Raw genomic sequence first — 144,179 nt, forward strand, 5'->3', positions numbered from 1 at the left:
TGGTTTCCCCCACTTTCTTCAATTTAAGTCTGAATTCGGCAATAAGGAGTTCATGATCTGAGCCACAGTCAGCTCCTGGTCTTGTTTTTGCTGACTGTATAGAGCTTCTCAATCTTTGGCTGCAAAGAAAACTAGCCAATCTAATCACATGGACCACAGCCTTGTCTAACTCAATGAGTAAAATTTAGTTCAGTTCAGTTCAGTCCCTCAGTCATGTCCAACTCTTTGCGACCCCATGAATTGCAGCACACCAGGCCTCTCTGTCCATCACCAACTCCCGGAGTTCACCCAAACTCATGTCCATAGAGTCCACGATGCCATCCAACCATCCCATCCTCTGTTGTTCCCTTCTTCTCCTCCCCCAATCCCTCCCACCATCAGTCTTTTCCAATGAGTCAACTCTTTGCATCAGATGGCCAAAGTATTGGAGTTTCAGTTTTAGCATCAGTCCTTCCAAAGAACACCCAGGACTGATTTCCTTTGGAATGGACTGGTTGGATTTCCTTGCAGTCCAAGGACTCTCAAGAGTCTTCTCCAACACCACAGGTCAAAAGCATCAATTCTTCAGCACTCAGCTTTCTTCACAGTCCAACTCTCAATGGACCTTTGTTGGCAAAGTAATGTCTCTGCTTTTCAATATGCTATCTAGGTTGGTCATAACTTTCCTTCCAAGGAGTAAGCGTCTTTTAATTTCATGGCTGCAATCACCATCTACAGTGATTTTGGAGCCCAGAAAAATAAAGTCTGACACTGTTTCCACATGTATTTCCCATGGAGTGATGGGACCAGATGCCATGATCTTAATTTTCTGAATACTGAGCTTTAAGCCAACTTTTTTTCACTCTCCTCTTTCACTTTCATCAAGAGGCTTTTTAGTTCCTCTTCACTTTCTGCCATAAGGGTGCTGTCATCTGCCTATCTGAGGTTGTTGATATTTCTTCTGGCAATCTTGATTCCAGCTTGTGCTTCTTCCAGCCCAGTGTTTCTCATGATGTACTCTGCATAGAAGATAAATAAGCAGGGTGACAATATACAGCCTTGAGTACTCCTTTTCCTATTTGGAAACAGTCTGTTGTTCAATGTCCAGTTCTAATTGTTGCTTCCTGACCTGCAGATAGGTTTCTCAAGAGGCAGGTCAGGTAGTCTGGTATTCCCATCTCTTTCAGAATTTTCCAGTTTATTGTGATCCACACAGTCAAAGGCTTTGGTATAGTCAGTAAAGCAGAAATATATGTTTTTCTGGAATATCTTTGCTTTTTCCATGATCCAGCAGATGTTGGCAATTTGATCTCTGGTTCCTCTGCCTTTTCTAAAACCAGCTTGAACATCTGGAAGTTTACATTTCACATATTGCTGAAGCCTGGCTTGGAGAACTTTGAGCATTATTTTACTAGCATGTGAGATGAGTGCAATTGTGTGGTAGTTTGAGCATTCTTTGGCATTGCCTTTCTATGACTAAAATTAAGACAGCTTAAACCTCATCAACAGTAATGCGCTCTTCTAGAAGCCAGAATTAATGGTCATGGGGAGTGAATGATATCTGTAATAATCATTTGGACAGGCGGTTGGAAAATAAGTATTGGTCATGTGTCTCCAAGATGGTATTGATCAGACAACATGCAGTCCACTTGGAAATGTTTACTGCATGGGATGCACATGTATCAGGTAAATAGCCACTAAGCTTAGTCAACCAGATCTTCACAAGCTTCCTGTGCCACGTTCCCAGGTTTGTTTGACTTCTCATACAAGTTTACCTGTAATCAGCCTTCAGTCTCATCAGATTCTTGGCAGCTTTAGGAGTCATTTAGTTTAACCTCTTCTCAAAGAGGAATGTTCCCAGAGTTCTCATCATTTCTTATCCAGACCCACCATCAGTGATTTTTTTTAAAAATAAACTTGTTTTATCAGTCCATGAGCAAACCTTCCTGCCTACAGCTTCAGTCCCAAGATTAAGATAAACTTTTCAGGCCTCTTTTAAGCCTCTTGAAACTCAAATTCACTTTTATAAGGTAAATGGTTAATGTTCTTATAACTTTCTCTCTCTTGCTCCATGCTCAGTCACATCTGACTCTTTGTGATGCTTTGGACTACAGCCCGCCAGACTCCTCTGTCCATGGAATTTCTCAGGCAAGAAAACTGGAGTGGGTTACCATTTCCTACATCAGGGGATCTTCCCGACCCAAGGGTTGAACTTCCATCTCCTGCACTGCAGACGATTCTTTACAATTGAGCCATTGGGAAGCCCTCTCACAACTTTATTTGGCCTTAATTGAGGGGAAGGAAAATGACACAGTTATTGTTTTAATTTCTTTATTTATCAATAGTATCCAAAAAAAGAATCAAGAGTTACAAAAACAAGTTAAATGCAATATGGAAGCCTACTAAATACAAATACATTTCACAAACACACAGGCAAAAGAAACCTGTCCAAATTTGCTTCTTGAAATTTGACTATTTAAAAACATAAATGTAAAGGAAAGACATTCAGACAGGTCCAAATGGTCTTATTAGCAGGTGGAGGAGCCCTGCTTTCCAAAAACAGTGATGGAGTCCAGAGCCATGGCATGTGAGAAGGTTTCCATGGACACTGAATCTTAACAGATGCTATAATGTCTTTATAAAAACCATAGACACACAGAGAAACCCCAAGGAAGCTTGCAGTCTAAGCCCTGTGCTTTTAGAGAGCTGGAGGAACTGAACCTGATTTAATTCTGTTTATTTGCTCCATGCAAAGCTCTATGCAAGACTCCCCAAACTAGGCTATTTAGCAGCTTTCTGTGAATGATCATCATCACGTGACTCTATGGTGCCGACAGCAGCTTCCCTATTTACAGGAGGAATGCAGGTTAGGGTCAACATCGCAGGGTAGGGTCATCTTGGATGGCAGCCACTGACCTAAAGGTAACAGGTGAGGAGACATTCTGCCTTCTTGCTTTAAACAGACTGGTACTCCCGCCCTCTCTTCTGGTGTTCAAGGGCTGGCAAAACTTGGTCAAGATGTGCTGTTGGGAGCTCTCCAAGGCACTTTGACATGGAGGTGCATTTCAAACTGTATAAGTTGGGTTGGAAGAGAGCTTTTAAGTGGGATGATTTAACAAAAACTCAGAATTCTAAACAAAGTGGAATGTTCTTCTTTCAAAGGAGAAAAAGGAAACCTGGTTAGAAGGAATTACATTTTCAGCACAACTTTCTCAGAGTTGCCTGTGCAATACGGCCCCCATGATTTCCCTCTGGTGGTCTGTAATCTGCTTTCTGAAAATGAGATCTTATGTCAAGTTTTTAATTTTGTTATTCTAAATGCATCTTAAACATGGTATTGCGCGGGGTTAATTATCACAAGGGTCAAAAGACACAGAAATGACTGACTTCTCCCCAGTCACACTTTTAGGATTTGATTCCACTTTTTTCCCTGTCTTAAAATGTAAACCTTCTTTTCCCCTCATCTCTAAAGGGAGAGTCCTTTTTCTTCCCAAGAAGGTTAAAGATGAACTGCAAAAGCAAAGACAAAGAAGTGGTTCTCTTTCTCACTCTCTTCCTGGGTAGGCTTTACTTGAGGGCTCTACATCATAGCACAACCCGTGGGGCCATTCAGACCGAGGTCAAATTTGGTCATCTGATTCTTACATAAAAACAAGGTTTCATTTATCCTAAGGAGGAGAAAAATCATCTTCTCCTTCTGGACCTATTACCAGAATCACAGAATTTACAGTTCCTCAAATCAAGTTTAATGCATTCCTACCTGTTCACTGAGGAAACTAAGGCCCAGAAACAGGAAGAGATGGGCCAGAGTCACTCTCCTACTTAGTGCAGGATCAACGAGCATATTGATAGGCTGGGAACTAAGTCTTGCTTAGCTGCGCTTGTTTCCATCCTTTGGAATACTGATTTGTATGGCTCTATCAGAATAAATGAAAACAAGTTAGCGTTGTGGATCTTAAAGGCTTTGTGTGGGGATACTTCTCATGGCTTCTGTCTGAGGCACCCCCTGCTCCTCTGGCAGACTACAGACCCACTGGAAACCATAGGAGAATTCCAGGCTGCATGTGGCAGGGTGGGGAGATGTCTGGGTGATAGCATCTCTGCACAAGGAAGAATCCCAAACTCTCCCATCTCTGAAATGCAGGACTAATGAAAAATAATTACAAAAGCTTAATTTCTAGTTAAGAAAATAAAATATTAAACAACAACAATAATATAATGATAATAATTGAAGAATGAAATCAACTTGCCAAAAAAAGTTTACAGAAAAATAGCACCTTTGGTAAAAAGTATTTTAAAAATTTGGTTAGATCTCTAAGGGGCTCAAAGTCTACAAGTATCTGCATCATTTGGGGGCACCCTCTCTGAGACACTGGGGAACTAGCAGGATGGCCGTGTGTCTAGAGCCAGCGGCTGGGGCCTTGAGGAGAAGCACAGATGCTAGAGGTCTGTTACGCTGATGGTGGCAGGAAGGGCTGGAAGCAGAATGCCGTCTTCTTCTCTGAGTTTCCCAATTCCCTCCTCTGGGGACAGCCTGCTCAGCTCTCTCTCACTGCCTGCACTCCCTGCAGCATGTTCACAGCTGTGCTATACTCAGAAGGGTTCCAGATCTGGGTCCACTCTCCCAATCCTGATGCAGTTTCCTTACTTGCCTCCAGCCCCTGAGCACACTGACAGCTTCTCCCAAAACACTCCTAGAAATGAAGGCTCTGGCCTTTCCCCTCCTAGCCAGCCACCCCCATTTCCTTTATTGCAAAACAAATAGACAAAATAAAACTCATTGCTATATAAGCAAATACAGGTGATTTGGCGGTTGTAGCAGACACTTGCATATACTGGACTCAGCGCTGAAACTGAAGAGAAGGTGCCAGGCTCCGGACACCATTCCCAGATGCCTCCTCATTAGATCTCTTTGGTGCTCACTCTCTTGGACTTTTCAGCTGTTTCCTTTGAGAGGCAAGAGAAATAAACATAATGAAATATTTTTAAAAATTATTGGCATTTATCTAGTCTTCAAGGCCAGCATTCACAGAAACATGCTCATGCTGAATTTTGGTTCTGTTTACTTGTCTATCTCCTCCACAGATGATGAACAACTTGAGGGCAAGGATCATGTCTTACCATGACACAGCTGCATAGGGCTGTGGCTAAATTAAGAGCTGACTCTAAACTCCTATGAAACAATAAGGTCAGACATTATTATATTCATTTAAAAAATGAAGAAAGGATGCTACATGGAAGTGCTACAAAATGTTTTGAATCCAAGTTTAGAGAAGCATTGAGAGGGACAGGCTCTGGAAGCAGACTGCCTGAGCTTGAATCATAGCTGTGCAACTTTCTGGGGGACTCGGGCATTATTATGAATAATAATATTATTATTATTTTTATAACAGTGGCAAATGTCTCCAAAGAAGACATTCTTACAGCCAAGAAGCACATAAGAAGACGCTTGACATCATTAAGCATTAGGGAAATGAAAATCAAAATACAATGAGATGTCATTTCACACCCACTAGGATGTCTAATAAAAAATAACCACAATGAAAAATGATGGTGAGTTTGTGAGAAATTGGAATATGACTGGTTAGGATATAAAATAGTATAGTCACTTTGGAAAACAATCTGGCAGTTTATTAAAAGATTAAACACAAAGTTACCCTGTGATCCAGCAATCCCACTCCTTAGGTACATACCCAAGAGAAGTGAAAACATATGTCCACAGAGAAACTTGCAGAAGAATGTTTACAGCAGTATCATTCATCATAGTCAGAAAGTAGAAGCAAACTAAATATATACCAACTGATGAATGGATATACAAAATGTGGTATATCTATCCATGAAATGTTCTTTATTCATAAAAAGGAATGAAGTCTTGATTCACGCTACAATAAGGATAAACCTTGAAAACAGTACACTAAATGAAAAAAGTCAGACAGAAAAAGCCATATATTGTATGATTCCAATTATTTGTGTCCATAATAGGCAAATCTATAGAAACAGAAAATATAATAGTGGTTGCCAGGGGCTGAGAGAGGAGAGAATATAAGTGACTTCTAATGGGTTTGGTGTTTCTTTTGGGGATGATGAAAATGATCTGGAAATAGACAATGGTTGGCTGACAATCTTGTGAATATATTAAAAACCATCTGATTGTATACTTTTAAAAGGGTGAGTTTTATGGTATGTGAATTACATCTCAATAAAAAATTAAATAGGGAATAAAAAACAGTGTTTGGCATCTAGTAGGCACTGTCAGCGGAAAAGGCGATGGCACCTGACTCCAGCACTCTTGCCTGGAAAATCCCATGGACGGAGGAGCCTGGTGGGCTGCAGTCCATGGGGTCTCGAAGAGTCAGACATGACTGAGCGACTTCACTTTCACGCATTGGAGAAGGAAATGGCAACCCTGGCAACCCACTCCAGTGTTCTTGCCTGGAGAATCCCAGGGATGGGGGAGCCTGTTCGGCTGCCGTCTATGGGGTCGCACAGGGTCAGACACAACTGAAGCGACTTAGCAGCAGCAGCAGCAGCAGGCACTGTCAGTGCCCCATCCATAGCCCTTGTCTTCAACATTTCAGTACACTGGCCTGGCTTCTTACTGCCAGCACCTGCATCTTTTTGCCTGAGGCTTTCTCTGGCTGCTGAAGCCTGCTCTGCCCACACACGCTGACAGGCCAGAAATGCCAGGGAATTCATGTTTGCTGGTGGCGGCTCTCAGCCAGTGGCTGCTGGGAGCTCATGCAGGCACAGCCCGGCTCCCTGCCCCCTTTGCACTAACTGTTCCCAGAGTTCTGTAACAGGACTAAGCTCCACTTGCCCCCAGTGGTAATGTGCCAGAATACACACTCATTATTTCTTCCCTCCTTGGGCTCACTTCCCAACTCCCCTTCTGGTGTTTCCTGGGGACTTCCTCCCAAATAAACTGTTTGTACTTGAGTTCTTACCTTAGCGTCTGCTTCTGAGGCAACTGACATAAAACGGACAAACTACATAATGTTAGCTATTATAACTCACTCCCCACTGTCTACTCTGATCATTTTTCCACCCTAGACGAAAGGAATTCCTATTAAGTGTTTTTTGCTTTTGTGGGTTTATACTAATCTGGAAGAAGCTCAAGGCTGCTGAAATATGAAAAAGCCAAGGACTAGGAGCTTCTGCATCTGTTTAAAAAACTGACATGAGGTTTCTACACTATCAGTGACAAAATGCACATGAAAAACCATCAATAAATATGAGCAATTACTATTAATACAAATAATTTTTGATTCTCAAGTCACATATTTCATCTCAATAGTTCCTGTGAGCATTACATTGCTTAAAAACTTATATGTCAGAGAGAAGGCTTGTATTACCAGACCCAGTTTACAGACAGATGACTCAAGGAACAATATCCTTTGTTAGGACTACAGGTAAACCAGTGGAAAGACAGTCCTAGGAGTCTAGCTCATCTAGATTTTCTCTCTAGGCCCTCAATAACATATTTCTCGCCAAGAAAGCCTTCAACTTAATGACATAGAACCTGAACAGAATTCTTATTATCCTTTCAAGTCTCTAGGAAACAGAATCTCTAAGTTCTCAGGCTGTGTTCTAGCCAGCTTGGCATTTAACAAATCCTTTCTGCTACAGTCTAAATTCACTAATTTCATGCTCCCTGAGAGCCAATTATATACAGCAGTGTTCATAAGTTCATAAGTGAAAGTTGCTCAGTCAGACTCTTTGTGACCCCATGGACTATACAGTCCATGGAATTCTCCAGGCCAGAATACTGGAGTGGGTAGCCTCTCCCTTCTCCAGGGGATCTTCCCAACCCAGGGATCAAACCCAGATCTCCCGCATTGCAGGCGGATTCTTTACCAGCTGAGTCACCAGGGAAGCCCAAGAATACTGGAGTGGGTAGCCTCTCCCTTCTCCAGGGGATCTTCCCAACCCAGGGATCAAACCCAGGTCTCCTGCATTGCAAGCGAATTCTTTACCAACTGAGCTATCAGGGAAGCCCATTATACAGCAGACCCTGTGCTAAATGCAGGGCTACACTGGTGAGCAGGTCACAGAGCCTGCTCTCAAGGAGCTCACAGCCTTTGGGTCTGGGCACTGGTCATGACAAGAAATAGGAATGCTTCTTTAGACCATGCTTATTTGCAAACCACCACCCACCTGATTCTAACTTATAGAGCAATTTACCAAGTTGTAATCTACATCTGCTGGGGCATATTGGCTCTACAAGGACTCTGGCAGGGAACTATCTGTATCATGATCTGCATGGCACAGGTATATAGGTGTGTCGTTCGGGACCTACTGTAAGGAACAGAGCACATGTCCTTGGTCACCTGGGGCATTAGGCAGTGTCTGCGTGGAGGACGGGCCTGGTGGTGACAGGGCTACCTAAACCAGCAACTTACCTGGTGCTTTTGAAGCTCCTGGACATATCTAGTCATTTCCTCCTCTGCCTGGGTCTGGGCCCCCTTCTGATTCTTTCCTATAAGAAGAATCAAGGCTCAGAGCAGTGGTAGCTGTTAGAGATCCCTCCAATACCTACCTTTTAGGCTTTCAAATTCATCTCCCATTTAACTTATGGAAGGAGAAATGAAATACCCACATTTCTCTGAATATAAAGTGTCCCAGGGAAATGGACACCTCCAAAGTAACATGCTTGGGTAGTAAGTGACTGGGCCAGGGCTCAAATCTAGGCTAAGTGGGGAGGGTGTGGAGCTAGAGTTCTAGAAACCTTTTCTGAAAGATCTCTTGGTAGAACTGTGCTAGTGGTGATGCTGGCTTGGGCACTGCTCCCCCTTCCCCAGATGTCTGATGTCTCCCAACCTGCCCTGCCCATGTCTCAACTATTTCAACTTTCTCTTTTTTTAGGCTTACCCAATCCTGCTAATTCAAACATGCTTATGAACATGTCTCCTTTTCCTGCCGGGCATAGATGGCAAGAAGTCATTTTGCCTTCCAATCACCTTAGTCTTTGACATAGAGGATTTCCTAAGCTGTCATAAGGATTAAGTGGGTTAAAATGTAAAGTGCTTAGAAGAAATGCATGCATGCGTGTGTGTGTGTGTGCTCAGTTGTGTCCCACTCTTTGTGACCGCAAGGGCTGTAGCCTACGAGGCTCCTCTGTCCATGGAATTTCCCATGCAAGAAAACTGGAGTGGGTTGCCATTTCCTACTCCAAGAAATGCACGTAATTCTCACTAATAAGTGTTTGCTTTCCTTTCTACTTTTACCACTCTAATCTCTTACCAACACTTGATCTTGCCCTGGGTCTTGAATCTTTCTTATTCCCAACCTCTGGAGTGACTTTCTAACATAGCACATCTAGCATAAGTGCTGTGCCCTCAAGGCTGCTCTCTGGGAGCCCTGACGGTCCAAATGTGAGTGGGTCTCTTGCCCTCCAGTTTCTTTTCTCCCAGCCACTGCACTCTTCCCCAACATCCCCACCCTGACTTCTCTCATGGCGATTCATGAAGACAGCACTCTCCCTACCGTCCCTTCTTTCTCACCGTCACAGGTCATGGCTGTGCAGACCCAGTTTCCACAGGCACACACACAGCGGTTACAGTCCACCTCGGTCTCAGCTCCATCGGCATACGTTTCATCCTCCAGGGCACACTCTGTGTGACCAGAAATGAGGGGCAAAGGTTTAGGGTGAGGGTGGAACAGGACATCCTGGCTACCGTCTGTGCACCTTACCACCTTCCAGATAAGACCTGCTTGTCCCTCAGAGGCACGATAACTGAACAAATGCCTCTATCAACCCAAAGATTTTCGGACCTGAACCTCAGCATGGAGATGATGGGCTGGGGCCCAGTCTAGAATCACGGAAGGGAATTTTCTTGGTAAGCTCTGGAGAGTTCCATAGTCTCCTCTATCTTGGCCCCCTCCAAATAACCCCAACTCCCTACAAGCCGCTATTTCTTAGATTAGGCATACTCTTCTCTGGAGGGTTGAAGGATGGGTTGAGGCACTTGAGGAACTCTTGAAAGCTGAGTTTCCAGTCAGCATTTTCATCAGACAGTTCAATGAGAGCATCAACACAGAGTCCTCTGAAAAGAAAACACAGGAAAAACGTGTTGGCAAGACCTCAGCTTCCCTCCTGAAGGAATCAAGCATCAGGATTACATACACCTGGGCCTCTGAAGGTGGCCCAAGAAACTATTTAAAGAGAAAGTTTCTACACTGACCTTCTACAACCATCATGTATCCTGACTCCAGTAAGCTTCCAACCTTTAGTTTATTATATGGGATATCAGATCATTCAAGTTTTTCAAATGATACTCCCAAGATGACTGAAGCTTCCTGGATGGTTTTGTCCACTTGGATTGACAAATGTTTCACCATCTGCACATACCTTCCACTATCAATTGCCTCCCCTGCTCCAGGTATAATGTATCAAGTCAACCGAACTAGAAAGATCAAATAAAAGTGGTAGGAACAGATGACATGAAAAGAATGTGTGATTTGAAAGAATATGAGTTTGAAACCAGCAGCACCACTATCATCCTTTTATTATACAAAGAGATCTTTCAGAAAAGTTTTCTAGAACTCCAGCTCCCTCCCTCTCCCCTTGGCCTGGGTTTGAGCCCTGGCTCAATCACTTACAACCCAAATGGCCTTGAGCTACTTATTCAACCTTCCTGCACCTGTTTGCTTATCTGTGAAATGGGGACAAGCGGCCTTCCGTCACTGCAGTGTTGTAAGGATCAAACGTTGAATTTGTAAAACATTATCTTATTGCAGGTCATCAAAATAAGAAGGATTTACAGGTATTATACTTCAAGGCAATAAGTAAAAGTTCAAAGCTCAGTCATGTCCAACTCTTTGTGACCCCATGGACTGTAGCCCGCCAGGCTCCTCTGTCCATGGGATTTTCCAGGCAAGAATACTGGAACGGGTTGCCATTTCCTTCTCCAGGGGATCTTCCTGACCCAGGGATCAAACCCAGGTCTCCTGCACTGCAGGAAGACTCCTTACCATCTGAGCCACCAGGGAAGCCTTAAGGCCATGGGTTATCATTAAAAAGGAACCCTAGAATCTGGGTTTCATTCTTTGCATTCTTTTGAACAAATAGGTGTTCTCCTGTTTTCCCTCAGTTGTGTCCGACTCTTTGTGACCCCATGGACTATACAAACCATGGAATTCTCCAGGCCAGAATACTGGAGTGGATAGTCATTCCCTTCTCCAGGGGAATCTTCCCAACCCAGGGATTGAACCCTGGTCTCCCAGATAGCAGGCGGATTCTTTACCAGCTGAGCCACCAGGGAAGCCCTTCCTATTTTTAATTCTTACCAATATACTGGAACCACAGTTAATTTAGGGATTAATTTTTATTAATTCTTAGGGGTTAACTTTATTAATATTTACTTAGGGGTTAATTTTTATTAATTCTTAGGGGGTAATTTTTAATAATGTTTACTCTGGAATAATACCAGAAAAGGAGAGGAACGTGCTCCCATTTGTAACAATTAGGGTTCTCTACATGAAATAGCACTTATTATCTTAAAATCAAATCTAAAGCTATTTTAGACTTATCATTAAATAGAACATTGAAGTAATTCCTTAAGAAAATGAACCATTAAAACATCACCCACAACACTAAGAAACAACTTTGCTCTGACGTGATCATTAATTTTAAAACTACTTTCTTCTATTCCTTGCGAGTTCTGGCCAAAAACACTAACTACTTGATCAGATATCAGTGGTGCTCAATGTATTAGTTCATAATGTTCACGGAAGAGATCAGGACAAAACCCTATTTCGCTTTTTACTTCACATTGACTTTGACACTGGAGGCTCCTTGGCAGGTAGGAAGGGGTTCAAATCCCTTCTTATACAGCCTCCCCTTGTGGGCCTCTCCCTGACCCCTTTATTCCACTCACCTGAGAAGCTTGTTGTTCTCCTGGTCTGCATAGGTGGTGATGTTGATGGCGGTTTCATTTTGCTCCACAAATTTCAGAAATTCGCTGGAGTCCAAGCGAGAGTCACCATTATCAAAGTTCTAGAAAGGAGATGAAGAGATCTTTCTGGAACGTTTTGTAAAACCTCAATTCTATCATCCTTCCACTCAGTTTGGCCCGTCTCTGGTTCATCTTGTTTTTAACACAGTCCAAACCTGCTCTGCCCTTCGAGGAACAAAGCCTCGAAGCCCTGGGGCACCCAGAAGGCACCTGTGCCCCAAGATGAGAGACTGAAAGTGTCTGGGCAAAGGCTACTGAGGGCCTTTCAATCCCAGACCCTGATAAGGAAGGCAGCCTGAACCCAGGCCTTTGCTGTCAAGGAGCCTGGGGGTGCTTTGGAGGTCTCTGTAGCCCCATCCCTGGCACTATCCTCCAGACATTCTTGAATTCACTCCATCATCCCATGTTCTCAAACCCTAATGATCATGGAACAACAGACTTGTGAATCAGAATCAGTGTTGGAGCCCAGGATGCATATTTCTAACAAGTTGCTTGTGAACAGTGATGTAGGCGACCCTCAGAGCTCACTCTGGGAACCACAGGATCATTTCTTGCTGCTTGATTTCCAGCCTTCCTGGCTAGCTCTCAGTGCTTACCTCTCCCATTGGTACCCTTAGCCGACCTCATTAAAGACAAAGGCCCCTGTACGTTATCCACATCAAAAACCTGCCTTGTGGAAGTGGTGCAAAGCCCCCCACCCTGCCGCCGTGTGCTGTGGGCCCCACTGTAGACAGTGCAGCCTGTCCTTGTGATCCAGCTCTCGTTCCATGAGCACAAGGCAAGGCAGAGTGAGCTCAACATTATGCTCCCTTTGGCAAGATGGTCGACTGAGACCTTAGCCACCTGGGACCATTCGGGATGCCCAGGCCCTTGCTGCAGGTGGAGGGCAGCAACTTCAAGGCTCTGATCAAATTCTAATTTAGATACTGCTGCTCTCTAAAGTATTTTTAGTGGAAAAAAAATATTTTTTTCAAAATTCCTTCCCTAGGCTGCCTCATTCTGCTACCCTGGGAAATAATCAGCACCCCATGTTACTTTCAACGTGGCTCTCCAGATGGTGGAAGAGTTTCTGGAAGAAAAGGCTGCACAGGTTTCCAGGTAGAAGAGAAAGATACAGCTACTGACTCTGATGCAGGACTATCACATATCATGTATATTCTACTCTAAGGCTGTCAATCTTCTAGTGGCATGTATGACAGTTATGTATAAAACAACTCTGGGGGCCCTTGCTTAATACCTATTTATTATTCTTGTCCTAATTCCTAGGAAAAGATCTCAGATGCTCTCTCATCACTATACTTTTACCCTGGCTCCAGTTTCAGCCCTGGTCACCAGGAATTCAGGGTTTGTGTATGTGTGTGTGAGAGAGAGAGAGAGACAAGGTCATAAAAGGCTCTGTGGCTCTGTGTGTGTGTGTGACATGGTCATAAAAGGCTCTTTCTACCCGGGGCCTTCCCCTCTTTACTCTGTTGGGCTTTTGTCTAAAAAATAATTACTGAATCACCAGTTGAGATGAGAGTCTGATTTTGGTCTCATTCAAATTCCGATTAGATTTCTTTTGCAACTAATTTGATGTAAGGAATGTCAGCTGGGCTGGAGGGGAATTCACTGGCTCAGAAACAGTCTCTGTGAGATACAGATCGCTTAGCAACAGGCAGCTGTTTGCCTAGTGGGGAGAGGACTCCCTTTGAAGATTGTACCATATGGTTCTTTGATGATCATCAAGTAGATTGTGAAAACCCTATTTTCTCGGAGGACACTTGGAAGAGCGAGCATTGTGTTTGTCACTTATGAGCAAGCTTTCTTGGTTAGGATGAGAATGCTCTAGAGAAAAGGTACTTTCTCCAGGGGCCTTGCAGTTTTTAGACAGGCACCTATGAGAGAAAGTTATTGCCAGAGGGGGTGGAGATGTGTGGGGCCCTGGTCCTTGCTGCTGCTACTGCTGCTGCTGCTGCTAAGTCGCTTCAGTCGTGTCTGACTCTGTGCAACCCCATGGACTGCAGCCTACAAGGCTTCTCCATCCATGGGATTCTTCAGGCAAGAACACTGGAGCCCTTTCCTTCTCCAATGCATGAAAGTGGAAAGTGAAAGTGAAGTCACTCAGTCGTGTCTGACTCTTAGCGACCCCATGGACTGCAGCCTACCAGGCTCCTCCATCCATGGGATTTTCCGGGCATCAGTACTGGAGTGGGGAGCCATTGCCTTCTCCCCCCTGGTCCTTAGGAATCAAATTAATAGCACCTTCCAGTGATGCCCAAGGCATGTTCCATCAAGGTGCCACTAAGAACAGCTAAAAGGTCCCAAGAAGTCTCCTGGAAAGTGTCCTGGGCCCCATGGCTCCTGAGCTGTAATGACCAAGCCGAAGTCACTGCTCACGACAGACCCAGCAGGTGCTGTTCACTAGGCTTTCAAAAAATCATTTTCTTTAGTTTCTCCTCCTGTCCAAATCTCCTGGCTCAGCAATGCGTGTTTTTCTGTAGATAAGGAACTACCCCTGCTCCCAGAGCTCCCTGATATGGGAGTGGCTGAGACAGAAGACAGAGAGGGCTGTGCTTTCTCTTCTCAAGCCCCTGGAATCCAGAGAGACCGACTTTCTGCCACAGTGAGAAACTTCTACTTAAATGAAGTCCTAGATGAGCAATATCCTATTTCAGTCCAACACCGTATTTCTCCATCTCTGGGCAGGGGGTCCATGATGTCAGTTAACAAGAGGAATCCACAGACGAGGCTGGTGTTGACCACACTTAGTGGCCACAGAGTTGCCTAGAAGTCCCTCATGTGTGTGGGTTGCTTCTGAGTCTGAGCTGGTCAAGCCTAGGACACACCATGGAGGTATGTGAGGGCATCTGAGGATGAGCCTTGGAGGGCCTCTATCCAGAGATGTGACTGTCTGTAAGTGATGGGGGCTTTCGTGGCTATGCGGGAACGCGGGCGCCTGAACATGTGTCTGTGTGTACGACAGTCTCCATGTGGCATGCACACCTCTGCATGTGATGGTGTGTTTCTGTATGTGGTGTTTATCTGAGTGTGATGTACATACGTGTGTATGTTCTTATCAATCAGCTGGAAGAGCGCCCTTAACTTCTTTTAACAACTGTCTCAAGCTCTCTGAAAGATCTCTATGGCATGGCCGCCCTATTCATTGATAAATACTGTTTCCTCCCTCATTTTCCTTTTGGAAAGCAGCATCTCTCCTCCCCACAAGTGGAACAATCTGTTGCTTCAACCAAACACGATGGGAACATCAGTTTCTAGGTTCATGAAGAATCCTGGACCCATGAAATACGAGTCCATTGATTCTCCTCAGGTGAAGAGAAACTCTGTAAGCCATGGAGGGTCAAGTTAAAGACTTAGAGAAAAGCCAAACTGGGTGGGAAACAGGCTGAAGTGGCCTGGGTCTGAGAATAGGCAGCCAGCTCTGTGTGCTGGGTTACCTTAAAGTACTTGTCTAGGATTTCACTGTAGTTGCTGCCTTTGGAGAACCAGCCGTCTGGAATGATCTCCGCTTCCAGCCACTGGATGATGCGACGCCGGAGTTCATCGCGGTTGGACTGATAGCAAACGACTGCAGGAAAAGGGGTCGGCTGAGCAGTGAGGACTCCAATGTCACCCAGCACCCCTTAGCTGGTGGGCTCAGTGCCTGGGGATCTGGTATGTGTCATCTCACTGAATTTTCACAGCAACCCAGGGAAACAGGACTATTACACACATTTACAAAGGAGTCAATCCAGGATACTGGATTGTATCTACCCAGGATTCAAGCCCATGTCTAAAAAATTTATACAGTTTGAGATAGTTGAAACAGAGATTATGCTTAGTTGAGAAAAAAGTAAAAAGAAAAATAAAAGATATTTTCACTAACTTTAGAAGGCCGAGAGGGAAAAAAAAATCAATCAATCAATCAATAGAACAGCTCTTTTGGTTCATAGATGAGCTGAATTAATAATGAATAAGAGAGAACATTATAATTCTTTACGCCACTGGATTTTTGATTCTTTCTATATAGCTTTTCCCTCTTTCCCACTTAAAAACTTCTACCATTTAAAATTTTATCCTATATTATAAACAACAGAAAATGAGGTTGGGGAAGGGCATGTTGAAGCCCTGCTCTGGACAGCTGTTTGTTGTAAGCCACATGGCAACAACAGGTGAGGCTGAAAGTCTAGTGGACTGGGAGGCAGAGAAGGGAAAGCTTTGGCAAAAGGGAATTCCCAACATATGTTGGGATGTAAAAAGGGCACTGAGCCAGGGAAATAAAACTGTGGGCACTTTTCCCCACTCTGGCACTTTCTGGCTGTGTGACTCAGGGAAATTCACTTAACCTCTCTGAGTCTCAATTTCCTCATCTATAAGGTAATTATAGTAACTACTTCACAAGGTTACATGAGGATCTAAGGAAAAGTATATGCTAAAGGAGTCTGTAGCTATAAATCGATGAAATCTTAAATTTGTATTCATTGAAAACCATGGAAGAAGATCTGCCATTTCCAATTATCCCCTTTCCAAACCAGCTGTGCCTCCTGATTCTGCTTGTCCCGTGACACCCACAGGTCTCACAGGGCACTGAAGGAGGGACTCAGTGGCTTTTCCATCCTTGCAGTTCAATCATTACTCAGCAAAAATGAAAAACACAGCCAACACTCTGATCCAATCAGCTGCTTTCCATGGCAAGTACCAAAAAATGCAGTACTGCAGCTTTTCTGAACTATGTTGAGGAGCAACCAGTTCTGGGTCACAAGCTCTGACACATTAAAGATCTTGTGAGCTTTGCAGGTAGGGATTGTGGAACATGGAATTTCCATCATGAAAAGACTTTCCTCCCTAAATGCACACTGTAGAAAAAAAGAGGTACTCACCTGGGCTGGCAGAAGGACTTACAGATTTCTTCTCTGTAAGACAAAAGGAGAAAATGCATAACATAAAGTGAAGAAAAAAGAAAATTCTATGTATTGCTAGGGTGAAAACTGCCCATATTAAGGGGCCACTTATATCTTTTCATCATTTTGTCTTGAATCCTTGTCTCCTCTCCTTCCAAGTCCCAAGTATGGGGATCATTTCTTTCCTGCTTTGTTTGAATTTTGAGGCCACTGAGCTGCCCTCCTGATATCACACCTCCTTTTGTTAGATTGAGGGGTGGGGGGCTGCTGGGACTTTGAGAATTCATACAGAATCATTACGGACAAAGAAATGCAGTGGAGACCAACATGTGGGAAACAGCTTCTTCTTTCTCCAGAGAAGTTCAAGGCTAGGCAGGAGGCTGGTGTCTAATTAGCAACAAGCTTAGAATCCCTTCCCTCTTACTCTGATAGCAGTGGTTTGAGTGTAAATTAGAGGAACTATATCATCAGGGCTGAAAGGTACCCAAATTTAAAAAGCACAAGATATGTGAAATTACCTGCTTTCTAAAGAGGTACAGAATTCAGCTAAATACTACCACACTATTGATTGTTGATGTGGTCCATATCCACTATCCTTCTCCAGACAGTGTGGGAAGCCACCTGGGGGGTCTGAGGCAGGAAGGGCAGGGTAGAAGCAGGGCCACCCAGGGCAAACCCAGCAGGCTCATGAGCACCAAGGGGATGCCTCTCTAAGCAACTGGGTGGTCCCCACAGCTTTGGGCACTATGTTCGGGGTGGAAAGAACTCCAGGAAGCCAAGCCACACTGCTCCTTCTCTGGCTCCCTGGCTGGAGCTGCAACATGGGATGAGAGCACCATTTACCTTTGCAGTGTCCATCATAATCGACCTGGATTTTGGATCCAGTGAGGCAGGCATCTCTATGCAGCTCACAGTGGTTGAGGTAGGTCTTGCCATTGCTGCCACACACAGGCCTCTTGTGAGGTTTGCATTGCTGAAACAGATAGTGGAGGATGCTGGTACAGTCAAGGCTGAGTCTGTGTGTGCGCCACACACACACACACACACACACACACACACACACACAGCCATCTTGTGAGGCGTCCTCCCCAGCAGAGATGACTTCTACCCTGCCAGGGCACAGGGAGCCTCAGCTCTGGCATCAGTGACCCTACCCTACTCAGTGTTGGAGGGATTACATCACCTTGCAGTCCCTCATGGTGCTCTGTGCCGATCCTGGCCCTGGGTCATCTCTTCTATTCAGTGAAAAGAAATACCCACTCCTTGACCCCAATCCTATCAAATTAGCAGGAAGGGCATTTTGTCAGAAGTCAGGAATCTGGATTATCTGTCACTTTATCACTTTGTAGAAAGTCATTCAATGTCTGGATATTGAAAAACCCCTTAAAATTCCAAAATTTTATGACACAAAACAGCCAGAGCTGGAAATATGGAAACATTGAAAGGAATGTTTCCACAGCCCCCAACCCCCATTACCCCAATTCTTCAATTATTTCAGGGTCTAGCTATAAGAATCTTTGCTCTGTTGCTTTATTTAGTATTTTGTTTTTCTCCTAATCTCACAACGGTTGTTTTCAGGCAGGGGGAGGGGGTGCCAGGTCTTTGTGAAGTGGGACAGAGGATCCTTCTGGACCAGGAAATGGACTAAAGTTCACTTGGCAGCTTGATTCTACTTTGGCTATTAAAGTGCCACAGTGACAGGCAAGCTTAGTTTCTTTACACTTCTGTGGTTTTTGAAAGGGGGAAGGGGTAAGCAAGTTCTGCTTAGACCTAATAAAGACATTAAAACAAAACAGAGTAGATATGGTGAAAGAACATAGGACCCTGGAACTGAAGGCAGGTCAACCTCTCCAATTTATAGACTGGAAAACCAAAGCCCAGAGAGACAAACTTCACTTAACCAATATTTATCACTGGGTTATTAAGATCACCCACTGGGCAAAGCAACTTGGGCCCTGAGCAAAGCCAAACATGGTCGGTCTTCAGGGCATCCAGCGGCAATTAATTTGCTTAAAATCACACAATGGTATGTGGCCAAGTTGAGGTTAAGTTTCTGGACCCTAAATGGCCACAGAGTGGCCAGGTACACCACTAGTGAGGACCTTCCAGAATCCTTAACAGATCTGGTTTGCAAGTTTTTGAGTTGAGACTTCCTTTCTGGGACAATGGGTCGGGATCCTTCAACTGGTTACTAAAGTGGGTGAATTAACTTGCAGCAATATGGATGAATCCAGTCTTGGGTTCTTCTGACAGAAAGAGGGGAAAAAGGCACACATCCAAGCTGTTTATGTTCTCCAAGAGAGAGAATTCTGCCTACAAAAGAAGTATTTCTCAAAAGCTCACTTTGTTTTTTAAATTTCATTAAAAACAAAACCAAACCTGAAAAATCTGCATTCCAGCTAGTATTTTAAAATGTGCATATCCTTGACCTAGCAAGCCTAGGACTCAACCTAACAAGTGGGACTCAATCCTATAGAAATAAAGGCAACAGCATGTAAGAATATTTGGCCAAAGACATTACTGTTTATAATGGTAAACAACCGGAATGTCCATCTGTGGGAAAATGACTACATAAATCTGGTTCTTTTATATCACTAAATATAACTGAGCTATTACAAAATGAGAACTATATGTGCTGACCCATAGAGGGTTGTGTTACATATTAAAGAGTACAAGACGCAAGTTGCATATATCTAGATCTGTCTACATTATGATCTCATTTTTGCATAAAATAGGGGGAAACTCTATATATTTATAGTGCAGAGAAGCAAAAAAAACTATGTGGAACAAATATACACAAACTATTAACACTGATTACCTCAGACTAAGGGGATTTGAAGGTTATGGGGGGAGATTATTAACTTTATCTTTGCATAAATGTCTTCTGTATCACTTATAAAAAGCAATTGTTAATTTTGTAATTTGAAAATCTTATAAAGCTAAATAATTTTTAAAAGGAAAAAAATCCCTACATTCACATCTGATTTTTAACCTCTGAGATAAAAAGTTCACGTCTTTCAGAGAGTCAAGGTGTGCTTTTATAAAGATGACAAAATCTTTGGCTCTGCTCTGTAGACGGGTAGCTCCAGTGAGGTAACCACATGGCCTTGGCCACCATCCTCTGGCTCTCGCCCGCAGTTCTTACCTCGATGCAGAGGCAGGTAGGCTCTCCTTTCTCTGTGACTGCACATTCCCGGCCAGCTCCACAAAACACATTGGCACAGATCTTGGATTTGCTCCTTACTTGCTCCTGAAACACAAAGCCATCAGGGAAACACGGTCCATGGGAGGAGCCCGTCTCTGGATGAGTCAATGGTGGTGATTATCTCTCAGGCTTGGGTGTGGTCCAGTCGAGGCTCCTGGTGCTGAAGGTTCCTGTACAGCCAGAAGTTCTCCCTGACAGCCGGCATCAGTCTTGCTAGCACTGCTCCTGCCCAGGCCCAGCTGCCTATGAACCCCTTAGACTGTTTCTCAAAGAGCAAGTGCATCTTTCTAGCAAGCTTCCTTTCTTCTGAAAATGTTTACTGAACACCCATTAAATGCTAGTACTAGGCTAAGGACTGGAGATATAAAGGCACAGTCCTTGTCCTCAAGAAGTTCCAGGGCTATCCAAGGAGACACAATAAAGAGACATCTAGAAAGCAGTGGGGAAGTGTAACAGGACGGCAAGACTCAAACAAGGCTTTCTGAAGACAGGTTGCCTTCACTGACTCCTAAAGGATGACAAGAATAAGCCAGGCACAAATGGAAATGCTTGAGAGAAAATATAGGTATCTGAAGGACCAAAAATCTCACTGAGTGGTGTTCAAGGCACTGCCATCTCAAAAGGCAAAAGAAGGATGACTAAGCCATAGGAAACATGCATATGCTGTTATTCACATGGTCTCATGCAGCCCCTGTCCAAGTCTGCCTCCAACTTTAAGATCAAGAGGGCTGAAGAATCACCTGACAGAGAGAATTGTTCTCAAACCACTTGTGGTCAGACACTCATGTTCAGACACATGCAGCAGAACTGACAAGGCAGGGAATGGTCCCAGTCTATGCCACTGAGAATGTGGATGTCCATAGGCACTAACCTGTCAGTGACACAGTCCTTCCCTCATATTAATTGGTGGCAGAAAGCCAGCCCCACCTCATCTGCCGCTCAGGCCAGTGGTAGTGGAGGCTGAACAAAGAAGTATGTGATTTCTCTAGCCCTTTTCCTGACTGGCTGGGCAGGCAGTCACTAGGGCCTCCAGGCTCCTGTCCACTGGGGTAGCACTGGCTGTGGAAGAACCAACAAAGATGGCAGAGGTTGGGATGGGGTTGTGGGACTGGCTATAGTAAAGGTGGGGGGTGGAAGCTAAGATTCCATCCTTCGGGAATCCGTCTGCCACGTCACGCAGAGAACTCACAACCACAAAGCTTATAACTGTAAAATTCTTAGTTGGTAAATGTTCTATATCCAAAGCAATAAACAAAAGTGGATGATGACAGCGGAGAGGCTATGTCTAATACAGCTGGTCTGCTGCCACCTGGAGGCTGCTTTGCAAATTCCAGGCTATTTTCTCTCAGCCAGCTTGCCCATGATGCAGGGCTCCCATTGGTCTAGAAGCTCTTGCTATGCTCTCATTTCATTGGTTCACAGGTTGTTGCTAAACCCATTCTTTTTTGTATGTTGCTAAGGAGAATTCAATAAAGCTGGCAGGGAGAAAAGAAGTAATTCCCAGAAGGCTGGGAGTACTGGAGAATTGTTATTTCCTAAATCAGGAGTGGAATATAAAATTGAGTCTATTTGAGTATATTCCGGCTAAGGCCCTCTTGGAAACTGTGCCTGGGAATGGCAAGCAGGTAGAAAAATGAAGAGGAAAAAGGCTGTCACTGACCAGTGTGAAAAAAAAAAAAAAACACAACTCCCCCTCTTCATGAAACAATATGCTAATTGAGGAATACAGACAAATATATACCCACAGCGAGTATGTCACATGAATAAAAGACACACTAATGCATAAAAAAGCATGCTCAGACACATGCCTACACTCAAAGGCACACCAGCAGATAGCCCCACAGGGAAACACCCACAAGACTTTACCACTTACAGGGTTCTTGCCTGGAGAATCCCAGGGACGGGAGCCTGGTGGGCTGCCGTCTACGGGGTCGCACAGAGTCGGACATGACTGAAGTGACTTAGCAGCAGCAGCAGCAGCAGCAGCTGTATGTCTGTAATTAGTCACTTTAATTCTTTAAGCCTTGGTTTCCTCATCTGTAAAATAGGGGTAAATACTAGCCCTGCCTTGTGAAAATGAAGAGAGAGAATGTATTTGGAATTGCGTCATAAGCTGTAAAGCAAATCTGCCTGTTAAGTATTATTCATGTTAATGTTTATAGAGCTTCCTGCAGAATAATCTGTGGCATTTACAGAGCCTCTTTTTATCTTATGTTTGCTTTTAGTGAGTATAAAAACTAAAAGCTTTTACTGATAGGTCAAATTCAACCCAAGTCATTTTTCAGAAATAATTATCAAAAATCCATTTGAAGAAACAGATACTGTTTACTTAAAATATAATGACTAACATTTGAATGTTGTTGTTTAGTTGCTAAGACCCCATGGACTCTAGCCCACCAGGCTCCTCTGTCAATGGGATTTCCCAGGCAAGAATACTGGAGTGGGTTGCCATTTCCTTCTCCAAGGGATCGTCCCAATCCAGGTATCAAACATGCATCTCCTGCTTTGGCAGGCGGATTCTTTACCAATGAGCCACCAGAGAAGCCCAATGTCTGAATAGTACTATTTACATTTACAGTGTTTTCATGCCTAAAATTTCATCTTACTGTGGACAACCCTACAAAAACATGCATATTATTAACCACATTTTATAGAAGAGGAAACTGAAGATGGGAAGGTCGAGTAACTTGCCAAAGGTCCCACAGCTAAAAATGAGGAGCTAGGATTCCAACCCAGATCTTCAGACAATAGATGTCTAGGCTCTCATTTATAAATGCCTGACACCCTGCTAAGTGATTTTCATTATACATGATACATTACGACAACATCATAGACATCATAACCATCGCCATTTTACAGATGAGGGAACTGTGCCTTAAGATGTTAAATAAATAGAAAGTGACACAGCTAGGATTCTAGACAACCAAAGAGAAAACTGTTCTTTAATATTTATTTTCATACCTAGAAGATTGGAGGTTAAGGAAATTATGATGGGGAATTGATTTGCATAATTAGCAAATGTCAGGAGAAAGTGCTTAAGAGTATGACAGAGAGTTAGATTTGACTTCCACCTCGATCCTCTGCTCCTTACTTGCCAAGGTTGTAGGCAAGGTACTCTCTGTAAACCTCAGTTTCTGGTATGTAAAACGGGAGCACTGATCTCTGTGAGGACTGGGAGGGTTATACAAGACGTGCTGCATACAGCAGAGTGCCTGCCACACATCAGAAAGCATCCATAATTACAGTGGGCAACTGATGTTCAAACAGTTTTCCCACTGAGATGCCATCATCACTGTGGGCTGTCAAGTCTCCACCCATCCTTCCTTACAATGAATGATAATACTGAGAACTGCACTGACTGGATGGAAAAATCCAAGGACCTAACAACCCCATTATCCTGTTTGAAGACCACAGAGAAATGCTAGCTACACAAGCCTTTCTCTTTGCAGGTGGCACATCTGTCAATAGGTGGCAATCTCTCTCTTTGTCTTGTGGAGCCTGGCACCACTTGGAGCCGCAATGCAGAAGTGCAGCTTTGGCTTTAGCAGCTCCTCGCAGCTCTGTCCTCTCATGGAGATGTGGGGAAGGGGGCTGGGAGAATGGGCAGGTCCCCCTTGGGCATCAGGACACTACGAACCAGGAATTTGCTGACTTGGGGAAAAATGTCTAACCTGAAGCCCTCATAGCACCCCTGCCCCCTAATTCTGTCCATTCACAGGCATGCTGTAATGCAAGAATCAGCAAGGAAGAAAAACTTTCTTTAGAGAAGGGGTCTCTCTGTGTTATTAAAAGCCTTTCTCCAAGCCCTATCATCTCTGGGAGTAGGGGTGTCAGGACCACCCTCAAGGCTTCTAGAAAGTTCCTGAGACGGTAGATAGTCTTGCCCATCTGCTGATTCTGAGTGGCGGGGTGGGGGACACCTTGAGAGGGGATAAACATGGCACGAACATGCTCATAGTACAGGACAATGGCTGCCTTGTGTGTGAGTGGAGGAGGGCATGGTGAGCAAGAGATGAGTTGGGGTGTCAGGTGGCAAGAGGTGGGTCTTGCCAAGTAGTCTAGGGGGCTCTCTGCTGAATCTGATGCACAAAGGGGACCTTGGGAGGCTTGGGACAGGTGTCATGATGAAGGTGGTACTTTCAGATATTATTTCTGGTCCCTTCCAGCTGGGAAATACAGACTCAAAGTGCAGGGCAGCCTGGAGAGAAGCTGCAGGCAGAGAAACCTGCCAGGTATAAGGCAGTAAATCTTTTGGGAGTGACCAGGGCCTAGGGCTAGTATTAATCAGAGCCCTTGCAACTGAGTGAGGCTCTTCACAGATCGCTCTGTCCTCACAACATCTTGTAGATTTCCATATTTTTAGTCCCATATAACAGAGAGGGGGGCTTCTCTTGTGGCTCAAATGGTAAAGAATCTGCCTGCAATTTGGGAGACCCAGGTTTGATCCCTGAGTCGGGAAGATCCAGAAGGGAATTTCAGATTCAGAAAAGCTCTGTGATGTGCAGAGACCACATTAACTAGCGAGAGCTAAGTCAGGATTGGAACACAAGTCAGCCTGACCCCAGAGCCTCGACAGTCCCTTATTGGGAATAGTTGAGGACATGAGCTGCAGGGAGAGCGTACAGCTACAGGAGCTGGCACAGGGAGAGGTCACAGGTGCCGTGCAGCTCTCACAACTGAAATAGATTTGTCTGCTCTACCACCAGAGCAATTTTAGGAATTGGGTTCCAGGGCCATATGAGAAATTCATCTATGCAGAGGCAACCACATTGGCATAGGAATATTCTCTGGGAGTGTGAGCTCTCAGGTACATGAACCCATAAGTCTGAATATACACCTGTGAGAGTGTGACTGAGTAGGGAGATGGAGTATGTTCTGGAAGGGTGGACACCATGATATATTGAGAAAAATCAACAAAATATCTGCTCCCTATGGAGAGATATATCAAGTTCTAGCTTTATCCTTCTATATCATTTCCCTCACTTGCTTTTATGTTGTTTTCATTATGTGTTGTATGCCAGGCTCTGGGGGTTTGATCTCATTAATTTGCACAATGCAAATTCTCCTTGGAAAAAATTGACCAGAACACATTGCTGACTTTTACCAGGGAAAAACTTCTCTGAACCTCTGCATGGTGATAATGACACTTTTTAAAAAAAATTTTTTTATTGGAGGATAATTGCTTTACAATATTGTGTTGGTTTCTACCATACATCAACATGAAACAGCCAAAGGTATACATATGCCCCCTCCCTCCTGAACCCCACTCCCATCTCCCTCCCCATTCCACCCTTCTAAGTTGTCACAGAGCACTGGGTTGAGCTTCCTTCGTCACACAGCAAATTCCTACTTGCCATCATTTTACATATGGTAATGTATATGTTTCTATGCTATTCTCTCAATTTGTCCCGACCTCTCCTTCCCCCACTGTGTTCATAAGTCTGCATATCCACTGCTGCTGCTGCTGCTGCTAAGTCGCTTCAGTCGTGTCCGACTCTGTGCGACCCCGTGGACTGCAGCCTACCAGGCTTCTCCGTCCATGGGATTCTCCAGGCAAGAACACTGGAGTGGGTTGCCATTTCCTTCTCCATATATCCATATCCACTGCTGCCCTGCAAATAGGTTCATCAGTACCATCTTTCTAGATTCCATATGTAAGTGTTAACATACAACATTTGTCTTTCTCTTTCTGACTTACTTTACTATGTATTATAGCCTTTAGGTTCATCCACCTCATTAGGACTGACTCAAATGGGTTATTTTTTTAAAGCTGAGTAATATTCTATTATATATATGTAGCCCAATTTCTGTATCCATTCATCTGTTGATGGACATCCAGGTTGCTTCCATGTCCTAACTATTCTAAAAAAAAAAAAAAACTCTCCAGAAAGTAGGCATAACCCAGGTGGTGCTAATGGTAAAGAACCCACCTGCCAATGCAGGAGACTTAAGAGATGCAGGTTCGATCTCTGGGTTAGGAAGATCCCCTGAAGAAGGAAATGGCAACGCACTTGAGTATTCTTGCCTGGAGAATCCCATGGACAGAGGAGTCTGGTGGGCTACAGTCCATGGGTCGCACAGCTGGACATGACTGAAGCGACTTAACACGGCATGGCACCTCACCATAATAAAGGCCACACACAACAAACCCACGGCAAACATTATTCTCAATGGTAAAAAACTGAAATCATTTCCATTAAGATCAGGAAAAAGACAAGGGTGCCCACTCTCACAACTACTGTCAACATACTTTTCGAGGTCCTAGCCACAGCAATCAGAGAAGAGAAAGAAATAAAAGGAATCCAGATCAGAAAAGAAGAAGTAAAATTCTCACTATTTGTAGATGACATGGTACTATACACAGAAAACTTTAAAGATTCTACCAGAATATTACTAGAGCTAATCAGTGAATGTAGTAAAGTTACAGGATATGAAATTAACACACAGAAACCCCTTGCATTCCTGTACACTAACAATGAAAAATCAGAAAGAGAAGTTAAGGAAACAATCCCATTTACCATTGCAACAAAAATAAAATACCTAGGGATAAACCAACCTAAACAGACAAAAGAGCTGTATGCAGAAAACTATGAGTCACTGATGAAAGAAATCAAAGATGACACAAACAGAGATATACCAAGTTCTGGGACTGGAAGAATCAATATAGTGAAAATGACTATACAACCCCAAGTAATCTACAGATTTGATGCTATTTGTACAGCAATTTTAACTAGTTTGTAATTTTTACTATTGCCTTTATTCTCAAAACCTCTTAGGATAGGAAGGAAGGGGTTACCTCTAAGGTCGCTCCAGATGTAACATCCTGTGATAAAGAAGAAATGGAGGCTCACAGCTGTATTGACAGTTCCAAGACCTCATGGATACAGAACTGTGTCCTGAACCAAGGTCTCCAGACTTTAATTCCAGCCCTCTTTCCAGTAAACCACTATGACTCTTTATAAATCAGAGTTAGAAAAGACAAGGATCCAAGGTCTAAAAAAAAAAATCAGCAATTATTTTTGCAATTGAAAAAGATTCTTTGCAAGCAAAGGGAAAACCAAGTAGAGGTTTGCAAAACCACCAGTAGAGGTGATAGTGTGTCTGAGTCTCTGGGTCGAACAGCATTAAGTCTGAACATAAAATATGCTTTGAATGTTTAAAAAAGTCTTCTGAAGTAAAACAATTTCTGGAAGAACAGTGTGCTTTGGCAGGGGTTGGAAGCTTATAAGCAAAGCCATAAAACTGTCAGCTTAATATACCATCATTTCACTAATGTGAACTGGGTAGGCTCTGTCCCTCCATCCCTTTCCTTCTTCCCAACTTTCTTGTTGAAAAAAGAAAAAAAAGCAGCCCTACGTATGCCAAGGTGGAATTTTGGCTCCCCTTGCCACTATTCTGTGACAGAGCGGCTTTGTTGACATGAGAAAGACTCTCCCTGCATTGCCAGAATTAGTCATGGAAACTTCACAGGAACACGAGGGCCCCTCAGATACGCAGAGCACCACAGAGTTGGGGACAAAGGAATTCACAGAACTGGGGGGTGGCGGCGAGCAGGAGGAGACCTGGGTTGGGCACAGGGTGGAGGGCTGTTCTGGAATGGAGCCCAGTAGCACAGGCCGGAGAAAGCCAGGGGAAAATCCAAGCCACTTCAGGACCTTGAAACCTGGCTGGGGCATCATGTGACTTTGCTCAATTCTCTGCGATTCTTCTCTGAAAAGTTGTGTTGCTGCATGCTACATATTCTAGGGAAGAGGAGGAAGGAGTGATTTCTTGCAGTTGCTCTGACATGCTTGGCAGGAGGCACTTGGTTTGCAGGGACTGTGCCCCCCTTTGTGTGTGCTCACGACCAATCCCTTATCTCCAGGTTTAGGCACCAGAGCCAGACCTTGGTTTTGCAGGGCCTGCAGCTTAAACAATTTGATGGGCCCTCCTTATGAAAAAGAATACATACGTAAAACTGCAAAATTGGGCACAGGGCTTTGGAAGGGGCCTTACAAGAAAAAGGACTGAAACTGAAGCTTAATTAGCTTCTCAGTTGATCTGACTCGCTATATACCCTGTATTTTCTTCATAAACATGGAGGCTTTGAGGCCTTCAATCTATTAGTCAGAGCTCTATTTAATATTTTATGCACATATAGCTTATCTCAAGTAGACTAAACGCCTGCACACTGTGGCTTCCCACAGGCTCACCACATTGTCTTGCCAGAGAAAATTCTCAATAAATATATATATCTATTTTTTTACATTAAATGTCATTTGGGGTTTTTCAGGTTGATGTCAGTGTCAGTGGCTGGTGACAATGCACTCTGATGTTTAGGGGAAAGCGTGGCTGAGCTTTATGATATCAAAATAAGGGCTGCGCCAACCCCAAGAGGATTAGCCTTAAGATTAAAAAAAAAAACAAAAAACTCTATTATGGATCTGTCACTCAAGAATGACCTAATTTTTCATTATATTCATTTTGTTTTTTTAAAAAAAGTATTTATTTATGGCTGTGCTGGGTCCTTCTTGCTGAGTGCAGGTTATCTCGAGCTGCAGCGAGCAGGGGCTAGTCTTCGTTGTGGTGTGCAAGCCTCTCCTTGTGGTTGCTTCTCTTACTGCGGAGCATGGGCTCAGTAGTTATGGCTTAGTTGCTCCACAGTATGTGGGATCTTCCCGGATCAGGGATAGAACCCATATCCTCTGCATTGGCAGGAGGATTCTTAACCACTGGTTACATTCAGCTTCTATCATAGCTTATGGGATAGCACATTTTCTACTCACGATATGATAATATATTATGTGCCCGGAAATGACTACTTTCAAATTTCAAATGGGACAAGGCTGTTTACCTTAATCACTGTCTTTATTATTTTACAGATTCTGTCACATTCTCTGAGCGCTGGCCCTGTCAGACAAGGATCTACACTGCCACCTTCATATGGAAGCCCTCCCACTTTCCCAGCTGCTCAGCACCATCTCTGGAATTGCCTCTCGCTTCATACATTTTTCTTGACGTGGCCCAGATACAGCATGGCCGACTGGATGTCTGGTTTCTATGTAAGTTCAGTTTTCGGTCTCCAGTCAGAGCACAAGTACACAGCAGCACTGAGTAAGCACTTAAAGAGTTAAAAATATGCCAGGCCCTTCCACGTGAACTGAAAACAACCTCACAAGGATCTACGAGGTTGGAGGATTCATCCCTGTTGGCAGTGAAGAGACTGAATCTGAGTTGTGACTGAGGTAAGAGTCAGCCCAGGAGGCGCTTCTGCTCTCATGCCTTCAGGCCATGGTCCACCACAACGAGCTGCAGTCTTTCTGGGAGTGCCACGCTGTCTCCCCGACTCAGCACATCCAGTGACTCCACTCTGACGCACAGGGGCTACTAACAGTCTTTTGGACTGTGTGGGAGAGGGCGAGGGTGGGATGATTTTGGAGAATGGCATTAAAACATGTATTTCATATATGAACTGAATCACCAGTCCAAGTTCGATGCATGATACAGGATGCTCGGGGCTGGTGCACTGGGATGACCCAGAGGGATGGTACGGGAAGGGAGATGGGAGGGGGGTTCAGGATGGGGAACATGGGTACACCCATGGTGGATTCATGCTGATGTATGGCAAAACCAATACAATATTGTAAAGTAATTAGCCTCCAATTAAAATAAATACATTTATATTTTAAAAAATAAATTAAAAAAAAAGAAAGAGAATTCCAGAAAAAAAAAAAAAGAGTCCTCAGAGTGACCCCTGGGGATTCCCAAGATCACGTGTCAGTCTTACTAAAGAGTGCTTTTTGTACATTCCCTAGTTTCACCATTCCATCCTTCAGTTTCTTCAGAATGCTGAATGGAAACTTTTAAGCCAGACCACTCTCCACCCTGAATTATTAGTCTGTTGAACATGATATTCCTTTTCTGTTTCCCAACCGTCTGCCTGAGACTTTTCCACTTTAAAGGACAAAGCAGAGGGTATGGATAACCTCCTAGTCTTCTTCAGTGAAGATCAAGGCAAGGAGTTTAAACCCATCAGAAAGCATATCTGACAATGCCTATAACAACAAACAAAAAGGAGAGCGACCTGTGACCGGCACGGCACAAGTCGTATGGCATATACTCTAAAAGCATATAGGATGTGGCCTTCGCCTTCATAGGAGTGTCTAACCTAGCCCAGGAGATGAAATTATCACAGACACTAATGCAGTCCTGAAGTAAATGGGGCTGACTTTGGGAGATGGGTATTATGAATGAGACGGATGGGGAGGGAGGAGGGTGGAGGGTTCAGGATGGGGAACACATGTATACCTGTGGCGGATTCATTTTGATATTTGGCAAAACTAATACAATTTTGTAAAGTTTAAAAATAAAATAAAATTAAAAAAAAAAATGAATGGGACGGGACTTGAGCCAAGCCCTGAAGAATAGTGGGATCTAGACAGAAAAAGTTGTTGAGCAGGAAGGTTTTAAGAACAGTTGGGTGGTGGTATATGGGAAGAACTAGGTAAAGAGGAGGGGCTTCCCTGGTGGCTCAGACGGTGAAGCGTGGGGTGATGAGTCTCACTGAAGTGGTGACACAGATTTAGAGAAAGAAAGGAAGCCAAGAGAAATTTCTAAGGAATAAGGAGATCTGGCAGCACACTGGACAGAGGAGAGCAAGGAGAAAATCCAGGGAGCTGCCAATATCTTCGGCTTTGAGGGCCTGGAAGGCTGCTGGTGGAGATGGAGCCCTGGGAAGGGGCTGAATGGAAGAGGGACAAGCGATGACGAGTCAGTTATGGACATGAGTCTAAAAGGACAGTAAGATAACCCACTGACAGCTGAAAATAAAGAGCTGGAGGTACACAGCTGGACATCATATGTGTAGACGATGAGAACAAATGAGCTCAGGAGGAAAGGGTGGGAATGGAGGGCTGAGGGCGACTGAGAGAAAGGGACAAAATGAACACCTAGAGGAGCAGGGAGGAAGGCCCATGGGGGCCTTGTGCAAATCAGAAATGGTGTCTTCTCCTTTGAGCAGATGCAATACCGGACCAGGTTACCAGGCTTGGCAAGGAGATGGCAGGTTGGAATTTAGCCCCCCAACTGTATGAGGACTCTGAAGGCAGACCAGCCAAGCAAGCAAAGTAGACACATTCAGAAAACTGGGAGCTAAACCACGAAGTCTAGAGAGCTCCAAGAAATGGATGATGAATGGCACTGCATGAGAAATGCTTTAGCAAACACTGCGAAGAAGTAGCCAAAAAAAAAAAAAAAACGTTTAAACTTCTGCTAAAACCTGAATCGGTAACTCAGGGGGCAGACCAAGCAGAAGCAGTGAGGTCTTATGTAAAGAGAACTGGTGTAAGAGCCTGGAGACAGGCCCTGGACATGTCTCTGCCTCTAACATACTGTGTGATTAGGGCAATGTGCTTGACCTCTGTGGGCCTCAAATTCCCTGTCTATAAAATCAAGTCTTGTTGATGATACCACAGCCCCTTAAATTGTTAGAAATCTCTTAACTAGTAAGCACAAGAACTTAACATTTCAGATATTCCTGAATATCAAACTTCAATCTCCCAAGGAAACTAACCTAAGTGTCCAAACTAAAGATATTGGTTATGTATAGACTCTCGTGAGGGTTTCAGGGTTTTTGCTGGGCTTTGGTGGGGGAATTAACGTTAGCTTTCATAGTCAAAGGATTTTCATAAGCAATGCTTTTGCATTCCCTCCTGGATCATGGCAGAGGAAATCAGGGGAGCAGTAATGGGACCCCAATTGAGGGGCCTGGTTTCACTCTTAGTTAACTGGTTGGAACCCTCTACTCCCCTAGAATGCCATTAATAATGTTTTTATTCTATTTGTGTTTGCCTTGCAAGAGAAAAAGGGAAGAAAAGAAGGGAGAGAATGGCTAAAGGAAATTCACATGAGATTCACAATTCTTCATTCCTGCCAAGAACCTGTCACTGAAATATGTCTGGGACTGCCAGGACTCACATTTACTCAGCATTCATGCTCTAATTATTTCCACATGTAGTTCAAGGAAAATGGTTGATTAAAAGTAAAAAAAAAAAAAAAAACCCACACACCTAAATCCCAACTCCCTCAACTAAAGAAGGGAGATAGCTCTAGGGCAGCTCAGGGAGAGTTCCGAGAGCCAGTTTTAGAAGTGTCCCCTGCAGTGCAGGCCACATCTGGACTAACATCCCCACACATTCCGGGCACTTCATCCCAAGCAAGCCAGCCGTCCACCTCCCCAGGCTTCCCAAGCCCCGAACCACATAGAATTCACATTCTTTGGACTTCTGAGTGGAATATAGGATTTATTCCTCTGCTCTGGTGGAAGGCAGAAGAGATACAGATACAGACTGAGAGCTCTAGCTCTTTTGACTGGGGCTCTTCTGAATTTAGGTAGCTCATGATTTCAGGAGGGCTTCCCTTGTAGCTGTCAGGAAAGAATCTGCTTGCAACGCAGGAGACCTGGGTTCAATCCCTGGGACGGGAAGATCCCCTGGAGAAGGAAACAGCAACCCACTCCAGTATTCTTGCCTGGAGAATCCCATGGACAGAGGAGCCTGGAAGGCTATAGTCCATGGGGTCACAAGAGTTGGACACAAGTTAGCGACTAAAACACCACCTTCTGGGCTCCAAAATCACTACAGATGGTGACTGTAGCCATGAAATTAAAAGACACTTACTCCTTGGAAGGAAAGTTATGACCAACCTAGATAGCATATTCAAAAGCAGAGACATTTCTTTGCCAACAAAGGTTCGTCTAGTCAAGGCTATGGTTTTTCCTGTGGTCGTGTATGGATGTGAGAGTTGGACTGTGAAGAAGGCTGAGCGCCGAAGAATTGATGCTTTTGACCTGTGCTGTTGGAGAAGACTCTTGAGAGTCCCTTGGACTGCAAGGAGATCCAACCAGTCCATTCTGAAGGAGATCAGCCCTGGGATTTCTTTGGAAGGAATGATGCTAAAGCTGAACCTCCAGTACTTTGGCCACCTCATGTGAAGAGTTGACTCATTGGAAAAGTATCTGATGCTGGGAGGGATTGGGGGCAAGAGGAGAAGGGGACGACAGAGGATGAGATGGCTGGATGGCATCACCGACTCGATGGACGTGAGTGTGAGTGAACTCCGGGAGTTGGTGATGGACAGGGAGGCCTGGCGTGCTGCGATTCATGGGGTCGCAAAGAGTCGGACATGACTGAGTGACTGATCTGATCTGATCTGATATCAGAACACTCCTAAGGAAGGAATCCACTGTGGCAGAGAACTTGGTCACCTTCCCTGAACTGTGTCCCCTTTCCAGCATCCCAAATTGCACATGCCTCCCCCTAAAACTGAAAGGTAAGCCACTGTTTTCCAAGGTGGTTCACACGACTTGGCACCAGTGCCAACACTGTCATCTACTTGACCACATTTAACCAGATCTCTGGCACGTGGCTCAGTTTTCTTCCTCTCTCCTGGGTGACTTCCTTGTTTACTTGGCCTGCTCACCTCCAGGAATCCTCATTTCTACAGGCACTTCAGGAGGTGTCTGTGAGTAGAGCAGGTGGCCACAGTAGACTAAAATTAAGGGGATGGGGCTTCTGAGGTTCTACATTTTGAAATAAGAACTCATTACTCTTTTAAAATGTCAACACATAAGGCATTGTTAGCTGCTTCTTTAACCTTCAGATAGGTAGAGAATGTCCCACAAGACCAGCCAAAAAATAATGTTACCATCTGGGAAATCTGATTTATCATCTGAATTACCCCAATTCTTCTGTTCTTCAAGGCTTAGTTCAAGTTATTATACACCACTCCATCTTCAGTGACTTTTTCCTTTTTGTTGGTTATGAATTCCTTCTTCCTTCTCTGAATGTTCATTCCTGTCTTTATGAACTCCTTCTGATCACTTTTTAAAAATTGATTGTGCAGATTTTGCCTTCCTATCTGAACTAAAAGTTCTGAAAGGACAAGGATTATGCTTAAAGTTCTGTCAGGTCCTGGCATCCTGTGACACTCAATCAACCTTTGTTGAAAGTAGGAAAGGGGAACTGAATCCCACCTCCCTAAGGACTTGGAACAGGGGCAGACAGACAGCTCCTATGCCAGTTCCTCTCCTAGCACTGCCCACTTCCAGGGCCAGTCTTTTTGGGGAATAGCCTCAAGACCCCACTGTTTTCTCTACCAGGCCATAAACAGCTTGGAATTTCACTAACCAGAGATTGTCTTAGACCCACAGAAAGACACTGGGGTGTGTGTGTGTTGACGAAGTGGACAGGAGAACACTACAGGACTGAAATGGCTTTCAGTCACGCCCTTTGTTCACAGTTAATGTACAACCTAGCTGACATGCTGGGGGAATGAGAATTTTGGTGGAGGGAAGCGGTGTGGAAGATGAGGTAATGTGAGAATGTGAGATCCCTCAGAGGAAGGCAAAATTCGGTGAGACTTCAGAGTATAGGGTACATGCCACCCAAGAATAGCCCCACAAGGTGGCAAAAATGGAGAAGATGAAGAGAAGCACATGAGAGGAGGCCAAGAGAAATTGTGAAAATGGGCTTATTATCAAGGCAGCTGTTTTGTGTTCCCTCTTCTCAGGACCCTCACCCCAACACTGCTCTATGAGGTAGAAGGAAGGCAAGATGGTCAGTCTCTCCCTAGATGAGAAAGAGATGCTTCTTGCCTTATTCTACCCCTCCTCCAGCCCCAGAATGTCTCTAGCCACTCCCCTCTGGCTCATCCACTAGGCTGACCCAGCAGTGGGTTGGAAGATACTGAAATGTGAGTTGCCAGAGAAGGGCAAAGGCTTAGCTATGCCCAAGTGATTTATTTCCCCTGGGGCTTGGGGACCTTAAAAGGAACTGTGATGTCCAACTAAATCCTGAGACAATCTGACTGAATGGAGGGGGAAATAAGGTGGGGGGAAAGCAAAGAATTCAGGGCTGACTGGAACAACATAGAACAGAGAGACCCGGAGACTCAGCATAGCAGAGCAGCGTGAGTCTCCTCTTTATAAAGACATAGACAAAGCCCTGGGAATCTTTTGGGGCAGTGCAGCTGAAAAGTACTTGTCAAGTTTCCAGATACTGGCAATTATTCTCCAGTCTAAGGAATGAAGAAGGGGTTAAAACCCAGCAAGAAACTCTGGGTTAAATGAAGTCTCCATATGTGTGGCTCAGTATGGTTCCAGGAGAAACAGACAGATGTAATTAGAAGTTCTTAGACATTGTGTTGCCATGGCAACTGCCAGCCCCTGGAGTGGAGGGAGTAGGGGGAAAACCTGGAGTCCGAGGAATACAGTCTTCCAAGGAAATGCCCGAGGTGGGTGGCAATCACCCTCAGGCTCTACAAGCAGGGTCTGTTTCTCTATCCTACCCACTCTCAGACCCTTGAGGACCCTTCCCAGCCAGTTTCTCCTCATCCTCACTTCCCACTACCCAGATACATACTCAGAGCAATTCCAAATGCCAGTGAAGGGCTCCATTCAGATGGCACCCAGAGAAAGTCAATTCTTGGAGGAAAGTTTGTGCAGGTGATAATGTCCTCTGGGCAGTCTCTGGCCCTAGGAGCTTTCTGAATCTGAGTCTGAGGATCAGTGAAGGAAGCTGCAGGCTTAATTTATATATCACTAAGGAGCCCAGTTCCTCTGTGAGGGGGATGCTGGATAAGTGCTGAGGGCAAGTAGGGGCGTGTGAGCTTGAGCAGGGAAGGGGTACACTTGTTCATAATAGGACAACAGTGTATGTTATCAGTCAAACTGGGACATATCTGAGAGTAGAAACGGAACTTTCAAACAGATATACTTGTGACACATGGTCACTTTAATCAATAGGCTGCCTAAGTGGAAAATGTTTCTTTCCATTTTATGATGTGGGAATTCTTACCTGGTGTCTATGAGACCCTAGAAATCCACCTATAGATTTGGGGACTCAATTTTCCTTGGGTATAATCTAGGAAAGATGAAAAACCCAAAAATGTACTGCTTTAGAGATGAACCGCCTCTTGCAGCTTTAATCTCCCTTGATTCAACTGTGACATAAAGCTATTCAAGGGGGTCTGCTGCTGCAAAGCTGGGGAACCCAGGCAGATGAGACCACTTTTACTTCAGAATCCTTGTCATTACAAATCCTTCTAACTACTTCTCTAAAGAGACAGCCATTTAATACATCATTGCCAAAAGGAGAGGGTTCTCAATGAATATATGGCAATAATGTGGTCAATGGAGGGGGATCATTCCACAGCAGTGAGACCTAATAAATCTCCCCTGAAGAGAGGTTTCCAGAGGTGCTTTCTTACACATTCCTTATCAACCGAACCAAAATACAGTGGCTCAGGGACCCTGTGGTCACAAAACCCAGGGAAAGGTCAGACTCTCCCAGGGAACCAGAAGAAATGACTGTATTTTAGGTGCAATATAGCCAGCCTAGAAATTATGAGCATGTGGTTCAGCCACAACCTCAGTCACAAAATTGTAGGATGTTTAAAGGGTAAGGCCCACCCAGGGTGCATCCCCTGGTATTTTCTCAGGGACGCTGGGAATCACAGCCATCTAGTCAGAGTTCCTGGCAGTTACTTAGCAACCATGGCTGGTGGTTAGCCCTCTTCTTTCAACTCTGCTGCAGGGTTGGGAGCCACTGGGGCTAATGAGTTTTATTTACCTGGACCTATATCCAGACAGATACTGGAAAATGGGGCACAAATCTCTGAGTTTAATGTGGAGCTTCCCCAAATAATTTGGGTGCCAATTTACAATCTTTAACTATCAATTAACACTGTTGCTCTCTGCTGGGCAGGAGTGTCAGGAAGTTCCAGCACCTACTGCACGTCTCCTGGGTTTTAACAGTCCAGTTTAGAGGAATGTTAATCTCTCTGGAACAAATTAAGAATTACATAAAATCAATCCTTTTGAAAAAAAGCTACATTCCAAACACAATTTAATCTGCATTTCCTTATCATTGTCCAAAGTGGAATTGGACAAAAACCTATTTTGGAGAAAGTCAGCAAAATATAGGACAATCAAGCAACAAAATACCAAACATTATGCTAGATGCTGGGGACTAAAGGAACAATAAAGCATAGTCCATGTTCCTCAGCTGCTGACAGTTTGGATGAGGAGATGGGGTATAAATATGTAAGGGTTTTAAATAACAGAAAAATATAAGCTAACAAGAGCAACCTCAAGACACTGTGAGGCTAAATGCAAGATCTGGTGAAGTGACAATTGTCTAGAGCAGTGCTGTCCAATAGACATCAGTCTCACAAATGAGTTAAAATTTTCTAATAGCCATATTTTAAAAGTAAAAAAAAATAGATAAATTTATTTTAAGAATTTATTTAAACCAATATAGCCAAAAGATGACCATTTCAGCACATAATCAATATTACTGAGACAGTTTACACACTTTTTTCATACTAAGTCTTTGCAGTCCAGCATATATTTTATATCCACAGCACATCTTAACAGGACTGGCCCCATTTCAAGTGCTCAAGGGGCACTTGTGGCTCGTGGCTTTTTCTACTGAACAGCACAGCTCAGAACAGTAAGTTCCAAGTTCTGATACATTACTGAGAGCTAAATCAGGGAGGAGAGTTTAGATAGAAAAATTAAGCCTTTAACTGGGAATGTTTTAGAACATAACTGAAATCGACAGATGTTATCTGATAACAGGGAAGGCAGCACGCTGGCTGCCTCTGGGACTAGGAAACTGAAATACCTAGTCCTGTGAAGATGAACAGGCATCATGGGCACTTCGGCCTAATTCTGACTCAGCTTTCAGAGCCTGTGGGCAAGTCACTTCACCCGTCTGGTCTCCTCTATAAGATAAAATGCTTGCTATCTTCTATTTTAGGACTTTGTATGGCTTATTTCATGAAAAAAATAAGGGGCTAATTAAATTACATATTTTGAGCCTTCTCTTAACTACTTAAAGATACTTTTTTGTTTTGGCATAGAAGTACACGGGCAACTTTCACAATGACGTAGATATTTCTCAAAACTCTTTTTTCATTTTTTTCTGCTTAACTGATAGACTTACTCTGTTGCTGTCAGCTTTCAATAATCTCTCTCTCTTTCTCTCTCACATACACACACACACTTTTAGTGCCTTGAGATTAAAGTCAATGAATACATGTACATTCTATTCCTCTTGAGACTTTCCTGCCTTGCATTCTTTCCTTGGAACAGTTGGAAGGTCACAGCTCAGGGGGAAGGAACTGTAAAGCCTACTTCTGCCGGTCAGGTCTTAGCTGACAGCAGACCCACCAATGAGAATCTGCCGGGTATCCGGCTCCACTGTAGTGAAACACCCTATTTTTGCAGATTAAAATCCTATGAGACCTTTAAGCTATACCAGCAATGCACAAAGACCTCCTTTTCTGTTCATTTTGTTTCCCCCAAGGACCGTATTAGAAACTCTACCCCAAAACCCACTAGTTTAGTAGCTACACACAGATTATCATTTGCAGTAAAAACATTCCCAAGTATTATGTGGGAGTATACTTCTTAAAATTCTGTTCTCCTTCATTTTTAACTGACTAACCACTAGAGACTCTTGAGAGTCCCTTGGACTGCAAGGAGATCCAACCAGTCCATCCTAAAGGAGATCAGTCCTGGGTGTTCTTTGGAAGGACTGATGTTGAAGCTGAAACGCCAATACTTTAGCCACCTGATGCAAAGAGCTGACTCATATGAAAAGACCCTGATGCTGGGAAAGATTGAGGGCAGGAGGAGAAGGGGACGACAGAGGATGAGATGGTTGGATGGCATCACTGACTCAATGGACATGAGTTTGGGCGGGTTCCGGGAGTTGGTGTTGGACAGGGAGGCCTGGAGTGCTGCTGTTCATGAGGTCACAAAGAGTCTGACATGACTGAGCGACTGAACTGAACTGAACCACTAGACAAATGCCACACGTAAAACTGGCTCTGTTGAAAAGCAGAGCAAGATGCTGTGGAAGTCAAGAACTTGGTTTGTGGGTCATCTGGAGAGCCTAAAGAGAGTAAGACTGCAGAAAAGCGGAGGTGGTCTGTTCCCTGGGACTCCACTCACTACTGATGACTGTGCCTCTGCTGGAGCTGTCCCAAGGACATGAGACTTCCCTGAGATTTAATGTGTAGGTCCAGAAATATTGTTTTACCCACACTGGGGACATCATAGGTGCCATTCAAAGGAAACAGAAGAAAGAACAAAAGCTTTAGGATCCCAGAAAGCAAAGGTCTCAGCAAATGGTGAGGTCAGAAGACAGACTGACCAGAGGCTTTGGGGCAAAGTATCACCAATAACAGAAATATAATGCTTTATTTTACATTCCTTTGGGACATTTGCTTACTCTAGGAATGATGCTCAGTTAAATCAGAATTGCTGATCATGGAGAAAAAGAATAAAAATATTTACTATTCAGCTAGTGTCTGTGTAAATTCCAACTTTTCCTGGAGCTGAGAGAATCAGGTTTCAGACTAAGTAAGCCCAGCATTACTACCAATTCCAAAGTTAAGCAAAGTATCGATGGCACATGCTATCAACCACCTTCCCAGGTGCACAATATTCTTGCAGAATCTGGCACAGAGATGACTGAGGTAGGCAGGATACTATGCATCTTCTTATATTGCAGATGACATATTTTGGTGCACTGAGCAATGCATTTAGCCAGTGGATTAATCCCACAAATTACTTACTGAGCACCTACGATATATGCTAAGCTCAGTTCTAAGGGCCTGGGATTCACTGGTGAAGGAAAAAGAGAAGGGCTCTGTCCTGAAGAGTACATATTCTAGAGGGAGGACAGTGAATAAACACAAATAACAAGATCATTTTGGATTGTGATGAATGTGTACAAGAATATAGAGCATGTCTCACAGAGCAATCTGGAGAGAGGGCACCATTTAGATCTAGTGCTTAGGAACCATTCTCTTGAGCTGAGATCTGAAGGATGAATGGAGCAGTTCAGACAGAGCGAAGAAAAGTGTGAAGGTTCTGAAGCAGGTGGAACTGGTCATGTTCCTGGAACAAGAGAAAGCCCAGTGTGGCTGTGACACAGGGCCCAACAGGGAGAGCAGTGAGAGGTGAGCTGGGAAAAGCAAATGAGGGCTGGAGCATGTAGGGCCCTGGAGTTGCTGGCAAGAAGTTGACATTTTATTCTTAATGAGACGAAGGCTACTAGAGGGTTTTACATAAAAGAGTGCCGTGAGTCTATGTGCTTTATGAAGATGACTCAGGTTGCTGTGCAGAGAAGCGGATGGAGAAAGCCTAGAGGGCAAAAAGAGCAGCTAGGATATTATTGCAATTGTCCAAGTACAAAATAATGGTAGCATGGACTAAGGTGGTAGTGATGGAGACAGAACAGTCAATGGAGAGGTAATAGATTCTGACAAAAGAGCTGAGAAAATCTGCTGATGGACTGACTGGGTATGGATGGGGAAAGTGAAAAATAGAAAAGAAGACACCTGGATACTTCAAGCTGATAAAAAAAAAAAAAAAAACCCAGCCAGTTCTAGGTAGGTATACATATGGCCATGCCAATGGTCCAGTCTAGAGTCAGGCTCAGAAGAATCTGTTGGACTGACCCTAGGATCCAGATGAGCCCCATGCCCTCTTAATAAAACTGAATTAGTTTAGGAAGTGAGTTCAGCAAGCTCACTGAGAGCCAGGGGTCAGATGTAAACAGACTCTGCTTATGGAAATCTGGAATTGACCCATGTTTCCAAACTGTTCCACTAGTCTTTAAATATTTACGGTATTTTTTGAAATGGCTTTATGTGGTGAAATGTCTGGAAAACATTGCTTACTTTTGTTTTAGAGAGGAAAATAAATAATACATATGAACATTATAAGGCTCTGAAGTCTTGCAACAAAAAACCCTTTTATCTGGGCACATAATATTAACATCAATCAGTATTCAGTTTGAGAAACATGGGTTTAGGCTCTGTATGTCTCTCCCTGTAGTTCTACTCTCCCCTGGAATTCAAGCAACAGAAAGAAGAATCATATCAGATGAGATCAGTCGCTCAGTCGTGTCCGACTCTTTGCAACCCCATGAATCACAGCACGCCAGGCCTCCCTGTCCCTCACCAACTCCTGGAGTTCACTGAGGCTCACGTCCATCGAGTCAGTGATGCCATCCAGCCATCTCATCCTCTGTCGACCCTTCTCCTCCTGCCCCCAATCCCTCCCAGCATCAGAGTCTTTTCCAATGAGTCAAATCTTTGCATGAGGTGGCCAGAGTACCAGAGTTTCAGCTTCAGCATCATTCCTTCCAAAGAAATTCCAGGGCTGATCTCCTTCAGAATAGACTGGTTGGATCTCCTTGCAACTGGTTGGATCTCAAGAGTCTTCTCCAACACCACAGTTCAAAAGCATCAATTCTTTGGCGCTCAGCCTTCTTCACAGTCCAACTCTCACATCCATACATGACCACAGGAAAAACCATAGCCTTGACTAGACGAACCTTTGTTGGCAAAGTAATGTCTCTGCTTTCAAATATGCTATCTAGGTTGGTCATAACTTTCCTTCCAAGGAGTAAGCGTCTTTTAATTTCATGGCTGCAGTCACCATCGGCAGTGATTTTGGAGCCCAAAAAATAAAGTCTGACACTGTTTCCATTGTTTCCCCATCTATTTCCCATGAAGTGATGGGACCGGATGCCATGATCTTTGTTTTCTGAATGTCGAGCTTTAAGCCAACTTTTTCACTCTCCACTTTCACTTTCATCAAGAGGCTTTTTAGTTCCTCTTCACTTTCTGCCATAAGGGTGGTGTCATCTACATATCTGAGGTTATTGATATTTCTCCCGGTAATCTTGATTCCAGCTTGTGCTTCTTCTAGCCCAGCGTTTCTCATGATGTACTCTGCATAGAAGTTAAATAAACAGGGTAACAATATACAGCCTTGACGTACTCTTCTTCCTATTTGGAACCAGTCTGTGGTTCCATGTCCAGTTCTCACAGTTGCTTCCTGACCTGCATACGGGTTTCTCAAGAGGTAGGTCAGGTGGTCTGGTATTCCCATCTCTTTCAGAATTTTCCACAGTTTATTGTGATCCACACAGTCAAAGGCTTTGGCGTAGTCAATAAAGCAGAAATAGATGTTTTTCTGGAACTCTCTTGCTTTTTCCATGATCCAGCGGATGTTGGCAATTTGATCTCTGCAGCTACTATTTATTGAGCACTTACCTTTTGTAAGGTACTTTATATCATTATCTCCCTTGCTATACACACTATATACAGGTGCTGTTTAAATTTACAGCTTGTGTGTTATCCTTTGCTGTTGTGATGAGACCATACATCCATCTAGCAAAAACAGTCACCTTTCTTTTCGGGTCATATGTATCAACAGTGCTCACTCACAGTATTTCCTCACAAAGCATTCACGATAAAGACCAGATATTCTTCTTTTTATCACCTCTTCTTCATTTACTTACCCAACTAAGCTAACAGTAAGAGATTCCCACCCCCACCACTGCCTTTCTCCTCTTCCTGTAGTCTTCCCCATCACTATTTTCCTTCTTCCTATTTACTCCACCCATTTCTAAACAAGAAACTGTTTTAGGACAGTTCTCATGCTTTTGATCTTCCCTGGTGGCTCAGAGGGTAAAGGGTCTGCCTACAATGTGGGAGATCTGGGTTCAATCCCTGGGTTGGGAGGATCTCCTGGAGAAGGAAATGGCAACCCACTCCAGTATTCTTGCCTGGAAAATCCCATGGATGGAGGAACCTGGTTAGGCTACAGTCCATGGGGTCACAAAGAGTCAGACACGACTGAGCGACTTCACTCACTCATGCTTTCAACACCCTTGGCTTTAGAATCCTTTGTCTCTCCCTCAAAGAGAATGCCATGGCTTTCCAAATATGGCTGTTGTCACATCTAAATCCACAGACTGGTAATCTAGAGCCCATAATAGTCCTCAGCTGCCTGGGAACAGGCCCCACTCCCCCCCACACACACTTGTGTGTGTGCACTCATTTCACCAAACTTGACAGAGAGAAGACTTTCCCAGATTTAAACAAGAAATCATTGGGGAATGAGAAGGTCTTTGCATTCTAGGCCACTGTAACATGAGTAATTATGGTCACTACATGACAATGCCATTTACACTGGGCAAAATAGTGATAACACTACCCAGAAACATAAGCCAATCACCAGCTGAAATATAGCCCCTGGGGAGGAACCCAACCTGCTCTCTAATCCACACAGCAATTCAATGAAGCAACTTAAGCAGGAAATGAAGAGCCTGCTGTTTAATCAAATGTGTAAAAGGAATTTAGAGGGAAAATGCAATTATCTAAGCTATCAAATGACCAAACAGTGGAGTTAATAAACCTCAAGCATTAGTTTTTCTTACAGGATTTCATATCACCTTCATGGTTTCTTTATTATTATGTAAAAAAAAAAAAGAGAGAGAGAGAGAGAGAGAATGCCTAGATAGGGTATATAACAAAAAAAAATAGTTTATTATCATCCAGGTTGTATTTAACACGTTTTTTCATCGAAGACAAAAAAACCACAGACTTTTCCAATTGTATTTCTCAGAGAGAAAACTGTTAACTTTGAAACTATTGTTTAAACAATATGGTCCACAAATAGCTGAGCAAGTTTTATTAAAAAATAAGTCTGCAGTGAGTACTGAATTTATTATACTCGACATTTAGCAAAGACTTGAATGTCTGGCCTCTGCTCAAAACACTTCCCAATCCCATTCTCCCTTCTAGACATCCCCCAGGAAAGGAAATTGAGAAACCCCAAACGAACTCACACCTGAAGTGGATATCCTTGTGCTGGGGTTTTTTTCTTTGATCATTAGCCAGCCCTTGGTGCATGCAGAAAATTACTCTTTTGTTGAACATGATACAGACACCAATTAATGCAAAAAGTGAAAGGTTTCACCCTTAAAATAAATAGCTAAACCATGAAGTCTGCTTCTTGGCATGTGGCTGCTGGCAAGGCCAAGGCCACACAGGCTAAGAAAGGAAAGAAAACAGAAAATGCCAAGGACAGAAGAGGGGTAGGGAGAACAAAGCACAAATGAACAGATTTCCTCAAAGATTCTTAGGACTCCGAGGAGAAGCCAAGTGAATTTCCTGCTTCTGATGTAGACCTCTGTCTGCTCCAATTAATTGTAGCATTGCAATTATAGCACATGGTAAAGACCCAAGGATGGGAATGCCCTTGGGAGAGTGAAGGTGAACGTTCTGAGCACTTGTGAATCCTGCCTCCATTTCCAAGCAGGTTTTGTGAGCTGGGCCGGGTCACCCAGAAGCCACACCTGGGTCCTCCTGACAGGGACCCTGACAATGAAGGGGACTCTGGTTATGTCTGAGTCTCAGCTCAGTGAGGGCATCTGGAATCCTGCTTCAAAAGTTTTAGCTGCTCTAATAGAAATTCCACACTGGTGTGTCAATTTTTCACTAACATCTACATGAGCCAGGTATGCTGGTGAGTCACCAGGAATTTTAAGTTCTCCATCATTTTATTTTTCTCTGTTGCAAATGTTATGCTATAAACTTGGGTCCTTGTCCATAACTGAAAATATTCCTAGTTAGTATAACCCTGAGGGGAACTAGTAGGACATGCTAGCCATAGGATTTGAGAAGAAAAACATTCTTCTTATTCCTGGAATGAGGTAGGGAATGAATGAATGAATGACATATATTAAGTTAATGTTCATTAACAAGCAAACTTCACAACCACAAGTACTGATCTATATCCCTAGATTCAGATGGAAATCAGGACAGTGTAACAGAAGTTAAATACCAAACTAGAACAAACATAGCAATCGAATTAAGGGAAATTTAGTAACATATATCCTTCATTAGTTTCCACAGGAATTTGTTTTTGTGAGGGGAGTGTATTTGAACTGTAAGTAGATGGTCACATTCTCCAAGTAGTGAAACTTAAGTCAATTAAGCAGTAAAATTTATGTGCGTGTCTGTGTATATAGTCTACCCTGGAGCACAGCCAATTTCAATTCAATTCTGACACTACAAGTGGCCTTATTAGGAAAGCCACAGACAACACTGGGCTGGTCCCCCCTTCAGAACCAAAAGTCAGCACAATTTAGCATACTGAGATTGTGTAGTGGGATTCAGGAACTAGAGGGCAGTTAAGGCACCAGGCATTAAGCAGGACTGAAACATCTGCATTGGCCTCTGCTTCCTTACTGGGTTCACCTTCTCAGGTCACTCGATTTAACCACCGAGGTCAAGGCCAAAGGAGCAGTGCCCTCAGCTGTAACAAGAGCCCTGAACTGATCTAGAGAGAAGGCATGGGGACCCAGGCAGGAACTTCATCAGTTCCTGTTGAGGAAACCCAGGATCTGGTCATGGGCCAGGCAACATGGTGAGAAAGCAAGATGAATTCCAGAAAACAAAATAGTGTCCGTGCAACACTTTCAGACAATGATTTTTGTAAGCCATGAACATTTACGAAGGTCAGAAGGAAGTTTTGTTTTTGTTTTTTTGGTAAGTTCAGCAAAAGCTCAAGTGGCACATTTTGGAATTTCGAGGTCTTTCATTAAAAAAAAAAAGATTCCTTGCTCAACCCCAAGAGGACCCATCATCCTTCATTTCTTGCCCAGTGTTGTAGAATAGCTACTTTCTAAAGTGGAATAATCAAGTGATTCCTTTCTGTAGAATAAACAGCAGTTGGAATTTCTGGGCATGAAGACTGTTTGGGTGCCACAGGATGTACTGGTTATATTTCAGTCAATGCACACAGGAGGAAGCAAGGGACACAACATGACTTCTGCTTTTACTTGTTCTCTGCTCCCATTCCCCGGCCAGCTTCTCTTTCAAACTCCTCCTCTTTGGGCCATGAGTTAAGAGCTAATCAAATATCCTAACTCCATTAAGTAAATACCGTGACAATCCAACCTAAAACGTCTGCCTTCTTTTATATGGATAGGATTTCAGAGCTGAGTTTGAGAGCTCACCTGCTCTAACCCCCATATTTTATAAATGAGGGGCCCAGTGACTCGCCCAAGTTCACTCCACCAAGGACAGCATAAGGCTCATTACCGGGGTGCCACTGTCAGTCCTGGGTTCGCTCCAGCCCATCTCTGGCCAGTAAATGGAGGCTTACTGGAAGCTGGCTCACATCAGGGATCACTGCAAACCCAGCCACAGCTGCAGCCAGCGCTGCTGATATTTTTTCATCTCTGAACCCCTCAAGACCGCTGAATCCTCATGGTCTCACAAACTCATTCACCTGCTGCTTATATATGCGGCCAGTACCCTGAGACAGTTTAAGGCTAACTAAGAAAATGGGGTGAGGGTGGGGATGAGTGAACAGAGGCAACTGAAGTCAGAGCTGCAGAACTGTGCAGATTGTGCTGCAGAGGCTCACTGCCAAGCAGACACTGTCTAGACTTTAACTGGCCTCTCCAGGGTCGGGGGTGGGGCGGGGAGGACGGGGAGCAAGGCCGGAAAGCCTGCTTGCTTTTTGTTCAGCTAATGCAAACACATGACACAACCTCTGACGGTTCCGGGCTGGGAGTTCACTCTGTCTAAGGCATTTCTTCCTCGGAGCTGGAATTCAGCTGTGGGCTGAGGGAAGTTGTGCTAATCCAGCAATCAGGGGGAAGCTAGGAATGCTTTTCTCAATTCCTGGGGAATCACAGTTCCCCAACTGGATTGAGTTGGACAAGAGCCAAAAGCAGCACATTTTTGGTTGCAACAGCAAAAGAGACACTGATGTACAGAACAGTCTTATGGACTCTGTGGGAGAGGGAGAGGGTGGGAAGATTTGGGAGAATGACATTGAAACATGTAAAATATCATGTAAGAAACAAGTTGCCAGTCCAGGTTCGATGCACGATACTGGATGCTTGGGGCTAGTGCACTGGGACGACCCAGAGGGATGGTATGGGGAGGGAGGAGGGAGGAGGGTTCAGGATGGGGAACACATGTATACCTGTGGCGGATTCATTTTGATATTTGGCAAAACTAATACAATTATGTAAAGTTTAAAAATAAAATAAAATAAAATTAAAAAAAAAGAAAACAAAAAGCAAAAGAAAAAAAAAACAACAGATTTAAAAAAAATTTCCATTTGTATCATCTTAGGTTATCCATAAGGAAAACCCACAAAAACAAAGAACTGGCTTTTGATGGAGGCCAGTTATGAAAACTTTCTAAGACCCTAAAATGATATTGATTTACAAAATGTATGGAGGAGAAATGGCCACCACAGTCCAATAAGCATCACACATCTGAGAGAAAATGGTGGGTTTGGGTAGCTCTGCACATCAGTTAGAAAAACGGTGACCCTCTGGGAGGTCAGAAAAGCCCCAAGACAGGGCATAGAGACTTGTAAGCAGAGCACAGGGTGGGGTCAGCCCAATTTGCCCCCTTGCCCAGCCACTGTTATGCAGTCGACAGTGTGGACAATCATACCCAGACACTTCACTGGAGATTTACAGCTCTCTTGCCAATTGGTCTTATTCAATGTGGAATAGTTCTGAATACATCTGAAGGACAAGGACACTGCTATAAAGCATCTCCTGAGTCACTGACCATTATGCAGCAAGCGCTCTGATGGGACATCTACACTTCACTGTGGTTCAAAGAAGCACCTGGACGTGAACCAAGTCGAGGCCATGTCTATGCTGACGTGGCTAGAATGACCATGACCAGGCCTGAAACATTGATCCAGGCACTTGTAGCTGACAGAGTGTGAAATGGTAAATGACAGAGCTTGGGCAGCTGTTTTTGAGTTCAAGTTACCTAGAGAAAAGGTCTTTGCTTTGTTTTCAAAGTCACTTTCATAAATAAAACTAAGACGACCTTAAGCACACTTGAACACAGAGTATTTGCATTGAGAATTGAAGTCCTGGATTTGTATCCTGGCTTTACTATTTATTTACTAGGTGGCTGATTTGGAGTAACTAACTGAATCCTCTGAGCTATGGTTTCTTCTCTGATAAATGAAGATTATAGTAACAGCATCATCATGTTGTGAGCATTAAATAAGGCTCTTTGTGTCTCCCTGCTGTTGTCTGGCTAACAGCACTCATATTTGGGGCTCAGCTTGGGGACAAACCCTCTCTGAGGCCTTCCTGCAACCCCCAGTGATGGGTTAGGTTGTCAGCCCTGTCCTAGCACTTACCACAGTGTGTCACCCTGTCAGCCTCCCCTACTAGCCTGCAAGCTCCTTGGAGACAGGTCTGTGTCTTAGTCACCAGCACTAACTCAAGAGTGTCATAGAGAACAGGCTTGTGATACTTTCTACTTGCCTTCCTTGAGTTTACTCGGAGAAATGTTACTTTGTCCCAGATGGATGAAGCAAAATAATGCATCAAGATTGTGTGCGGTTTTCTTTCTGTATGAGATGTGAGCCTGGTGCTCTGTGCATGTTTTGGCAGCTCCTAAGGCAGCCCAAACACTCCACGATGACCTCTCTGTTATGGTGGATGAAGGAGATGAGAAAGAAGAGGAAAGACAAGAAAGGAGGGGAAAAGATGAAGTGAGCAACACAGGGAGCAATAAAGAGACAGGCTCCGGGGCCTGGGAACCGGCAACCACGTGAAGCTGCAGTCAGGGCTGGCTGCCAGACACAGCAGTGCCCAGCAGAGGATTCAAGTTTGTGTGCAAAACACTGCAGCGCTGCCTTGGTTCCCAAACAGACAAATCAGCCTGCTCCAGCAACACTGCCTACCCTGTCTTTGAGAGAAGGTATTTATTTTTCAAACAGTGAAGGCAAAGGGTTCTATTTTCTAAACCCCAAATTTAGCATCTGTGGCCTGGGAACAGGCCGTGCTATGGGGACTACAGCAAGAACATATGTAAATGACAAATCCCACAAAAAACGGAAGATATCTGGTGGCTACCTCCATATGTCAGAAGGTGGGACACAGGAAAACAACTGGATCTGCAAAAATTCCACAGGAGTTTTATTACCTCTTTTTTTGCCTTTTCTCGCTCTTCTTCCCTTTCCAGTTCTCTGCCTTATTCACTGTCTTCAGAGAGAACCTGTGCTGGCTTACACAGCTCACTGCCTGCGCAAAGGAGGTTGATGAGTCCTTAACTCTTTTCTCAGAGGAACGATAGAACCGTGGCTCTACAGAGGACATGCTGGAAGTCTGAAGGCAAGACTGGCTAAGTCTAAGTGGAGGCAGGGTTCTGATATGAACTCTGGGTGACAAAGCATCTACTGAAATAAATGCTCTAGTTGTCTTTTAAAAGGTGATCCTTAATCCCTGGAAAGAGTAAAGGAGGCAAGGGGAATTCTGCCAGCCATGAGCACATGCGAGTATGCAAACACACAAACACACAACACACACATACACAGCTGTGAAGTTCTTTCAGTAAGTAGAGATGCCACAAGGTTGATAATAATAGCTAACTATTTACTGCACTCTATGTGCCAAACCACTCTTCTAATTGGTTTACATGGAACAGCTGGATTCTCACAGCTAACTTATGGGGTGAATACTCCATATTAAGCCCATTTTATAGATGAGGAAAGAGAGCCAGAAGGTCAAGTAACTTCCCCAGGTTCACAGAGCTAATAAGGCCTAGGATTTAAACTCAGGTAATATAGCTTCAGGGTTCCCCAAGGGGTGCTAGTGGTAAAGAACCCACCTGCCAATGCAGGAGATGGAAGAGAGGTGGGTTCCATCCCTGGGTCCAGAAGATCCCTTGGAGGAGGGCATGGCAACCCACTCCATTATTCTTGCCTGGAGAATCCCCATGGACAGAGGAGCCTCGCAGGCTACAGTCCAAAGGGTCGCAAAGAGTCGGACACTACTGAAACGATTTAGCAGAGCACAGTACAATATAGCCTCAAAGCCTGAGTGCTACACCATTATGCTATACTTCCCCTCAAGGATAAATCAGTAAACAGAGTAATAACCTGAGCTAGGGCACAGGCGGTACAAATGGAGACAATACCTTGTGAATGTCAATGTGTAAACTGAGAATTCCCTCATTGAAATCATGAGTCAAAAACATTCTGGGAAGGGGCACTTCAGTTTTGCAAATGTTTGGCGTTGACTGTGTGCTATGAGGAGAAGGCTTTTCTATCTAATTGATTGACTGGCAGGAGAGATGGCCATTTTACAAATGAGGAAAGTGAGCTCAGGGAGGTTAAGTAACTTGCTCATGGTTTCACAGCTCAGCAAGGCCAGAATTCAAACCCGGTTCATTACCTCAAAGCGCTTGCTCTTAACTGAAGCTGCAAGTCAGAGATATTAATTAGGTGGCTTTAAAATGGTAATATCAGCAAGAAAGGGGAAGAGCAGGACTTCTAAGTCAAGGACTCTTTCATTATTTTATACGGTTCTTTTCAATCACAAGGAGTTTTGTAACAGGATCCACATAAAAGATAAAACTTGAAAACACCCAGATACAAGAACGAGAGAAGAGAATGAAGAAAGGAGCTCAGTGGAAGGCTCAAGTGACAGGAAAATGGGAAATAAAAGCACCAGCCCTCAAGCAACAGACAATTTCAGATGAAGTTCCACACAAAAAGCTGCCACCTACTGGATAGACTGGTCAAGCGGGCTAGGTGAACAAGCTGAAAATGGCCCCAGCAGCTCTGCTGGAGCCTCTTAAATTCTGAGAAGGCATCCATCCCACAGCTGCATTGCAAAGCCTTCCGCACCAGCAGCAGGAGACGAGGAAGGAGGCGGTGTGGCTCCCTAATGGCCAGGTCCATTTGAGCTGTACAGTAGCTATGGTGGTAGCAGCTACTTCAGAATAGGGACCAAAATGGTATTGCTTTTTAGTTCCACACTATTCTTAATAGAAGCATATGTGCAGACTGACTGGCATAATGCCTGGCACTGCTCTGGAGATCAATAAATTATATTCATTTACTATCATTGAAGGGCAGAATGACAGACTGTGAGGAAAAAGGCAAATTTTGACTCAGACTCAGGATTTTATCCTTGAATACAATAAAAGGTAGAAAACAGAGACATTTTCCCCACCTCAAGCCAATTCAAGCCAATATCCCATGCCACACACATTATAAACTGTGCGTGCATCATATCAGGCTTTTGCCATGTGTCACATGACTTGTTTTGGCAACAGCTTAGTTGGTCATATATAGTGTCTGGGATTATACAGGAAACATTTTAAAGGTCATAAATTCAGACAATCCTGGGAACAGCTTACTGGTGATGGCTTCCAAATAAGCATATAAAAAGTCTGTGAAGAGATTACATGGAAATTCTCCAACCATAGCAGAAAATGCAGATTTACAGGATATATTTTGTACTCCAACTACCCAAAGAGCTTTCCATTAGCATGTTCTTGCCAGGCGGCTGTTATCTATGACAACAGCAGTTCTTAGAGCCTTAGCAAGAGCAACTATTTATTCCACCAGAAGAGCCAAGACAACTCTCATATTTTTGTTGATGGCCAATGTTAAAAAGTTTGCCTTAGGTTTTAAGATGCTCGGATTCATCTGAAGAACTCAGAAGCTTGAGCTAGGAACAAACTACTGTTTTCCTGACATTTTCATCCATTTCATTTGCAACCCTAGGTCTACCACCCCATGTTGTCTTCATTTCACATAGTCCCAAACTCTGCCTTCTAAATCATCTTAATTCTGGCTAAAGACATAGCGCTATCTGGATTGACTTCCAAATTGGATTGACTTTTCCAACAGAAAAAGCAAGTATCTTTTTATCTCACACACAGACTAATGGATTGCTAGTGGCTACCTAGAGCACTGGGGCTTCCCTGGTGGCTCAGTGGTTAAGAATCTGCCTGCCAAGGCAAGAGATGCAGGAAATGCGGGTTTGATCCCTAGGTCAGGAAGATCCTCTGGGGGAGAAAATGGCAACCCACTCCAGTATTCTTGCCTGGAAAAATCCCATGGACAGAGGAACCTGGCCAGCTACAGTCCATGTAGTCACAAAGAGTCTGACAGGACAGAGAGACTGAGCACGCACACGTACACTGCATTCCTGAGAAGGATTTTCTAACTTTCTCCAGCCTCAGAAGGGAGAATTCTATGATTGATTAGCAAGGTCTGTCGTAGGTAAGGGAGAAGGTAGTGGTGACACACACATCATGTTTGTTTCATCTCTGCAGGCGATCTATCCTACTGTTGCTCTGCTTAGTCTCCCAGTTGTGTTGGATTCTTTGTGACCCCGTGGACTGTAGCCTGCCAGGCTCCTCTGTCCATGGGGATTTTCCAGGCAAGAATACTGGAGTGGGTTACCATGCCCTCCTCCAGGGGATCTACCCAACCCAGGGACTGAATCCAGATTTCCCACACTGCAGGCGGATACTTTACTGTCTGAACCACTAGGGAAGCCCCTTATCCTAGTGTTGGGAGGTACTAATTTTCATTACCTGTAGGATCTAGTATGCACATCACATACATCTGTTAACTGACTGATAATTTCTCTAAAAGGAGGGATGAAAGGCTAGTTTAAGTTTAGGTGGTAGAAGTACAGGCAACTTTATTCTTTGCTCTAGTTTTTTCTATATTCCTGAGCTTCTTATTAACATATTTCTGTATTTTATCAGAAAATAATACTACTTTTTTATTTAAATAAAATAGGATGTATTAGGAGAATAAATTCCTCTTGGAAAATGTGAGATGTCACAAGAATCCTCATGATGGCTTTTAAGACATTTTGTCATCAGTTCAGTTCAGTTGCTCAGTCGTGTCCGACTCTTTGCGACCACTTAAATTGCAGCACGCCAGGCCTCCCTGTCCATCACCATCTCCCACAGTTCACTCAAACTCACATCCATCGAGTCGGTGATGCCATCAGCCATCTCATCCTCTGTTGTCCCCTTTTCCTCCGGCCCCCAATCCCTCCCAGTATCAGATTCTTTTCCAGTGAGTCAACTTTTCGCATGAGGTGGCCAAAGTACTTGAGTTTCAGCTTTAGCATCATCATTCCTTCCAAAGAACACCCAGGATACTTCTCTATAAATTTTTACATAGGTGTGAGCATAGGGCATTGGAGTGGGAATTGTTCTGCTTTTTAATTCAAATCACAATAATTTGCTAGAGCCTTAAATTTTTGTAAACATAACTTTTACTGGCATATATTGCTGTTAACTCTTAACTCTTCTCTTATAGTAGGTTTAAAGTTTTTAGCTTTCAGAATTAATGTGATAGGCATCTTATGTAGAGTCCCTTTAAAAACAACACTGGCCAGGGCAAAGTGGTCAAAGGGAATTACTTGAGTTTCTATCCTTGGTTTAGTTTCTCAATGTAGATTATATTGAGCCCTGGAATATCTATTGGCAAAACAGTCAAGTCAGCTCCCCCAAAGCCTATACAAAGTTTGCTAAAATGAATTCATGTCAACAAAGACTGTATTCAACTGTGTTTGTTATGTTTTTGTAGTTAACAAGGAAAACAATTTCCTATTGAAAGCACTGTTACCTGTCAGTTAAAATGTTTAATATCCAAATCTCATATGGAGAGGGTTCGTTTACCTTTTCATTAATTATTAAAGGTTCATTTAATTTATTGTTAAAACATGAATTAAAACTTGCCAAAAAACTTGTTAGTAGGGCCAGACATTAAGAGATTGGACTAATTAAATGATAATGATCATCAAGTGATGAAATGTAACCTTGATCATATCTATTCCTCACTTTTTTCATTGTAACTGTTTCCACACACCCTGCATTTATGGCCTCCTTACTGCATCAATTCCCTCAGTCTTGATTGGATAGTGGCTACATGGGTATATTCATATGTAAAATTCTTCAAGCGATACATTAAAAATGTGTGCACTGTATTAATGTAAAGGAACTTTAAAAATCAAGGTATGTCCTCTGTTAATGTAAAAAAAAAAAAGCAATAATAATAATAGTGAAGATACTTGTTCATCAGGTAGTAATAATCTTACGTATTTTAGCTGCCATCGTTTAAATCTCCTGGCGCACCATTAGATTGTAAGCAACCTGAGGTCAGAGACCATGTCCTGTACTTCATCCACGACTCTGCCCTGTGTAGGGCATGCTCAGCCTTCAGCAGGGAATACTGCCTGATGGGCACCAGGAAGGCAAGGTCTGCGCTGTTGATGACTCACTCCTAGAGAAAGCATCCCACACCAAAGTCACGCGTGACAGAAGATGGCACCTTAAGAGAAAAGTATACATTTGACCTGCAGGACATCAGTCACCTAGCTTAAAAATGAACCCATCTAAAGATAAGTTGTTTTTTAATCCTATAATATCTGGTGTCCTTAAGCTAATACTATTTGTGGCTACTAGAAATTTCTGTCTGGATGTCCATTTATTTAAAAGGAGTAGGAAGAAGACACCATGACATTTTCAATTCTCTGTGTGTGACCACTGGCATTTACAGATCATCCTTTACTTTCTCTGTTCTCCTGGAAACATGTATCTTCTTGCCTCACTGAATTTGAAGACTTTATTTCCTTCTTCAAGATATTACATTCATAGCAGCCATGCCCCCACCTCACAGCTCCTCCCAAACTTGTTCCTCTGAGCTTGAGAATGCACCCCTGCTTTCTGTTTTCCAATCCAGAGACTTCTATGGGAATTGTGACATGTTCCTTCTAAAGATGTTTTCAGTATCCAAGGCTTCAATTTGCAGGGTGCTTGTCCCTCTGTTTTGGCTATTCAGCAGAGTCCCTGCTATATTTTAACATCCCATTTTCTAACAATGACCTCCAGAATCACAGCAAGGAGTTTCTTTGCCAAAGGATAAACAAACAAGAGATTATTTTAGTGGTCAATATACAAGATAGATATCAAAATCCTAGCTTTTCCTGTAGAAAATGTGGGGAAAATCAAGGGAAAATGGGGGGAAAAAAGTCATACCTTGGCCCACCTGAATCCACTATTAGAATAATTCTCAAGAATATAAGGGAGATCTCACATTGGCCAATAATACCCCTGCTGCTGCTAAGTCACGTCAGTCATGTCCAACTCTGTGCGACCCCATAGATGGCAGCCCACCAGGCTCCCCCATCCCTGGGATTCTCCAGGCAAGAACACTGGAGTGGGTTGCCATTTCCTTCTCCAATGCATGAAAGTGAAAGTGAAGTCGCTCACTCGCATCCAACTCATCGAGACCCCATGGACTGCAGCCTACCAGGCTCCTCTGTCCATGGGAGTTTGCAGGCAAGAGTACTGGAGTGGGTCACCAGTGCCTTCTCCAAACAATACCCCTAGTGGTTGATTAACTGTATGTTGATAAAAGGGTATGAAGGAGGTAAGAAATCTGGCTTCAGAGGAACAATGCACTAATAATCTTCTTGCCTATCTGTACAATTGTTATTCTTGTCACTATTACCTTAAGCGATGCACTCACAGTTCACGGGTTAAGCATCCCCTCCCTGGAATAAGTGTTCTGATTTGTGAATCAGTCACCTGTACTTGTGACTTATCATGTGACCTGTGAATTTATAGACCTGGAATGTTGGAAATCAGAGTGCCAGCAGACATAACCACCAGCAGAGAGTGGAGTGTGCTTGGGCACTTGCCAAGGCTGCCTTCTGGAAGCAGGCAGTTGAGCCACAGGGTCCCCTCCAGCCTATGGTGTTGGACTCAGACCCACCCACTAAGACTCCAGGGCACAAGCACTAATACCTGACTTCTCAACCTTTCCCAGCCTCTACTATCCACACTTTCCAGTGAATTGTAGTAATTCTCACTGGGAGAGGGGGTGGTGAGGGAGAGTGAGCAGGTCCATACAGCCCCCTCCCAAAAGGTTCTGAAAAGAGGTAGTTTGCTCTGTGCTGCCACTCCCCAGTCCTCATCCATAGCAGACACTAATATATCAAGAGACATGGCTCATCAGGAGACATGTGCCAACACCCCCTTTAAGAAGACTCTAATGAGCACATGGGAGTGAGCTCAGCTGAATGGGATGGAATTTTGATGGAGGCTGCCTGAAGTATTGAGACAGAAAGACAGAGAGGAAGCAATCAAAAAAGCAACCCTGAGGTGCCAATAAGAGACCATGGAAAACATTCAAAACAGAACACTTTGTTTAACGAGATTTGCTAATAGTTTCTTGAATCCAACCAAACAGGATTTTTACAGACTGACACTGATAATCAAGACAACTACCTTTTCTCAAGCTTGGCACTTGACTTCTTCAAATATCAACATAATTTGTTGTACAATCACATGCTTTAAAAATATGCCGAATTGAATCCTTGTGCTTATACTAAATCAAAAAGGAGCAAGAAAACTCTTTGTTTTTTAAATTTCATTTTAAAAGCTCAACAATATTTGTACAATTTTAGCCCTAAAGACTACTAAAGTGGATGTCAATAAAGACAGTAAATTATTTGGCTTTGTTTGCTATATGTTATTATAGCTAACAAGGAAAAAAATTTCTACTGCAAGCACCATTAACTACATGATAAAATGCTGAAAGTAATAACTGCTAACGCTAATTTATCTTTTCATTAATAATTTAAGGTATGTTATTATTAAAACGTGGATTAAAGACTTGCCAAATGTTACCAGGTCCAGACACCAAGAGATTGTACTCATTAAAAAATAATCCTTAATAATCTGGGGTCATGAAATGAAACCTACATCATACCTGCTCTTCACATACCTTGAGTTCACAGCCTTCTTTCTGCACCACTCCTTTCCTCAGTTTTTATGGCTCAGCACTTCTTGATTTTGCCTCTCTGCCCTCAGATTTTGCCTTGGGAATTCTGTGAGAGTATTTTCTGCTCTTCCACCTCAAGCAGGAAATTGCTGCTGAGGGAACTTCCTATGAGGGCTAAGCTTTTCCCTGCAATGCACTGGGGGGAGGGGGTGTAGTACAAACAGCTTCTGAGAATAGATCCCAGACCTTGGGCTACACAGCCTTGTGACAAGTGAACCTATGGCCCCCTCACTCCTCACACTTGCATTCCAGTTCACAGAGCGATTTCACACACTAGCTGGCAATTCCTAAACCTGCAGTAAAACAAATCAGGGATTCTCCTCAACCATCAATGGACTGTGGCTTTTGCCTTTTGAGGGCAACAGCAGGGATGCCAGGGTGTTCCTTAGCTAGGACTAAATCAGCCAGTGAAGAAGGGTCCTCCCTCAAACTCAAACCCTGGAAAACAAAATGCATGAGAAACTGATCTGGAGTTCAAGATGAGCTCTGCCAGTGGAAAGAGCTGGGTTCAGATCCTTCTTCAGAACTAACTAGCTGTGTGTGACCCTGGGCAGGTTACCTAATCTCCTGGAACCCGTTTCTTCCCCTGTAAAATGTGGATAACAAAAGTGACCCTACAAGGTTCTGGGAAGCTTTAAATAAAATGATGTATGCAGCCCAACCAAGGTCTGCTTTATGCCAAGAAGTACATGGCAAATATGAAGTCCTTGTGGGAGGGAGTGGTTAAAAGCCTGGGGTGTGATGCCAGACTGTCTTCAAATCTCACTTCTACCATTTAACAATTTAGGACTCTAGATGAATAATGTGACCTTTCTGACTTAGTCTCCCCATCATTCAAATGAAGTTTTATTACAACACAAGTAGATATCCAAAAGAATTAGCTCTTTTTAATTTAATATAGTATTAGTTGCTCAGTTCTGTCTGACTCTTTCTGACCCCATGGACTATAGCCTGCCAGGCTTCTCTGTCTATGGGATTCCCCAGGCCAGAATACTGGAGTGGGTTGCCATTTCCTTCTCCAGGGACTCTTCCCAAACCAGGAATCGAACCCAGGTCTTCTGCACAGTAGGCAGAATCTTCACTGTGTGAGCTTCCAGGGAAGCCTGACTTTTAATTTCATTGTGAGTAAAAACAGCTCCTATTTCCAGATCAACCAACAATGTAGTAGTGAATTAAATGAGAGTTCAGTATAATGTGCATATTTTTTTAAATCATGAAGACCTTGCAGGCTTTTATGACTTTTCTGGGCAGAAAAGCTGTGATGCTAAGGGTGGGGCTAAACTGTAATATGAAGAAAAAAATTCAAAGAGGGAGAATAACCACCCACCAGGGAACTATTTCTTTTGTAATGTACATTCCATTTCTTCTCCCTCATGCTTTTTAATTCCTTCCACATTTCCTGCCATAATTATCAAATGTTTGGTTTCTGACCTCACTTTTCTGGAGACTAGAGCCCAGGGAACTTAGAATTGTTTATTTTCTGTCCATAAACCTTTGAGTTAATGGAGGGGCTTGTGAGTGAAGGGTTTGTTGGTTTGTTTGTAGTGTTTCAGGAAGGTCACTGGAGTTGAAAAGAAAACATTACCCCAAAAGCGCTGAAATACTTTGACTGGAAACGCGGAGCCCTCAAAGAGCTGAGCAACGGATTGCTCATACTTGCGCAATGCCCAGTTTAGGAAAAAAACTGAGATTTTTAAAAGGCCGTTATTTGGCTCTGATAGTAACACAAAGTCCCAGGGCACTTTACAAAGAAAGAAAAAAAAAATCAGAGAATCATAATCTTACTCTATAAAAGAGAAAAAAAAAAATATATATATATATATCCCGCCCTAAAAGAAGAATCTCTTGAGCTCCTCGGACCGCCCCCCATCCCCCAGGAGACAGACTCGGAAGGGAGAAGGCTCCAACTATTCTCAGATTCCTCTCAAGTGAAGGAAAGAACTCAAGCGCCTTTTTGAACTCGGCTCCTGCTCGTGTCGCCGCCTCTGTCCCAATCGGCCCTGCTCGTCCTCACTCCCCCTCCCCACTCTCCCTCCATATTAGCCTTGGTGGGGCTCCAGCTTACGGCCCAAACTACTTTTCCTGATTTTTCAGGTTTAAGTTTCCTAAGTAGCATTTCTGCTCCGAGCGCCCCCTCACCCGGCGGATGGAAACTCCCAGTCCGACCCGGGGAGAGCATCCCCGGGGACGCACGCACCGCCCGCGCCACGCGCAGACCCCAGTAGCCCCGGCGCCCGAGTTCGGACCGGCTCAGAGGCTCACCTACCTCGGCGTGGACCCAGGCGACCGCCACCAGCGCGAGCGCAAGCCAGCGTCTCCACATCTGCGGAAGAGAGAAGAGCCAGACTGAAGGCTCCGGGCCCCGTGCCGACCCCGGAAACTTCCTCGGGTCCCGGCCGCTCGCCCCCTCCGCCCGGCCACCGTCGGCCGCTCAGAGGGGTCGCACCAGTGCGCTCGGCTTCGCGCCACGCACCCCACTCTCACCATGGTCCCGTCCCGGTCTCCGGAGGGCGCGGGGCAGGCGGCTGCAGCGAGCTCTAGGGGAAGGTGGGAGCTTCGCGGATCGCCAGCCTCAGAGGAAATCCGACCTGGGCTCGCCGCCCCTTAAGACCCCTCCTTCCCGACAGCCTGCCCCCCAGCTCCTCCCCATTCTCCTCCCCCTTCTGCAGCAGCGGCCCCAGCGGCTCAGGCTCCGCTCCCTCCTCCCAATCCCTAGCTACCTCCAGCCCGCGAGCGTCCGAGCGCTGCTGAGCCCCTTTTCCCACCAGGCCCCTAGTTTAGCACCTTTCTGACTCCCAGGACGTGGAGACAGAGTCGGGGGGTTGTCCTGGGGGGGCCCTGCAACAAAGCGAGTGTGGAAGGGGGGAGCCTAAACCCCACCCCCGGGAGGGGCCGGTGGCTTGCGGCAGCTCGGGCTGGCTGCGGGCGCGGGCTGGCTGCGGCGGTGGCCAGGTGGGGCGGTGCTGGGGAGGACCCCGGCTCTGACGGGCGGCAGGAACCTGGAGGGAAAAAACCCTGCGGCGTGGGGAGCTGGAGTCGCCCCCTACAGCTGATAGAGGGACCCCTGCAGCCCGTGGTCTGAGGCGTCACTGTCGCCAGAGCATGAGGAAGGGAACTCAGGGTCCAGAAGACACAGGCCAGCCTGAAGAAAGCTGCTTTGGGTCCAGCTGTGGATTTCCTGGGGGGCGGGACAGGGGAGGGAGGTGGAAGCCATCCTCCTCTGCTGACAAGATCCTGATTCCAACCTTTTGCCAGCCGCCTCATCCTGCCCTTCCCTTCAGTCCAGGAGCGACCCGTGTCCCCTTGCTCTCCTCCCAGCTTCACCTGTGTCCCAATTCCCATCCCTGTCATCCCGAGTCCTCTCCATGTTCATGCTTCACATCTCCACCGCTACCCAGAGGCTTTCAAATGTGTGCTGCCTCTTTGTCGATGTTGACTCCCCAAAATGCTCCCAACCCTAACTTCTTTCCTAGCCTGTGCCCGGTGTCCTTGGTGCCAAGAACAAGTCCACTTGAGACCTCAGATTTAAGGTGCCCAAGGCTGAGACCTGGACGTTCGTTGGAAGGGCTGATGTTGAAGCTGAAACTCCAATAGTTTTGCCACCTGATGCGAAGAGCTGACTCATTGGAAAAGACCCTGATGCTGGGAAAGATTGAGGGCAGGAAGGGAAGGGGACGAGGAGGATGAGATGGTTGGATGGCATCACCGACTCGATGGACATGGGTTTGGGTGGACTCTGGGAGTTGGTGATGGACAGGGAGGCCTGGCATGCTGTGGTTTATGGGGTCACAAAGAGTCGGACATGACTGAGCAACTGAACTGAACTGAACTGAAGGCTGAGACCCACTTCTCACCAGCTCTGGGCGTGCTCATCTACGTTTTTCTGAGTGGTGCCTGAAAAAGGTATCTCCACTTCTCAGACCCCAGTTGTGACCATATCCTGGCACTTTCCCCTTGATCTCTCCTGTTTGTCCTTTCACCCCAGTTCACATTTCCACTTCCCTGGACCAGACCTTCATCCTTCCTCACTCAGGAATTCTAGAAACCACTTCTGGTTGCCCTTCAGCTCCTGGTTTTCCTCCCCTGGCCTTCACTGCAGCCCATTGATAATAAGGCAATGGATATTGCCATATAGAGATATCTATATAAGCAATAGAGATATCTACATAAACACTGTCTTCCTCATGCTCTTTCCCTGCTCAGAAACTTGAGCACTCTTCCCACATCAAAAGCAAAACTCTTTCTTGTAAGTCATCCATCTAACCTTACAAGCTACTTATAATAGGGCTTCCCAGATGGTGCTAGTGGTAAAGAACTTGCCTGCCAATGCAGGAGACACAAGAGACAGGGGTTTGATCCCTGGGTCCAGAAGGTCCCCTGGAGGAGGGCATGGCAAGCACTCCAGTATTCTTGCCTGGATAATCCCATGAATACTCACAAAAGCTACTTATATGTTCTCTACTCAAATCAGGCCGTCTTCTCATTGTTCTCTGAACTTGTCATATTCATTCTTTTACCATGATTTGTTGAATGCATACTGTTGCAGTCTTAGGGGTCTTCAGATAACACCCACAAGGCCCATCCAAGTTCAAAATCCATCGAGATAGCTCCAGGAGTCAGACTGGTGGAAAACAAAATGTCAGCTTTGTCCCTGGGAAAATCTGGAATGGTAGCCGTGGCTTTTAGATCCGCAGGGATAAAGACCGCTTTGTACTTCAGTCCAGAACTGAACATATCCCATAATGGAGATGTGGGTTTGATCCCTGGGTTGGAAAAATTCCCCTGAGAAGGAAACAGCAACCCACTCCAGTATTCTTGCCTGGGAAACCCCATTGACAGAGGAACCTGGTGGGCTACAGCCCATGGGGTGTCAAAGAGTTGGACACAACTTAGTAGACTAAACAACAACAACAAACAACACCAGTCACAAGCAGAGTTGGAAAGTCTGCTTGTAAAAGCTGACTGTAGTTTTGCAACTTCTGGAAAAGCAGAAAATACATGCTTCCTGGGTTAGGCCTGCTTTCCAAACTTGAGGGTTCAGAAGGACACAATGCCAGTTCTTCCTTCAAGCTCACTAGACAGGCAGTGTACTCCTGCTTCCTCCTCGTGGAAATAGACGTAGGGAATAGACACCCCCGACCCAGTAGTTACCCTGTCCCTGTCTCTGTGCTTGGACTGAAGGGCACTATGTTGCCCTCTAATAACTCACAGTACTTTTCATCCCCGTATATGCACTGTACTCCCTCAGAATCTGGCAGGGTGTCCTCTCCACCTTCCTCCTTTTGTCTATTAAAATTCTGTCTTTTTCTTTTCTCTTTTTCTTCAGGATCCAAGTCAGGTTTCATTGCTTTTTCTAGCATCTTTTCTGGCAATAAATTGACATAGTGGAAAGCATGTGAGGTCTAAGGTCAAATGAACCTGGCTTTCAATATTACATGGACAGACCATGGGGTCACAGAGTCAGACTCGACAGTTTCTAGTGTCTAGTACACTTTCAGTATTATTGCCACCTTATACCAGCTGTGTGACTTTGTCAAATTACTTGAGCTCCCTGAACCTAGATTTCTGCGTCTGACAAATGGCAGTAATAATGCCTTGCAGAGGCTTGTGGAATTTAAATATGGTGACTTAGAGTAATGCCAGGCAGGTAATAGACCTCTATAAATGGTTCAGTTCAGTTCAGATGCTCAGTCGTGTCTGACTCTTTGCGACCCCATGAATTGCAGCACACCAGGCCTCCCTGTCCATCACCAACTTCTGGAGTTCACCCAACCCCATGTCCATCGAGTCGGTGATGCCATTCAGCCATCTCATCCTCTGTCGTCCCCTTCTTCTCCTGCCCCCAATCCCTCCCAGCATCAGAGTCTTTTCCAATGAGTCAATTCTTTGCATCAGGTGGCCACAGTATTGGAGTTTCAGCTTCAACATCAGTCCTTCCAATGAATACCCAGGACTGATCTCCTTTAGGATGGACTGGTTGGATCTCCTTGCAGTCCAAGGGACTCTCAAGAGTCTTCTCCAACACCACAGTTCAAAAGCATCAATTCTTCGGTGCTCAGCCTTCTTCACAGTCCAACTCTCACATCCATACATGACCATATGGAAAAACCATAGCCTTGACTAGATGGACCTTTGCTGGCAAAGTAATATCTCTGCTTTTCAATATGCTATCTAGGTTGGTCACAACTTTTCTTCCAAGGAGTAAGCGTCTTTTAATTTCATGGCTGCAATCACCATCTGCAGTGATTTTGGAGCCCCCCAAAAATAAAGTCTGACACTGTTTCCACTGTTTCCCCATCTATTTCCCATGAAGTTATGGGACCAGATGCCATGATCTTCGTTTTCTGAATGTTGAGCTTTAAGCCAACTTTTTCACTCTCTTCTTTCACCTTCATCAAGAGGCTTTTTAGTTCCTCTTCACTTTCTGCCATAAGGGTGGTGTCATCTGCATATCTGAGGTTATTGATATTTCTCCCAGCAATCTTGATTCCAGCTTGTGCTTCTTCCAGCCCAGCGTTTCTCATGATGTACTCTGCATATAAGTTAAATAAGCAGGGTGACAATATACAGCCTTGATAGATATAAATGGTAGCTGTTATTATTTTGTTGATGTGCTCTGCTTATGAATTGCAATTATTATATGCCAGGTACCAACTACAAGAACCAGGTCTTACTTTATTTAACTATCACAACAAACTGAAAAGTATTTTTTCATTGCTTCCACTTTCCAAGTAAGGAAACTGAAACTCAGAAAAATTGGGGTACTTTTCTGAGGTTAATAGTTGATTATATAGGGGCTTCCCAGGTGGCACAGTGGTAAAGTATCCACCTGCCAATGCAGAAGACTCAAGAGATGAGGGTTATATCCCAGGGTCAGGAAGATCCCCTGGAGGAGGGCATGGCAACCTACTCCAGTATTCCTGCCTGGAGAATCCCATGGGCAGAGGAGCCTGGCGGGCTGCACTCCATAGGGTTGCAAAGAGTAGGACACAACTGAAGCGACTGAGCATGCGCTCATACATAGTGTCTAACACGTGTTTGTTTAGTTGTTGGTTTTGATTCTTCAGTTAGATTTTAAGTTGCTGATGGCATAAACATTGTTTTTCATGTTTTTATTCTTTCCACATTTGGGGCACAATTGATCACATTGATTATATAAAAACTAAAGATTCCTGTTAATCAAGGGCACCACAGAAATGTGATAGATTAGAAGATGTTCAATATCTAAAGTGGACATAACTTCAATATGTGACCCCTGAAAATCAATAAGAAAAAGACACCAAACGCAATAGAAAAATGGGCAAAAGGTATGAACAGGTAGTTTCTCAAAAAAGGAGTCCTAAATGGCCAATAAATACAGAAAAGATGTTCAAAGTAACTGGTACAATTTAAACTATCCAACAACCTTATAAAATCAGTATTATCTTATTACCTCCATTTTATAGGTAAGGGAACTGAGACACAAAGAGTTTAAGTTGTGTAACTTGTCCAAAGTTACATAAGAAATAGTAAATATTACTTTATATTCATTATAGTGGCAAAAATGAGAGAGTTGGACAACGCCTAACTATAGTATGTGAGTAGTGTAGTCTTTGCCTTGGTAGTAAATTTTGGCTTTATTACTTACTCAGTAACCTCGGGCAAGTTACTTATCTCTGGTCTCAGTTTCCTCTTTTGTAAAATGGGGATAATATAGTGCTACTAGGGGAATAATTCAATGGAAGGACCTTGCAGTACTGATGATAATTCTGTCCTCAGAGTACGGTTAACTTGACACACTATAATAAACACTACATAAAACAAGATTAATCAAAAATGATAACAAAACAAAAAACCAAAAGAGTTGATAGCTGTATCATGAGGAATTTTCTGGTTGCAGATGATAGAGAAGCCAACTTGACTAAATAGCTTATGCAATTACATAAAATTTATTCACCTACTAGCTAAGAAATCCAGGGGTAAATTTGATTTCAGGAAAGCCTTCAGCTGGAGCTCAAATAAGGTCACCAATGATCTATTGCCATCTCTCCCCTTTACCTTCAGCATCTTTTTTCCTCCCTGGATTCCACATGGTGGCTCCTGGGAGTTCCAGTCCATGCTCTCACTGTGGTAACTGGCTGCAGTGCCAGTCTTATCATGCCCATGGACTACCCCCATCTAGGTGAGGGAGAGAGTCTCTTTTGGGTTCACTTTTTTTTTTTTTTTTGACTGCCTTATGGGATCTTATTTCCCTGACCAGAGACCAAACCTGGACTATGGCAGTAAAAGCACTGAATTGTAACCACTGGACATCCAGGAAATTCCCAGCATTCACTTTTTAAAAAAGCAAGCCAAAATTGAGTTTCTTGACATCTCCATACCAATCACTTTGACTGGAGGCTGGACTGGGCTGACTGGTTTAAGCCAATGAGGATCTACTCAGAAGAAAATCAGGGTAATGTTGACAGGAAAGGCAGGAATGAATGCTGGGACCAAGTCAACAATGTCCACTGCAGCAATGAATCACCAACCTACACTGTGAAACCAGCACTCTCCAAAGTTGGGGTGCCCCTTTTCCCAGAGGGTATGGGAAAAGAATATTAGAATGTCTATGTTTACTCATTTCCAATCTAAAAATAGAAATTAACTTTGCAAGTAGCAGACAGGCTCTGTTCCTCATATTTGGTCTCTGTGTCAGACAGTCATGGATTACACCCTATTGCCAAGCACCATTGCCAAGAACAGCAGTCATTCTCCCCACAAAGGGATGGCTCCAGCTAGTTCCCTTTAATATATTGTCATATACTGTGGTGTGCCCCCTTACATGGATTTACATAGTATACAATCTAGTTTTAACTAGATTAAAAACATTTTAGCTACAGAACCATAAATTGAGGATAAACCTTCCTATTAATAAGAAGAGGGTAGAGCTGACATATTTTCTACTTCTGAAAACAGCTCACTGACTGCCACATTAACAAGGTAAAAACAAATGACTTAATTAGATCTGATGAGTCAAACTCAAAAATAACAATAAGACTATTTGAAATGTGGATTCACATTCATTATTATTGGCGATATCTTCATCCTTAGTATGTTTTGAGTTACTCAGTAGGAATACTTGGAATTACCAAGAACTTTAGAAACCATAAACTGTGGAAAATTCTGAAAGAAATGGGAATACCAAACCACCTGATCTGCCTCCTGAGAAATTTCTATGCAGGTCAGGAAGCAACAGTTAGAACTGGACATGGAACAACAGACTGGATCTAAATAGGAAAAGGAGTACATCAAGGCTGTATATTGTCACCCTGCTTATTTAACTTCTATGCAGAGTACATCATGAGAAACGCTGGGCTGGAAGAAGCACAAGCTGGAATCAAGATTGCTGGGAGAAATATCAATAACCTCAGATATGCAGATGACACCATGACACCACCCTTATGGCAGAAAGTGAAGAGGAACTAAAAAGCCTCTTGATGAAAGTGAAAGTGGAGAGTGAAAAAGTTGGCTTAAAGCTCAACATTCAGAAAACGAAGATCATGGCATCTGGTCCTATCACTTCATGGGAAATAGATGGGGAAACAGTGGAAACAGTGTCAGACTTTATTTTGGGAGGCTCCAAAATCACTACAGATGGTGATTGCAGCCATGAAATTAAAAGACGCTTACTCCTTGGAAGGAAAGTTATGACCAGCCTAGATAGCATTTTGAAAAGCAGAGATATTACTTTGCCAACAAAGGTCCGTCTAGTCAAGGCTATGGTTTTTCCAGTGGTCATGTATGCATGTGAGAGTTGGACTGTGAAGAAAGCTGAGCGCCAAAGAATTGATGCTTTTGAACTGTGGTGTTGGAGAAGACTCTTGAGAGTCCCTTGGACTGCAAGGAGATCCAACCAGTCCATTCTGAAGGAGATCAGCCCTGGGATTTCTTTGGAAGGAATGATGCTGAAGCTGAAACTCCAGTACTTTGGCCACCTCACGCGAAGAGTTGACTCATTGGAAAAGACCCTGATGCTGGGAGGGACTGGGGGCAGGAGGAGAAGAGGACGACAGAGGATGAGATGGCTGGATGGCATCACTGACTCAATGGATGTGAGTCTGAGTGAACTCCAGGAGATGGTGACGGACAGGGAGGCCTGGCATGCTGTGATTCATGGGGTTGCAAAGAGTCGGACATGACTGAGCGACTGAACTGAACTGAACTGAACTTAGAAACCATGTATCTGGAACATAAAGACATTAAGACAGATATTTGTTTTTGGAGGGTGGTATTTGCAATACTCATTTCAGTACTTTAGAAAATTTCACTGAATTTGATATTAAATAGAGACACTCGGGTTTCTTACTTAATAGCAAAGGACATACCTTGAGGGGAAACAATTATCTTCCTGCTCTAATTAAGAATAGTAGAAATAGTACATGGGAAACAATATGATGACAAGCTAAAATACATTTTTGGTCAGGATACACCATTGGAATTGGCAAAAAAAAATACAAAAATCATATATATATATATATGGTTTACACATACACACATCTGAAAATTAGCAGGAAAAGCAAGTATTAAAGCAAGTTATACCATGCAAAGTTACTACATCAATTCAGTTCAGTCAGTCACTCAGTCATGTCCGACTCTTTGCGACCCCATGAATCGCAGCACGCCAGGCCTTCCTGTCCATCACCAACTCCCGGAGTTCACTCAGACTCATGTCCATCGAGTCTGTGATGCCATCTAGCCATCTCATCCTCTGTCGTCCCCTTCTCCTCCTGCCCCCAATCCCTCCCAGCATCAGAGTCTTTTCCAATGAGTCAACTCTTCGCATGAGGTGGCCAAAGTACTGGAGTTTCAGCTTTAGCATAGGGATGAAAATATGGATGTCTCAATGTTTCTCTTCTTAAAGATTGACTATATTGTTTCAATAATGAAATCAACAAGGAACTGCTTTTTGTGTGTGAGCAACTACAGAAAGCTGTAGTTGGAAAAGATATATTCCTAATAATAAACAACTTCTTTAATGAACTCAGTATCTTCTGGAAGAACTGTGTAAGTAAAACCGAGGAGGAGTGGCTGCTTTGAACAGAGCAGAAGGACTCAGGATAACATTCCACAGCTACCCTCACAGATGGAATCCTATGCCCGGCAATTCACAGATGAGCTACAAATGAGTTACTGCAGCAAGGATACTGAGGTCAGAGCTGCATACCATGGTATAGAAAGTCATTGGTGTCATTAATTTTATAAATTAACATAGAGCAGGATATTTTAATATTTAGTATTGATATGGAAAGTGACCGTGAAAATATTTTGTGCCACACAGAGGTCACAGATTGTCTTGAGACACAGGCCATAAATGTTGAACTTGAAAACACAAATCTTTGCCTGTAAAGACTGCTGTTCCAAATTTGTTGGCTTTTTATGTGATAACAAATAGAATGCCACCTATCATATTAAAAAAATAACCCACATACAATCTACCACTACATGGAAAATTTGTGATGCTAATGAGTGAGAAAGTAATTGCTCTTTGAAATAAACATGCTGTGAAACAAAATATTTTGAAATTGGATATTTGGAAGCGTTTCATTGTTAGGTGATTTTGTTGTCCCAAACAAAAATGGTGTGGCACCCATAAAAGCTCTCATGTATGCACTCTTAAAAAACTTTAACAAAATTTTCTAACCCTGTTTAAAAAGCTTCCAACAAAGAGATTTAGTAGTTTATCTATGCATTTGTAGAAAGTTAAAGAAGGTAACTTTCAATTAATTTGAAGAGCAAATGATTTCCAGAGGAGATGGAAATTTACTAGCTGAATTTCGACAAAAATTTTTTGCATGATTGGTTTATAGTGCTGTCTGGAGTAGGAAATGGCAACCCATTTTAGTATTCTTGCCTGGAAAATTCTATGAACAGAGAAGCCTGATGGGCTGCAGTCCATGGAGTCACAAAGAGTCAGACATGACTGAGTGACTTAGCACAATCTTGTGACTGGGCCATTGATACACATCTGCCATCTAGATCTGTGAATGTTGGGAGTGTATTAGTCTGCTAGAACACCACAAACTGGTGGCTTACCCAACAGCAATTTATTTTCTTACAGTTCTGGAGGCTGAAAGTGTGAGATCAAGGTGCTGGCAGCATTGGTTTCTGGTGAGGTCTCTCTCTTTGGCTGGCAGACGGGCACCTCCTTGATGTGTTCTCACGTGACCTTTTCTCTGTGTGATGCATCCCTGGTGTCCTCCTCTTCTTTGAGAGAGAGCAGTCCTATTGGATTAGGGCTCCACCCTTCTGACTTCTTTTAACCTTGTGTGTGTGCAAGTCATTAAGTTTCGTCTGACTCTTTGTGACTCCATGGACTGTAGCCCATCCGGCTCCTCTGTCCATGGGAGTCTCCAGGCAAGAATACTGGAGTGGGTTGCCATTCCTTCTCCAGGGTATCTTCCCCAACCAGGGATCGAAGCCAGGTCTCCTGCAATGCAGGTGGATTCTTTACCATCTGAGCCACCAGGAAAGACTTTTAACCTTAATTACCTCCTTAAAAGCCCTATTTCCAAACACAGCCACATTGGTGGTTCAACATGTGAGTTTTGGGAAAACACAATTCTGTCTACAAAAAAAAGTCGTCTTTTTTACTTCTCAGAGTCTTAAGCCAAATATCAAAATAAACTGGACTTAGGATCAAACCTTCAATTTTCTCTGTCACAAGATATTAAGCAAATATTTTCTAAATAAAATAAAAACACCACTCTCACTAAATTTATTATCATTATTTTTCCCAGAAGAGCATAAAGGTTTTCTGACCATTGATAAGTAAAATGATGTGTTTTTTGAATGTTGATTAACTTGTCTTCTTATTTCATATTTCCTGTATGTTTTATAATATATTTAGTTGGTTCATTGTTATTGGTGGAGGTATGTCACCAAAAAGTTTGAAGACCACTGCTACAGAAAACTAAATCTCACACTTAGGCCAGAAGAAGATTTCTAGAAATGAATACAATATTTACTATTGTTAATCACATTCATTGTGCCATTAATCAAATTCATTGTGACATTTTGTTTAATTGTTGAGAGTACCTGTGACAAGATGCTTTTATCAGCAACTTGGGCAGATATTTGGTACATATTTCTGTGTTTATTTACATACACAGAACAACGTATAATTTATATGTATGCCTATTCTACCCTGTCTAAAGGTGCTAGATCCACACAATCTTCTCCAAGCTAATTTCTGAAAGTTCTGTAAATTGGTAGTATAAATTATCACGCTATATTCACAAAACTATGGTTTATGATAACAATCTCTCATACACTTGGCAGGCCTATTCATTTGAATAAATAAAGGAATTTGCACCATGAAACACTCCAATATTTAGTATACATTTATTCCTTTTGTAGCCAGCGTGCTTTCACCCCACTTCAGGTAACCATGCTGCATTTCCCTCTAGAATACCACTCTTCTTTCACTCTTCATCCTTGTGTTCTACTCCACTCTAGAGGTAAAGCAACGATCTCTAGGGTAAGCAAATCACTGCCTTTCATTCCTCTGACCACAGTTTAGCAGTAGGCATCTGGCAGGAGTCAGACCAATTGGGCCAATGAGATCTAATTTCAGGATTTTTGTTCTACCCATCCGGGAAATCTACTTTCTCTTCCACTGGTCAGGGTACAAGACATGTGAGTTTGAAACTGCAAGGGGCCACCTCCTGGGACTTGAGATGCTGCCAACCTTAAAGAGACAGAGCCAAGAGATGGAGTCCAATAATATCATCAGAGCCTCAAACTGAGAGGTACCTGATTAGCCCCAGACTTTTTAGCTTTGTTGTCTGCTTGGTTTTGCTCAAGCGTCTTATGTTGAGTTTTTTGATCACAATTTCAGAAAGTCCCAGCTAATCATCAGACCATAAATATAGTTACACAGTGTTTAAACCAATAAAATACCTAGCATAAGCAAATGCAACAGTCCTTTAAGCCTTATCTTTGTAAGAGTTATGAAACATCAAAGCTGGGAAAAGGAAATTATTTTCTCAAACTCTTGCAAAAGAACAGATGTTCTGTCTATGGTACCAGGCTGCCTCCTTCATTTCCCAGCTTGCTGCAGACATGGGCATGTGTATTATTTAAGATACCTTTAATACAAGTGACTAACTCAACTTATGGTAGCCTAAGCCAAGTGTTAGTTACTCAGTTGTGTCTGACTCTTTGTGATCCCATTGACTATAGCCCATCAGGCTCCCCTGTTCATGAGATTTCCTAGGCAAGAAAACTGGAGTGGGTAGCCATTTCCTTTTTCAGGGGATCTTCCAACCCAGGGATAGAACCCAGGTCTCCTGCATTGCAGACAGATTCTTTACCATCTGAGCCACCAGGGAAGCCAGGAAGGAACTCATTGACTGGTGATAATATATGGCATTGAAGGAAGAGCTGCAAGAAATAAGGTCTCGGGGACTTGAATGAGACATGTAAACAAACAACAAAAAAAAAGAATGCTTCCCCAACTCCCATCAAGATATACTTACTTCCTAACCTCTGGAACCTGCAAACATTACCTTTTATGCAAAAGAATGAATATTACTTATATGGAAAAGATGTGATTAATTTGAAGATCTTGAGAGGAGGAGCTTATCCTGATACATTATTATAAGAGAGAAGTAAATGGATATTCCATACAGACAAAGGAGGAGAGGACATACAGAGAGAAGGTGTTATGAAGATGGAAGTAGAGGTGGGAATGGTACTGGCAGTCCCCAGAAGCTGAATGAGGCAAAGGACAGAGTTTCCCCCCCGAGTCTGCAGAGGGAGCACTGCCCTGCCCACAGCTTGAGTTCAGTCTTCTGGTCTCCAGAACAAGGAGAGAATAAATTTCTGTGGTTGTAAGCAACCAAAGTTGTGGTTAATATTTTATGGTACCCCAGGAAATGAACACAATATTCAATACTAGAAGTACTTGCTCTTTCTTTCTCTCTCATCAGTGCATGTGCTGAGTCACTTCAGTCGTGTCCTACTCTTTGTGACCCCACGGACCGTAGCCTGCCAAGCTCCTCTGTCCATGGGATCCTCCAGCCAAGAATACTGGAGTGGGTTGCCGTGCCCTCCTCCAGAGTATCTTCCTGACCCAGGGATCTAACCCACATCCCTTATGTCTCCTGCACTGTCAGGCGGGTTCTTTACCACTAGCACCACCTGGGAAGACTCTCTGCTTAATCTGTAGTTTTAGTTTCTCCATTTGGCTGAATAGATGGCTAGTGCAAGTGCCCAGATTGCATCCTCTCTGCTTTGGTATTGCAACAAGAAGGGAGTGTTTACTGATGTTTTCCCAAGGTCCCTACATCCAACCCGGGGAAGTTTTCTGATTGGTTCTGTTTGTATAATGTTCTGCTCCCCAACCCCATCAACATGTGTTTGGACAAAGCATACTGTCAACCGGGTGGTCCTTTTCTTGGCTGTATTTTGGTTGTGATACCATCCCTGTAGCAGGCATGACATGCTGATTAACAACTTCCTAAACCACATGCGGCTAGAGGTTTTTCCTAAGAAAAGAGACAAGGTGGACTGAAACAACAAATATCCATAACAAGGCATTTGGCCAGATTCCTGGATTCTTTCCTAGCTTGGGACACCATGAGGCTGTGTAGGGTTATGGGCAGAGGAACAACAGCCTTGTCCCTGGGACACGGGCTACTGGATATTCCTTCCTCTGATCCAGATGTACGGGCTTCCCTGGTGGTTCAGACGGTAAAGAATTCGCTTACAATGCAAGAGACCTGAGTTTGATCCCTGGGTTGGGAAGATCCCCAGGAGAAGGAAATGGTACCCACTCCAGTATTCTTGCCTGGAGAATCCCATGGACAAAGGAGACTGGCAGGCTATGGTCCATGAGGTCTCAAAGAGTCAGATACGACTGAGTGACAATCACTTTCACGTTTTCACTTTCAACCCAGATGTAGGTGTAAAGAACTGCCTTTGGAATTTATGTGGAGATCAGAAAAGCTGCATGTTTGATCAAAATGTTGGTCCCACCCTCCTATAGGTTCCCGTCAGAGTGGGACTGGTCTAGGCTGGATGAGAGGGTGGCCTCAGTGGTGCCATGAAGTTACTAGGCAGTGGCAGGTTATGGATGGGCTGGGCCTCTCCTGAGAGGACCCCTGGGGATAGGGATTTTCATGGCCAGAGCTCAAGGCTGAAGAGAGCCCTTTCTCATTTTCTGGCAACTTCATTTCCCTCTCTGTTCCCCCTTTTAACCTCCCTTCCTCTTTTTTTTTCTCCTTGTCTCTCCTAACTCCTACCCTCAGGAGAAGAAGCAGGATGTTAATGCACCAGTTGTGGGCTTTGTAGAAAGCAGTTTATGATTTTTTTTCCCCAGCTGAAAAGCAATGCCTTCCCTGCCTAGTTTTGGTGGAGTACTCTATTATCAGCATAATCACTGATATTTATCATAAAATTTCACGGACAGATTCTTCCAGAGTCTGGGCTACTCCCTAGGAGCAAATCAGGCACTTTTGAGCAATGGCAGGGCTTCTTTCAGATTCTTAGGTATTATTTTTAATGTACCAGCAAAACCTAAAAACGGAAGTGAATAAATGCAGCTGGTTAAAGGAACTGACCTGCACATGAAGGTCATGCAATAGAAGAATTTGGTTCACTTAGGATATGCAAAAGTGGCAGAAAATGTTCATTTTTACTGGCTTTTCATGAAATAGAAATGTCGCCATTAACCTGCTGATACAGCTCAGAGTGAGCCTGCCAGAGAAGCATCCTCCAGCTGGGTCTGCCCCCTTGATGTTTCTTCTTTTGCCCTCATTAAATTTTTAGACACTTATGGCTTCTTCCAAAGAAAGCTGGCTCTTTCAAGTTACAGACTTAAATAGCTGTAATGGATATATGGAGGAGGGGAATGTAATGTCTCTTCCTTGCAGAGAGACTATTTTTGTTTTTAATGTGAAGAAATGGTGCTACTGCAATATGAATGGAAATCTGTGGACCAGGTTGACTGTGTGTTGAGGATCCCCAAGACCACTTGATTCCATGTGATTCCAGTTTCATGACTCTCTAGGGGGACTAACAGGACTGGGCACATAGTTGTGTTTACAGCTATGATTTATTATAGTGAAAGGATACAGAGCAAGAACAGCAAAGAGAAAAGGCACATGGGGCAAAGACCAGAGGAAACCAGGCCGGGGTTCCAGGGGTCTGCTGCTATTGGAGTCAGTCATAATGCACTGAAATCTTCCAGCCACAAATCGGGACAACATATGTGAGATGCTGCCCATCAGAGAAGCTGATTAAGACTTGTGACCAGGAGTTTTAGTGGGAGTTGGTCATGCAGGCACACCCTGCCTAGTACCTACCAGAATTCCAGAGCTTTAGAAGAAAAGCAAGTGTTTGGCATAGCCACACTGCTTGCACAATTTAGGCACAATGGGCCACTCTCATAATTTCTGGGAATGGTGGGAACCCTCCTGAAATCCAAGTTTCCTGATGCCAGCCATGGACCAACCTTGCAGTCAGGACTTTCTAAGGATAACTGTCTCAGATCTGCTATGTTAACTCATTAATCTCCACAATTTTCCAGTGTCTGTAGCTTTTCCTGCATTAAGGAAAACTTGAAGTTATAAAACAGAACTTATTAAATATAAATTGGGAGATAAACCATGAAGCCTCAAATGTCTGTCATGACCCCACCTGTCTTTCAAACTGGGTTTATATGTCACATGTTTATCCTGTTCTCCTGGCCATAAATGAAGAAACAAGAGATTTCTCCTTGAGTCAAAAGCTAAGAATGCAGTTGGATATGACCTAGACCAAGAGTCACAGAGTCCAACCAGAAAGGGGGATGTTATGGTGGGGCATAATTAACTGATCCCATCCATTGTCTTTTGAAAAATAAATGCTAGATGGAGAAAGGGAAAGTGGGTGACTAGAGCTCAGACTGAGTGAAGCAATGTTGAGTTGTTGTTTCAGGTCTTTATGAAGATTGCTATGCTCCTCAATCTTGGAAGTCTACGGTCAAGACAGAGAGGAAACCTCCTGTCTGACATTCTCATGTATCCTTGCAATAAATTCCTTCACTGATACGGCTGTGTCTTTTCCAAGCAGCCTGAAAAAGCCTAGAGAACATGGTGTAAATACTTCCTTTACAAAGAGATTTGGCAACTAAAAAGAAAAGATTGTACTAAAGAGTGTCCAAGGAAACTTGAAAGAGTACAATTTAGGTCAATAACAGGAAATAGTACCTTACACTGCAGAAAGGAAGTTTCAGAACACATTTCAGTCCCTCAAAAATAGAAAACATAGATGGGCTTAAGAAAAGCTTCAAAACATATCTATGTGGTTGAGTCATAAGGAGTTACTGGGAAGAGCTCAATATGTTGGGACTATTTCGTCTCCTATGAGATGGATGTCAGGAAGGACAGTGATGATCTCCTAGACATAACTCTTGTGTCCTGGGCAGGACCAGCTCAGGATGGCCTGAAGCAAGGGTTCCTCTGATGAGGCAGCCAGCAGGGTCTATGAAGTTGAGAGTAGCCCCTGAGGATTTAAGTCCCAGAAGCTCCACACCAGAACTGAACAGTAGGTGGAAACATTCTGATGGACTCAGTGGGAGGCAACATTCACCCCCTGTATCCAAATCAGGCTCAGAGCAGGAGTATAGTGTATTTATCAACTTGTCTGTGGATTAAATATAACTCGAGAGTCAACATTTTGGGTCTCTGCAAGGATAAGTGTAATTAGGAGTAGGCTTCATGGGCACACCCCCTAGCCCAGGATGTTCTTGTGAAAGGCCCTCAGAACATGCAGTCAGTGTGGGGAACACAGCATCTGCTATCTGGCAAAGCACTTCAGAGACTCCCATTGACATGTTGCATGAGGCAGGACTGATTAGAAAGGCTGGTTTCATTCCAACACCATCACCTTCTTAAGAGAAGGGTAGATAACCTCTCTTTATCTGGCATGTGACCTTATAGTTGAACTGGAAGTATTTGGGGTTGTTCAGAGATAGTTCTAAATGGGACAGGAATACTTGCTCTGTGATCACTGTTCCCTGGTGAGCTTCCTGCAGTTAAAATGATAAGGGTTGTCTGAGAAGATCCAGTTTTAGTATTGGGGCCATTTCCATTCTTTGTTATTAAAAATGGGCTCAACTTTTCTTTCTCTATAGAAGGAGGGGAAAATTAATAGCTCCCTTAAAAGCATTCAGGGCACAGTTATGCTTTGATATACAGAGTAGTGGTTAAGACTACAGATTCACGTATATGAGAGGTCTGCAGCTTACTAGCTGCTTGGGCCATTTACCTAAGCTCTTTGCTCATTAGTTTCTTCTGTAAAATGTGAATAATAATATCACACAGGGTTTTTGTGAGGATGGAACTGGATAATGTACATAAAACACTTAGCATAATGCCTAGCACAGAGTGACTGCTCAATTACTACTAAGCTACTATTTAACTGTTTTATTTTTTCATAGGTACTAAACCTGTGTACAATTACTTTATTCCAGAACTTTCCAACATCAGAATCCCATCACTGTAAGTGGTCAAGAGCAGAGTGTTTTATAGACATTAAGGAGGGGTAGGTTGGGCCGTTTGTAAAATGAAGTAGGCCTTTGTCTTCCATGGATTTCACTCTTGTGGTTTCAACTATTCATAAACTGTCTCAAGGGTTGTGACATGGTATACGTTATATATGTAATATATATATGTACACATATAACCTTAACCTAAAATGGATAAGAAGCAGTGAGGATGCAGTAGAATCATTTTGAGTACCCGCCCAGTCATTCTCTTCTCTGACAACTGCCCCCCACAAAAGAGGTGGGCTTGGAGGAAGCTTTGTGTCTTGTGACCCCACACCACAGCTGCTGGGACACGCAATGCAGGGAGAGCTGATCTGGTGTTTGGATCAAATTGCTTTTCTGTCCTGAATCGTTCTCGTTTTCAGGAGATACATGAAGAAGAAATTGGGGGTCACATCTCATGATATACATAATTTATTTTCAAATGGTTCAGGAAAACTGTATATATGTATATATACTGTACAGGGAGAGAAAGCATCACAGAATTAAAACATCACAGAATTAAAATAATTAATAAATCTAATTGAAGGGTGTATAAATGTTCACTGCACTGTTATTTCAGGGTTTTTTTGTGTGTGTTTAAAATTTTAAACATTGGAAAAGATTTCAATGGGAAATAGCCCTTTTTAAAAAGGTCGATGATGAACTAAAAGGGTGGGATGGGAGTGGGGTGGGAGGGAGGCTCAAGGGGGAAGGGATATATGTTTACTTATAGCTGATTCACATTGTTGTACAGCAGAAACTAACACAACATTGTAAAGCAATTACACTGCAATTTTAAAAAGTTATCTATTATATAAAGTAAAAATAAATAAAACTCCTTGAGTTACAATGAACTCCTGAATTTCTGGCTGTTTCTCCCAGGCTTTGAACTGAGAAACTGCATGTGATCTTGGGTGGAGAGCCAAGCATGCATAGAAGAGAAAGCTGTACTTCAGAGAGAGACAGAGGAAACAGAGATGCAGAAACATGCAGAGGGGAGGGAGCCTAAGATCCCTGGGAAACAGGAGCATGGGGTGCATTCCTGACTGCTTGGTTCTGCCTCCAGAGGCCTGGTTCTGGTGCAAGGTCTATCTCCTCTTTCTGTCTCAGAGGTTCATGAAATACCCTAGTAGTCTTCCAATAAATTTTTATTATTATTATTATTTTGCTTAAGATATCTTGAGTGGTTCTGGCCCTTGTGAATAAATGGACTCCCATCAAGCCCCCCGGCGGGTCTGTGGTAACAGGTGCTCTGGGGCATGCATGAGCTGTCTCCTCTGAGCTGAGGTGGGGATGAGTGGCTTAACTGGAGAGTATGCCTTGCAGACTGCTAGCTTCTGCATTTCAATGAAGTCGACCTGGAATAAAAGTATTAACTGGGAGCATGTTTTTCAATTGTACTTTACAGCTTTTGAAAGGATAAATCACATGTGTAGTGGGAACATATCTTCAGACCACAAACTCAAGTATGGGCTAGGGGGTAGGTGGAGTAACATTTGCTCCTTTTCAATGCTATATTTAAGTACTCTCTTCAGCCTTCCTTCTACCTGGTGGCAGAGTCTGAGTTTGCTCCCTGGGTTCAGTGTTTTTCTTCTTTTCCCCCGGGGGAGCGAGTTGGTGAGGACGGCCTATAACCCTGGGTTCATCACCACTGATGCATGCCTGACACCTTCAAAGATTTCCCTCACCCTCTGGTCTTCCTGGCCCTCCTGCTCTCCTGGGTCCTGACCTGCTGCCTCGGGGCACAGGGACTCTCTGAGGCACTTCTGGCCTCTAAGCCCACACCTTCTCTAGGGCCAGACCCTGCAACTGCTCCACTGCTTGCAGGGGTGGAGTCACACCACTCCACTCCCTGGGCTCCTATTTCCCCAACAGTTTCTGAGCATTTTGTTCACCTTCTTCCCTGGCTTAGCACATGGCCTTAAGGGCACGAGGGCCTTTCTCAAGCCTTTCTTTCTTTCCTTTTGTGCAACCGTGGGATGGCGGACTGGATCCTAGACCCTTCCCTGGAAGTCTTCTCAGGCAAGTCTTCTCATGTTTATGGAATGTTTCTCTTAAAACACAGTGTTTTATTCTTACTAGAGTACCTACACAGAAATAGCTTATTTGGTTGTTTTCTTTAATTACAAAATAACCAGAACTAACAAGGAGAGCCTTTCTATATTGCTCTTTTAGAAACATGGGAGTCACAGTTTAATAATATATAATTTGGCATGATTTTATGCCCTGAATTTGGGGGGGGGGTGGTATTAGCTTTTGCTATCTAAAGGCAGAGCTTTTGGATCACAAAACCCTTTTTTCTTGCAAAGCCTATTTTGAAACTAAGAACTGACTTCTTTGCTATTTGCATTATGTTGTAACAAATCTACCCTCAGACAATGTCAGCTTCAGGTCTAGGTCAAATGCAGATTGGACAAGGCACAGCAGAAAGTGTGGGGTGGGGAGGAGGAGAAGCCATTGTGTCATATTATCCACTCTATATGCCAGTGGAGTATTCATGAACTGGGGGATTTAAATAGATCCCAGAGTTCCCACTGCCAGGCTCAAAGTTTTCTTCTGTGAAAAGGTAAAAGATTTTTCTCTTGCCAAAACTCTGCTATACAATGACCTCTCATCCACCTGAAACATGGACTGAACTTAATCTAAACACAGCTAGGGATAGGAAGTAGCAAAAAAAGTCAGGAAAACGGGTTTCATAGAAGCCATACACCAAAGAGTTCATTCATAGGCAAGCCCCTTATCCAATAAAGCTTATTTGTTTTTGTTACATATTCAAAGACACTTAGGTTATCAAGTTTCTGTGCCAGACTGAGGTTGCTAAGTGATAGGAGGATCTAGTTGCACAATGTAAACAGTAAGAAAAACTGCTGATAGTGACAGAGGAGTCAGAAATACAACAAAAAATCAGATACAAACATTTAAAGCATCAGTGCTGTCTAGGGATATCAGTGTAAAAATAACATGTCTCAAATCTCTCTTTTGTTTCTGTAATCAGAACTATAATTGATCGGTGTGTTAGAGCTCAGTGGAAATTCAGAGGAATCTAATCCAAGTATGAAATACGGGATTCAAAATTTAATAATAGGACATAATAATAGTGTCACATGATTTTATGCCCTAAATCTTTTGGAGCATTAGCATTTAATATCTAAAAGCCAAGCTTTTAGATCTTAAAACTTTTTTCTGCAAAGACTATTATGGGCTGAACTGTGTCTCCCTCAAAACTCATATGTTGAAGCCCGAACTTCCAGTACCTTAGAATGTAACCCCTAGGAACTTTACAGTAAGTATTATCTGGTTTGGAGATTTTTATTTTTAAAAATTTTTGTCACGCTATACACAGTATACAGGATCTTAGTTCCCCAACCAGGGATCAAACCCATGTCCCCTGCTTTGGAAGCACAGAGTCTTAACCACTGCACTGCCAGGGAAGTCTGAGAATCTTTTTTTTAAAAATAAATTTTGTTATTTTCCATATTCCCCCAAATGTATGTAATGACTGAATATTAATTTTAAACCAAGACAAAAACCATCATAAAATCTTTACCAAAGATCAGATAGTACAAGAGAGATAAAAAAAAAAAACAAGGGAGATCAAGTAAGACAGTGACAGATTTTATTTTCTTGAGTTCCGAAATCACCATGGATGGTGACTGCAGCCATGAAATTAAAAGACGTTTGCTCCTTGGAAGAAAAGCTATGACAAGCCTAGACAGATATTAAAAAGCTAGCAAATATCAGTCAAGTCAAAGCTATGGTTTTTTTCAGTAGTCAGTGTATGAATGTGAGAGTTGGACCATAAAGAAGACTGAATGCCAAAGAATTGTTGCTTTCGAATAGTGGTGCTGAAGAAGACTCTTGAGAGTCCCTTGGACTGCAAGGAGATCAAACCAGTCAATCCTAAATCAATCCTGAATATTCATTGGAAGGACTGATTCTGAAGCTGAAGCTCCAATGCTTTGTCCACCTGTGAAGAACTGACTCATTGGAAAAGACCCTGATACTGGGAAAGATTGAAGGCAGGAGGAGAAAGTGATGACAGAGGATGAGATAGTTGGATGACATTACCTAAGTTTGAGCAAACTCCAGGAGATAGTGAAGGACAGGGAAGCCTGGCATGCTGCAGTCCGTGGGGTTGCAAAGAATTAGACATGAATGAACAAGAGAGTACAAAATACATTTGATTATTTGGTCGTTGCTGACCTTAATGGAAGGCATTTAAGTAAGTGACAGTGACAGATGCCAGAGTACTTGGGTGGAAGAGCGACTGAAAAGTGAGGAAGTGAAGATATGCTGAGAACATGATAAGGGGGCTGAAATTTGGGGAACCCTTTTTTCAGACGGGAGAAGACCTGGATATATTCTTGGTGAAGAGGAAGTAGCTCTTAGAGAGGGTCAGATTATAAAAGTACAGACAAGAGAGCAAGGCCTGGGAGAGACAGGCAAGATTGGGCTGAGGCCCAGGCAGGTGGGGAGGTCAGCCTGGGGCAAGAGGACTGAAAGCTCTTCTTCTGAGCCAGGCAGGAAGGAGGAAAGTGAGTAGATAAGTTGAGAGGAAGAGGAGAGAGAAGTTGAAGGGTTCTGGCCTGATAGCCCATTTTCTTTGTGACAAATAGGCTGGAGGAAGGGCTGTGTAGAGTATGTGGAATTGTCAACATGGAGAATGAGAAAGGGCATTTAGTAGGGACAAGTGAAATCACTGATGGTCAGGGCTGAGGGCCTGGTCAAGGTGGGGAGAAAATAGGGTTATAGAGAAAACAGTGAGTTACTAAAAGTTTTTGAGGAGAGGAGCAATGCGACAACAAATGTGTTTCAGGGAATTTATAAAGAACTGGTATACCAGATGGTGCAGATAAGTTTTGCCAGGTCCTAGGATGGAGAAGCTTGGTAGGCTGCGGTCCATGGGGTCGCTAAGAGTCGGACACAACTGAAGTGACTTAGCAGCAGCAGCAGCATGATGACTAACAATGGGGTGAAGGAGGGGTGAAGGGAGGGGTGAGCAGGACCTTCCTGAAGGAAAGTCATTTAGATCTTTAGAATAAGACAGAGGTCATCAAGCCACATTTCTCCTTGAGTAGCTGGTCCTGTGACACTCTGACAATAGGTGACACTAAAAGGAGACTGGAAGGCTGAGGGGATTCTTGGAATTGTTTTGATTTTTGTTCCTGTCAGTGTCACCTCAGGAAAGACTGCTCACCCTGTTGATGACAATGGGTTCTGGTTCCCACCCTTCTGAACAAACCTCACAACATCCACCCTGGAGACACCAGCCCCAGCGACAGGCCATGTCTCCTCAGAGATGAGTTCCAGGTTGGTGGGTCCATGCCCTGAGCTCCGGAGGCACCAGCACTGACAGGCAGCCCCCGCATCTGGATCCCAGCTCAGTAGGGCCACTCCTCTAAGCCTTTAGATTCTGATGACCCTGATCTCTTCTCTTTTCCCCTTGCCCTAGCATGGGAGCTGCTTCCTGAATTCTCTGTTACCTCCATGCTCCTCCTTCACCTTTCAGTCTCCAATACCTGCTTAATCAATTTCAGTAGTTAAATTCTTTCTGTAAAAAAAATAGCTGATGAAGTTTTTATTTTCTTGATTAAATCCTTACTATGGGGTCACTGTATTAGTTTGCTAGGGTTGCTATTGTAAACTACCAGCAACTGGGTGGCTTCAACAGCAGACATTTATTGACTCAGAGATCTGGAGGCTGGAAGCCTGAAAGCAAGGTCTTGGCAAGGTTGGTTCCTTCTGTGGGCCGTGAGGGAAGGATCTGTTCCTTGCCTCTATCCTTGAAATGGCCATCTTCTCTCTATGTCCCTTCATATCATCTTTCCTCCATGTACGTTTCCAAATTTTCCCTTTTTAGAAAAACACCAGTCATACTGGATTAGAACTCATCCTAATGACCTCACTTTAATTTGATTAACTCTATAAAGACCCTGGGGCTTCCCAGGTGGTTGCACTGTAAAGAATCAGCCTGCCAATGCAGGAGACACAGGAGAGGCAGGTTCGATCCCTGGGTTGGCAAGATCTCAGGAGTAGGAAACGGTAACCCACCCCAGTATTCTCGCCTGCAAAATTCCATGGGCAGCAGAGCCTGGCAGGCTACAGTCCATAGGGCTGCAAAGAATTGGACATGACTGAGTCACTGAGCATGCACACACGCACATAAAGACCCCATCTCCAAATAAGGTTACATTCTAAGATACTGGGGTTAGGACTTCAACATATGGGGGTCACAGAATTCAACCCCAAACTGTTACCTTCAGCATAATGAAGAGAAATTAGAGAAAACTGTGTGTTTAAGTTTTCCATAGCCAACTTCTACCTCTATATCCCTAGATAAGTAGCTTAATCTGTCAATGCCTTATTTTTATCTTCTATAAGGTAGATACAGTAACTCCTACTTTAAAGATTAAATTAGGTACTATAAAGACATATCAATTCTCCTTTCTTTTTCATATTTTCTGGAAGATAAATCTACTTCACCACCACCCCTCCTCCAACTCCAGTATTCTCATTCTATTTAGATGGAAAGATGAAGTTTGGTTGCTCACATCTGACTTTGAGACTTGACTGATAAGCTGTACTGACCATGGGAAATTCATACCTCCACCACCAGCTCTTTACAGTCATTCATTCTAACTCAAGTGGTATCACCAGGACTGCATCCCAGCCTTCCTTTGCTCTGTAACTCGTTTCTCTGCTCCCATTGGCACGATCTGGGTGTGTTTCTGTTAAGAGACCCCACTTTCCCAAACAAGTTTTGGCCAAGTTTCTGGTAGCTAACCACACCCCTGCCTCTCAGGGGAAAGTGCTTTTCCACATACTACTTTGTTTAGAAATCCTTGTTCCTGGAAGCTAACATGCTGTGAGTTGCTTCAAATGTAATGGTTACCTATGAACAGTACAGCTAAATATAGTCACGAAAAAATGCAGTATTCTGAAACAGAAGAGCATTGTTTAAATGAGATTTTGAATAGTTTCTTCCATGTAGGGATACAGTGAGAGGCCTTAGTGAAACCTAATTTATATATTTTTAAAACAAATAGAATTTTTAAAGTGATATGACTGTTATTTTTTTTCTACCAACTTGACTGGGTCATGCATGCCCAAATGTTTGGTCAAACATTATTCTGAGTGTTTCTGTGAGGGTGTTTCTGTGTGGGATTAGCACTTGAATCTGTAGACTGAGTAAAGAATATTGTCCTCCAAGATGCTGGCATAGAGAACAGGCTTGCGGACACAGTGGGAGAAGGAGAGGGAGGCAAAAACTTAGAGAGAAGCATTGAAACATGCATTAGACATGTAAAATAGACATGTAGAATATGTAAAAATAGACATATTTTGTAAAATAGACAGCCAGTGGGAATTTGCTGTTTGATGCAGGAAGCTCAAACCCAGTGCTCTGTGACTATCTAGAGGGGTGGGATAGGGCAGGAGGGAGGTTCCAGAGGGAGGGGATACATCTATATATACCTATGGCTCTTTCGTGTTGATGCATGTCAGTGTGTGTGTGTCCAACTCTTTGTGGCCCCATGGACTGTAGCCTACCGGGCTCCTCTGTCCATGGAATTTTCCAGGCAAAAATACTGGAGCAGGTTGCCATTTTCTACTCCAAGAATATCATCGACTCAATGGACATGAGTTTGAGCAAACTCTGGGAGATAGTGAAGGACAGGGAAGCCTGGCATGCTGCAGTCCGTGGGTCACAAGGAGTGGGACACGACTGACTGACTGAACTACAACAAACCATCTGTATAACTTTCCCTGGTACTTCAGGTCATATCTTGAGAGATACTTCTTCAGGAATCCTTCCCTAACCTCCAAGCCTGAGTTAAATTTTCCCTCTTAAAGCACCATTTAGGGGCTTCCCTGGTGGCTTGGTGGTAAAGAATCCACCAAGGAGATGTGGGTTCAGTCCCCAGTCCAGGAAGATCCCATATGCCTCAGGGCAACTAAGCCCATGCGCCACAACTACTGAGCCTGTACTCTAGAGCCCGTGCTCTACTAGAGAAGCCACCACAGTGAGAAGCCTGAACACTGCAGCGAGAGAGTAGTCTCTGCTCACTGCAACTAGAGAAAAGCCTACATAGCAACAAAGACCTGGCACAGACCAAAATATAAAATAAATAGATTGTATTTTAAAAAAGCACCATTTGATAGTCTGCCACATTTAATTCTTCCAGGCCTATGTTTTAGTAAATGATCCTCTATGTCCTCAAGCTAAATACGATTTATGTAAAAACAGTGCCACAGCCTATGTGTAGAGTCTATTTATTATTACACAGGCTCTGGATAAGGCAAAGACACGGCATTTATGACAGAGTAAGAAATTATGTCTTGAACCTTGATGTACAGATGAAAAAATAAACAAAAAAAGAAATTACAACCAATGAAGATAATTAAGCTACAGTTTCAGGGTAACATGCCCAAGGGCCAGAGTTCATAGTTTCCTTATCCCGGACAGGAACCCAACTCCCAACTCCCCTCCCAGATCAGCCACTGTCACCAACAGAAAGTGTTTGTCAGGAGGGACTAGATAAGGGACTAGAGGAGATCCTAGAATTTGTACTTATCTAGAGTCTCTAGTTGATATCTCTTTCCTTTTGGCTGAAAGTTGTATCCTTGAAGCCTACAACTGTAGAATGAAATTTGCCTACAAGCTCTACAGTGTATTTGAGTGTTGTTGTTGCTTAGTCCTTAAGCCGTGTCCACCTCTTTTGTGACCCCATGGACTGTAGGCTGCCAGGCTCCTGTCCATGGGATTTCCTAGGCAAGAATACAGTTCTCACCAATTCTACAACCCAGTTTTCTGCTTAATTAATGATCACTTTTCACTCAATATTATAATTTCCTATTTGGCTGCTTAGACATTCCACCAAACCAGAATTTTTAAGGTCGCAGAAATACTCCTGCATTTCTATCATGAGTATAGTGCCTATCATATGGAAAGTGCTTATTTATGTTTGCTGAAAGAATAAAGATGAGTTTTTGTCATGCTGAGTTCGAGGAGCCTTTGAGACCTCCAGGTAAAGACACCTAAGAAGCAGCTGGGTGTGTAAGGCAGAAGCTCGGAGGCTGTTCTGCTCTGGAGTTAGGGAAGATGGTTGCTACCATCAACAGGAATGCAGTCTCTACATCCAGTGTCTAGAGCAGGGCATTACTGTTATTCGGGGTGGGATAATTGTTGTAGGGGGCTGTCTTGTGCCTTGTAGGATATTTAGCAGCATCCCCAAACTTTACTCACTAGTTGCCAGTAGCACCTCCTATGCTTGTGACAACCAACAATGTCCCCAGACACTGTCAGATGTTGCCTGGAGAGCAAAATTGCTCCCAGTTGAGAACTACTGATCCAGAGTGACAAGCAGCATTGGAAGGTCAGCATGTGAATGTGTGCACCTCTGCAAAGGCTTGGCTCTGCAGAGTCAAGTGAGGGTCCTTCTTCATTGCCTCATGACCTCACCTACCCTTCTATCCTGTTCCTCCACCCAGATACTCACTTTGGTGTTGGAAGTAGTAGTATGGCCTTGACAAAGCAATAATTATGTCTATGCTGCTTAGTATTAAAAAGAAAAACAGAGAAGTCATACTCCTGGTCATGTAAAACTGAGTCATTTTCCCTAGCCTAATTTCATGGGAGAATGCCTCCTTCCTGAGTGGGAGCCCCTCCTTAAGATGCTTTACAGCTCCTCTAAACTTCTGGGACCCTGGATAAGACTTGAGACCTCTGAGACAAGGTAGGTTGCCTGGGAGTGGGGTGGTTCTAAGGAAGTAGTTGGAGCAGGTGCCAAGTGAGATATTTCTTCTGAGGCTCCACATATCAACCCTTTCCTTTCATGCTCGGAAAATACGTGCCTAGCTACCAGACAACAATAACCCCAGTCAGGCAATAGTGATGTTTCTCTAGATAGATTTAATCATGAAAATATTGCATATAAACTGAAGTCTCAAAATGAATTCACTCTGTTTTCCAAACTATGAGAACACAAGAAATAAAACCACAAGGGGATCTTGGAGTGGGTAAGTGTATGTCATCTTGTAGCAAGACTGGAGGATGCTGGAAAGGCTTTCCTTTCAGGGTCTAAGTTGAGAGCAGGAAGGGCTGGTTTTCCTCTCTATCCCTTCCTATATTTCCCAGAACATTTTCTCCTCAAACTTAACATGCCTAAAAAGTCTAGTTTAGATTTTTTATGAACAAAGAAATCAAGCTAATCTAAGAAAACATGAGCTCTTCTCTGTTTAGGGTAGTAAGCGTCTCATTTTTCACTATATCTCATGATGCAATGTTCATTATAAGTAGGATCACAATTTGAAAGCAGGAAATGTGGAAGGGGCTAGTGGTTTCTGTCAGAGGAGCAGCATAATTAAGATGGGTAAATGGACACTTAACCTTCTCATCATTCAGTATTTGTGGGGTCTCTACCATGTTCCGAGCTCTGTGCGAGACACAGGAGATGTAGGTGGAAAAGGTACAGTTTGTAAACATAGATGGAGTGAACAGCTGACTCCCAGCCAGGGTGATAAGCTTAGTAACAAGTAATGGGTGCAGTGGGTACATATAAGGGTGCTCTAAATAAGACGGCCTCAGGGGTAGGGTCCCAGGGGAGGTGTCATGTGAGTGTGTAGGACTATCCAGGTGAAGGGCATGGGCAGAGATGCATCTAGTTGTCACACTGTGGTTCCAAGTACAGACTGAACATGTGGTTCCAATAGGAAGTGCTCTGAGGGACTACCCAAATGGAATGGGGCAGTCAGACTCATTTCTATTAAAAATAAAGAAAGTGTCCTCCTACTCAAAAAAAGGGAAAGAATTCATAAATAATATATGCCAATTACAGGTAAGGAACAATCTAGCTAGAGTTTCTGTCAGCTATTACGTGTAAGTGCACAATGCCTACCTAAAAGTGCATCTACTTCTGCCTCATTGACTACACTAAGGCCTTTGACTGTGTGGATCACAACAAACTGGAAAAGTCCTAAGGAAATGGAATACCAGACCATCTTACCTGTCTCCTGAGAAATCTGTATGCAGGTCAAGAAGCAACAGTTAAAACCAGACATGGAACAATGGACTGGTTCAAAACTGAGGAAGGAGTACGTCAAGGCTGTATATTGTCACCCTGCTTATTTAACTTCTATGCAGAGTACATGACGTGAAATGCTGGGCTGGATGAAGCACAAACTGGAATCAAGATTGCCAGAAGAAATATCAATAACCTCAGATATGCAGATGACACCACACTTATGGCAGAAAGTGAAGAGGAACTAAAAAGCCTCTTGATGAAAGTGAAAGAGGAGAGTGAAAAACCTGGCTTAAAACTCAACATTCAAAACATGAAGATCATGGCATCTGGTCCTGTCACTTCATGGCAAATAGATGGGGAAACAATGGAAACAGTAAGACTTTATTTTTTGGGGCTCCAAAATCACTGCAGATGGTGACTGCAGCCATGAAATTAAAAGACACTTTCTCCTTGGAAGAAAAGCTATGATAAACCTATACAGTATATTAAAAAGCAGAGACATTCCTTTGCCAACAAATGTCCGATCATCTAGTTAATGCTATGGTTTTTCCAGTACTCACGTATAGATGTGAGAGTTGGACTATAAAGAAAGCTGAGTGCCAAAGAATTGATGCTTTTGAATGGTGGTGCTGGAGAAGACTCTTGCAAGTCCCTTGGACTGCAAGGAGATCCAATCAGTAAATCTGAAAGGAAATCAATCCTGAATATTCATTGGAAGGACTGATGCTGAAGCTGAAGCTCCAATACTTTGGCCACCTGATGCAAAGAGTTGGCTCATTGGAAAAGACCCTGATGCTGGGAAAGATTGAAGGCAGGAGGAGAAGGGGATGACAGAGGAGGAGATGGTTGGATGGCATCCACCAACTCAATGGACTTAAATTTGAGCAAGCTCCAGGTGTGGTGTGCTGCAGTGTATGGGGTTGCAAAGAGTAGGAAACAAATGAGTGACTGAACAACAAAGTGTGAATCTGCCCCCAACAAATCGCCCCCCCCCGCCAGGCAGGCTACCTGTCAGAATCTCTCCTCCCATTGGCTAAGCCCATGAGCTCAGTGGGTCTTGAGAGATTCCAGCTCTGAGCCTCACCCCATAGCTACCTTCTCTGTAGCACTTCTGCTCCCTCACACCCACTGTAGCTGGCTTTCCATTCCTTCTGTCATTTACCACACAGGACCCTTAATAGAATTCCATCGAATTTCAGAGCCAGAGGGAGCTTGCAAAGCATATTATCCAACTTTTTCATTTAACAGCTGAGAAAACAAAATTTACAGCTGAGAACTTTTGAAGGAAGAAGCCATTACCAGCTATGTGGGCTGAGTAACAGAGAAAGCCTACACTGGTGCAAGAGAGGCTAGGAAGCAGAGGGATGCTCAGAAAGGAGCAGAGATGAGAGACCGTGAAAGAGGATTCCCAGGTGGCATAGTTCCACCTATTCCTGAGATCCAATCACTCTCCTGCCTTCAGCATTTGTATGGCTCCCTTGGGCCCTAATTACCAATTCCCTTTCTGCTTATGGTTACTAAAATCAGTTTCTGTTACTTCATACACATAATGAATTAGAATTCAGTCAAGTAAAGTCATCTGTAAGAGAAAGAGTGACTCTCAAGCTGAATCTGTAAGTATTGGTGTATTAGATTATTATGGCTTCTATAAGAAAAAATTACCATGAACTTGGTGGCTTAAAAACACAGAAATTAATTTTCTTAAGTTCTGGAGGCCAGAAGTCCAAAGTCAGTATCACTGGAATAAAATCAAGGTGTTGGTAGGGCCATGCTCACTCCAGGGGTGTGCTCCTTCCAGAGACTCCAGGAGAAATCTGCTTCCTGTCTCTTCCAGCTTGTAGTGGCTGCCACAGTTCCTTGACTTGTGCCCACATCAGTCACTTCAGTCTCTGCCTCTGGAGTCATGTTGCTTTCCCATCTGCTGCCTGGGCATCAAATTTCCCTACTCTTAAAAGGACACAGTGATTCCATTTAGGCCCACCCAGATAATCCAGGATAATCTTTCATCTCAAGATATGTAATGTTATCACATCCACAAAGACTTCTTTTGCCATATAAGGTAATATTCACAAATTCAAGGGATTAGGACATCAGTATCTTCTAGGGGACCATCAATATGGCCTTCAACATTTGGCATATTTAAAAATAAAATGCCAATTAAAAATGGTGTTAGCTATCTTCTTTGTGAATTGTACATTTTTTCATTTAAAATAAATAAATTAAACTGAAAAAAAAAATGGCATTAGCTGGCAATGGGATGACAAAGAGTGTTTTCAGTACCAGATGGAATAAAAGGCCTGCAGATGCAAAGAACACAGGTTGTGACCCACCAGATTGCACATCCCCCTGGAGGAGATAAATGCACCATGTTTTTTTGGTCCGGACACCAGCCACTATGCTCACTGAGTTAGCATCCGTTGTTCTGATTTCAAGTAATTTTCTAATAATTTGGCTGCTTATGCAGATTAAGCAGTGACAGGATATGCTGTTCTGTACGCCTAAGTATTTAGTCTGCTGGATCATTATATTTCTCAATATAAATCTAAAAATCAGAGTTTTGGCTTTTCACGCATTAATTTTCATGACTTTGGGTAATCCATATCATCAGGTTCTGAGATGGGGGCTGTCCATTTCACAAGTTCAGAAGTACAATCTGCCAGCGCACTCATGGTTAATGCATTCCTGCAGGATAGTTAAACTGAGTTGTAATCTCTTGGTCTTAATTTCAAATTCCTAAGGAAGGAGTATAATTAGCCAAACTCCAGTCAATTTCCTGCCCTGGAACAATCAACTGTGGCTAGGGAACAAGGTCCCTTTGAATATACTACTTTTATTGTATGTTCATTTGAGAACATAGGGCAGTTTCCTCAAAAGTCAGAGACTGTGGCAAACAAAGGACACAATCGTCCACGGCAGCTGTGTTATACTTTAACTCTCTAAAGGAATTCTAGTTCCAAAAGTTCCCTGGACTATCTATTAAGCCTTCTTCATGATTGTGTATTTGTATTTTGGGAATTTATGGGAAAACTACATTTTGTCCTTCCTCCAAAGTATTATTCTCACTTCTACTGAATTAATCTCTATAAAATACCTTAGATTTATAATCTATGGTATGTGTGTGCGTGTTTAGTTGCTAAGTTGTATCAGACTCTTTGCAAACCCATGGAGTATAGCCTGCCAGACTCCTCTATCTATGGGATTCTCCAGGCAAGAATACTGGAGTGGGTTGCCATTTCCTCCTCCAGGGGATCTTCTTGATCCAGAGATTGAATTCGTGTCTCCTGCATTGCAGGAGGATTCTTTACCACTGAACCACCAGGGAAGCCCAATCTATGATGACTATTACTCATATACTGTCTCTGTGTTTTAGCCTTATCTATGTTACCTCTTGTATTTCATTACTTAATGTCTTAAAAAAAAAAACACAACTCAGCCTATAACTAAATACATTAATTTAAAAAATACACTCTACCATAACTGATATCATTTTCCTTAAATAGAAAGTAATCATGTAAATAAATATAGCAGGATGTTAGAATGTGGTTTCGAACCATGGTTTTTGACTAAGACTCCAATGCAATATACAATATATATTGCCAAAGTAGTGTAAGATGGAGTCCTTATATGCAAGTTTACATAGGAAGTTGTGGAGAACTGGTTCTATGATTTTTGTACCCCTTAGCCAGATCAATGATATTTAAAATGAGTCAGACTGTGGAGGAGAGGAGGATTTGTGGAGGAGCTCTTAGGATTCTGGTGCTATTGCAGAGACTCAAGAAGGGTCCTTCTCTTCAGACTTAGAGTGACAAGTTTCCTCGGGACCACACACACACAGAGCTGCAGACTATGTTCCCTACAGTTAAGGGAAATGGAGTAATTTCGACCAGTTCCCACCCCATGAAGGGTAGAAGTGGCTGTGTTAGGAGTGGGCTGAATTACCAGTGTTTTGGGGACAAGGAAGGTATTACTCTTTGTCATGGGCCAGATTTGGGCCACTTGGGAGAAAGAGAAGTTGGGTCAGAACATCTAGGATCCTGAAGGAAGTTCAGCAAAAAGAAGCTAGGAGGGAATGCTGTGACAGGACTAGAAATACGTACGTGCCCTGCTTCAGGGGATGACAGAAATCTCTATTAAGGTGCCCAGGCAAGAAGGACTCAGATGTGAGCTCCTGGGCCCACAGAGCACTCAGCCACCTGTCAGAAAATACTGTCCTAGTGCCTGTACCTCTCCTGTCTTGGACCTCCCCTTCTCTAACCAGGGAAGAAGTAAAACAGCAGCTAACAAGTGGAGGAGGAAGTGAGTGGAAAGAGCAGATGCCAAACACACTCCCTTCCTGGAAGGCAGGCAGCTGTCAATTTAGAGGCCTTGCCCAGGGGAGGGGGAGGAGGTTGAAAGGTTGGCTAAAGGACCTGACATTCAAATGACCAAATTAAGACTGAATTAGAACATAAAAGACTGTACTATCTTTAACCTAAGAGTTAGCAAAGAAAAAAAAAAGCTTTCCCACCAGGTCAGGTTTTAAGGAGACTTGGGAACAAAACACTGCTGACATAAACACTGCAAAAACAAAAGTTGTACTTAAAAAAATTAAAATAAAAAAATGATAAACAAGTAGTAAATATAGTGTTTAAATGCATATACGAAAAACGCTTAATTTAAACATGTGAAAAACTCCTTGGTTTAAGTTCACGACTGTCCAACTGGTGCTTGATGTTGCCACCATGCCTAGATGCTTCCTTGGTTCAGAGTGGGTGGGCCCCGGCTTGGTGGTGTGACACAGTCCTTGGTTCAGAGTGAGTGGGGCCCCTGCTTGGTGGTGTGACATAGTCAGGCCACCTTGACAACAGTCTCAATACGGGAATGATAACCTACCATGACCACTACGGGAGGATAATAAGAGCAGTCGTTCTTACTATCCCTGGTTCCAAGAAGTTGTGGTGAAATGCTGAATACGTAAAGGTCTGAAATATTCATGGCAGTCTGTTAATCTAGGTGGTCTATGAAACCATGTTTCTATCTTCTGTGCCCAAGTACTTGTGCCCCTAATAACATTAAAATACTTATGCATAATGTAAAAAGCAAACTAACATTGCAGTGGTAAGCCTCCTGAAATCATCTTGCATACCACACTCTGCCAGAGTCCTCAGGTCCCATCATATCTAGCTGACTCTCTCTCTCATGGGGCCCAGCCTGGCTCATCATCAGTGCAAAGTCCATCTTTACTGATTTCCAATCCTGTCATGTTTTCTGGGTTCTAATTCTCTAGTGATTCTGCTCTTCCTTTAGAATTCCTCTATGTATCCTTTCAGTTCTATGTTTTCTGCAGCTCTGTTGTTTAGCACAAACATATTTAAGGCTTTCCAGGTGGCTTTGGGCTTCCCTTGTGGCTCTGCAGGTAAAGAATCCACCTGCAATGCAGAAGACCTGGGTTCAATCCCTGGGTTGGAAACATCCCCTGGAGAGGTAAAGACTACCCACTCCAGTATTCTGGCCTAGAGAATTCCATGGACTGTATAGTCCACAGAGTCACAAGAGTCAGGCACGACTGAGCGATTTTTCACTTTCACTTTCTTTCAGGTGGCTTTACTGGTAAAGAACTTTCACCTGCCAATGCAAGAGACCTGGGTTCGATCCCTGAGTTGGGAAGATCCCCTGGAGGAGAAAGTGGTAACCCACTCCCGTATTCTTACCTGGGAAATCTCATGGACAGAGGAGCCTGGGGGGTCACCCATCATGGGGTCTCAAAAAGTTGGACACGACTTAGAGACTAAACAGTAACAGCTATCTTCCTGATGGATTGACTCATTATTATATAATATCCCTTTCTGTCTCTAGTAATTTTATTTTCTCTAATGTCTACTTTATTTGTTACTAACATTCCTTCTTTCCTTAATTAATGTTTGCATGGTATATCTTTTTCAATACTTTTACCTTCAACTTCAGGCACTCTGTCTATCATATCTAATCCCTTGAATCTATTTGTTACTTTCACTGTATAATCACAAGGGATTTGATTTAGGCCATACCTGAATGGTCTAGTGGTTTGTGACCTAAGTCAAATCCCTTACGATTATACAGTAGAAGTAACAAATAGATTAAAGCGATTAGATCTGATAGACATAGTGCCTGAAGAACTATGGACGGAGGTTCATGACATCGTACAGGAGGCATGATCAAGACCATCCCCAAGGAAAAAAAAAATTCAAAAAGGAAAAATGGTTGTCTGAGAAGGCCTTACAAATAGCTGAGAAAAGAAGAGAAACAAAAGACAAAGGAGAAAAGGAAAGATAAACCTATCTGAATGCAGAGTTCCAAAGAATAGCAAGGAGAAATAAGCAAGCATTTCTAAAGTGAAATGCAAAGAAATAGAGGAAAACAATTGAATGGGAAAGACTAGAGATCTCTTCAAGAAAATTCAAGATACCAAGGGAACTTTTCATGCAAAGATGGTCACAATAAAGGACAGAAACAGTATGGACCTAACAGAAGCAGAAGATATTAAGAAGAGGTGGCAAAAATACACAGAATTGTACAAAAAACATCTTCATGACCTAGATAACCATGATGGTGTGATCACTCACCTAGAGCCAGACATCCTGGAATGTGAAGTCAAGTGGGCCTTAGGAAGCATCACTATGACCAAAGCTAGTGGAGGTGATGGAATTCCAGTTGAGCTATTTCAAATTCTAAAAGATGATGCTGTTAAAGTGCAGCACTCAATATGCCAGAAAATCTGGAAAACTCAGCAGTGGTCACAGTACTGGAAAAGGTCAATTTTCATTTCAATCCCAAAGAAGGGCAATGTCAAAGAATGTTCAAACTACCATACAGTTGCATTCAACTCACATGCTAGCAAAGTAGTGCTCAAAATTCTCCAAGCCAGGTTTCAGCAGTACATGAACCATGAACTTCCAGATGTTCAACATGGATTTAGAAAAGGCAGAGGAACCAGAGATCAAATTGCCAACATCTGTTGCATAACAGAAAAAGGAAGAGAATTCCAGAAAAACATTTACTTCTGTTTTATTGATTATGCCAAAGCTTTTGACTGTGTGGATCACAACAAACTGTGGAAAATTCTTTAAGAGATGGGAATACCAGACCACCTTACCTGCCTCCTGAGAAGTCTGTATGCAGGTCAAGAAGCAACAGTTAGAACCAGACATGGAATAACAGGCTGGTTCCAAATTGGGAAAGGAGTATGTCAAGGCTGTATACGGTCAACCTACATATTAACTTATATGCAGAGTACATCATGTGAAATGCCAGGCTGGATGAAGCACAAGCTGGAATCAAGACTGCCAGGAGAAATATCAATAACCTCAGAGATGCAGATGACACCATACTTATGGCAGAAAGTGAAGAGGAACTGAAGAGCCTCTTGATGAAAGTGAAAGAGGAGAGTGAAAAAGCTGTTTTAAAACTCAACATTCAAAACATGAAGATCATGGCATCCAGTCCCATGACTTCATGGCAAATAGATGGGGAAACAGTGGAAACAGTGACAGACTTTATTTTCTTAGGCTCTAAATCACTGCAGATGGTGATTGCAGCCATGAAATTAAAAGATGTTTGCTATTTGGAAGGAAAGTTATGACCAACCTAGACAGCATTTTAAAAAGCAGAGACATTACTTTGCCAACAAAGGTCCATCTAGTCAAAGCCATGGTTTTTCCAGTAGTCATGTATAGATGTGAGAGTTGGACTATAAAGAAAGCTGAGCACCAAAAAATTGATGCTTTTGAACTGTTGGAAGAGACTCTTGAGAGTCCCTTATGACTCTTGAGAGTCCCTTACGACTCTTGAGAGTCCCTTACGACTGCAAGGATATCAAACCAGTCAATTCTAAAGGAAATCAGTCCTGAATATTCATTGGAAGGACTGATGCTGAAGCTGAAACTCCAATACTTTGGCCACCTGAAGTGAAGAACTGACTCACTGGAAAAGACCCTGATGCTGGAAAAGACTGAAGGTAGGAGGAGAAGGGGATGACAGAGGATGGGATGGTTGAATGGCATCACCAATGCGATGGACATGAGTTTGGCAAGCTCCATGAGTTGGTGATGGACAGGGAAGCCTGGCATGCTGCAGTCCATGGCGTTGCAAAGAGTCGGACATGACTGAGCGACTGAACTGAACTGAACCTTCAACTTGCGTATATCATCCAAATCGAAATCTCTTGTACATAGCATATACATTTTGTCATGTTCTAAAATCCAGTCTGCCTACCTCTGTCTTCTAATTGGTGTATTTAGACTGTCTGTATTTAATGTAATTATTAATATGTTAGGGCCTTAATCTTCCATTTAATTTAATTTTTTGTTAATGAAAATAAGCCTTATTAAATAATAAATATGCACAAAGATGAAAGCAGTTTTAGTCCTTTTTTTACAGATGTTTTGATCAACTTACAGTAAAAGTAGTACTTAAATCTACATACAGTCAGTATGAAAGTTGCTGTTGGATTGATTGCTCTTTTATCTGTATTTATAAACTGTGACTTTTAAAGCTGACTTCAAAGCACTAACAGTCATGCAAGTGCTTGAGCAAAAAAGTTCTGTTATGTAGCATGTATATTGTACAGCTGTCAGTAAAATAAAAATTTAAAAACAAAGTGATCTGTCAGGATTCATTACAAACAAAATCCTTAGGGTTGTGTTGGCTTACGAAAACGTACAAGGAAGAAGTTGGGCTACCTAACTGTTATCAAAAGAGATTAAAATGAGACACTGGTATCTGGGAGGCAAACTACAGTTTGCTGCAACAGTAGATAACTTTCATGTGCATCTTTTTAATCGATGCTTTAAAAACTAACCCAAATAGTTCCTAACTACTTAAGACGAAAATTCTAATTAAAAGCAAAATCTGTTCTTTAGGTTCAGAACCTAATGAACCGTGAGAGGGAAAAGGGGAGAAAAATTCAAACTGTTACCATTTTGGAAGCATGTTTCATTTAAACAGAAGAGAAACTGTAATCTTCCATCTTATTTAAAAATATATATATGGAAAATCTTTCAGAACTAACAAAGTGACTAGGGTCTGGTATTGTGTTTTGTTTCAGCCAAGTACTCCTTATCCAGTCCTTTAGGGTGAATGATACCTCAGGGTAGGTGGGTCTGATCACTTTCCTCAACTCTATGACAGTCAGCAGCTCTGCATATTTGCTCTGAGGTACTTGGCTGTTCCCAGTTCCCTGGGTGTAGCTTAGGGATGGGGGCCTGCGGTCCCTCAGCAGCTGATAGTACCATGAGGACATGGCCCTGAAGATGAAAGAGGAGGGGATATTTCCAGCTTTGTTGAGCAAGACCATAAGCCTGTGCAGTCTAGTTTGGAAAACATGCTTCCTCTCCCCACCCCATCAGTGATGGATGGCACTTGGTTGCAGCCAGGGGAAGGCCTGTGAGTGAGGCAGTGGTGAAGCTGGGCCTACAAGCAGGTAGTAGTGGGGGCTGAGCAACCCTGGCATTTGTGTGCTGTTCATGCACTTGTGCACCCACTGAGCTCCCGAGCACTATTTTATTATTTCCATTTTATTTTTTGTTTTCTGTTTTTTTTTTCCCTTCTGGTTTTGTTTGTTTGTTTCTTGCCCTCCTACAGATTACTCAAACATTTAAAAAAAATTCCATTCTGATTTATCTGTGGTGTTTGTAAGTGTATCTCTTTGCATAGCTTTTTAAATAGTTGCTCTAAATATTACATCATATCTACTTAACTTATCGGTCTTTTGGTGCCATCATTTTACCAGTTTGAATAATGTCAGAGAAACCTCACCTCCTCTTTCTATGTACATTTACCCTCCTCCATCTATAATATAATTATCTTAAATAACTTACATTTATAACCCCATCAGATAGTGTTATAATTCTTTTGCTTTGATACTCAAGCAGAATGTTGAAAACTCAAGAGGAGAAGAAAATTCTATTGTATTTACCATAATTTTGCTTATTGTGTTCATTTGCCCTGGTCTTCCAAACTTCCTTCTTTTACTGTTACCTTTCTGTGTAAGCAACTTCAGTTAGCTTTCTGACTGATACCTAGACGTTCTTTTGACATGGATCTGGTGACAAATTCTCTTAGTTTTCCTTCACTTGAGAAGGTCTTAATTTCCCCTTCTTTCCTGAAGGGTATTTTCAGGACTTCTCAGGTGGTCCAGTGGTTAAGACTCTGTGCTCCCAATGCAGAGGGTGTGGGTTTGATCCCTGGCTGGGGAACTAAGATTCCACAAGATCCCACGTGCCATGTGGTTGTAGGCAAAGATATTTTCACTGTGTGTAGGATTCTGGGTTAAATGTTCTTTTCTTTCAGGACTTGAAAAAATATTGTATCACTTCCCTTTGGCCTTCATGATTTCTAATGAGAAATCTGCTGACATATAAATCAGTCGTCTGTAATAGATAAGGTGCCATTTTTCTCTGGCTTCTTTCAAGTTTTCCTTATCTTCAGTTTTCAGAAGATTAATTACAATGTGTCTTGGCATGAGTTTCTTAGGCTTATTCTGTTTGGGGTTTGCTCAGCTTCTTAAACCTGGAAATATATATCTCTTGACAAATTTGGGAAGTTTTCCATTATTATTTCTCTCAAGAATTATTCAGCTCCCTCATCTTTCTTCTCTTCTGGGACTCTGATGAGGCAAATGTTAGATCATCTGTTATGATCCTACAGTTTGAAGTTCTGCTCATTTCTTCAAGTATGTTTTTCTCTGTTGTTTAGACTGGGTAATTTTATGGTTCTATATTTTATTTCACAATTTCTTTCCTCTGTCCCCTCTATTCTGCAATTAAGCCCATCTATTGCTATTCTTATTTTGGTTTTTGTATTTTCAGTTCTCAAGTTTCTGTTTGATTCTTTTTATATCATCTGTCCCTTTGCTGAAATTCTCTTGTTTTCACAGATCTTAAACATATTTATAATTGCTTGTTGAAGCATTTTTATCATGGCTGCTTTTAACTCATTATCAGATAACTCCAACCTCTCTGTTATATCAGTGTTGGCATCTGTTGATCATCTCTTTTCATTCAATTTGAGATATTCCTAGCTCTTGTTATGATGAGTGATTTCTGACTGATACCTAGACATTTTCATATCAGGTTACGTGACTCTAAATCTTATTTAAACCTTCTCTTTTAGCTGGCCTTTTTCTGGACCTTGCTCTGGCAGGAGAAGGAGACTTCCACATTTTTACTGTCAGGTAAAGGTAGAAATCCAGATTCTTCACTCAACTTCCACTGATACCCAAGGTGAGGAGCCACTCAGTACTGTGGGACAGGGTTGGGAGCTCTGATTCTCCTGGTGGTCTCTACTGGAACTGTGGTAGAGGTGGCCTAGTTTCCACAGGGTAATGATGAATGTTCTAACTCTTCACTAATCTTCTTCTGACAACACCCCAGCAGGAAGGCTGAAGGATGTCTCATTACTGCTAGGTGGGGACAGAATTCCAGGCTTCCTGTGTGGTCTCCATTGCACCACCCTAGCAGAGGGGCTGGGGTGCCTCATTTCAGCCTCCCAAGGGTGGAAATCTAAGCTTCCCACCAGGGCTTTGCTGGTGTGAGAGAGGTTGAAGCATGGCTTTTCTTTGGTGTTTCACTGGAGGAGAGTAGGTTTTGCTTAAAAGTTTTGTCTAGCTACAATGTTCAGTTAGAGAGAGCAGGTTTTTGTTCAAGGTTTCTCTTGCCTGCACCTGTTGGTGTTTCTGGGTTGTATGTTCTTCAGCTCCACATCTGGAATGTGTGAAGCAAAGAGAAAGCCCAGGGAATTACCATCATGTCATTCTTTGAGTTTAGAAGCCTTCCCTCCACCTTTCAGAGGCTTCTTATGCTTGTTTTCAGTTGTACTGAGCAGGAGCAATAGGGAAAGTATATTTCCTCCCACTTCCTGGAAGTAGAAGTCACTGAGTCCTTTTCAAGTCTTAGTAAACACTTGATGGCTATGTCAGGCACACCACCCTCCCCGCTTCCCACTCCTACTCTTTACAGAAATATAAAAGAGTAAATCATCAAGTTAGTAAAATAAGTTAATAGTATATATATAATTAATCAATAGGTGTTTATTTAAATTAAAAATTAAGCAAATAAAATAAAGATATAGATACATGTTTATCTACCCACGTAGATATTTTTATACATATAGGTATATGAAGTTAACAGATTAAAAAATATATACATTTAGACTAATGCTGTGAACTGGAGAGTGGTGAGTATCCGCTAGAAGTCCTGAAGTTCAGGCCTCAGGGATAGAAGATGATTATTACCCTGGACACAGAACCTTGGGCAGAGTGGAGGGTAACACGCTCCCCATTCTGCCCACAAGCAGAGAACCAGGGCCCTTTTTCTTGTGGTTCCCTAATATACATATTCTCACCCATTCATCCTCAAGACAGATAGAGCAGGATAGTCAGCAGACAGACAAATATACATACACACTGTGACACACTGGACTAGGCTGATGGAAAAGCGAATGAAATGGCTTGAATATAGGAGAGTTTGTGAATAATTAATGAAAAGGCATGTTGCTCATCCACTATGTATCAGGTACTGTATAAACATTTAATTTTTAAAAGGTGATATTATTACTCAATTTTAACCAATAAGTAAATAACTGAGGCCAGGAGAAGTTCACTTGCCTAGCATCACATCTAATAATTGCAGAGTCCAAATTCAAACCCCAGTTTATCATATTTGGACACTGTCTTCTTTGCTATCTATTTCTCATGGAAGATGGGGACTGGGGGAAAGCAGGGCAGGGAGATAAGGTAATAGAGATCTTGGTAAACTCCATGAAGTGGTCATGGAGGATTGATAAATGTGACTTCACTGCCTTCCCCAGTCCCTTCTGTTCTCACAGTTGTGATGTGCATTGTCTCAGAGTCTGCAGCCTTCTTTTCCCATGATGAACTCTCATTTCAAAGGAAAGTCTGGGCTGGGTTCTACTCTCCTCCCAGTTGTGAAGGGAGTTGGCCAGCTCTCCTCTTCTGAGTGTACATGACTAAGAGAGATGGGAGGGGGCCCACAGCACAGAGACCCATTGCCAAGAACATCTCAGGGTGGAGAGACCTCTGGAACATTTTTTCCATTCTGCATCAGACAGGGTAAAATTGATTACCATTTAATTGGTTTCAGCTGTTCTTAACATGTTGCACAGAAAACGTCGATGTACTTTGCTAAACTCAATATTCCTTATGGTTAACAGACTGAAAGCCAAAAACACCCTTGAAGAAACACCAGAAATCAGTGCTTTGGATCACACTGAGTTCTTTGCTTTCGTTCATCCATTTGGAATGCTCTGGGAATGCTAAATACTTGGGATTAGGTATAAAGAAAAGAAAGAAATCTGTGTCTGGTAAGACTCTTGGGTAGATAGCTTCCTAGAAATCAAGATATATGAACTGCAATTCCTGCCTTCCCTGTGCAACCAGGCAATTGTGATGAACCTCTTCACCTCCCTGGACTGCCATCAGGCTGCCAATGTAGAAAGCAAGGAGACCGAACTCAATGACCTGAATGACCTCTGAAGTTGCTTCCATCTCTCAGATCCTTTTATTTATTTTCATTATTCTGATGCTTTGGTACAATTCTGGAAAAAAAACAATGCTATAATACTCTCTAATTAAGAAGTATACAGAACAGCTATGGGAGACTGTGTCGTGGAATCCAGTGAAGAGAAAGGTTTCAAAGGACATAAATAGTTAAAGCTTAATCAATAAGGCATTTTAATCTCCAGAGGCCAGAAGACAAATGAGGAACTGGGAAAATGTCTAATATTGTGTGTCCTTGAGCAAGAACTCTCTAGTCCTCACCCTTCATGACTTTACCTATGAAACACAAATAAGGACACCTACCTGTTAAGGCAAAAATCTTTGTTAAGACATCTGGCCAAAATGTGGGATGTAAACAGTATCAGATGCTAAGGGGGTGCAGCTACAGTAACTGCTTTTTTTCAATCTCACCTCTGTTCTTTACTGAATTCCCTTCAATTGCTCATTCTCCAACTTTCTCTTTGCTTTATTTCTTCTCTGTCTCTGCTTCTCTCTTGCTGAATCACCCTTAGTGGGTCTTCTTTTTGTGAATGTTCATGTATGACCAAGGTGGTAGGTAGAACAGTGAAAAGCCCAGAGAAGTTCCATCCTATAACACAGCTGCTTACTAGGAACTGGGAGGGAGCCTTTGAGCCCTGGTTGCCACCCATTAGAATTCATGGGGCCCCCAGGGGTTGTTGCTCCCTTGCCATCAAACTTTAGGTTATCAGTCTGTTGACTCACTTGCAGGGCTAATCCCAAGGCCTAGAGAACTCTAGAGCCATCTCCAGCAGCCACAGGGGCTTCTTCACTTACCCCCAGGATTGTAGGGCTGAATGAGGACTTACTAAGCTTGAGGAGGAAGAGATGCAAGATATAGCCACTTCCCTCATCCTCTGAAGATAAGAATTCCCCTATGCCCCCAAGATTCAGTGAATGCTTGAAACAGCTCAGACTGCTGTACCCATCCCTGGAGTTGCTGCCTGCGTAGTCTAGGACCCTTTATGGTCATAGGCTTTCACAATGAGGGCAAGGCCAAGGCCAGCTGAAACATGCTGGAGGCTTGCCATTAGTGGTAACCCTGAAGAGCTGTTGGCTTTGTCTGAAGTGGTTCTCCAGGATTTAATACCCCATGTGGTAGCTCAGTGGCTCCCCAGGTGGCACTAGTGGTAAAGAACCTGCCTACCAATGCAGGAGACAAAAGAGACGTGGGTTCAATCCCTGGGTCAGGAAGATACTCTGGAAGAGGGCATGGCAACCCACTCCAGTATTCTTGCCTGGAGAATCCCAAGGACAGATGAGTCTGGCGGACTGTGGTCCATAGGGTTGCAAAGAGCTGAACACGACTGAAGTGACTTAGCATGCATGCAGGCATGGTGGCTCAGACGATAAAGAATCTGCCTGCAATGTGGGAGACTCGAGTTTGATCCCTGGGTCAGGAAGATCCCCTGGAAAAGGAAATGGCAACCCACTCCAGTATTCTTGCCTGGAAAATCCAATGGACAGAGGATCCTGGCGGGCTATAGTCCATGGGGTTGCAAAGACTAACACTTTCACTTTCATAGACGATGTAGATTTGTGTTAGCAAAACACAGAGCTATGATGCTGAAGGTAAAACTAGACATTGGAAGATGAAGCCTGCTTGTAAAACTTCATGAAGGTTATTGTGTCAATGTGGAACCTTCTTTCCCAGGGACATACCAGATTCCCATATGCAGAGAATCTGAAAAGAAAAAAAGTGAAGTTGCTCAGTTCTGTCCAACTCTTTGCAACCCCATGGACTGTAGCCTATCAGGTTCCTCCATCCATGGGATTTTCCAGGCAAGAATACTGGAGTGGGTTGCCATTTCCTTCTCCAGATCTTCCTGAACCAGGGACTGAACCCAGGTCTCCCGCATTGTAGGCAGACGCTTTACCATGTGAGCCACAAGGGAAGTCCACTGAAAATCTGAAGTGCAGGAGAAAGTTCAATTTTTCTCCTGCCTCTGACTTACCCACTTGGAGATACCAGCCTCATTTGATCAGAAAGTGGATGAATAGTGTTTTCTGCCTCTGGGAATGTCATGTGACCATCTAGGAGGGAGTGAAGGCTTGTGGGCAAGATCTTCCCAGCCCCGTCTGGTATCTCTTTACCACAGTCTGAGCAGGACTGGCCTGCCCGTGCTCTTCTCCACAGTAGTTGAACATTCTATCTCTCTGAACACCCTGGAGGAGCAGAAGAAAACCGAGCCTGCTAAGTATGCCTACCAGTGCAGCCAGTCCAGAGTGCTACACGCTGTAGTATGCTGACTGCTCTGTCAGAACCTAGTTCTCTCATGCTTTTATTTGGAACATGTTACTGAATCTTTCCAACCTAGATGGCATATTCAAAAGCAGAGACATTACTTTGCCAACAAAGGTCCGTCTAGTAAGGCTACGGTTTTTCCAGTGGTCATGTATGGGTGTGAGAGTTGGACCGTGAAGAAAGCTGAGCGCCGAAGAATTGATGCTTTTGAACTGTGGTGTTGGAGAAGACTCTTGAGAGTCCCTTGGACTGCAAGGAGATCCAACCAGTCCATTCTGAAGGAGATCAGCCCTGGGTGTTCTTCGGAAGGACTGATGCTGAAGCTGAAACTCCAGTACTTTGGCCACCCCATGCAAAGAGTTGACTCATTGAAAAAGTATCTGATGCTGGGAGGGATTGGGGGCAGGAGGAGAAGGGGACGACAGAGGATAAGATGGCTGGATGGCATCACTGACTCGATGGACGTGAGTCTGAGTGAACTCCGGGAGTTGGTGAGGGACAGGGAGGCCTAGCGTGCTGCGATTCATGGGGTCGCAAAGAGTTGGACACGACTGAGCGACTGAACTGAACTGAACTGAACTGAATCTTTCCCTGGTAACATGAAAATCACACACTATTTCAGGCATCATTTCTCTTAAGGGTTTACCCATTGACGGAAATGTGAGGAATAGATATGTGAAAAAGAAGGTGAAAGTGCTTTGTAAATTCTAGCGTGCTAGTGCTGTTTATTCTTATTGGTGTATGACACCCCGTGGAAACTTCCCCAGGGTTCCCTTCTCCTATGTACTGATTCAGGGAATGGGGCACTGTCACCTGGTGATGACAGATGTGCTCACACTCCTCGGGGAGAAGTCCAGTCCCATCCTTGTACCTGACCAGCTTGGCAATAAGCCCAGGTTCATCTTACTGCATCCTGATTCTTTCTCCCCATGGTCTTAGCACATTGACCCTAAGCATTTTCGTTAACTTCCCAACTCTAATTCACTTTGGGTTATGAATGAATGATGGTAGGTCACATGGTTTCCTTCAGTTTGATTGTAAGGACAGAACATGAAGGAGTTTTTATTCTTACAGTCACTCTGTGCGCCTCACATGTTCCTCAGGTGTGGGGGTAGAGGGGTGACTGAAATCATGCCCCACTCTTGCTTTGCTATGCAAAGCTCTCAGCACAGGCTATGTTTCTCCTCTGGTTTCCTCTCCCGGCTCTTCTGAGGCCTTGTCTCTCTCTCTCTCTGGCATCCTTTCAGCCTGAACTCATATAGACTATTAATGAGCCAAGCAGCATTAACCAATTTTTATAAACTAAAAGGATAGAGGTTTATAAGAAAACAAGGCATGATTATGGATGGTGCTGTGAACATTCAGCTCTACACTGCTGCTTTTGAACTGGCCTTTATTAAAAACTGATTATAATTCTTCTGGGGTCAGGACTGCTAAAAATATTAGGAATTAACTTGGAAATTCTATGCTTTCATTATGCCCACGTTCCCCAGTTATTTGTTTTCAGCCAGAAAATCTGACATGTCTTAAGATATGTTGCTTTTGCCATAGGCCATAAACTTAATCTTCAGCTGCTGCACTTTGGAAACCCAAGATACTCAGAATATTATTTATATTCAGAAAAAAATTTATTTTAATCTATCAGACTTAGTTTATAGTAATTAGGTCAGCTTGAAAAAACCTACATTTTCCCCTCTTTTTTTACGATGATGAAATTATGAGAACTATTGTATTCCATGATTATGTATTTAGATATCATGCTTTCAAAAAGCACCAAAAAAGGAGAAATAATCAAATGAAACAGATAAATAGGCAAAAATTCTATCCCCATTCCTCCCTCTCCTACCTTTTTGGCTATTTATAATAATAGTCATCCTAACAAGAAGTAGATTTAAACTTCCTGGACATTAGTGAAACTGTTTATGTTCAAACTCCTCCCTATGTGAAGATTTGTGTTCTGAAGTCATTGTGTTCTTAGGCTTTGTTCCAAAGTGACTTCATTTTCTGCCTGCTGGGATATGAGAGAGACTGCTAATGTAAGGGCGGCAATTTCATGAGCCAAAGATGCCTTTTTTCTGACTCATGTTAAATAGGACTGAACTGTGTGTTAAGATGCCCATTAAGTGTCTCCAAAATTTCAATTACGTTTTGCAGAATTCTATTTGGCTCAACTATGGAGTTAATTAAAATGTACATTATAGATCTGGTACACTTAACAATGAATTGGCACTGGGAAGGCATAGGAACAGCTATGAAAACTCTAAAAATAACAAATCTTAGAGAACAGTTTCCAAACTCATATTAAACATATCAAAATTAATTTCAGCTGCTTCAAAAAGTTGGCATGTGAGCTAGCTCAGGATTTTTGTTTTTTAATTGATTTGAATAGAATGGCAAAAAAAATCTAGGGTTTCAAGATGGAAATGAAGAGTTTACTTCCCATGGACCTGTCGATTAAGAATGATGCACCATCTTACTACTAACACCAGGCCTTCTACTAACTGACACCACTGTGAACCAGAAGGTCAACACTTCTGGGACAGCCTGAGCTTGAAGAAAATTGGACTTAAAAGTAATCTCTCAAGTCACTTACTCCAGCCTTCAGGAAGGAAAAAAGATAATCCAAGATGTGCAAATACAAAACAAAACTTTGTAGAAGGTTGTTTGTTGCAACATTATTTATCATTGTGAGAAACTGGAAACAGCCAAATAGCCAAAAAGAGAATCCTCCTTTAAACAAATTACAATATATTTAGGGCTTCCCAGCTGGCACAACAGTAAAGAATCTGCCTGCAATGCAGGAGACATAGGATTGATCCCTGGGTCAGGAAGATCCCCTGGAGAAGGAAATGGCAACCTACTTCAGTATTCTTGCCTAGGAAATCCCATGGACAGAGGAGTCTAGTGGGCTACAGTCCATAGGTTTGCAAAAAGTCAGACACCACTGAGCGACTGAGCACACACATGATATAGTCACACAGTGGTATACTATACAACCATAAAATAATGTTATAATAATATTAAATTTCATAAGAAAATTTTGTGATATATTAAGCTAATTATTATATGTATTAAGAGAAAAAAAGCAGGTTAAAAAATAAGACTCCAAAAGTCAGTCGTGGCCATCACTAGGACAATGAAAGAAAAATCTGAATTTCTTCCCTCTGCCTTTTCCCATAATCAAAGAAAAGTGAAATAAATGCCACAAAGAGGCATTTCATTTGTAAAATATGCTGAGAAATGGTGTATATGTTAATCTCTCATTTTTAAATTAGAACTCTCAAATTACTTGGCTTTTTAGAGGCATATGTATTTATATTTCTTATCAATAAAAAATACCTATCACTTCTTGTCATATTTGGAAGTTTTCTGCTCTTTACTTATGCGATGCTTTGGGGAAATTAAATTTGATTGTGCCAAAGTCAACAGAAATGGTCCTAATTCTATTTCTGTGAAGCCTCTTTAAAAGTTGTTAGGTGGTGTTAATAGGCCATTAAATTGGTCAAGAGGCCACCAGGCCTGAAATAAAGCAGTCCTCTATTACTGCAAAAACCTCTAGGACAAACTCCACCCTCAAAGCAATATGCAAACCCTAGAAACTGAAAAGAAGGCATACATGCTAAGCCAGAATGCTCTTGCCTGCAGAAGACAAATCAAGCTGTTTGACTGAAGATGCAGAATTGAGGTTTTGACCAGTAAGACTGGGCACTGGGGGAAGATCAGGCCGTAGGTCAATACACTCTTGTGTGGAAGGATCCCTGTCCACGGCAATTTCACAGCACAAATGAGAATGACTCATGTTTACATGGGAAATTCCAGTAAACCCTATTATCCAAGATGGTCAGGAAACTAAAGCATTACTGTATTAGCTGCTCCTGAACTGAGACACATGTACTGTATTTAAAAACTGCAAAATCCCCAGTCTCAGTTGTCTTTGCCTCTGTCTCTCTCACACACATGTGCACCCTCCAGTGCAAAGAGAGAGATATTTTAGGATCAGGATTTACAGCAATAGTTGGAATTCTCAGGGTTTCCTCCTGCTACATCTTTTGCTTTATGACCTGGTGTTCTTACTTTTCTCCCTGGCACTCATAATTCTTCCCTCCAATCTATGTCCTACACTAACCCAACTGCATACAAGATAATGAAACAACCTTTCTGATGTTTCCAGGCTTAGGTTGCCCACATTGCATGCTCTAGGGAAGAAGATAGCAGAAAATCCATCAACTGATGTGTGGCTGGTTGCTTAGGCGGGCGGAGAGATGCAGGAGATGGCAGTTGCTTGGTGCCTGTACCATGGGGATAAGGAGAACCAGGGCAAAGGAGGGGGAGGGTAAACTGAGGAAGCGCAGAGAGAGACCAGAGGGAAAGGGTTAATTGTGTGTACACTATCAGGGCACCAAACATGGCAGAAACTGGGAGGAGAGTGAGGTAGGAGTGCTCTGAGGTGGAGAACTGCTGAAGAAGGGGTGGGCGAGAAGCCTGCTTGGCAAAGCAAAAGTCCTTTCAGTGGAGGTCTGTGGATTATAAATAGTTTTAGTTTTGTGTGTCTGAAAATATCTTTATTTTTCTTCATCACTCAAACTGTGGTTTGGCTGAATATAACAGTCTAAGTTGAAAGTTTTGTTCATTCAGCATTTTGAGGAATGTTTTCTCTATTGTTTTGTAGCATTTAATGTTGCTGCTGCTAAATCTGATAATCTGGGGTGTTTTTTTTTTAACAATCTGTATTTTTTTCTGGCACATTTAAGATTTACTTTTATTCTTTGTGTTCTAACTCTCATGACAACATTCCTAGATGGGGATTTATTTTTATTTACCCTTTGAGTGAACTCTCAGTCAGAGGATTTACGTCTTTCTTCTGCTCTGGAGAATTCTCAGCCGTTACTTTTATGTGAAACAACTTGTATTGCTTCTCTGTCATCCTTTTCATTCTCTTTTTCTGGGACTCATAGAATACGCATGTAACCACTCTTTTGTATATTCAAACTCTTTATCTCTTTGTGTTAAATTTAGGGTGAATTCCTCAATGTGAACTTTCCAGTGACCAGCACTTTCTTCATTGATCTAGAGGTCATTCCGTCTATTAAGTAATTTAAAAATTTTGAGGGCTACTTGAAGAGTAGTTCTATTTGGTTATTTAGCATATCCATCTGTTCTTGCTTCATTTATGCCTGTTTTTGTTCAGTAATGGCTGCTTCTTTTTATGACTGTCATTCTCTTATTTATATCTTTGTGCTTCCTTGCTTTAACCATTTTGTTATACCCATTATGCATTCATTATAATAAATTTCCTTCTGGAGTGAATTCATGTTCTGATTTCATATTTTAGTGACTTTATTTTTTTAGGATTAGATTTCATGGATCTTGGTATTTTGATTTGCAAGCTAATTTTGTGTTGTTTTTAATTGTTGTTTTCAGTCTGTTTTTTTTCTTCTTTCCCTGTGTCTACTTTTCTAAATTCATTGGTTTTGTGATTGTCACTTCACTTGGCCCCCTGGAATTCCATTTCGGAACCAGATGCTATAAAGGCAGTTCAGGACTCTTGGCCATGGTGATGTCATAGGTACCAGAGGTCCATTTACCAGGCCAACATGTGGCTTGGTTCCTTTCCTGCTCTCAAGGCCGGATCTGTGTCCTCCCATCTCCCTAGCTATATAGACTTTTCTAACTCACAGTTTAGGCAGCTTCTGCCTAAGGCAGTGATTCTAATCCAGGCCCCTTGTCTCAAGTGGAGCAGACTTCCAGTCACATAGCCTTCACCACCTGATTTTAGACATGGAGACTGACACGTTCATGGCTTTAGCCCAACTCACTCTTTGGCATTCTATTGTTTTCTTTATCATCCATGGAGTCAGTCAGTCAGTTCAGTCACTCAGTCGTGTCCGACTTTTTGCGACCTCATGAACCTCAGCACGCCAGGCCTCCCTGTCCATCACCAACTCACGGAGTTCACCCAAACCTATGTCCATTGAGTCCGTGATGCCATCCAGCCATCTCATACTCTGTCATCCCCTTCTCTTCCTGCTCTCAATCTTTCCTAACAGCAGGGCATTTTCCAATGAGTCAACTCTTCACATCAGGTGGCCAAACTATTGGAGTTTTAGCTTCAACATCAGTCCTTCCAATGAACACCCAGGACTGATCTCCTTTAGGATGGACTGGTTGGATCTCCTTGCAGTCCAAGGGACTCTCAAGAGTCTTCTCCAACACCACAGTTCAAAAGCATCAATTCTTTGGCACTCAGCTTTCTTTATAGTTTAACTCTCACATCCATACATGACCACTGGAAAAACCACAGCCTTGACTAGATGGACCTTTGTTGACAAAGTAATGTCTCTGCTTTTGAATATGCTATCTAGGTTGGTCATAACTTTCCTTCCAAGGAGTAAGCGTCTTTTAATTTCATGGCTGCAATCACCATCTGCAGTCATTTTGGAGCCCAGAAAAATAAAGTCAGCCACTGTTTCCACTGTTTCCCCATCTATTTGCCACGAAGTGACGGAACCAGATGTCATGATCTTAGTTTTCTGAATGTTGCGCTTTAAGCCAACTTTTTCACTCTCCTCTTTCACTTTCATCAAGAGGCTCTTTAGTTCTTCTTCACTTTCTGCCATAAGGGTGGTGTTATCTGCATATCTGAGAGACATCCATGAAGACAGCAATCTTTTTCCCCCCTTGAACTCTGCAACATCATTTTAATTTTCTTTTTCATAGTTTATAATCACCATGTATTTGAGGGAAGAACAGCAATGTCAGTGTGAATTTCCTGTCTCATCTTATTCAAGTCCAGCAGCTGTTTTATAAAAATCTTCCTTGGGAAGTTTTCAATTTTCTGTGACAAAGTGACCATTAATAACATACACCATGGGTTGTAATGTTTAAGGTATGAATGGGAATTTTTGTAATTAGCAAAGTTGGAATGACTTGCTGATTCTAAAAATATGTGATATTTGCTCAAGGTTACCTGGTATACTGACAGCAAAGCTAGAACTTAGTAATTGGGTTCTCTTAGATTTGTATTTCTTCAACAAAGCTGTCAGTAGCATATATCAGAAGTGATGGAACTAGGATACTTGATAAATGATTTCTATTGCAATGCATAACTATTTAAAAAGTGGAGGCATTTCACAGAACAAATCACATCCAGTTTTCATAAGGTCTCAGTTTCAATCTACTGCAAGTTTTTCAAATGCAAATATGTGCATATCAGCCTTTCTTGCTTCTGATAGAAAGCAGTTAGGAGGCTACTCCTTATTCTGTCTCTCACGTGGCCCTATTAAGTGTTTCAGTTCAGTTTAGTTCAGTTCAGTCGCTCAGTCGTGTCCGACTCTTTGCAACCCCATGAACTGCAGCACGCCAGGCCTCCCTGTCCATCACCAACTCCCGGAGTTCACTCAGACTCATGTCCATCGAGTCAGTGATGCCATCCAGCCATCTCATCCTCTGTCGTCTCCTTCTCCTCCTGCCCCAATCCCTCCCAGCATCAGAGTCTTTTCCAATGAGTCAACTCTTCGCATGAGGTGGCCTAAGTACTGGAGTTTCAGCTTTAGCATCATTCCTTCCAAAGAAATCCCAGGGCTGATCTCCTTCAGAATGGATTGGTTGGATCTCCTTGCAGCCCAAGGGACTCTCAAGAGTCTTCTCCAACACCACAGTTCAAAACCATCAATTCTTCGGTGCTCAACTTTCTTTCTTTTTTTATTTTTTTTCCTAATTTTATTTTTAAACTTTACATAATTGTATTAGTTTTGCCAAATATCAAAATGAATCTGCCACAGGTATACATGTGTTCCCCATCCTGAACCCTCCTCCCTCCTCCCTCCCCATACCATCCCTCTGGGTCGTCCCAGTGCACTAGCCCCAAGCATCCAGTATCGTGCATCGAACCTGGACTGGCAACTCGTTTCTTACATGATATTTTACATGTTTCAATGCCATTCTCCCAAATCTTCCCACCCTCTCCCTCTCCCACAGAGTCCATAAGACTGTTCTATACATCAGTGTCTCTTTTGCTGTCTCGTACACCGGGTTATTGTTACCATCTTTCTAAATTCTCAACTTTCTTCACAGTCCAACTCTCACATCTATACATGACCACAGGAAAAACCATAGCCTTGACTAGATGAACCTTTGTTGGCAAAGTAATGTCTCTGCTTTTCAATATGCTATCTAGGCTGGTCATAACTTTCTTCCCAAGGAGTAAGCGTCTTTTAATTTCATGGCTGCAGTCACCATCTGCAGTGATTTAGTTTAGATAAATATGGGGCTTCCCTGGTTGCTCAGATGGTAAAGAATCTGCCTGCAATGCAGGAGACCCAGATTCGATCCCTGGGTCAGGAAGATCCCTGGAGAAGGGACTGGCAACCCAGTATCCTTGCCTGAAGAACTCCATGGACAGAGGAGCCTAGTGGGCTACTGAGTGACTAACACTTTTACTTTAGATAAATATAAGAGAATAAAAAAATAAGAATAGAAATGCAAAGAGAAGTATTATACATTTCAGGGTCCACAGTTACAAGCATCAGAAACTGACTCTGGTTGATTGAGCAGAAAAAATTTATTACTAGGGTTTTGTGTAGCTCACCAAATTGTTGGGAAGGCTAAACAGGGCTCCAAACCTTAGAAGTAGCCTGCTGAGAAAGGCTACTGTTTCAAGCGGTGAGCACTGGATGCTATAGTAAACTAGATGCTTACAGAAACTTGGCTTTACTGAAACTATGACTGCCACTAGCATCAGTGCTATTTCTGTGTAGAACACACCTTGGTGTCAATGACATCTGCTGGAATTGTGCAGTGTGTTTGTACTTCTCTGGTTATGGGAGCTCAACTATAATCCTACTGATCCCGAAACCCAATCACCTCTCTTGCCATCCTGAGCAGCAAAACATGAAGTTTATCTTCAACCAGAATCTGCTGTGCTTTGGATATGTCTAATTGATGTACCCCGGCTCACGCCTGAAGCTTGCTGCAAACGAGGGGCTGGGGAAGCAAGTTTTTTGTTTTCTATCTTACAGAGCCAAAGCTCTGAACATGGGAACCTCCCCAACAATGATGAGGTACCAAGCAGCCAGAAAGTTTGCCAGTGTTTTATAGATTTAATAAGTTAAAATTGGTAAACAAATAAAGAAGCTGAAGTGTCCACGGTGGTACCTGGGGACCATCCCCTGTGCCAGATGTTCTCCATTTATCCTTCTAAATCCATTTTCCATTCTTCTCCTCCCTGCACTGTGCCACTCAAGGCTTACTTACATGGATTGCATTGACCAGCTCCCTTGCCCTCTGCTCCAAGTCAAGTCTGGCCAGTGGGAGAGGCGGGCAGAAGACAGGACGGTAGCAGAAGGGCAAGTTTGGGGCCTTTAGCGCCTCAGTTCCCTCCTGGCTGGGCTGCAGCTCGTTTCTCTCCTGAAGGCCCCTGTCGGGTGGCCCTCTCCTACAGCTGCAGTTCTGACCACCACTACTTTCTCCTGCCCCTCCAGGCCCAGTGGTTCCCACCATTGCTGGTGGGGGCACTTACCCATCCTTTGTGACTTCCCTTACCCCCTCGACACTTTGTAAATAGTTTCTTTAAACTCTCCCCAGTTATCCTATTCACATGTTCCATCAGTTCCCTGACAGGGTCCCAAATGACAAATATATCCATCCTTACTGTGACACATGCCTGACCTTATTTTCTCATCTCACCAATAAAATTCCTGAATATATTTCCTTTTGTTTTCTTCTCAAACCCAAATCACTGATTAACTGAATTATATGAAGACAGTATTGAAAATATGATAGGAGGAGAAACATATCACTAAGGTTTCAACATTTATTTTCTACAGCTATAGCCAAATTCATTTCATAACTGGCCATGTATCATGAAAACACTTAAAAAATCAGGAATTTGAGGCTCCATTTCAGACCAGGAGGAGGGAGCCCAGGCTATACATATCTTTTTTAAAAGTATATCAGCTGATTGTGCGGCAAACTACATATAGATGCTAGGGAAAAGGATTTACTGAAACAACACAAAGTGATAAACACAGCTCCCACTTTTCACATATTCCAATGGACTTATTTCCTCCTTCAAGAGTATCACAACTCTGAAAAAGCTAAAATGAGTACCAAGTGGATTTTTTAACAGAAAAATCGAATGTGTCTGAATTCTCCTAAAACTCTACAAAAGGCTTCCTTGCTTAAATAGCTATTTCTCCCAGTTGTTTCTGATTGATGGATAACTTGCTCTTATATTCTTACAGATGTCTTAGCTATTTCTGTCACCAGTAACATAAAATCATCTGCATATAAAACCTTTAGCAATATGATGCAATAATGAATCCACTGGAATTTCTGCTGGACTGTGTTAAAAAAAAAAAGCCTCAAGAAAACAAGGTCATATAAAGGTAATAAAACAATCAACTGACAGTATAGGTATAACCATGCCTACATCTACTCTTAGAATCATGTATGTTATTACTGATCTTCAGAATGACAGATGCAGAACTTACATTATCTTCAGTCTTTAAAAATCTTCCAGGGCACTAAGATCTCACATGCAGTGGGGCCAGGTCAAAAAGTTAAAAAAGAAAAACATAAAATCTGTTTTATTACATTCAGTATCTACTAAATGCCTCTTATATGCTCAGCTCTCCTCCAAGTTTTATGGGGAATGAAAAATACAATCTGTGGTGTGTGTTTTTAAGGTGTTTACAATGTAATGGGATCCTCTCAGTTGCTCAGTTGTGTCTGACTCTTTGTGACCTCATGGACCATATTGTAGCCCACCAGGCTACCTATCCATGGGATTTTCCAGGCAAGAGAACTGGAGTGGGTTGCCATTTCCTTCTCCAGAGGATCTTCCCGACCCAGGGATTAAACCCGTGTTTCCTGCATTGGCAGGCAGATTCTTTATCACAGCGACACCTGGGAATCACAGGAAGAGATAATGGGAAAAACAGTGATAATTAATGAAATCATATTAAATGCTAAATGGTATGGCATTCAATGGAGAGACGTTCAGAAAAATCTGTTATGTTCCTGAATGATACATATTTCTGTGTTTCTCATTGGTTAACAAGCTTAGACCAGTCAGTCCTGGTGGATGACCCCACCAACAACTGTGACCACATCTCTCTTCCCAAGGTTTCTCCTAATATGGCTTGAAATTGTTATATTTTTATCATCTACATCATAGAACTGCTTCTACAGTGATGATTCTAACATCTCAGTTCAGTTCAGTTCAGTCGCTCAGTCGTGTCCGACTCTTTGCGACCCCATGAATCGCAGCACGCCAGGCCTCCCTGTCCATCACCAACTCCCGGAGTTCACTCAGACTCACGTCCATCGAGTCAGTGATGCCATCCAGCCATCTCATCCTCTGTCGTCCCCTTCTCCTCCTGCCCCCAATCCCTCCCAGCAACAGAGTCTTTTCCAATGAGTCAACTCTTTGCATGAGGTGGCCTAAGTACTGGAGTTTCAGCTTTAGCATCATTCCTTCCAAAGAAATCCCAGGGCTGATCTCCTTCAGAATGGACTGGCTGGATCTCCTTGCAGTCCAAGGGACTCTCAAGAGTCTTCTCCAACACCACAGTTCAAAAGCATCAATTCTTTGGTGCTCAGCCTTCTTCACAGTCCAACTCTCACATCCATATATGACCACTGGAAATTAACATTGCATAAAATCAAACACCACAGATTTAGTGTTCATCTCCTTTGGCCCTTCTTCCTCTAACCCCACATCCTTCTCCAGAGATATTTACTCAACTTGACTTGGTATGTACTCATCAAGACTTGTTGCTATGCACTTCTTTACCTCTGTACATGCTTTAGTTTTTACTAATCTGAATTACTCCAATTACTAATGAGCTTGAGGATCTAACTGGGTTGGCCAAAAAGTTCATTTGAGGTTTTTCCATAACATCTTTTGTATGAACTGCTTATTCTTACTCTTTTCATAATATTCTCTCTACTCTGTTTTAGAGAGTCTTCACATGAACCTCCCCCCTGCCCCCAAAATTTTGAATAGTACAAGAACATGTACAGAACAATACATTACAGCCTTAGAGGTCTTTGTTTATGATGGGCATAGATCTATTAACAGACATATGAATGCAACTGTCTAGTCAGCAGTGGATCCCCCCAACCAGCACACAAACTCGGCAAAATCCCTCCATCTTATTCAAATGAATATTACAAGCATCTTTGCAAAATATTGTGCTGCAAAAAAAGGTTAATTATGCCTGGTATTCTTCCATTCTATTTTTTAGCTCTATCAGAAAATAATATGATGCTAACTCAGAGATTTAAAGTTTAGTTCACAAATGTTTATGTAATATGCACTCTAGAATATTATAAAAAGTAATGCTAAGCTCACTCACTTTATAGATTCCATAATCCACTTTTTTCTCCTTTCAGATCAGATCAGATCAGATCAGTTGCTCAGTCGTGTCCGACTCTTTGCGACCCCATGAATCGCAGCACGCCAGGCCTCCCTGTCCCTCACCAACTCCCGGAGTTCACCCAGACTCATGTCCATCGAATCAGTGATGCCATCCAGCCATCTCATCCTCTGTCGTCCCCTTCTCCTCTTGCCCCCAATCCCTCCCAGCATCAGAGTCTTTTCCAGTGAGTCAACTCTTCGCATGAGGTGGCCAAAGTACTGGCGTTTCAGCTTCAGCATCATTCCTTCCAAAGAAATCCCAGGGCTGATCTCCTTCAGAATGGACTGGTTGGATCTCCTTGCAGTCCAAGGGACTCTCAAGAGTCTTCTCCAACACCACAGTTCAAAAGCATCAATTCTTTGGTGCTCAGCCTTCTTCACAGTCCAACTCTCACATCCATACATGACCACAGGAAAAACCATAGCCTTGACTAGACGAACCTTTGTTGGCAAAGTAATGTCTCTGCTTTTCAATATGCTATCTAGGTTGGTCATAACTTTCCTTCCAAGAAGTAAGCGTCTTTTAATTTCATGGCTGCAGTCACCATCTGTAGTGATTTTGGAGCCTCCCAAAAATAAAGTCTGACACTGTTTCCACTGTTTCCCCATCTATTTCCCATGAAGTGATGGAACCGGATGCCATGATCCTCGTTTTCTGAATGTTGAGCTTTAAGCCAACTTTTTCACTCTCCACTTTCACCTTCATCAAGAGGCTTTTTGGTTCCTCTTCACTTTCTGCCATAAGGGTGGTGTCATCTGCATATCTGAGGTTATTGATATTTCTCCCAGCAATCTTGATTCCAGCTTGTGCTTCTTCCAGCCCAGCGTTTCTCATGATGTACTCTGCATATAAGTTAAATAAACAGGGTGACAATATACAGCCTTGATGTACTCCTTTTCCTATTTTGAACCAGTCTGTTGTTCCATGTCCAGTTCTAACTGTTGCTTCCTGACCTGCACACAAATTTCTCAGGAGGCAGATCAGGTGGTCTGGTATTCCCATCTCTTTCAGAATTTTCCATAGCACTTTCACAGCATCATCTTTTAGGATTGGAATAGTTCAACTGGAATTCTATCACCTCCACTAGCTTTGTTCATAGTGATGCTTTCTAAGGCCCACTTGACTTCACATTCCAGGATGTCTGGCTCTAGGTCAGTGATCACACCATCATGATTATCTGGGTCATGAAGATCTTTTTTGTACAGTTCTTCTGTGTATTCTTGCCACCTCTTCTTAATATCTTCTGCTTCTGTTAGGTCCATACCATTTCTGTCCTTTATCGAGCCCATCTTTGCATGAAATGTTCCTTTGGTATCTCTGATTTTCTTGAAGAGATCTCTAGTCTTTCCCATTCTGTTGTTTTCCTCTATTTCTTTTTTTTTTTTTTTGCATTGATCGCTGAAGAAGGCTTTCTTATCTCTTCTTGCTATTTTTTGGAACTCTGCATTCAGATGTTTATATCTTTCCTTTTCTCCTTTGCTTTTCGCTTCTCTTCTTTTCACAGCTATTTGTTAGGCCTCCCCAGACAGCCATTTTGCTTTTTTGCATTTCTTTTCCATGGGGATGGTCTTGATCCCCGTCTCCTGTACAGTGTCACGAACCTCATTCCATAGCTCATCAGGCACTCTATCTATCAGATCTAGGCCCTTAAATCTATTTCTCACTTCCACTGTATAATCATAAGGGATTTGATTTAGGTCATACCTGAATGGTCTAGTGGTTTTCCCTACTTTCTTCAATTTAAGTCTGAATATCGCAATAAGGAGTTCATGGTCTGAGCCACAGTCAGCTCCTGGTCTTGTTTTTGCTGACTGTATACCCCTGACCTCCTTTTCTCCTTTAGAGAATCTGTATTTTTGCCTGCCTTAGATTTCTGGCACATGTCCTATTTTCTATTTCCCTGAGACCTATAATCTTTTGTTCAGACTGCAAATCCTGCATACCTGTTCTTTCTGACTCTCTCCTCACTTAGATTGTGTTTCAATTTATTCTTTGTGGTATGTGTTATACTCTTCTCAGTTTGAAGATCATGTTCCTTATTGGAGAAGAAAGAAGCAATTGAGTAGCTCTGCCTTTTCTCCATAATCATTTAACAGAATCTTCTCTAGTCAGTCAGTTTATGCGTTCCTTCATCTTACTTCAAACTGTGTGTGTGTTTTTAAAGCCCCTTCTGTGGTCCTCGCCATTTAACACTCCTCAGCTCATTCTGAATTTTCACCTTTTGTCACTTTCTTACAGTGACACTTTCTTACACTTTTATAACTTCCTTATTCATCTTGGTGTGTCTTTTTTCATCTTTTATATGTGTCATTGCAAAATACAGACTCATTGGAGAACTCTATGTTGGGTCATATTGGCCTCTGCAGGTAATTATTATAGTACAAAGTTTAATTTTTCTGAGTTTCACCGTTAAAGAAAATGGATGTCCTTTTTACTGCCTCTGGCCCTGGGGTTATATTTATATTTCTGTGAACTTGTTGAAGTTTGTTTTCCTAAAGCCTCAATTACATGTCTATCAAGACAAAGGTTTCTTTTTTTTTTTCCTATTACAGACTCTAGGATGACACAATTCCTTTCTTTTTCTTCAGGAAGGCAAGGACTGCATTTTATTTCATATGCTTGTTGAAAGATTTCTAGCATATAAACTCCAACAAATCCTTCCTTGCTGATCAGACTGAGTCAAGTGTAGCAGTTCCCTTCATTCTTTCTTACACTTTTTGAAAGATCAAATTATTAGGAAGGCAAGCCAAGAATGTATTAAATTCTAAGATTGTTATAGAGATTTTGAACAGATGTCTAAGTAGTTGAAGTAACATAGCCATATTATATCTTGCCTCTGTGACATTTTTATCATTTGATTTAGGGAAGCATCCTCCCGTTTAGCCTGGCATTCTTAGCACGCTCCTATAAATAACAGTACTCTCTCACTCTCATCTAATCCTCTCCATATGCTGTATGCTGTACTTGTGGATTCCATACATTTGCAGTTTTGACATACAGTGGTACTATATATCCATTTTTATCAGATCTGCTTACATTGAGAAACACATACCATTTCATTGCTTAAACCAGTTTCATTTCCCCAAGCCTGATTAAGATCTAAGAACTTGTATTGATCTGTGTGGTGGATGCTATGATGTACCACCCATTCCCCTTTAGGAATAAAGGAAGTATCACTCAAGCTATTGGGAATGACTCTGAAGCTGATCTTCACCTGTCAGTCTCTTTGGGAACTGTCTCAGTTGAGGAGAGCTTCGTCATCTCCCAAGGCCATGCCCCTTCCACAGTAGCCTGTAGTCATTCAGTGACTGACTGATGCGGGAATAAAGTCCACTCCCTCTTGCCTCCGTTCAGGTTAGCTCTGGAGGGTCATCCCAGCAAGGTTGGTGAGACATTCCATTGAGGTGGCAATGAAACTCCACTTGTTTCTCTGCTCAATTCTGCTCCTTCCCTCCCAGTTCACAGGTATTAATCCTAAGAGCATTCCCTAGTCAGCATCCTGCAAGCTGAACTCCATCTCAGCATTTGTTTCCTGAGAAGTCCTATATTGTATTATCTCATACACTGAAACATGACAAAATGAACCTTAAGTATTATTCTCAGCCCCGTTCTCTGTAATTTTCTTAGAATTACTGGGCTTCTTTTTCTCCCAGAGTGAATCTTCTTTCTACACTACTCATATTTACGACCATTTCTGTAATTTAGAAGTTTCTTCTAAGTCTTTTTCTCCCTTCCCTTCAAACTTCATGTGGAGCCCTTTGGCTAGGAAGCTTTTTCCCTAATCTTCCTAACATGCATCACTTGTTTTGCCAGGAATCTGTCATTTTGGTATTATAAATCAGAGTTGAGAAGAAAAAGTATTGACACCATCTTCTGAGATACCTATTCACTTCCAGTAATCTTAACCTTTCAAAGGCACAGCTTTCAAGTGGAAGAGCTAAGACAGTTCTGGTACATTCAGCTCTCTGCCTCAAACCCTCCCCAACCAGCAGCTCGGGGTCCACTGTCTGAGGGGATTCAGAGTGAGGTGCCACCTCTCAGTGGGCTCTGTCTTCAGAGGTGTGCTTGGGGGTGATCCCAGTGTTAGTTTGGGTCCTCTGGGAAGCATGGTGGGTCAGAATCAAGAGTTCAAGAGTCAAGATAAAGGGGGTGGAAGCAAACTAGGGCAGGGAAAGACTTCACAGGTAGTTCTGACAGCTGTGAAAGGCAAGTAGAGAAGAAGCATAGTTGGGCAGAGAGAGCTGTGACTGTGCTGCAGACCTAATCACCTTGTATACACACAACAAGTAAACGGTAGCAATTCAGGCAAAGAGAGGAACAGGATTCATGCCAAATCTTACAATATCTTCCTCAGGAAGTATTCTCAGTCTTAAATTCTTCCTCATAAATAAATGATTTTATTAGTTGTAGTGGTTAATACTGATCACTGATGTTGTTCAGTAGCTAAGTAGTGTCCAACTCTTTGTGACCTCATGGGCTGCAGCACACTAGGCTCCTCTGTCCTCCACTCTCTCCCAGAGTTTGCTCAAATTCATGACAGTGATTACTATCCAGGGACTATTCTGCATATCTTAGAACCATACAAGAACCTGTTTGCTCTTCACAACAATAAACTCTATGAAGTGGGTACTATTGTTTCCTACATTTTGCAGACAGTAAAACTGAGGGAAAGAGAAAGTGTAATGACTTTTCCAAGGTCATATAACCTAGTGGTCCCCAATCTTTTTGGTGCCAGGGATCAGTTTTGTGGAAGATAAGTTTTCCATGGACCAGGGGCAGGGGAATGGTTTCAGGATGATTCAAGTGCATTACACTTATTGTGCACTTTGTTTCTATTATTATTACATTGTGATGTATCATGAAGTTCTACAACTCACCATAATGCAGAATCAGTGGGCAGCAGCTATAAATACAGAAGAAACGTCACTAGATCACCCACTGCTCACTTCCTGCTGTGAGGACCGTTCCAATCAGGGTTGGGGACCCCTGATACAACCAACAAAAGGTGAGGCCAGGGTATAGATGATATCAGCTGGGTACAACCCACCTAGGAACCTCTAGACTACAATGTCCAGTGAAAGATTCATCAAGCCTCCCTATGGTGCCTCGAGAAAACTTAAGAGTCAAGAATACATGGTTACTCAATAAAGAATACATGGTCACTTGGTATGCCACACCTTTTCACAAGGGCTGCAGACTCTGGGGCTTATGAGAAGGCTCTTTTAAGACTGAAAACCGGTTTTCTTCTAAATTTTTACTTCCCCCTACTTTCTAAGCAGCCTTGGCCTATTAGCAAAGCAATTAACACCTGGAAAGGAGTTCACTTCCCCAGTGGCATTCTACAATAATTTATTTCTTTCCACCTGTTTGCTAAGCCTATTCAGTGAGTCTCTTGGTCTAGGTACCTGTGAGAATCCTCTTAAATTCACTTTGGTTTTTTGTAAATTGTTTTTTCAACCCTTAGGAAACAAGCAAAGCAATGAATGCTTAATAATAAATTAACATGAAAAGTGCACTAATTCATTTCAGAAAGATTTTTCTACTGGAAGCTTTTTCCAGTTAACCTTCCATCTCCCATTACAGAAAATTAAATTAACAAGAATGTCCAATTCCCCAAGCAAGATGGTCAATTCATATTTCAATGTAAAGCAAAGTTAATATTTACGGTCGTTAATCTAATTTTTCTCTAGAGAGTCTATTCATTTGATTAATGTTTCTCCTTGTAACTCTCTCACTTACCTTGTGAATCCCTCCAATCCAGTTTTTTCCTTGTCTGGGAATGATTTATGAATTTCTGCCCTGAGTATAAGAAAATGTTCATGCAAGTGGTCCATAGCATACATATCACAGAGGAGCTACTCATGGGACAAGGAAATCCACACCATTTTTCTCATCATCTAAAGCAGGGTAGTTAGACATCCATGAAATTTGGGTTTGTGTACTAGCACTGGATGGACAATACTGATTGGTCGTAATATTGTATAATATATGGTATCAGTTGTTCGGTTTAACTGTGAACCCAATGCCATGTTCTTTCACCAAGTTTGTGGGTGTAATCAATTTCCTCAAAGCTTGTGGAGCATTCTCTAGGTTCCAGGGAAGCTAGGGACGTGTTTCCCAAATCACAGTCCATGATGATCTTTGAGTTTAGACTGATGCGGTATAACAGCGGCAGCCTTTGGCCAAATTCAGAGCAACTCTGCCAAACAACCCAATAATATGAGGGTGTGGTGTACACAGCACATAGCCCTCAGAGTCATCTGGACTGCATCCCCTTGATGGTTCACACTGTGGCATCACTGGGGATAAGAGACTAAAACTCATGCCTATCTGCCTGCTGCCTCTGGCTGGCCTTCCTGTGGTGCCAGACACCTGGGGATGGGGGGACTCATGAATGAGGGAGCCACGGCAGTCCTGCCCACTGCCTCAAACAAGAGCTGTCCTCTCAACTCCCGTACAAAGCAGCAGCAGCCACGCCAGGGCTTGCTGCTCTCCTTGCCAACCTCCAGAAGTCAACAGTAGCTTTCTCCACAGCCATTTTCATTTGGTAAAGTGGCCCAGAGGTGAGACTGGGAAGAGGCCCAGGTGCTAAGGATTGCCTGACAAAATGGAATGAAGAGTTCAGGGAGAGGCACTGGGCTGTCTGAGTGAGAGACGGTCCCTGTGTAGGTAGGTGTGTGACTGGTGACTTGACCTCTTCTAGTCAGCACCAGCTTCTCTGAAATGGGCTGGGGAGCCTTGTGAGCCATTCACAAGACCAGGAACTGTATTACTGAGAAGCCCTGTGAGCTGCTGACAAGAAGAGGAAACAACCAATGCCTGACCTCTGCCCTCTTCTACTTACAAGGAGAAACTTGGGTGATTTTTCATTGACTGAGTTTCCACAGGCTCCCCTCCCCAGTGATCTGGTGAGTACCCTGTGAGAATCACTCATGTTGTTAGCTCTCACCTGATGGAAAGTCAGAAAACTTCCTTTTTGGCCAAAAGGGAGAAAAAGAAGACCCCTGCCTGAGACATTTGTGCCACCCTCTAATGGACCAGGTGGGTCAGGAACTAACATGGCTCAGCTGCCCTGGCCTGGAAGTAGTCCTGTCTGACTGCCTATGGCATATTCTGACTGAGGAGGGGCTAACTGTCTCAAGCACAAGCCATTACAATTCAAGGGGGACCTCAGTTATATCAGAGTCCATGCCATCTGGACGTCTCCTCTTTTGGTCTTTAAAGGAATCCATTAATCTGGTAGTGGTTCCAAATTTCCTGAACTGGAAATCTTATCTGGGTCAAATCTTGTGCCATATCACTCCAACCACCCTCTCAGCTGTTGTTTAGTCACTAAGTCGTGTGTGACTCTTTTGCAACTCCATGGACCATAGCCTGCCAGGCTCCTCTGTCCATGGGATTTCCCATGCAAGAATATTGGAGTGGGTTGCCATTTCCTTCTCCAGGGGATCTTCCCGACCCAGGGATCGAATCCATGTCTCTGCGTCAGCTGCATTAGCAGGTGGATTTTTTTACCACTGAGCTTCTTGGTAAGTTCTTGCCCCCTCGGTAGTTGGAAACAAATCCAAAACAGAGCATCTAAGGTATTGGGAATCAAATGTCCACCATACCTAAGGACAACCTATTAGGGTGCATCCTGTAGAAACATTTAGTCTTCTAGGTAATACAGCCTAGACCCAAAACCAGCTGGGAGATGGGGAAAGTTGGCCCTTCCAATGGTCACAAACTAGAGTGACCTACCTAGGCTTCATTCTCACAGAAGGTCAGAGAAGTCTACCCCAGGAAAGGAAATAAGCCATTTTCAATTTTGTCCCTCCTAAACTGGAAGACAGCTTAGAGATTTCCTGGGCATGGTCAGGTTTTGCCATGTCTGAATCCCTAACTATGATCTAATAGCTTGGCCTCTATATGAAATGTTAAGAGGAAAAGACGATAATCCTTTTGAATGAAATTCAGAATGTGAAGGGGGCTTTCAAGAATTGGAAAAGCGATTATTTTAGGCCCCTGCCGTGGCCCTCCCAGATTTAGCTAAATCCTTTGACCTTCACATTCATGAGAGAAGGGGACTTGCCTTTGAGGATATTAGCTCAAAAACTGGGATGGCTTACTAAGGTGGTTGCTTATTTCTCTAAACAATTGAATCAAACTGGTAAGGGACGGCCTCTTTACCCATGGGCAATAGCAGCTACTACAACCCTGCCAAAGGGGGCTGAAAAGTTAATGTTCAATTAGCCGATCATTATATGGACTCCACACCAGGTTCAGCTGTGGTAAGTTCTAAGGGAATGGAATGGCTATCCCTCAGAAGGCCAAGTCCAGACAACCCAGTGGTTACCATAAAAACCCGACACATGCTAAATCCTGCCACCCTGCAGACTGCCATCCTACCCACAGAAATGGGGCTCCTGGAGCATAATTGTACAGAAACCCATACACACCACTCTATTCCAGTTCCCCAACCTAGGAAGTGGTCCTCTCCCAAGTGCCGAAGAGGACTGGTTCACAGATGGAGCAGTTTTATGAGAGAGGTGAAAAGGCTAGCGGGATACGCATTAGCCTCCCTGACCCAAGTCATAGAGGCATTATCCCCAGGGACTTCAGCCCAAAAGGCCAACCTGATTTCCCTCACTCAGACCTTAGAGCTCAGGTCAGGGGAGACCTTGAATATTTATATAGATTCTCAGCATGTGTATGCCATCCTACACACACCAGGGCTATTTGGGAAGAAAGAGGTATGCTCACTGTGGAGAATAAAAAGGCAAAACAAGGCTTAAGTGTATTGATGCTCTTCAAAGCGGTAAAGCTTTCAAAAAGGTAGCAGTGATTCATTGTAGGGGTGCTAGAAGGGGGATATAGAGGTTATAAAGGGAAACAACAAGGAAGATGCAACTGCCAAAAGAGGGGCCCAAGACGCAGTAACTTGGCAACTATCCCTCATACCTTGAAGGCCAGCTCCAACCAATTACTCCCCAATCTACACAAAGGAAGAATTAAGAGCCCAAAAATGGAGTTTCAGTAGAGATCTAGGAGGCCACGGGCAGCTAGTTAATGAACATGGGTGATACTTCTTTCCTCAAACTTCAGCTTGTCCAGCTGCCAGGGAGGCTTATCAAGGAACTCATTATGGGAGGGTAGCTCTATATAACTCATCAGCTGAGATAATGGTAACTCCAGGTGTGAAAAGTATAATCAGTCAGATGGTCGAGAGGTGCCCCATCTGCACAATGAACAACTCCAACACCAGACCCCACCCCTCCCCCAGATAAGGCCCCTCAGACCAGTTAGACATATCCTGGGGAAGACTGGAAGGCTGATTTCACTGTCATGCCGAGAGCATCTGGCAGCTTCAGGTATCTCTTAGTGCTAGTGGATACATTTTCAGGGTGAGCAGAAGCATTCTCCACTAGACCTGAAACTGCAGCCAAAGTGGCTAAATAGTAAAGGAAAATAATGCCCAAGTTTTGGCTCCCAGGACCCCTACAAAGTAATAATGGTCCAGAATTTGTGTCTCAAGTGATGAAGAGATAAGGAGTCCATATAATGGACCTTGCACTCATCCTGGGGGCCCCAGTTGTTGGGGAAAGCAGAGAGATCCAATCAGAACTTGAAGCAGGCCTTTAGGCAAGTTGTGTCAAGAAACACAAGAAAATTGGGTTAAGTTGCTTCCATTTGCCCTGTTTCTTATTCAGTTAACTCCATGAGATAAAGTTAAGTGCTCACGAGAGAGGGGACATATGTATACTTATGGCTGATTCACCGGAGAAGGCAATGGCATCCCAATCTAGTGCTCTTGCCTGGAAAATCCCATGGATGGAGGACCCTGGTAGGCTGTAGTCCATGGGGTCGCTAAGAGTGGGACACGACTGAGCGACTTCACTTTCATTTTTCACTTTCATGCATTGGAGACCGAAATGGCAACCCACTCCAGTGTTCTTGCCTGGAGAATCCCAGGGATGGGGGAGCCTGGTGGGCTGCCGTCTATGGGGTCGCACAGAGTCGGACACGACTGAAGCGACTTAGCAGCAGCAGCAGCAGAAATCAACACAACATTGTAAAGCAATTATCCTCCAATTAAAAATAAATTTTAAAAATATGAAGAAAAAAAAGTTAAGTGCATTTGAACTCATGTCCCAACTCCTGTCCCAAGCCTGAGGGAAGGGACAGAAACCTTAACTGCCTTGAAATGGAACAACTCAAGTGTGCCCTTCAGGTAGCAGAAACCATGAAAGCCCTCATGAAATTGCCTGCACCCACTGACCTGGCCCTACACTACTTCTGGCAGGAGACTGGGTAACCTAAAATCTAGAAAAGTGGCAGTCTGCAAGTCCAATTCACCCCTAAGGAGAATGGACCCCATTTGGTGATCCTAACCATCCATTCCATCCTGAAGTTGCCAGGGTCACTCTGTGGTTACATCATGTGAGTGAAGAGGCCCCCAAGCCCCAAACTCTGGAGAAACAACCTGGGACAATGAAACCCCTTGACTACTCATGAAAACCTCTCTGACCTGAGGCTTCTCTTGCAGAAAACAACAAAAGTGTGATAAGGGATATTCAGGCCTTGGCAGTGAGCCTCAACATTAGGGCACACGTAGCCTATAGGCAAAATACCTAGATGGGCTTCCCAGGTGGTGCTAGTGGTAAAGAACTCACCTGCCAATGCAGGAGATGTAAGAGACTCGGGTTCAATTCCTTGGTTCGGAAAATCCCCTGCAGGAGGCATGACAACCCACTCCAGTATTCTTGCCTGAAGAATCCCCATGGGCAGAGGAGTCTGGTGGGATACAGTCTACGAGGTTGCAAAGAGTCAGACACAATTGAGTGTCCAACACAACACAAAAGACCTAAATAATGGCATTTTTAGGAGAACAATTTGAATGTGATCATATTCTCTTGTGATCACAATTTGAATGTGATCATATTCTTTTGGGCCGTGTATTTTGAATTAATTGATTAGTTAATTAATTTCTATTAACATATAGTTGATATTCAGTATTATATATTATAGGCATACAATACAGTGATTCATAATTTTTAAAGGTTGCATGTGCGCTAAGTCACTTCAATTCTGTCCAGCTCTTTGCAACCTCACCGACTATAGCCTGCCAGGCTCCTCTGTTCATGGTTTTTTCCAGGCAAGAATACTGGAGTGGGTTACCATGCCCTCCTCCAGGGAATCTTCCTTACCCAGGGATCCAACCAGGGTCTCTTGAACTGCAGGTGAATTCTTTACAGTCTGAGCCACCAGTGATACTGCGAAAGTTGGACAAAAGATGGTGGCTCAGGCATACCAACAGTCAGGGCTGAGGTCTGGTGAGCCTCAAATGTACCTAAAGGCAGCTGAGAAGTTCTGCTCCTCTACCCAGGGGTATGACATTGCCCGAAATCAACAGAAAGCAGAAGATGGACCTGTGCCCCTCAATACCCCTCAAGAATGAGGAGCAGGACAAAAGACAGAACAGAGATTTGTCACAGGCAAAGCCCACTAACAATTCCCAGCCCGTAAAAATAGAACGTGGTAGTAAAATAGAGTCTAACCTTTTTCTTTTTCTTTGTGCTTCATCCAGTTTCACTTGCTTAAAGGGTGCTGTGTGCAAAGGTCTTATTCCCAGCACTTCAAACCAGTTCCTAGGGTGAAATGGCTGCACCACTACCTCAGCTCAGGGGTGTGTACAGAGACTCTGCTCATAACACTCAATTCAAGATGGCGGCAGAGTGCCGCGGTTAGAGACGCTGCGCTCCTTATGGTGATCTGGACCCGGAGGGGCAGAGCTGCGCATGCCTTGTGAGAACTCTGCCCCGTCCCAGCTGATTAAATCCATATAAAGCAGCATCCTCCCTTCCCCCCACGGTTCGTCTTCTGGGGAGAGCAGGGGCTTGAGGAGTTGAGCTCACATCGTCATTCTTTGATCGAATAACAAAGCTTCCCTATGCTTCTGAACCAAACTGTAACTTGTTCTATCAGTGTTAGTGACACAGGAAAAGGACCTTTGTTGGGGACTGACTTGGGAGGGTTGGTTAACAAAGAAAATTTTGGAAAAAAGCAAGGTTGAAAGATCCATACTACCTGGTTTCACAACTTCCTAAAAGTCTTGTTAAATCAGCTCTGTGGTACTGATAAAAAGATAGGTTTATAGCAGTCAAAACTGCAGTACTCGTAAAAAGATAAGTAAGTAGATCAGTGAAGCAGAATAGAGAATCCAGAAATAAACCCACACAAATATGATCTACTGGGTTTTGACAAAAGGGTAAATGCAATTCAATGGAAGAACCGTCGTTTCAACAAAAGGTGCAGGAGGGGCTCACCTGGTGGTCCAGTGGCTAAAACTCCCAGCTCCCAGGGCAGGGGGCCTGGGTTCAATCCCTAGTCAGGGAACTAGATCTGGCATGCCACAGCTAAGATCCAGTGCAGTCACATAAATGAACAAATATATTCTTTAAAAAGGTGAAGGAACAACTGGATGCCCAAATGCCATGAAAGTGAATCTCCAACCATGCTCCAAACTTTATACAAAAGTTAAGTCAAAATGGGTCATGGACCTAAATACAAAAGGTAAAACTATAAAACTTTGAAGAGAAAACAGAGGAGAAAATCTCTGTGAGTTTGAGGTAGACATGGAGTTCTTAAAAAGGATAGCAAAAACATGATTCCCAAAAGAAAAAAATTAATAGATGGAACTTGATAAAAATTTCAGTCAGTTTATTTCTGTTGCTCAGTCATGTCTGACTCGTTGCAACCCCATGGGCTGCAGCCCCATGTCAGGCTTCCCTGTCCATCACCAACTCTCAGAGCCTGCTCAAACTCATGTCCATTGAGTTGGTGATGCCTTCCAACCATCTCATCCTCTGTTATCCCCTTCTCCTCCTGCCTTCAATCTTTCTTCCAGTGAGTCAGTTCTTCACATCAGGTGACCAAAGTATTGGAGCTTCAGCTTCAGAATCAGTCCTTCCAATGTACATTCGGAACTGATTAACCTTAGGATTGACTAGTTCGATCTCATTGCAGTCTGAGGGACTCTCAAGAGTCAAAATTTAAAGCACTGCAAAGATAAGTCATAGATTGGGGGGGGATATTTGCATATCACAAATCTGACAAAGGACTTTTATCCAAGATATATAAGAAATTCTCTAAATTCAACACAACTGGAAAAAATGGACAGAAGATTTTAACAGATATCTCATTAAAGAAGTTAATACATGGGTGTCAAATAAACACATGGAAAGGTATTCAATATCATTATTTGTTACAGATATGCAGATTAATGAAAAAATTGTGGGTGTTTATGCTAAGTCACTTCAGTTGTATCTGATTCTTTGCTACCCTATGGACCGTAGCCCTCCAGGCAAGAATACTGGAGTGAGTTGCCATGCCCTCCTCGAGAGCATCTTTCCCACCCAGGGAAATCCACATCTCTTCCATCTCCTGCATTGGCAGGTGGGTTCTTTACCATTAGCACCACCTGGGAAGCCCATGGGAATGGGCTATTAGAATGTACCTGATGTGAAGAGCTGACTCATTGGAAAAGACTCTGATGCTGGGAGGGGTTGGGGGCAGGAGGAGAAGGGGACGACAGAGGATGAGATGGCTGGATGGCATCACCGACTCGATGGACATGAATTTGAGTGAACTCCAGGAGTTGGTGATGGACAGGGAGGTCTGGCGTGCTGCAATTCATGGGGTCGCAAAGAGTCGGACACGACTGAGCGACTGAACTGAACTGAACTGAAAACTAAACAAGCTGACAAGCCCTAGAGATGCTGAGGATGCAAAGCAATAGGAATCGTACATTGCTGATAAAAATACAAAGTGGTACAGCAACTTTATAAGAAACTGCCAGTTTCTAATAAAGTTAAACAGATTTATTATACTGCGGCTGCTACTGCTAAGTCGATTCAGTCGTGTCTGACTCTGTGCGACCCCATAGATGGCAGCCCGCCAGGCTTCCCCGTCCCTGGGATTCTCCAAGCAAGAACACTGGAGTGGGTTGCCATTTCCTTTTCCAATGCGTGAAAGTGAAAAGTGAAAGTGAAGTCGCTCAGTTGTGTCCGACTCTAGCGACCCCATGGACTGCAGCCCACCAGGCTCCTCCGTCCATGGGATTTTCCAGGCAAAAGTACTGCAGTGGGGTGCCATTGCCTTCTCCGAGATTTATCATACTACCCCACAATCCCACTTTTAGGTATTTATCCAAGAGAAATGGAAATTTATGTTCACCCAAAAGCCTCTATGCAAATATTTACAACCAGAAACAACCCAAAGGTCCTTCAACTAGTGAATGGATAAACAAACTGCAGAACATCCATATAGGGGAACAATACTCAGTAACAAAGAATGAACTATTGATAGACTCACCAAAATGGATGGCTTTCAAAAGCACTTTTCTAAGTGAAATAAGCCATATTCAAAGGCTACATTCTGTACCATTCTCTTTATATGACAATCAAAAAGGGGTAAAACTATAGGGATAGAGAATAGACTAGGGATCTCCAGGAACTAAGGAAAAGGGAAGTTTTTGACTACAAACAGTAGCATGTATGATGGAGCTTTTTAAGGTTATGGAACTGTTCTATTATAATTGTGGTGGTGGTTACAGGGCTTTTCATGTTTGTCATGACTCAGAACTCTATGCCCAAAAGTATGAAGTTTACTTATGTGAATTAAAAGAATCTGATTGAAAACTGCCAACAAATTCAAACTGGTATTTATTAAGCACCTATTATAGTAGGGCCTGGACTAGTGGTATGAGGAAAACAAAGCCTTCTAGTAAGCTCCTTCTCTCCATAGGCACCAGTCCACTGCAAGACACAAACAGGTACACAAATAACTACTGTTTACTTAGAATATGTGCCTAACACAGGAACGATGACGGTGTAAATGGAGAAGTCTGGATTATTACAAGGAGAATTGTAAGCTTGGAGAACTGTAAGGCTGAATTGCAGCAGAAATAAATCAGATTGTATGCTCATCAAAAATCAGATGGGAAAAGGTTATGAAAGTGGAAAAATGTGATTATTGATCAGAGGGGGTAATGTAATAAAAGCAAACTCTAAAGGTAATGAGATTGAATCAATGCATGTAATGCTATTTTTTAAAAAGGCTAGTCAAATAATTCAGTACTGTCACCATGAAGGGAAATAAACAGATAAAGCTTGTGGTATGAAGTTGTGTTGACTTTAGATTCCACGAGCAATTCTGTATCTATTCTGCCCCCATAAAAAAGGCTCCCTACTGATAGAAGAAAAAGGCAGGTCTCCTGTAAGGGGAATATAAAGGTTATTATCAGGAGAGACCTCTGTCCCTTCTGAGTGTGAGGGAGTCATCTGGTAGCTAGATCCTAGAGAGGATGTTGGTGACAAAGAGTTATAAAATGAAAACTCTCCCTTTATAGCATGATGTGTCTGGGATAGAGGTTCTCAAATCATGGCCCTAGGATAGCCACAAAACTTCATTTGGGAACTTGGAGATACAGGCTTTATGCCCAAACTACTGAATCAGAAACTCTGGGGTTAGGCCCAGTAATCTGTGCCTAAGCAAGCCCTCTGTGTAATTCCAGTGAATATTTGAGAATTTTGAGAGTTTGAGAAGATGTCAAAACTGAATGCTAGGGACTTTCCTGGTGGTCCAGTGGTTAAGACTTCTTCCATCACAGAGGGTGGTGGTTGGATCTCTAGTCAGGGAGATAAGATCCCATGAGCTGTCAGTCAAAAAACCAGAACAAAGAAACAAAACATAAGCAATATTGTAACAATTCAATAGACTTTAAAAATGGTCCACATCAAAAATCCTAAAAAAACAAACAAAAAAAACACCCATGGCGGATTCATGTTGATGTATGGCAAAACCAATACAATATTGTAAAGTAATTTTTTTTTACAATACAATATTGTAAAGTAATTAGCCTCCAATTAAAATAAATAAATTTATATTGAAAAAAAAAACCTGAATGCTATACTTAACCATAGTAACTGGCTGAAGCTGAAAAAGGACGTCAAGTTCTGGTGAGCCCTCACTCAGACTCTCCAGACCAATGAACAATGGGGCTTGTTAAATCAATCACATAAGACCTAGGGTCTGGCTCCATTCTATCCAAAGAAGTAGTTTTCAATGCTTACTTGGCATAAGCACCTTGAATCTTTCTAAAGCACTTACAAAATTCTGACTTTTCCTTCTAAGTAAATAGTCACTGAATTTGTTTTTGTTTTTAACTGATTAGTGTTTTCTTGTCAAAGAAATAAACTTTGCTTTCTTCTTCTTCTTTTTACTATTTAAACTCTGGTGGTCTTTGTTTCATTTACAGAGAACAGGCAGTCAATAGTGACTTAGCAATGTAAATTTTCTTTTTCATCCCTGAACAAGTTCTTTAGAATTGGAAGGCCTATATTCTAACCCTTGTGTCAACCCAAATTGCTGGAAGGCCTTGGGCAAACTAGTTAACATCCCTGGAAGTCAGTTTTCTCATCTGTAAAGAGCAAGGAAGTAATTATCCTACCCACCTCAACTGGCGTAATGGCTGTGAAGTTGCTTAGTCATGGGAGAAGCAGATGCACATGCAATTATCATTTTGTGGGCCTTTCTCAACACTGCACTCAACACCCTCAGTTTTCCTCCCTGTCATTAGAGCAGCCCACGAGGAAAGCCTGTAGCGTGAGCATGGTCCAGTCTCCTCTAATGGTCCAGCCTGCAGGCAACCATCATTGTTTTAGAATTACACTGAGTGAATGAAACAGCAGAAAACATTTCAGCCTGAGGGATCATCGATAAAAACATTAGATGATTTTAGGAATACATTATAGACTTTGCATCAGAACTTGGAAACGACCTGGCAAGCTGCTGTGAGGTTTACAACAAAAAATATTCTTCAGATGCTTGGAATAAGCAATTGGCTCACAGCAAGTCTTCTGAGATTCACTCCACGGCGATCCAATTAAGTGTTCTCCATGCACAGTATCTCATTATCTGACACAAACGAATAGGGTACAGCTGATGCCAGTGTCCAGTGGTCCTAGGAAATAAAACTGCTGCTTCTGGTGTGGTGGTTTAGTCGCTAAGTGGTGTCTGTATCTTGTGACCCCATGGACTGTAGCCCGCCAGGCTCCTCTATCCATGGGATTCTCCAGGCAAGAATACTGGAGTGAGTTGCTATTTCCTTCTCCAGTGGCTCTTCCTGACCCAGGAATCGAACCCGGGTCTCCTGTATTACAAGCAGACTCTTTACCAACTGAGCTACGAGGGCAACATAAACTGCTGCTTTTGGTAAGTAGGTGGTAATTAATGTTGAATTATTTGCTAAAGTCCAAATTAGTCCTTGTAGTTCTTTCTGAAGAATTAAAAGTAAATGTTTTTCTGCTTAAATAATATTTTGATCCAAAACAATTTTACTGCAATAATTTATCTGACATAGGAATGATCCTGACACTTTCCCAGGGCCTTTATGAGTAAGAGGATCTTTCTAAAGCATGCTAATGTTGAAAAGAAAGTAGATTTCTAGGCTTGGCTTAAAAGAGGCAAGCAGAGAATAAGTTCAATGAAGAAGGGAAAATAATAGCATTTATCTAGCACTTACTGTGTGGGCAGGTACAGCACTAAATGATACACGTTAACCTTATCCTGACAGTAATCTGTGAGCTATTTACCTCGTTTTAAAAGACTAGGACACTATGGTTCAGAGCAGTTAAGTATCTTCCACAAAGTCACACAGCACACAGTTTATGGCAGAGTTGAGATTTAAATTCAGTAGGTGCTCTTGGGCTTCCCATGTGGCACTAGTGGTAAAGAACATGCCTACTAATGCAGGAGACACAAGAGACACGGGTTTGACCCCTTGGAGGAGGGCATGGCAATCCACTCCAGTATTCTTGCCTGGGAAATCCCATGGACAGAGGAGCCTGGCAGGTTACAGTCCGTAGGGTTGCAAAGAGTTGGACACAACTGAAGCGACTTAGCACGCACGCAGGTGGTCTCTTATCTAGACAGTTGCAACAGCCCCTGTGCCAGATGGCTTCCCTGTGCTCCTCCACATCCTCCCTATACACGTCTCCATTTTACTCTGTTCCCACAAAGGATGCACCAACTTGCTTGCTGGTTTCCAGCTGTGTTTGGTCAACTGAGATTATTGGCAGGAGGTGAGAAAGAGGGAGAGTAAGACAAAGGTTTTTATGCTCCCCTCCCCAGCTCTCTTCTGCTCCACCAACCAAAAGTCTTAGCTCCTCTCCACACAGGATGCTTCCTGCGCGTTTTGATAACCACTCACTCCTCTGAGGGCCCTACACCCTGGCCGCACCTCAACGCTCCCAGTTCGAGTGTGCCTACAGTTACAGTGAATTTTATCTCCACCGGCTTATAAGACATCAAAGCCTGGAGACGCCAGATTGTCCAGCTTGTTGTTTCGTTACTGGTTCTGCTTCAAATGAAGTCGCTGAACGATGGACACAGTCTGTGTGTCCTCCACAGTGTTCGGCCTGAATAGCTCCTGGTTCAATGTTTAAACAGTGTCTCTACTGCTGGCTCCAGCTCCCTGAGAGAAACCAAATGGTTTTATGAGCAAAAGCATCTCATTGGGCCATATGTAGTTTCTGAATTACAGCATTCTTAGTTTGGTGAAAAATAATAACAGAACCTGACATTTATACAAAGTTCTATAGCATTACATTTAGTACTTTCTATTTAAGGGTGCATTTGAAACTAGATGCATGCCCAGAAGAAAACAGCTGAATTCAAAGCTTAAGTTATTTTTTTTTAAGACAGGTAATGACTGAACTCTCATCAGGACATAATAGCTGATGAAGGTCTTTCCCCTGAACCATTGTCATGAAGCTAATGAAACTGGTCTATCTTGGCAGTGCTAACTCACTCCTGTTTTCTGAGTGAGTTCATTACCTGTAACTTCAGAAGAATAAAGAGGAAAGAGAAGCAGACTATTACATAGGACAGATGCGAAGAGTGGTTCTGCACATTAATGCTATATAGGCAGAAGTAAAATAAAATCTTTGGTGATCAGCAAATGTAATAGTCCTAACATTTTCACAGCTGTCACTCTTAAAAGTCTAATGGCATGCATGGATGAGCAATTAATTTTTTAAACTTGATTTTATCATTTTTTTGTGCTTGAAATGACAAAGCATTTTGGAATCATCCTCTTACCTGAATACAGTTATTCTATTATTAGATAATTATAGCACTTAATGAAAGAAAGGAAGATAGAAATGAGTAATATTCTTAAATGCCTTTAATTATAAACTGTCCCCTTTAATCTCTAGCAATACTTCTAACCTCAGCATCTACTTTGTCTGATATTAATTTAACTATATCAGATTTACTTTGATTAGTATTTGAGTAGGATAGCTTTTCTTATCCTTTTATTTTTCAATCTTTATCTTTTCATCTAATGTGTGGCTCTGATTAATAATAGCATATAGCTGGTTTTTGTGTTTTTATTTGGTCTGGCAAACTGTCTTTTAATCGGCTCATAGACCACTGACATTAAAATAATTAATAGTTAATGATACAGTTTAAGTCTAATGCTTGCTATTTCTCTCCTATCTGTCCTCTTGTGTTTTTTCTTTTATTTCTCATTTTTTGCCTTCTTTTGGAGTATGGAAACATTTTTTTATTATTCCATTTTTCTTCTTTATTCCATTTTTAGTTATACATTCTTACATAGTTTTTTTTTAAGTGGTTGCCCTAGAGATTTAGCAGGTAAAGAATCCACCTGCAATGCAGGAGACACAGGAGATGCAGGTTCAATCCCTGGGTCGGGAAGATCCCCTGGAAGAGGAAAACTACAACCCACTTCAGTACTCTTGCCTGAAAAATCCCACATACAGAGGAGCCTGGCGGGCTACAGTCCAAAGGGTGGCAAAGAGTCGGACACGACTGAGCGACTAAGCACACACACACAGGCTAGATATTACAATATGCCTTCTTAGTGTATTGTAGTCTACCTTAAATGAATACTTTTGATTTTACCACTTTCTAAATAAGGCAAGAAACTTTGCAACAGTTAAACTGCATTTGTCACACTCCCACAGTTTGTGCTATTGTTTCCATGTATTTTATTTCTACATATGTGATTATTATTGTTTTGATGTAAACAGTTAGCATTCTTATATTTTTAACCACACGTTTTCCCTTGTCAGTGCTCTTCCATCTGAGACCATTTTCTTTCAACCTGAAGAACTTCTTGGTGTTTCTTTTGGTTTACAGCTGCTGGCATTGAATTCTCTCAGGTTTTGTTTGTCTGGAAACAACTTTACTTAACCTTCATTTTTATTTTTACATCTGTATTGTGGCATGATTTACATGTAATAAAATTCACCCACTTTTGGATGTATAGTTTGATAAATTTTGGTAAATTTTATGTATGCATGTACAGAGTCATGCAGGCAGCCCCTCACAATCCAGTTTCAGTACACTCTGCTGCTGCTGCTGCTAAGTTGCTTCAGACGTGTCCAACTCTGTGCGACCCCATAGACGGCAGCCCACCAGGCCCCGCCGTCCCTGGGATTCTCTAGGCAAGAACACTGGAGTGGGTTGCCATTTCCTTCTCCAATGCATGAAAGTGAAAAGTGAAAGTGAAGTCGCTCAGTCGTGTCCGACTCTTAGCGACCCCATGGACTGCAGCCTACCAGGCTCCTCCGTCCATGGGATTTTCCAGGCAGGAGTACTGGAGTGGGTTGCCATTGCCTTCTCCCTCAATACACTCTATCACCCACCAAAAGCTCCCTTCTGCAGTCCATTCTTTCCCCTAGAAACGACTAATTTGCTTCAGGTTGTTATAGTTTTGCCTTTTCTAGAAGTTCATATAAATGGAATCATACAGTGTGATAATACTTTTGCAACTAGTTTCCTTCATTTAGCATGATGCTCTTGAAATTCATCCAGGCTGTTACATGTATCAGTAGTTCATTTCTCTTAATTGTTGAGTAATATTCTATTGCATGCATATGCTACATTTTGATTATTCATTCACTAGATGATGAACATTTGTATTGTTACCATTTGTGGTTATTATGAATGCTTATGCTATATTCATATACAAGTTTTGTTTAGCTTTACGTTTATTAGGTAAATATCTAGGAGTGAAAAGGCTGGACTATATGGTACTTACATGTAGTGCCAAACTGATTTTTGAAGTGACTGTGCCATTTTGCATTCCTGCTTATAATGTATGAAAACCAGTTTCTCCATATTCACCCAGGCCTAATATCATCAATCTTTTAAATTTCAGTTACCCCTCTGAGTAAACCATAGTTTTAATTTGCATTTTTCTTATGACTACAATTGGGGCATCTTTTCATGGGCTTGTGGACCATTAGCATATCTTCTTTGGTAAAATGTTTACTCAGAACTTTTGTGTTTTTGTGAAGTCTTGAGAGTTATATATTCTGAATACCAGTCCTTTATCATATACATATTTTGTTTTGCAAATATTTTCTTTATCTGCAGTTTACCTTTTCATTTTCTTAATACTGTCTTCTGATATTGGTATGGTGGGTTATACTGAATGATTTTGAAATATTGAACTAACATCACATTGCCAGGATAAGTGCTCTTGATTGTGGTATATTATTCTTTTTAAACATTACAGGATTCAATTTGCTAATATCTTGTGTGAATTTCTGTGTTTCTAAGTTATATTAGTCTCCAGTTTTCTTTCCAAGTATTGTCTTTATCTGATTTTAGTGTCTGGGCAAAGCTGTCCTCATAAAGTAAGTTGGGAAGTGTTCCATCCTCTTATATTTTCTGGAAGAAATTGTGTAGAAATAATGTTATTTATTTTTTAACCATTTGGCAAATGAAACCAAGTGAAGCTGTGAAATCACGTGGGCTTGTAGCTTTCTTTTTTTGAAAGATTTTAAACCATTAATTCAATCTCTTTAATATCTATTTACACTTTAGTACATATCATAGTAATTTTCAAGAAATTAGTCTATTTAATGAAAGTTGTTGATTTTTTGTGTGTAGAGTTGTTCTTTATAGTACCACCTTAATATTCTTTTAATGTCTGTAGGGTTTATAGTCATTTTCCTCTTTCTTTCCTGATACTGGCAGTCCCCGCCCACTGCTTCGCACACCCCTCTGTCTCCCTCTCTTTCTGGCTAAAGATTTATCAGTTTTATTGAGTTTTTTGCTTTACTGATATTTTTCTACTGGGTTTCTGTTTTAAATTTCATTGCTTTTTGCTCTTCTCTTTATTTTTCCATCCTTCTGCTGTTTGGGGTTGATTTGGCTCATCTTTTTTAAAAGCTTCTCAAGGTGGAAGTTCAGATTATTGATTTGAGAACTTTCTTCTTTGCCAATATAAACATCTAATGCTATAAATCTCTCTCTAAGCAATGCTTTAACTGCATCAACAAATTTTGATGTGTTGTATTTTCGTTTTTGTTCAGTTCTAGATATTGTCTAATTTTTGCTTTAGAAAGTATTTTAAATAATTCAAAAAGAGAAGAGCATATTTACCTATGTATTTATTATTTTTGTTGCTCTCTCTTCATTTCTGATATCCCAAGTTTTCTTCTTCTGGTATTTTTTTTTTTTTTCATTCTGAAAGGCTTCCTTTAGCAGTTATTTTGGGGCAGGTCTGTTGGCTCTTAGTTTTCTTTCACTGAGACTGTCTTTATTTCACCTTATTTCCCGAAGGCATTTTGCTGGATATAGAATTCTGATTTGACAGTGTTTTTTCTTCTTTTCACCTTAGGGATATTGTTTCACTTTCTTCTGTCCTCCATAGTATCTAATAAGAATTCCACAGTCATTTGAATTATTGTTTGCCTATAAATAATGTGTTATTTTTCTCTGGTCACTTTCCCATTAATTTATACGTTTGCTTACAATGTGTCTGGGCATAGATTTATTTGGGTTTATCCTGTTGAGGTTTGCTGAGTTTCTTGAGCCTGGAGTCTCATGTTTTTCACAAAATTTGGGAACTGGTTAGCCATTATTTCTTCAAATATTTTTTTACACTGCACTTTCATCTTCTCTGGGACTCTGACAACATCAATGTTAGATCTTCTGGTGTCATTCCACAGATATTTGAAATTCTATTCATTAAAAACAAAAACAACTTGGGAATTCTTTGGCAGTCCAGTAGTTAGGACTCTGCACCGTCACTGCTGAAGACCTGGGTTCAATCCTTAGTTAGAGAACTAAGATCCCACAAGCTGTGCGGCATGGCACAAAAAAACCAGAGCAAAACAAACCCAACTTTCTTCTCTCTGTTGTTCACTTTGGGTAAATTCTTTTGATTGGTTTACAAGTTCATTTACAGTTTCCTCTGCTATTTCTGTTCTACTGCTGAGCCCATTCAGCTTTTTCTTTGTCTTATGCTTTTTAAATTTCCCTTTGTTTCTTCCTTATATCCTCAATTTCTTTGCTGAGACCTTCTAGTTTTTTATATTTTAAGAACATTTGCCCTTAATTATAATAGTTGCTCTTGAAAGTCTTTATCAGACAATTCTCACTTGCATGTCATCTTGGCATTGGCATCTCTTATTTGTTTCTTGCCATGCAAGGTTGAGATTTTCCTGGTTATTTGTATGCTGATTATTTTCAGATTGTATCCTGTACATTTTGAATATTATATTATGGGATTATGGGTATTTGTTTTAACAGATAATTGACCCAGTTGGGTTCAGGTACAAGTTCCGAACAACCTTCTGTGGTTTCAGTGTGATGGCTGATTTCAAAACCTGATTTCAGAACAGTGCTATTCAGATCTATCTTGCACGTGCACCACCCAGTGGCTAGTTTGAAACCTTAGTGATCTGTCCTGTAGTTCAGTTCTTAAACTTATATGCTCTTTAGGGTCAGCATGGGCATGGGCGTATGCACTTGGAAGTGAGCCCAAGAATTCATAGGCAACTTTATTGGCCTGCTTTCCCAATCCTCTCCCTGGGACAATCTCTTCAGCATTTTTTGGTTACCTGAAATTTTCCAACTAGAGAGTTGGAGCTATATTTATTCACTCTGTTGCATCTTTTTGCAGTTACACTGATGTCCAGGGTCATTCAGTAGGAGGATAGAGAGAAGACAAAAAGCAACAGGAGTCTGTCCCACACAGATGATCACAGCTCCTCTGATCAGAAAGGCAAGTTCCCCTCCCTCAGCATTTAGAATCCTGCAGGTCCAGCTGTCACTACAGACACTGCCATTGCCATCATGGGATTTCTCAGGGGCTGGGGTGTGAGAAAATGGAGAAAAGAAGAAAGAGGGCTCTCCTTGACTCTCTTGAGCATTAGGAGACCCTTCCCTGCTCTTTGAGCCAGAGCTAGAGGGTTTCTCCTGGAGATCCCTCTGTGCAGATGCCCACATTCAGGTTTTGTGCTGCTTATTGGAGGAAAAAGATGATAAACTGTCTACCAATTTGATGGTACTTCAAATTTTAGTCCTCTTCCCCAATTACCAACTACAATTTAATTTTCAGAGTCCTCAAAAATCTGCTCTGTACATTATGTTCAAGTTTTGTTTTTTTTTTTTTAATTTTTTAGCTGCATCCATTGTGGCATATGCGGAATACTCTATTGTACCTGGAATTGAAAAATCCTATCTTGTTTAAGCCACTGAATTACTACTGGGGCCCTGGTTTCAGCAGGTAGGTCTATCCTAACTTATTAAGCCAATTCCACCATTCCTTTGTTCTTACACTACACCTATCCTGTAATTCTTCAACCCTGGATCAATCCTAAAACCCACCTATCTGTTCCCTCCACCCAGAATGATGAGCTAGACTTATTCAACCATGTGGGCTGGTGGCCCTTTGCTTGTTAAATATCTCTGCACAGCTCTCTAGTTTTCACAGAAATTGCTATTTATATTTGTCTTGAACCTTTACAGCTATCCTTTCACTCTCTCAGCACATGTCTTTACCTCTTATGTTGTAGAGAAAACTAGGCAGCTTCTTACTGCTCACCTATAGATATGCTTTCCCTTCAGTTTTAAATGAAGAGACATCCCTCCTTACACCTTCTGCTGAAGGAACTAATGCTTCCTGTGCTCTGGATCCTATCTCCTTCTGCCTTCTTAATGTTATCCATAAACTATTATCCCCATTTCTTCCATCTTCCACTTATTTTCTCCACAGGATCCTATACTTCAGCATATAATATGGAAAGTCTCTATCTTTTCTTAAATATTGCCAACATCGCCTAATACTCCTCCTGTATTAGTCAGATTAGTTGGATGAGGGTAATCTAACAGTTTTAACAATATTTAGATCTCTGAGACTAAACACACACACAAATTACTTTTTTACTCATATAAAGTTCAGTGTGGGCTTCCCAGTTGGTGCTAGTTGTAAAGAACCCACCTACCAATGTAGGACCAACGTAGAACATGGCAGACGCGGGCTCAATCCCTGGGTCAGGAAAATCCCCTGGAGGAGGGCATGGCAGCCTACTCCAGTATTCTTACCTGGAGAATCCCATGGACAGAGGAGCCTGGTGGGCTATGGTCCACAGGGTCACAAAGAGCTGGACATGACTGAAGTGACTTAGCATGCAGGCAAAGTTCAGTGTTTGTGTTCTTGGTTGGGTGGCTCTCTTGGTAGCTCTCTCTTCTCTGACTCAGGGATCCAGGTTCCTTCCATCTTATGGCATAGCCATCTTCATGAGGTGTTCAGGGCTGCTGTAGAAGGGAAGACAGTATGAGGTAGGTTCACTTAACTACCTTAGCTCAGAATGCCCTACACACTTTTACTCACATTCCTTTAGCCGCATGGTTCCACCTGGAGAGATCTAGGAAATGTTGACCTTTATGGACCAAATGCCTTCTAGCATCATGAATCGTCAGTAGTCAGCCAACTATTTCATCTATCTCTAGTAGCTCCTTACCTCTAGTCTTACCATATATCCATCCACATGGAATTGATCATAGTCTTCTTACCACAGATCTGATTGTACCACTTCCCCATTTAGCACCCAATTACTATCCACTGCCAAGTGAATGAAATCCAAACCCTTTATCAAGGTATTCAGTACCATTTAGGCTCTAGCCCTTCCATCCCTGTCTCATGAGGTCTTGTCTTAGGGATTGTCCCATCAAACTGCTTCCCGTTCCCAGTTACTGGTAACAAGTAACAGTTACTCTTACTTGGCTCTCTAGCACATGCCCTTCCATCTTTCTGAAACATCTCTCTTTGCTGTTATCTGGTGGGAAAATTTCTACCTCTCCTTCGCAATTCATTATAAGCATCTTCCTCTGTGAACCTTGTAATCTTTTTTTATTTTTGAATTTAAGAAATTTTTATTTTATATTGGATTAAGTTGGTCAACAACATTGTGATAGTTTCAGGTGTACAGCAAAGTGGTTCAGTTATACATAATACACGTTATCTACTCTTTTAAAAGTTCTTTTCTCATTTAGGCTGTTACAGAATATTGAGTAGAGTTCCCTGTGCTATACAGTTGTTGATTATCCATTTTAAATATAGCACTGTGTACATATCCATCCCAAACTCCCTAACTATCCCTTCCCCCCACGCTTGGCTTCTGGTAACCATAAGTTTGTTCTCTAAACAGCACCTTTTTAAAAGTAGAGTTGATCATTTAGTCCTTTTATGCCACAACTGATCATCAGCAAACCTCCACAGTAGTACTTATTTCACTGAGTTAAAATCATGTTTTTACGTATCAGTCTCTCTTCTTTTAAACTATGAGCTCCTTGATAGCTAGGAGCATGACTTGCTATCTTAGTATCTCCAATGCCTAAAGCAGTGTCTGTCACATGATGGATGTTTAATAAATGTTCACCTAATGAATAATTAAATGAATGAATAAATGATGTACACTTTAAAATATTTCTTACACTTAAATTTCAATTCAGTGTTTATTCAATATTTAAAAGTTCTTAGAGAAAGCTATGAGCTTGTGCTATATTTTCTGTATCTTCTGTTAATGAAGAAGGATGGACAATATTAAAGCCTTACAGAAATACAGTAACAGAAATTCTTGATTTGGTTAGGGGAGCTTCTTCACAAAAAAGTTAGTGAAAGTGATACAAGAATGAGCTGAAGCTACAAAGAGGTTAAAGTGACTGATTCTTACTGATGTGGAAATATTACTGAAAGATTCAACTTTCTCTTTCTTTGGGATGTCAAAGAGCACAGAGAACACTGATAAGGACTGAGAGGATTCAGGCGATTGAGATGAGAAGCTTGAGGAAACATCATTTCAGTCTGTAACGTAAAAACGAATGGTGTGGGGCTGGGGGGACAAGCATACTTCCTTGAACTTTTCCCTTCTGACCCATGAAAAAACAACTCTACCACAATTAATATACATTTTGAATGAACTGTATTTCATTAATAATTCTTCAAAAATCATTGTTCATCTATGTTATATATACTATCTCTTAATTAACTAGACTGTTCCATTAATCAGTTCATCATTCCATCTCTGACCAGTCTGTATGAGTAGAATCACTGTTATATTCAAAAACAATAAATAACAAACAAAATGTCCCCCAAACCAAATATCCTGATGCCCATGTTATCTTTTCTGATCCATAATCAGTTATAATTTGGGTGGTCTTCTGCTTGATTTGTGCTGAAACTGCCACACAGGGCAAGTGGAAGGGAGTCACTGGGAAACTGGAGGGCGACAAGAATTTGTTGCTGTTGCTGTTTATTTGCTTAGTCATGTCTGACTCTTTGGAACTCACATGCACTGTAGCCTGCCAGGCACCTCTGTCCATGGAATTTTCCAGGCAAGAATACTGGAGTGGGTTGCCATTTCCTTCTCCAGGGGATCTTCCTGACCCAGGGATCAATCCTGTGTCTCCTGAATTGCAGGCAGATTCTTTACCACTGAGCCACCAGGGAATAGCCTCTATCAAACTGAGATAATGATCAGGAGAACTGTGCCAACTATAGGGATTGGTGCAGAGCAGGAAAAGAGGTGGAGTCTTCATTTTGGACATCGGTTTTGGCCAGATATGGAAGCAACAGTGGGAGGTCTCCCTCTCCATGAATCTGGAGACCAGGGACACAAGGTCACCTTCAGAGTTGAACTATCAATAGTAAAATTCACAGACAATGGATGTGATTAGTCACCCGTGGGAGTAAATCAAGAGACTGAAATGCATGGACCTCATGAAACTCCAATCAAGGGAGGAAATTTGGATGTAATCAGAGGAAGGCAGGTCCAGAATGTGAATGCCATTGCATAGAAGATAATCAATTGAATTGCCCATTGCCTGGGGGAAGACTGGGTGAAGGTGGGTGAGGGTGTGGGCAGAATGGGAAGTGGTCAGTGTAGAGGGCAGGAAATAAAAACCCCAAGGCATCTTAACATGGCAGTGCACACCCAAGCCCTGTGCAGGGGAGAGATTCTGCCTTCTGTGGTTGCTGTGGAACAGGAGTGCCTCTTCTCATCTCCCTTCAGTACCCCGTGTGCCCTGTGCTCAGCATCTGTGTTCATTCTGATCCTGGGACTGGCTGCCCTGGGCAGTGGACATAAGCTTTCAGTCCTTGGGAAGAAATGTCTCCCATTATAAATTTCTACTTTGGCTATGAGTAACCTCTTGGATTTGAGTGATTCAAGTGACCTTGGATTCTGAAAACGTCTGGAAACCTGATGAGGATAAACACTGGAATTTGGAAAGTGGTCAGCTCCTCAAGGGGATGCTACAGCAAACCCTGGTGGGCAGCTACACCCTCCTTCCAGGAATGCACTGACCTCATCTTCAGTCCTTTGCTGCCTTCCATAGACAGTACCACAGTATCCACTTAGGTCAAGGATTCTTAACCCCATCAGAGCCAATGACCTATTTTCAAGTGAATGTTTTGTTAGGTCCTATTTACTATCTGGAAAGAAATTCACAAATTATTAACCTCCTATACGTGCTTAGTTGCTCAGTAGTGTCTGACTCTTTGGGACACTTT

The 144,179-nt window shown here is 42.7% G+C and overlaps 1 protein-coding gene across 1 annotated transcript; it reads right to left on the minus strand.

The window, feature by feature from the left end:
* Window positions 1–2,293: 2,293 nt before the first annotated feature.
* On the minus strand, window positions 2,294–59,149 carry FSTL1 (follistatin like 1). The gene is made up of 11 exons (XM_005905425.3): window positions 59,017–59,149; window positions 58,799–58,855; window positions 19,956–20,060; window positions 17,654–17,783; window positions 16,790–16,822; window positions 15,368–15,498; window positions 11,856–11,974; window positions 9,910–10,022; window positions 9,480–9,590; window positions 8,379–8,455; window positions 2,294–4,926 (listed from the first exon to the last, which is right to left on the minus strand). The coding sequence occupies exons 1-11, from the start codon at window positions 59,017–59,019 to the stop codon at window positions 4,882–4,884; spliced, it is 924 nt and encodes a 307-aa protein (XP_005905487.1). The 5' UTR covers window positions 59,020–59,149; the 3' UTR covers window positions 2,294–4,881.
* Between the last annotated feature and the right edge of the window lie 85,030 nt (window positions 59,150–144,179).

Source organism: Bos mutus, chromosome 1 (assembly GCF_027580195.1).
Source record: "Bos mutus isolate GX-2022 chromosome 1, NWIPB_WYAK_1.1, whole genome shotgun sequence".
Classification (NCBI taxonomy): domain Eukaryota; kingdom Metazoa; phylum Chordata; class Mammalia; order Artiodactyla; family Bovidae; genus Bos; species Bos mutus.

Excerpts from the sequence above, each read along its gene's own strand:
- FSTL1 (XM_005905425.3), bottom strand. Across the intron at positions 16,823-17,653 it reads TTATGATGGACACTGCAAAG|AGAAGAAATCTGTAAGTCCT; the intron begins GTAAATGGTGCT and ends TTTGTCTTACAG. Across the intron at positions 4,927-8,378 it reads AGGAGCTTCAAAAGCACCAG|GAAACAGCTGAAAAGTCCAA; the intron begins GTAAGTTGCTGG and ends TGCCTCTCAAAG.